Below are 142954 nucleotides of genomic sequence, written 5' to 3' on the forward strand. Positions count from 1 at the left end.
TGCTTTACAAAAACAAAAACACAGACTTAGTTAATTTTGGAGATTTAGATAAAAATCTCTTTCGTCTAGGGATACATGGCTACACTGCGAACGAGGGTGCTTTCAGACTGCCAAAATTACAAGAGTTCCACTCTCCAAGCTCTTACATTTTGTTGCTGGTTAGAGTACACAAAGCATGAGAAAGTTCTCTTTTAGAAAAGCATAGGTGCAAACTAGATATTCACCTTGAAACCTACCTACTTTGTTCCAAAAGGTGCGCTAGGCAGCTTTGATCTTGGTCTAGGCGTTTAATAATGCAACTTTCAAAATTATGGACAATTCTAGGATTTTGTCCTAAAGGCTTCATGTCACAACTATCTGGGAAAATGACTTCCTGCCTGAAAGATCAGCAAGCAATAAGTGAAGGCAAAACAAATAATACTACATGAAATGAGCATGCTCTGACTAAAAGTGAGGACCTAATGACAGAATTCGTTTCTACCATTAAGTGTGCACTGAAGTGAGGGCCCGTAAGTGTGCATTCCAAGTCCTGTGTCAGGCTGTAAAATAAACCATTCAATATAGCTAGCATAAGGTAGTGAAAAAAGGTCAACATATATTTGTTCTAGAACTTGTACAGTATTATTTACAATTTACTAAAAAACTATCTTTCAAAGACTGTGAACACACAAAATCTATGGCACATTTATGTATACATTATTACTTAAAATCAGTATAAAATTAAGTCTACACATATGAAAATTATTTGTTATGTAAAGAGCCTGAAAGTAATATTTAAGAATTTTAAGAGGATTACAATAATTTAAAATGCATTCTAACTTCAGATTAACTAAATGGCGTATTTACAAAGCTACTTTTAAAGTCCTTTCAATAAACGTTCCATTCGCTTTTCCAGCCAGGTGTTTTAAAGCAAGTCGGAGGCCTTATCTGCAGCTGGAATTGCTAAAACTTCATACAGCTGCTTGAGTCCTTGCAAGGCCAGTACTAACTGTGGCCACCAGCACTTTCATATGCGCCTAAAATACAGCGCAAGCCAGGAAAACAGCTGGTGGAGAGGTGGCCGAGGCACAGGGACCGGGCTACCAGCCCTCCGCTGCAACGGCCACGGCTGAGGACCAACCGGTGGCAAAAGGGGGAATTTGAGCAGAAGTCACGTAACGTGGACAAGACCCGGATGGAAACGGACTGTACAGCATTCTGCTATAATAATCATCCCAGCAGGATTCCATACATTCAGCGGCCAAGCTATACATACTGTGGTAAGGTACTTCCTGCAGCTGTATGAAACGAGCCCGTACGGCCTTACCTACACCGACAACTGAACAAGCCTGGTTCAAAACACTGACCCCGAAAAGCAACTACACACGGTATCTTCTGATCCTTTAATAACACCCGGATGAAACTTCTCCGTTTCCCAGGACGGCGTTTTCTCACTCGCCCATCTAGCTAACCCAACGTAGGTTCTGTCAATCAAGCTGGACTACTTCAAGCTCCACTCCCTAATAATCACACTTTTATCAACATTCTTGCCTACTCTGGTGGTTGTTACAATAAAACATTCATTGTGCTTTTAAAGCAAGTGGGGCACACACAACCAGAATCATTTATAGGCAGCGCCTTTCCTTGCATGCTGCAAAGACAGGCTTTTTCCTTTTCAGTTTTTTTTTAAAGCAAAAATTTGGAGATGGAGTTCAAGAAGGGAAAAACGTCATCTGGATCTTCTTTTCTGACCAACACTGACAAAGAAAATGGTTGGATTTTTTTTTTCATCTAACCTGCTTTACTTGTCAGTGTAAATATGACACAGAGTTCATAAACAAAATTGTACACGGCTATAAAACAATCATCTTATGACTCCATGGCATTTAATTTACCGCCTCATTTCTCATTCAGTTTAAAGACATGTGCAATTTTATCTTTCTCTGTGATACTCAGTCCTGTTATAGCACTAAAAGAGAAACAAAAAACAACTCAAAAGTTTTCAGTTTTACTAGTTCAGGGGGGAAAAAAAAAAATAAAATCAATGTAGGCTTTTACTAGTGGTTTCATCCAAAATTAACTGAATTATGAAGAGCACAATAAACCTAAGTACCTCAAAAACAGAAGCTAAAGCACAGGTTAAAATCATGTAGTGAAATACCAGAACTACCCAAGTATTCCTAGTCACTGACATAATCGGCTAACATCTGTCAGCCGCGTCAAACTTTTTGGAGAGAAGTGCAAAGAAGTATTTCTTCATCCAACTTTGTAGTCATGCGTTTAATCCACTAGGAACCAGACTTCTGAAGTACTCAAACATTATATATACATAAAACAGTAATTCTGTACAATTACACATTTTCAAATGTTATAGCTTAACGAACATGCTGTATTTCTTAATTCATGGTAACGTGACCATGCCGTTCAAATACAGAGACTATCAAAATGATTTTCAAAGTGCCATGTCTCGGAATTTTATTTTTTAAGCTATTATCGCAATGTCAGTTAAGGCCTGTTCTATGTCATGAAAGAAAAATCCACAAGTTGGCAAGAAGGTCAAAGCGTGGAGGCTTAGGGTACTAAAGAAACTATTACATATTTTTAAATAAATATTATTTTTCTTGAAAGCATTAGTATCTGAAAACCAGTTAAGCCAAGCTTCCTCAGTTTCTAGAAGGAAAAGCCCCACCTTTGAGCCTTTTATTACTATTTCTTTCATACCTATACTTTATAGAAGAAAACAAAAGAAAGTATGTGAATTTTCAATTTCCAAAGATTCCACTGTAATTGTAATTTTTTTTGATTTACAAAAAACCCCTAATGTTTTCTTCTTCCAGCACAAGCAAGCAAATGCTGGCTCTAAAACTCTTTAGATTGATAATGAGCTGTTAAATAGAAAATAATGAAAAGGTCAGCTTGACTTCACAAAATGAAATTATGGGAAGAATGCTGGTAAATCACTTATGATGATCAACCATCTATCATTATGGCAATCTTGAGTATTACCTTACAGAGGAAAAGCTGCTTTTACTTTCCCCAGTTCGAGAACACATAATTCTCACTGAAACCCAAACTATTTTCGACACTGAAGAATACAGAATGTTTTTAATGTACTTTTGTAACTGGATGTGCAATTGAGAGCAAAATAAAGGTCACCACATACATTTTAACAGACAATGTTAAAAGGTATAGAGTCTTCAAGACTGCATTAGAAATAGACAGAAACTGGTCACTCTAAATCAAGAGTTTCATATTTTTTCCATTGTTTGAGAAAAACACCAGTACAAATAAATGCAGATTTTCATTGGTTAGGAAAATCTAAAAATGTATACCTATCTATTTATTTATATATATGTATAATCTTCATCTGGACTTGTCTGAGAAATAGAAATCTGTAAAGAATACTTTTTCTCATCACACAGAAACTGCTCACAATTCATTAAAAACCAAAACACCCTGTTTGAAGGACACAGTCATGCTTCCTCTTCCAATTTCTATTTTCCTTTACCATTTTTTGAAGATTTCAAGATCTGTAGCTTCAACTCCTTTATCATCATCTCTAACTTTTCCCTTGCCTCTCGTTCTTGTCTCAGTTCATCTTGAAGCTCTTGTCTATCTGCCTCTGCGTGATCCAGCCTCTGTCTCAATTCTACTAGCTGTAAAATAGAGAGGAGAGACAGAGAAGCAGAGCAAATTTTAGCAAACTTAGCTGTAAACGTCGACTATTCACTTCAAGATGCCACTGGTGATCACCTTATACATCAGATAAAAGTACTCCAGTTCAACGGTACTTACCAGCTCATCTTCTACCATTATCAAGAATTATACAGTTACCTACTACACCATTAGCAAAAGACATCAACATGCAAAGTTGCATAAACATCATACTATAATAAAAAAAAATGTGAAAGTCTAATTTTAAAATACATATAAAGTTATATGAACTGTCACACTAGACCGTGCCAATAATAGATATAATCTGTCAGGAAGATTGTGACGATGCCTGCATCAGATGTCTCACAAATCCCAGAATAAATTGCAATTTTTCATTTCCCAGGTTCATTTGTCTTACCTGACAAAATATTAGTTCTTTAGTCCAAATCCTGAATGCATTTCTAGAACAAAGAAAACCACCAACACTGTTTCTGGAGACACTTTAGTACAAATGAAACAGAATTACCAGAAATGACATTCAGACAACCTTGAACATAACAGCCTGTGCATTTATGTGTGTGCCCAAATATAAATATGAGTCCACTCAAGTGGTTTTTTGTGAAATATTTTGTGTTTAAACGCAGAAATTAAATATTTTTTTTCATTTTTGGAGTACAGTGAAACTCAAACTTGCTGGAGTGTCATCAAAACTTACTTACAGCGAGATCTGGAAATGTCTGATGAATTTTTCAAGCGTGGGAAAGTTACTGTCAAATTGCTTACAGGTACACTGCCAGCAGGGAGGAGAATGGAAACCAGTGATCTTCTCTACCCTTGATTTAAGGTGTTATTTCTTACAAAAAGACCTCACTGAATCTAAAAAATTCATCTGCCTTTGTAATGGCAGGTATCTATCTGATCTAAATCACCACTACGCATAGCCCTCACTGAAGATGAGGAAGGCAGCTCAGGAGAACGAAAGGAGCCAGGAGCACACAGGGTCACTGGTGCTCGCCAACTGCTGTAAAATGCACTGGGCACAGGAGCTGCTGGGCTGATTTTAGAGAAACGGCGCGTTCAGTGGACTTCCATCTCCACTTGGATAACAGGAAATATTGAAATGGTTCTTCCTATCATCAGAAATATTTAAGCAGTTCTTGGACAGCACCAGGCTGTTCATGCAAGCCTCCTGACTCCTCTACTTTGATTAAGTGAACTGTTGCAGCACGATAATGCCCACTGCCTGCATGTCGCAGCACGTACTAGATAAGCACGTCTCTGCTTGAGTTTCGATTTCCAGCTCTAAGAAAAAGGTTCCAGTACTGGTTATACTGCCCTATTGTGATTGACAGGGTAAAGCAACAATTAAACAAGACAATTCAATAAAGAAGTCAAAAAGGGGGAGAAGACACTTAATGCATCTTCAGACAGGCCTAGAAAGAAGAACAGACACTTAAGCAAGTTGCAAACCCTAAATTATTAATTTTGTTTAATGTACAAAGAGGGTTCCTCCCAGTCCACAGCTCTCAAGAGAGGAAGGGCAGCCTGGGCAACTGCTTCAAGAAGACATTGGACTAAGGCATTTTTTAAATGCTGTACCCACAGCTTGGGGAAGTCACCTGTTGCCAGGACCTCTGTTTAGCTCGGGTACTTCTGACAACTGCTTGGAACCTAGGGTCCAAAATCTACTGCAAGATGTGATAAATGGAGAAAAACGTTGAAATGATATGTTGCAAATAGCTCTACCACACAGGTAATAACAGAGTAAACTTTCATGCCAGGAACGTATTTAGTTTTCAAAGTCTAACTTCAAAAGAAACAATCAGCCAGTCTCCTTGAGGAACAACCTATGGGTTTTACCCTCTAAAGAAAGTAAGCTACACAAGCCATATAAAACATGCTATACATGGTTATCTTCATAAATTAGAACATGTTGTTACTTGCAGTAATAGGGCTTGTACCAGATGTTTAGTAAATCAGGCCTTAGTCAGAGAGGATTATTTCTGCCAGCAGAGGCTAGGAATCTGCGGAGTGGGATGTCATGAAATTAAATTCATGAGAAGGATTTATGATGCTAGTCTCTGCCTACTCCCCAAAAACACCAAAACCTGTCTCTCAAGTACTTCCTGCTATGATCAAAGAACCACAAAGCTTCATTGAGCTTAAGCTTTAGATATTGTTTACTTAAAAAAAAGCTATGAAGACTAGTTTTCTGTGACAGGGTATAAAATGCATCACTATACATTTAACTGTAACTGCAACTGATTTTGAAAAGGGGCATTCCAAGGCTCCCTTTGGCATTAACTATATTTTTCCCATTGGAATGACATGAATAACCCCCAACATAAAGAAGCAATAGTAAAAGTTAAAAGGAAAATGAAAGAAAAAAACCCCGAACTCCATAGGTTTTGACACACGAACCCAAGAGGTAGAACTGAGAGACAAAAATATGACTTTCATTTCCAAGAGAACTCTTCACCAAATGCTTTGACAGAGCACAGAAGGCGGCTCGTCAAGTAGTGCAGACAATTCTACCACCAAGGAAGAGAAAGAGCAGCGAGGTACACTACTAATCTGAAAGAAAGGCCATTGAAAGGGTTTGGATTTTTTTTTTAATGTAAAAGGAAGGCAATAGCTTATTTCTATAACTGAGAATGTTTAATTCTATAATATGGGCAAACCTATGTACCTTAAAAACGCAATTTGTTTTAAATGAGGATGTAACAGACCTTATGTTTAAGATTAATATTTCATCAACAATATGTGTTTCTGTAAGTTGCATTCTACCTCAGTGTCAATCAAGAAACAGGGAAATAAATATTGCTGTCACTGTGATCTATTTTGGTATTTGTCTATGGTATCACAACACACGGAGAAGACAAAACCTTAAGGAGGCTGAGCAATAGCTTCGCAATTTCCTGATACACTAAACACAGCTTGGTTTGAAACAAACTTTCCCTTCTCACCTGTGCCGCATATTCAGCTTCCTTATCTTTTTCTAGATTGGAGTCACAGCTACACTTTTGCTTCATCACTTGGTCCAGCTTCTTCTCCAAGTCTCTCTGCTCAAAATAAAATTCTTCCATTCTTTGAGCATGCTCTGTTTGCAAACATTCAAGTTCTTTTTGTAAATTCTGCTGCTCTTCAGTTAGTTCTTTCATCGCTTTAGAGTTGCTTAACATTTCCACTTCCTGCCAAGAAAAATCAGGATCACATACACCTTGGTTTTAAGACCAGAAAAGCAAAAACTGAATTTACACGTGTATCTGGAAACAATGAGGCCAAAAAGAGCCCATTTATCTACTGAGAACAATAGCCTGATAATGGTATTCATCTACTTATCAATGACAGCCTGGAATTTTGTAGCAAGCATTTCATCTTTAAGAAATATTTATAACTTCCAAGTACATGGAGCTTCCAGAAACAGGTTCACAAGTTCCAGCAGTGAACCTCAGAAAGCAGCAGCACTGATTGACTAAAATATACTTTAAAGATGTAAGAAGTGCATCATCAGAAAACAGAATAAATGTGTGTGATTTCTTTTTCCACTAGCATTTTGTTATTTTTTGAAGTCTTTTTTTTTTTAAGCCATCTACAAGCCTTACCTCCAACAGCAGAAAAACTTCAAAGTAGCAGCTCTAGGGCCCTGTCTGAGCTCACAGATTCTGAGCTTAACTACACTAAATTACGACGTCTGGTCTATGAATGCAAGAAGTAAAGACAGTATTTAACTTAATTCAGAAAACAGAAACGAGGCAAAACCACAAGTGAACACCAGCTTCTAATGTCATCCATTATTAAAAAAGACTAATAAAATCCCCCTAAAAACAAGGGCTTATCGAATAGACATAGATCAAGTATAAATAATAAGGTCGTACTCTTTTTTTATACAGAGCAGTGCTAAGACCATTCCTAGAATACTGACGTTTGCATCTTTAAAATCCTGAAAACTGAGAATAAAGGACTTAAACTATATTTGCCAAAATACTTAAACATTTGGAAAACATTTTAAAGTGAAAGAAGTAGTTTTCATTTGGATAAAATAAAAGGAGGAGCTGCTTCTCGAACACAGTAGTTGCAAACCGAAAAGACACCGATTATTAGCCGATTCAAACCTAACAAGCATAAGGGATATTAAAGATTTGGTGTCTGGATTCAAGCGGGGAGGGGGGGGGAAATTATCTGTGTGTTTTGGCGTTTCTAAATGAATGTAACCTGTGGTATTGATTCTAGACCCAACAAGGTAACACCAGTTTTCTGACATCAAAAGAGAAATGCGCTCAGATTAGCACTGTACCATTTGAAGCTGCTGTTTCCTCCGCAAAATAGTGTTCAGCTTTTCTTGCTGTTTGATGTAGGTTTTCATTACTTCTTCCATGATCTTCCCCTCGTCATCTTCACAACTGATGTCTTTCATGAGGGTGGGGGACAAGGTTCGCACATCATTACCTACTTTGACACGGCTGGAGTCTCTAGTGATTCTGGAAGAAACACGTTCAGATTTTCCACCTCTTGCAGAGTGAGTTGACACAGGCGGATCTACAGAAGAAAGAACACAGCATAATAATAATCACAGAAAACTAAACTTCCAGAGTGACAAAAATGCAAAGAAAATTGAAGTTATAAAAAGCTCAAAAGAATTTTTGGAGAACTGAAGTGACATCACAAAACATCTGCTTGGTGTTGAGCATTCCAAAATTATAAGGTATAAAAACTGAAAAGACTTCAATGTAATTTTTACTACTCACCTAAATGTCTATGCTGCTCCACACTAGTTTGCAAGTCAATTTTTTCCTGTTCTTCAAGAGAAAGCTCTGGATAGGAGGCAGCTTTTTTGTGCTTTCCAGTACTGAGCTTCTTCTCTGACTGTCCAGGTGAAGATTTAATTACTTCTGAAGCTCTGACTGTTGTTTTTGCAACATCCTTGTATTGTGATGCAAGAGATACATTTGGGGCGACCACTTTATCACACATATAAAGGTAGTAACTGCAACAGTAGAACAATACAATTAAGAATGAAAGGCAAGGCATAACAAATGATGACTGGTAGAGAGCAGTAAGTTCAATTTAACATGATTTCAAACTGTAAAAGCTTCAATGAAAAATAAGCAAGTCCTTTTTAATTTTTCCTATGCAAAAGGAAATCCTAACGATCCACTTAATCTTTACTGAGTAGATTATCTAGATAACGTTTCGAGGCTATCAAGCAAGAGGATTTTCCAAACATGGCTGATTAAAAAAAATCAGATGAAGTCTTCATTTAAATGCAAAGAGTGAAATTAGAATGCCACTGAATCCAGACTCTCTAGCATCTTCATAATCCTTATGTTAGCAACGAGGATGGGGGAAGTGATCAGTGCAGCGGGACTGAGCGTCTCACTCCTTAATAGCAAAGCTGGGTACTGCAGTGCTGGGGCATGTCTGAGATCTTCCTTCCCACACAGATTGAGCAATCCATCCAGATTTTTCACAGCTCCTGGACTCCTGGGAGCATCCCTCTGCACCGCCCTAACCTAGCCACTCAGCTGTTGTCCAGTACAGAGGGAAAAGAGTGCCAAATGTGTTAAGGTCAGCGCCAAGGTAATCACGTCATGATGCCAGAGTTAACGTTGCCATCTTCAACACTTTCCTTCCTCCTAGTTTTGAAGGAAGGCACTGACAGAAACAGCAAACTGAGGGACCATCACAGAAGTTCCACCGTTCAGGTGTTTGCGTGGGAGCTAGTCTGATGCGTGTGTGTTACTCTGATGCACGCTGCTAGATCAAAGTCTGATCTCCCCCGTATATACGGGAAGTGCACAACCCCGTGGGGATGAGGGCAAGAAGTATGTCAAGAATGTTGATGCAGATGACAAACCACGTGCTATGCTAAGGAAATGCACTTCATTTGTAAAACCAGGAAACTAATCAACAGACGATGCAGCCGCAGCCACTGCTCCAGCGCGGCTGAAAGCCTTCTAACACCTTTTAACAAGCTTGTTTTGAAGGGAAATTAAGTTGCACTCATGGTAAATAGGCCCTATGCAGCTTTCCACATGCATGCATTGTATTATAATATGAAAGATTAAAAATTACCTTCTGTCATTTCTACTCTGAAAAGGGAAATTGTAATTACATTTCAATTGTATTGCCTACTGAAGAACACTCAGAGATCACAGCTTGAGTCCTGTACCAAAAACCACTCATAAGCAGTTTGTTAATATTTACACTAAGAAATGTGTAAGAAGTTAGGGTTAATCATTCCTGTGTGATTCCTTAAGAGTCTTCCTAAAGGTTCAGGTGGCAAGTACATTTTCTTCCCATTTGAATGATCTTTAAATAGCCAAAAGTATTTAAATAGCTGTACATACGGTGCTTATAGATCTACATGGGAAATCCAGTTACCTGGGATGGAAAAAGGAGGGTGGTTGAGGATCAGTTTCTGCTTCTTGCTTTATAACTGGATACCACTGGGGTAACTCCAGGCTCTGCTGTGAATCTGCCTAAAGAAAAGAAAATAAACTGGTAATTGGAAGACAGGTGCATGTTACTTACATTTTCATAAACGCTCCTCAGTGGATTGGCATTTACACCATTAATACACACACACCAGAGAAACTGGGGTACTGGAAAATGGAGGTTTTTTGGCAGAGATGCAGGGTGATGCAAGCCACAGAAGCGTCTTCAATCTCCAATTTCCCATTATGGGCAAAGTAACAACAAAATTAAAAGAAAATCTCTTTACAAACCTATATAAAAGCTCTGCTGAGTTTCCAGAACTCTGCCAGAGGCATGCTAAAATTTTTGGGGAGAAATAGAAAGCAGAAACTAGGATTCCCAAAAGGCTGTAGGAGCCTTTTGCAATAAAGTATCCACATCACAGCAAGCACATGCCAGATGCTTTATTACAAAATAAAATCCATCAATAAAATGGAACAATTACTGGTGTTCCAGAGACAGGACTTTCTTCAGTTGTCTCGAATTTTATTACAGAAGTGGGCAAAGCTGATGCAGTAACACGACAACTCCATTCCTTCCGCAGTAAAGACAAAATTAATTCAGGTGCATCAGAATATACCACCTTAAAAACCTTCTGTGCATTTTCTATTTGGGTAACAATCCTTGTTCTCTTTGTCTCAATAAGTTTTTTTGGAATTACTCTTTAGTCAAAGTTACTGGTGATACCTCATGCTCCACTGCAAAGTTACTATTAATTTCAAGTGAAAGGTCTCTCACCACATATTTAAACAAGCCTCATAGCTAAGAAATTGGTTCTTAACTTCATTGTATTAAAATAGCCTCAGGAAGCAGGTTTTTGGGTAAGGTGTGGTTGGTTGACCCCAGCCAGCAGCCAAGCACCCACGCAGAAGCTCCCTCACCACCACCCCCAGCGGGATAGGGACAAAAGCAAGAAAGCTGCTGGGTCAAGATACAGGCACTTTAATAGGTAAAGGAAACTGAAAAAAAAAAACACCAAGTGAAGGCAAAGGATTTCCCTCACCACCTCCCACAGGCACAATGAAGCCCAGCCAGTCTCCAAACCACCTCTACCTCGGATGCCAAAACCCCCTTTCTTCTCCTTCTGCCCCAGTTTTTATTGCTGAGCATGACATTGCGAAGCATAGAGCATCTCTTTAGCCCCTGCCACTCTCCTGCCCACCCCCAGCAGGAGCTGAGCACAACACAGAGAAAGCACTGACACTGCCCAAGCACTGTTCAGCAGCAGCCAGAGCACTGGGGTGTTACTAAGGCTGTATTAACCACAAATCCAAAGCACAGCACCATACAGGCTGCTATGAAGGAAGTTAACATCATTCCAGCCAGACCCAGTACCTTTGGAAAGTTGCTCGATTTAAAAAAATGCCTATAAAGCTAAAAAAAAAAAAATAAAAAATCCTATTGTCCTAAAGCTTCACCCAGCATTCTAATATCTTCACAATTTCTTGTGTGCAAGACATGTTATCAGAAAAGTTTATATTCACACACCCTGAAATAAGCTGCCACGAAACTTCATCTCTGTCAGTCAAGGCAGTACCCAGTTACACGCATGGCTTGTACCAGGGTCTGCAGAATCAAATGCCACTTGACCATGAAAGAGACCCAATCCCATCTACAATATTCTGGTCAAAACTTCCAGCCCACTAAATTCAGCTCTAGCAATGAAACTGAAATTCAACTCCACCCTTGCAGTTCCTCAAAACAGTTCAGCCACAGATAGAAAGGAAGGAGCATATAAGGAAGCCACGCTGCAGAATAGGAAATTCATAAGCTTTAAAGATTTGAAATACACCAAATAACCTCTAGAAAAACAGCCTCATCCTGACACTTACCAAGTTTTTTCTACTTACTCAGATCATTCTAATAAGTTAAAACATGTACATAGATTTTTCTGCTTACATTACAGCTAGTACACAGTAATCCAATTTTGACTTCTCAATCACATCTTGTCCATGTTTTAGGACTCACATTTTAACACGTTTATATATTTACACATGAGCTAATCTGTATTTTCAAGTTATTAGGTCAGATTTTTACATACCCACCTACTTCAAATGGAAACCAACTGAAGCATCTACTCATTGGTGTGCATTTTGCAAATGAATTACGTAACTCAGATTTTCACTTAGGGAAGAAAATTAAAGATTATTGTAAATAAACACAAAGCCTTTTTCTAACACGAATTCTTCCTCATCATCTAGGTTAATAAAATAGATATAAAGCATCTGCTTTAATATAGACACATACATTTCATTACCTAACAATCTGTTTTGCTTAGATGCTCTTAAAAAATTCTGTAAACACAATATATCCAAGTTGAATCAAACGGCTTCCACCTAAGCTGTTTGAAAGGGCTACATGAAAAAGTCTTATTTTTCTTCTAAGCTAGTTGTACAAAGCTGTTCTTCAAGGAACAGAAAAAAAATAAGAGGTAAGTAGTGGTTTCAGCCTAATCATTAAGCCAGTAGTTTTAGCAGAGATGGGATTTATAAAAATACTCAGAAGAAATGCTAACTCTCCACATTGCGAGCTTTGCCCTGCACACGGTGACTGACTCAAGGCTTTAGTCTGAGAAGCGAGACAAAGTTTTAGCGCGGAGCAATTCTCAGAAACTGTCGCAAAGTCAAAGGGAACGAGGATCTGACAGAGCAGAGATCAGCAGAGACAGTGACAGCTGTTCCGAGCAGGTTGATGTCACACTGCAGTCTAGAACTCAACAGAAAATGAGAAACTCGGTGACAATGAAATATACACCTTACAGCTTTCTTACTAGCACGAAGAACAGCAAGGAACTGACCTTGTAAGTACAGCAGGTGAGAGCCTACACTGCCTGCTCTTACAATACCGAAAGCAAAAGCGTATTTGCACCACGAGGTGAGTCAACTCAGAGTGAAATGCTAAGGGGAAAGGCAAGGCCCAGGATCTAGGATGCCCCAAAGACTATGGGATTTCATGAATAATTTATGGTTACTGGACGGACAAAGACCTAGCAAGGGCAACCGTTCCTCCTGGGCCCTCCAAGATAACCTCAAAGATGTGTCGGCGCTTCTGAGGACTGACTCAGCAAAGGTGGTAAGAAGGTGACGGAACAGCAAATGGAACATCGTGCAAATACATACCCCGAGGAGCGTAAGCAAAGGGAACGTCTACACGTTGTACCTAATACCTCTCACACCACAGAAATGAGGGGAAGACAACTGAAGCAGCCCCAGCTTCCCCAGGACAAGGAAACGGAGCCTGTGCTCCCACGCTCCCCTGTTAAACTCTTCTAATCTTTTGTACTTTCCAGATGAACATCCCCGAGATAAAAAAAGGAGCCATTTTATCTTTGTTCAAGTTCTCACAGTTTCTCTCTCATTCTGATTTCACATGCTGCTTTGTAAGAAAGAACTATACAGGTCTGCAACAGAAGACTCCAGAAAGTTTTTCATTCGCACGGGTCCAGCGTAAATTTCCGTTACTGCTAATTTCAGCTGGTTTTTTCCTCTGTACACATGAAACTGAAAGATCCTGTGGTCTGAGATCTGCCACTGTGAAGAGGCAAGCAGTTATTATAGGTATGAACATGGAAGACTATTTCCACTGATGCATCCACCACCCTACAGTTAATGACCTACACCGGCACTGCAAGGATGAAGACTGCCATGTCTTTACCAGATGAAAAGCAAAGCCTCCTGCTGTGAATTTACCTGCATCTTCAACTAATTCAGCACATGGAAGCACATCATATCGCAGACTTCCATGGAAATGTTCTGCTAAAATCCCTTACTGTAGGCTGGCACAACTGTAAAAATACCTGTTACTACAATAAGCCTTTCTGCAATATCAACTTTTCAGAAGTTTAAGCTGAAAAGTGTCAAACCTTTTTGGGCTCAACCATCTGGACCGCTCTCGCTGCTGTTTTGAAATCCACCACAAAACATCCAACAGGGAATGGATATATAATCAAACCCGCAGCCATCAGAGAGACATACAAATGCCAAATACATTGAGAAGAACCACAATTTTGGGGCAGGAACCATTTAAAAACTACTTAAGTTTAAATTATACCCCAAAAATTGTACATTCTGTCAATGAAAACATTTATCACCTTCAGTATTTATCTGACGCTTATTATTTAAAGTAGAAGCTCTCTAAGGGAAAAATAAGCTCCGTATTTTCGAACCACAGTGCAGACTTGCAGCAGTATTTTAGGAAAAAACACGACATCTATTATTAACCATTGTCAAGATACCGGCCTACAGCTCTCTACTTGGGCCGCTTAAAACCCCCTCTTTTTGGCATATTTCTCTACGGAACGGGTTTAAACAGAAAGCTATTGCTGAACAAGCAGACTTCGGGCTTCTAAACAGCAGCTTCTCAATGCACCATTACCCTACGCACAAAGTAACGAGACGGGTGGTTAGCAAGCCAGGTCGCCATACACCGCACGTGTGCGTGCTGGAGTGAAAACAGCAAATGAAGAATTAATTTTTAAGTAATACTTGATTTTCAAGCTCCTTTCTGCTTCGCTCAGCTGCTGCAACACACACTGCATAAAACATATTCAAAGGTCAAACGGGAGAACGAAAATTTCCACAACAGCTCTGAATTTTCCAGAGACTGCATACCTTAGGACAGAACAAGAACCAACAAAGCCAAACCAGCTCGGATGAAGTTACTTACAGTCCAAAGAGGAAAGAAATTACCGCACCTTTTAATGAGAAACGTATTTCCATGGTGAAGCTCTCTCACAAATTTAACTTAGGCTTGATTTGACAAGCATTCCCCTTTACAAAAGCCAAGCAACGCGCTTCCAAAGCAAGCATTTACACGTGAGCAGAAAGAGATTTGGGAGTTTTACAGGAGTAGGAGAACTTACTTTGGACCAAGTTCTTTTCTGATTTTTCTCGCTAAATTTCTCCTTCATTTCCTCCAAGAGGTGCTTCAGTTCCCGCTCCTCCGACGTTCCTAAGTACTTTTGGTTAATATGCAGGTAGCAGTGCCACTTGGCCGACTCAAACCCCCAGTGGCAGGTCCTCTTGTCCGGGGACCTGTGTGAATGCATCACAAACGTCTGGGGGGAGAACATCCTGTAGCACTCCAAACACTGGATACACGGGTCATCCGGCGCAAGGTAGAACTGAGGGGCAAACAACCCCTGGCACTTGCCCAGGCATTCATGCTCCACTTCGAAGGCACTGCCAGTCTCTTTCAATTGGGCTAAGGTGTTCTTACCGGGGAGAAAACTGCCATTTTGGGGAAAAGTGCGAGGGCGTAGTAAAGCATTGCATAGTCTCTGAGCATCAGTCAGCGTAATCAGCCCGCAGGACGGAGCATTAAATGGAAGAATTCCCAAAACCTTCAGGATATGAAGCTGGTTGGAAGTGCACCTTGAGCAGTAGATATACAGTTCGTCACACACCGTATTGATCTGTTGCAGTGAAAAGTCTCGGAGAACCGAATTCAACACTTGAGGCAGGCAAAGCCTTTTTTCTCCTCCAACTTTGAAACAAGAGATAGATTCCCCCTCCAGTATAGTCTGGGTGAGTTCCGTGGAGCTGTCCGGAGGAATGAGCAGAGGACCAGAAAGTATTTGTGGCGACGGAAGAGGCAAGAAGACAGTGGGTGACATACTTTCCTGGGAATAACGAGCTGAAAAAGCTGCTGGTCCACCCAGTGAACTCTGGCTGCTCAGGTGGAACTGTGCCAACGTGTGTTTCAAACCTGGATTTAAATTCAAAGGCTCAGAGAGTGAAGTACTGTTTGGCTTGGCCGTTTCCCCATCAGCCTCCACAGGAGTTTCATCATATTCGTCCAAGTTTTCCTTCTTTATTGTTGGCAATTTATTTATTACACCTCGTACTTTGCTATTTACACGCATTTCTGTCATTGCTTTTTTTAATGGAGGACTCCCATCCTCTTGGATCCCACTCCTTTTTTGGTCTGAAACTAGACCTAGAGGGAAGTTTATTTGTGGGCTTTCCATTGCTAAAGACCAGAACTTTAATTAAAGTCAGCCTTGAAAGTGCATTTTCCTGCTTGTTCATACAAAAAAACAATTTCAAGTGATCTTGATTACCTCGGGTACACCAAGTTTTGCACTCCTTTCAGTAAAATGTTCCTTCTTTAGCCTCCAGAAGTAAAAACTGTAACCCGTTTTGCATGTAATACCATAAAATTAATAATGGAGAGGTTACACAGATTTTTCTTTTATAGTTATTTGTTCAGTTTTCTAATATAAAACACCCACGGCGATATGAATACAAAAGGCTTTTCTTCATACCCTACCTATTTTACACAGTAGTCTTGTACAGCAGTTCTGTAAAAAACGATGCGTGGATGCAAGAGTGTCCATCCTTGATCATTTTTTGCCTTTAAAAAATATACTGCCTTTTCAAATAAGCCTCTATTTAAATATTAAAATAGAAAAACAGTCTCAGTTTGAAGAACGCCGATCTCAACGCAACTGATCCAAAACGTAGTTTAAGTTGTATGAAAATTTTATTCAGCACTTTCAGTTCTTGGAGATCAAACACAATCTTAAGGGCTCGCTTTATTGTACTGCCAGCTTTATGACTTCACTACCACCGTAAGAGGTACTACGGCAGTTCACAACTAAACCCCCAAATTAAAGGCTCATCCAGCTCGCCGGCAAAAACCAAACGTCCCTACAGAGTCACCTTTCGCACAGATGTCACTGGTCTGTGTCAGAATTTTCCCACCCCAAGTTATTAGTAATAGAGGCAAGATCCAGGCCATGGGCTAAATTCATGTCTTGTGCTAACACAGGGTTTCTGTCAGCCTTTCCAGATAACCTGCGAGAAGAGAACGAGGTCAGTCATAAGCAACCCCAAAATACGAGTTTGATACGTCCGATACGTTTCCCCATTAATTACGAAACACCGGCGCGCAGAGAGCTTCCCGGTAAAACCGTAAGCCCCATGACGAGCCCTGGCAGATGGGGGAAGCTGGCAGCAGCAGACAGCTCCCGAAGCGCCGCATTCACCGACCGGCGAGCCGCCGGCGGGCAGGGGGAGGGGGGCGGCCCCGGAGCGGCTCCCCCACGGCGCGCACACCCCGGGAGGACGGGGTCGCCGAGAGACCGGGGCCGCTCTCCATCCCCTCCGCCCGGGAACCGGCCCCTCGCCCCGCAGCCCCTTCCCGGAAGGGCCCGGGATGCCGCATCCCGCCGCTCGCACACCCCCCCCCCCCCCCCGCGCCGTGACTCACCTCAGCCCCGCCGGCACCGCTCCGGGCAGGGCTCACCCCCTCCCCCTCCCGTCCGTGCCCGCCGCCGCTCTCGCCCCTCCGCCCTGCCCGGCTCCCCGGGGCCGTATCCGCGCCGCTCCGCCGCCTCGGTCCCTCCCCGTCCCCCTCTCCCCGCCGCCCCCGCGCTACGCCCGCCCGCACCCCCCTTCCCCCAACCCCCCGCCGCCGCCGCCGCTCCCTCCCTCCCCCCCCCCCCCCCCCCCCGGGGACGGCGCGCCCCTCCCCCCCGGCTCAGCCCCATCCCCCTCAGGCGCTCCCGCCCCTCCCCCACCGCGGGGTCGGCCGCGCCGCCGCGCCCCCTCCCCCACAAGCCCCCTCCACTACCCCCCCCCCCCGGTAACTTCCCCGGCTCCTCACCCGGCGCCGCGGGGGCTCTGGCAGCCCGGGGAGCGGAACAGGCGCCGCGCACGCACCGCCCACCCGTGACCTCACTGCGGAGACGGCGGCGGCGGCGGCGGCGGAGACAACCACGGAGACGGCGACGGCGACGGCGGCGGCGCGCGGGCACGAACCCGCCGGCGGCGCGCGCCGCCCCCTCCCCCCTCCCGCCGCCGCAGCCCCGCCCACTGTCTGGGGCAGCGGCGGGAGCGGCCGCCCCTCCCCCGCCGGCCGCCGCCTCAGCGCCGGGAAACCCTCCCCCAACCCCCCCCCCCCCCCCCCCCCCGGACAGGAAAAGGGGGGGGGGGGGGGAGTAAAACCCACAGAAAAAAAAAAAATAAATAAAAAAGTGCTATTTCTGCTCCTCCTCCCGCCGCCTCCCCTCAGCCCACACGGGTCAGACCCAGCCCCGGGCCGCCATGCCGCCGTTCGAGCCTGCGAGGCCGGGAGAGGCGGCCCGCAGCGGCGGGGAGCGCCCGGGCGGTGCCGCTGCTGGGGCTGGCGAGGCGCTGAGGGCCGGGGCCCGGAGCGGCAGCTGGCGGGGGGAGGCGAGAGCAGCCATGGCGGGAAGGGAGAAGGAGCCAAGCGGGAGCGCAGGCAGCAGCCAAGGCGGGAGAGGAGGGAGCAGGCTCGGGCGCTGACAGGGAGCTGTCAGGCGTGCCGCTCCCATGAGGCGCGGCGGCCAGCAGCCAGCGTCGCTCAGCAGCCAGCGTCCCTCAGTGAATGTCCCTCAGCGGGGGTCCCTCAGCGGGGGTCCCTCAGCGAGGATCCCTCAGTGAATGCCCCTCAGCGAGGGTCCCTCAGTGACCGCCCCTCAGTGACCGCCCCTCAGCGAGGGTCCCTCAGTGACGGCCCCTCAGTGAATGTCCCTCAGCGAGGGTCCCTCAGCGACTGTCCCTGAGCAACTACCCCTCAGCGAGGGTCCCTCAGTGAATGCCCCTCAAGTGAGGGTCTCCCAGCAAGGGTGGGTCCCTCAGTGGCTATCCCCCAGCGAGGGGCCCTACACACGGTGGGCTCTGCTCTGACACCCCGCTACTGGAGGATGGGGAGATGTGGGGAAGGGGAGGGAGCGTGATGGTGTCTGCCCCCACAGCAGTTTCACAGACCTCTCTCCTTCCAGTCGCGGGCTCATTGCGCGGCACCGGGAGTGAGGAGATGCTAAAGCGCAGGAGAAGGCTTCAAGGGCGGTCATGGAGCCCAGCTGGGAAGCAGTAGGATCAGCTCTGCAGAGGCGTTTACGTGAGGGGCTTCTGCTTGCTGCTGGAAGGGGATGATGCTCTTCAGGGACTGCTTCATCTTTGTACAACTAGTTTATGTCTTACAAGTGGCTTCCGTCTGCAAGAAGCCTAAACCTTTTTGGTTTACATCTTTGTAAAGACAGCGCTTCAGCTGAGATTAAGGCACAATCCAATTTGCCGTTGCCTTTCATCCCGCACAGTTACGTAGTTTGATGCAATGTCAGTATAAAAGCATAGCACGTGAAAACGGGGCAGTTGTACAACCACCAGGCACCGCTTAACACCGGCCGGCACTGCCCCCGGCGAGCGGGCTCCCTTCCGTGTCATCTCCTAACGCCAGGCCAGAACGATTAGCACAGAGCCAACGAAACCCCCGTCGCTGCTGAGCGGCGGAGGGGTTCGGTGCACTTTAATCCTTGACTTCGCACCTCTGATACACTCAGATCTCCTCCGGGCTGGCAGGGCTTACTGATGGAGGGGCCCTTGAGAATCCCTGCAAAGCTGCTTCGCCAGTCACCTTGTCATTTTTGTTCTTTTTTTAAAGCACCACATCAGTTGCAGAACCTACAGCAATATCTGCAAGGTTTCGTGCTGCTGAGGGCCGGGCCAGGAGTGATCTGGGATTATTGATGTTATTTCTGTGTGCAGGTTTTGCCCTTGTTGCTAACCTTAGACGCTCACATCCGTAGGTCGGAGCTGCCCTGCTCTGTGCTTGCACAGCAGCTGGTGCAATCTTTGGGACCCGTGGTGCTTTATATTGCAAAGATAACAAATTGCTGAGGGTTTAAGTAGTAGAATAGGGTTTAGAATAACTATAAATAGCAATGCCTGGGCTTTTAAATATAACTCTGTGATGACAAAGACAATAATGGTTGTATTTATTTTTTAAAACCTAAAGAAAACCACTTGACCTTTCTATTCTTAAAGAATTCAGGTACAGATGAAAGAATCATAAAACCGTAATAAAGCACAACCTCAATTTTTACATTCAGTGGAAGGTGTCGTAACACCAAGGATCACTGTTTTACTGGCGCCATGCTGCAGCGCCCTCCGGCAGGCGGCTTTCCTACAAATGAAGGGGAACAAAAAAGCAGCTTAGTATCGTTGAGGGATGTAAACCTCCACATTACATTAAGTTTGCTCTTTTTGGCAGCTGCTTGAAACAGGCATTTCATAGAATGCCTACAGAAAACCACAACTTCTATTTTCACAGGCTAGAGATAGCAGAGAAGGAAGGGAAGGCATAAATTCCTTCTGTTCCTTGGAGGCCAAAGCAGAGATAAAACCTTCCCAAAAACTGGAACCAATATTGAAGAAGAACACAAGTACTAGAGAAATGCAACTTTTTTTTTTTTTTTTTCCAGACGGACACCTCTGTACTTGCCAGCCACTCGAGATTCACTACAAACAGGATGAGTGTATTTAAGACAATTTCATGGATGCTGGCCCACAGACCTGCTCTGGGCTCAGCTTTGCATCCAACAGCATTTGTCCCATTTCAGCGACACACGGTGGTCAACGAACACCCGTCACTCCACCCCAACACGCAGGTTGGTACCGAGGCCCGCTGCCTGTACCGTTCAGAGCAGGGAAGCGTCACAAATGTGTTGAGGTGAACTCCAGCATCGCGCAGCAACGTGGAGCTGTGCCCCAGAGGTGCTTCCCGTAAGTGCTATCCTTTAGCCTGCAGCCACACACTTACACAGGGCTGTACGAGCACCGTCTCGCCCTGGCTGCTACATCAGAGCCTTCTGCAGCATTTCCAGCTTTAGACAGAAAAAAAAAGGATTGCTTCATGCCCTGAGACTGCAGCAGGGTTTTAGAAATACTGGTATTTTCTCCTCCGTTTACAGTGAAGCAAACAACAAGAGGCAAAGCAGTTGCCGGAGTAGGACTGCCAACCTTACATGAAAACGTGAACTGCTTTTGGGCAGGGCAGGGCAGGGCGGCTGAGGAAAGGGGTGGTGACGTGCAGCAGCCCCTTGGTGTTTGATCTCAATTTTTTTTTTAAATTCCACTTAATTCTTTATTCTTCTGCAATACAATGTTTGATGGTAAGACAAGAAATAGCTTCTGCAATACAATGTTTGACAGTAGGACAAGAAATAGCCTTATAAAACAGCAAACAGGGTTGTGAAGAATGCCAATGCTGTACTTATTTATTAAGCAAATACAAGGTTTGCTTAAAAGCCACAACAATGTAACAGAAGCTGAATCTACCAGCTTTTGGAGCTGAGGCTGAAAGATGTGGACCTGTGATCCAACTGTCCAGACATTCTGGACACTCCTGTCTTCTCCCCCCTCTGGAGTTTAGGATCCGATAAAAGAAATTCTCTTTGAATACCCATCAGCAGAACACAGTATCATATTTCCATTTTAAATCTACTGAAGAAAATGCAAGATTTATACCCCCAGAGCTAGACTGATCTGTGGCTGTAAGGAAAGCAACAGACGGGGGCAGGTATCACATCTTTTATTAGACCTACTGCTGTCATGGAAGCTGGGTGATGTGGTGGCATTGTTTAATTTGGGTTTTTCAAGTTCTGCTGCACATTTTCCATTTCAGGTTGCAAATTCTGGTAACTATTGCGCTGTAATGACAGTGTTGCTATAGAGCTGCAATAATCAGGCACTGGAAGACAAAGTTTGTAGGTAGAGGATTGTCTAAAAAAAGACGTTAACTCTGCCTACAACTTCTACTGTAGACTGCAAAACGCAGTTCCAAAGGCTCTCTGCCACTGCAACCCGAGTTACAGACCTTCGCAAGAGGGAATAACATCTTGTATGCACTAACAGAGCATAGGAGGAATCATTCTTTTATTATTGACACCTCTGGATTTTCAGGAGGTGCTCACAAAATTAACACTCAAAATGTAATTCACAAGTATCACCTTCACTGCTTGGTTTCAACATCAAGGTTTAACATCAAGGCAGCCTGTACAGAATTTTTGTCTTTGCTCTTCCAAGTCAGCTCTAAGGAAAAAAGTTAGTAATTGTAAAGTAAAAATTTACTTTTTAAATAAACAGTAACTACAAAAGTTTCATTTTCAGTTAAAATAAAAAATAAGGGATATATAATAAACATAGACCTCCAAAATATCACAAAGCAGAAAAAAAAAAGGCTCTTTAAAACCAGAGTAAGAGCCATCCTCCCTGCACACATGGCTCTTCAAATTCCTCGCAGGCCACCCTCGACAGCCGCTGGGGTCGATACCACTCGCACCCAGGGAAAAGGGGGAAGTGAGATGCGCTAATCCACATCTCTAAGTGCGAATAAAATTAAATCCTTTAAAATACTGCATATAAAGTGAAGTGCCACATACCAGATTACAACAAAACGATCTTTCAGCTGAGCTGGTTAGCACAACGCTGTTCATCAAACCGCTGAGCGTGTAAAGAACTTTGTCACAGCTTTAGAAGATTCAAGTTGCGTATTTATGGACAAAGGGGGTTTTCTATAGAAAGCAGCCTTTTTTAAAAAAAAAACAACTGTTCCCATATACACAATCTCTAAAGATGCTGAAGAGCACAATTTAACACTGAGCAGAATAAAAACTCTGCATTTTCTTCTCTGAAGATAGTAGCTTGCGCATTTTAAAGAAGAAACCTGATTTTTCATGGTAATACTTTGGACTACTCTTGTGAAACCTGCTACAACAGACTAAGTAACACAGACACGACACTGTATGAGAGACACCGTGACATCTGTCATCGGGCAAAGCACAGACAGATTTTAGCGTGCACCACGCCTTACAGGGAAAGTTACTTTGGAAACAGTTCTGTACCAAACTCGACAACTAATAGGGAATCTGAACTATGATTTCGTTTCTGCATCTAAAATCACGGTCAAAGTTCAGCTCTGCAGCTAGATGCTTCACCGCCCCACGTCAGAGGGGTGCAAGCCCAGACACTTTGTCCAAGCTTAGAAGGCAGATGCGGACACAACAGATGTCTGGTTCTATTTACGCCTCCAAAAGCCCAGCTCCCGCAAAGGCCAGACCGATCCAGGAGGCAGATGCTTTTCTGCCTTCAGTCGGCAGCAATGAAACGGTAAGATCACACATTTCAAGTACACGGTTCAGATCCCTTTATCATAAGCAGAAAAAAAAAAGTCTTAAAATAAACCCTAAGGGAACTCAAGGGAATACAAGATACAGTACAATCGCCGTTCTCTGAAAGGGGCTCCGATCCCCACCGCCCTCTTCCCAGGAAAACGTCGCTCATCCACAGGCAATTTCAGATGCCTTTCTGGCTTATGCCGTCCGTCATGAAGCGAGGATGCAGGCTTAGCAGTTAAGGCATCAAGTATATACATAGATGATACCAGCTATTAATTCACAGAGTGCCTTAACATAAACAATTGCTCAGACTGAGCCGAGAGCAGTTGGCCACCAAACTGAACAGAAACAAGAGGCGTGCGTGGGGGGAGGTGAAGCGTTTAAGATATGCAGCCATCTGTAGCACTTGCCTAGGACTGACGATACTTACTTTTAATAACGAGCCAGATCGGAAATCTCCGTTCACACACAGATACTGAAGTACAGCTATGTTAGAATCCTGCATCTGCAGCAGGGTATGAGGTAAGCGCCCTTGCCCTCCCCATCAGAAACCCCAGACTGCAGGGGAGGAGTTGAAGAAACAAAGGAAGAAACCACGCAGAAGTAAGCGCGAGCATTGCTCCCAACGCCCAGTCCCCAGCTCTGGCAGCTGAGGTGACATCTCAGAAGTTCCAGCTGAAAGAGGTCCCTGGTCAAGCCAGCTAGAATCGCGTTTTAGATTTAACTGAAGCTTTCTGCGTCCACGCAGCTGACTGACGCCTCTTCACTTACTTTTGTTTCATCGCTGGTGTGGGAACCAGAGACAGAACCTACAAGGACGCTTTTCCTCCAGAGGGCGCGATGAAGGTAAGGCCGGCGAAGCACGTGAGAGGGATCTCCATTCTAAGACACGCTTGGGGAAGCTGAGGGAGGTACGTCTTCCCTTGCCGTGGTCTATCCTGGTGCTGTCTTCTAGAAGAAGTTACAAGATTAGAACAGCGCTGCTGTGGGACTGGGACAGTTAAGGGTCACACGAGAATCCCAAGCAAAGCTCAGTATTTTGCAGTATTTGTTTTAGAGGTTAACACACAGAGGCCTAATATAAATGTTTTATTTAAAGTAAAAAGTGTGCACAAATAAAGGGAATGATTACACAACAACGTTCAAGACCATATTCCATATGAAACAGGAAAATACTAGTGACAATATTAACTAGCAGAGCACCCATAAGAATCCAACTCGCATACAAAGAGGAGGTCGCTCCACATAAATACATCGTGCTTCTGATGCAGACACTTTCTCCAAAAAACAAAGCCTACTGCACTGGACTGTTTACACCCAATGTCCCTTCTGAATATTTATGACAGTTGCTATATGCTAAACAAGGGAAAATAACTGTTATTATCATGGCACTTGGGAGAAAATGAAAGTTTAAAAATGGATTTACAGTCATTTAAGATGTTTGTCACTTAGCAACATTCTTAATGGTTAGACATGTAAATAGAAAAAGTATCTTTTCTGTGACATTATCTATAAAAAAAATTAAACTTCTGCTTTAAGCACAAAAGACAGTGTTTTGCCCCATTACTCTTCTGTGATGAATAGCAGAAATGCCCTTCCTTACATAAAGCCATTTTACTTAATACCCCATAGGAAATTAAGCCACTGTAGAGACAAGGCTTTTCTTGTTTGCTTTAAATAACTTCCAGGTTTACTATCAGTTAAGTCCTGGTGTCTAAGCTAGTCATGCAGGTGTAGAAGTCAGAGACTAAACAATTAATCACTAAATTAATCAATAAATCAAATTTTAAAACTGCATGTAAGCAGTTGTCTTGACATGAACCAAATGTGCTGAAGTTACCAGCTGCTCTTTAAAAGCAGGTTTACTCCGATATTTTACATTTGAAAATACATAACGTGAATTTAAGGGAACATGTTTTTTAACAGTGCGGAGGTTCAACGCTTCCCTGAAACTGAGGCCCCTCCAATCACTTCGCAGTTCTGAAAACTCAGCCCAATACTTAAGAGTTTCCTATTCACATTGTAAAGAAAAACATGAACTAAATACCATTCCATGACGCTGGTGGGTATTTGTGCAACCTCTCTCCTTGAGGCCAACATGTCAGTGAAAAAACACCCCCAGAAGATGTGTGCTATGAACTTACAGTGTCGCCACACGAGGCTTTTCAAGGACAGACACTGACCAAGCAGACGGCTTATTAAAAGCTTCAGGTAAGGTTTGCTAACTTGTGCTTACAGTCACTTCGATCTGCTTTCAGGAACGCTTAGCTTGCCTTACAGCTCCTCCTTACAACACAACACAGATTCTTTTCTTCCATGTCTCAATCCCTTTTCCCCAAAATAGTAATAATAATAAAAAAAAAAGTGGTACATTTGGCATTTCTTCAGCCTAAGACATTCAGAACTATTCCTTAAACATTAAAAATAAGAATTAACTGTGCTGTATATTACACTGCTTACCAACATGAAATGTAAGAATCACACCTCCCAGAAGTCCCAGTTTGAGCCGTTCTTTCACTCTATTCCAATTGCTCTACTATAAACTTTGAGTCTACCACCAACATGTAAGGTTTGACTGTCATTACAGATCACCATCTATAAGGGGAGAGGTTAAGGGAGTCATTGTGGCCAGCACCTATTGTTTCCTAGATGGGCTTTTTCCACTGGCAGAGTCGACTGCATTTCCAACAGTATGGCAGTAAGAACAAAAAAGAGGAAAGGAATGCCCTTTTCTAGGCCATAGCTGTACCGTACGCAGTTCTGACACAGTTAAGACAGCAAGTGTTAGCGCAATAAATAACAGGATGAGGTTCTACATCTGTCAATATCAGCTGCCCGTTACTACTAAATTACACTCCACAGATTTTAACTTTTTAAAGTATGAACTGAATTCCGTTTATTGAAACGGACACTTCATACCACGTACAGCCCTCGCTGAAAGGGCCAGGCTCAGAAAGGCACTCTCTGCGTATCAGTGTACAATTCCTGGTGTATGATTTTGGAGCAAAGCCTATTGATTCTAACGGTGAGTTAATCATCCCCTTTTTGGATAGGATCGATACACCCTGTGAAAGTCGCCACTCTTGACCCACTCAGTTTAAAAATCTGCTCTCCTTGCTGTCATTCCAAGCCGAAGGGCAACAGCAGAGCTCTCTCTAACTTCTAAGTCGAAGGAGAACAGGGAAACCAGATGTTTAGAGACAAGAGATCTAGAACCACACAAGTTGTAAGGTCTTACTTGTCTCGCTGGAAAAATGAAGTCCTCTAATGACATCTTATGACATCCCCTAATGCAATCTGTGTTCTTAAAGCAGTGAGAAAACTTTCCTTTATCAGAACGCTCTACTGGCAGATTATACAGCCAGACCCCAGTGTTCAGTCAGGAGCCCCAGACACCATCTCCTATATTAAAATTCAAGTTTGGCGAGACTGTTGGGAAGTATAACATTTTAAATCTGGCAGCCAAAAGGTTCAAGCATCACAACTGTCCTGGACGACATTTAATACAAAGAGAAAATTAGCGAGTAATTCACATTAGGTGGCGAGGGTAAGACGTTCGGTTACTCATTTTATGCAAGTGCATCCAAATGAAGAGATGTTTATCCATGCAGAAACAGACAGAGTAACAATTGGCACAGTCCAGAAATGGAGAGTTCAGACACATTCCTCAGCTGACATCAAAAGAGGATTTATATATTCAAAGCCTTCAAATTCAGACTGGTCAATCTTCTTCACAATATCGCTGTTAAGATTAAAAAACAGTCATTAGTTCAGCAAAATTTAAAAAGTAACAATTTTAACTGGTAGTCTGTCTTAAAATCTAGACCTGTACAGCAGATTGCAACTGAGAACACTTCCCGTCTCTCTCCTCTCCCTCTCTATCCTTGCAGTTACCACTCGTATTTTTTCTAGCCCCTATAATGGCAACAGAACACAAAACCACCCAGGAGCAGCCACTGGGCTGCTTCCATGCACATATTTTCCCCACAAAGCAATCTGCAAGGTTTGCAGTTTTAAAACTTACCCAAACCAATCATTTTGTAAAAAACTGAAAACATTGGGATGTGATAGATACCGCACTTGCATCAGCAACTTCTCTAAACTTTATTTGTACAGTATGCATTTACAAAGGGATGAGGAAGGATGTGAGATCTCAGACCGAATTACGGTGCACAGGCAGCATTTAACGTTCACTGTTTGTGTTTACATACCACATGAACATTACACAAAACCCTAGAAAAATTCCTAACAGCACTGGCCCAGTCAGACCAGAAAGGCCCTTCCCTCCTCCCCCCAAGTCAGGGCCCCTCAGGAGTAAGGAACCACAAACCCACTACCAAAACCAAACACAGCAATGTGCATTTTATCAAGGCTTTTCAGCCAGGATAATCTCACTTGACTACGGGCAATTTAAAATACCCCAAGCAGCCAAACAAAGCATCTCCTCTTGTTCGAACACCCAAGATGAATTCAATCTGAACGCAACATTCTAGAAATATCATGGCTTAAAGTAATGCCAAAATAAGTCACCTGACAAAACAGGTCTTTTCCGTCACACGTTCATTTCCTGCAGATGACACCACTAAAACTTGTAAAATAGCACTTACTTGTCTTTCCCTGAACCAAGATTCTTTACAGCAACTTTCCCACTGTGAGGTGAGTTTTACATCACGCCAGAGTACAATACTTAATCCAGCCACACTAAGTCTACCATGAGGACACATAACAGAATTTTCTCCAAACTAACACAAGAAAATGTTATTTACTGCTTTATATGTACACTATGCACTACCACTACAGCTATTAAACGAACTTTTATACCTCCTTCACAGACTTGTCAGAACTTCTTGAATTCTACGTTACTTACTCATCATCTGGAGTGAGCTGCACGGGTTCATTGGTGAACTGGGAATCAAAGTTATCCAGACCAAATTCTCCTGATATATTTGGTTTAAACGGAGGCACCACTTGCTTTTGCTCCATCTAAGAATAAATGCACTTAGTGACACCAAGAACGAGTTATAACCTATGGAATTATTGTTAAACAAGGCTGGAAGTTACTATTAAGTTTCTTTCGTATCCCTTCTACAATCATTCTACTAATCTGCTGTGCTGACTGCATGTAAAAGGGTTAAAAGATTCTGTATTGTCATTATGGTACATCACAAGTTAAGAGCTTAAGGTGTTTCAAGTTTTACATCATCTCTCATGCTAGAAACAAGCTGTCAAGCCACCTCTGTCTACAAAGAAAACGAGCCAAGCCAGCGGGCACTCACGTACCAGATCCCAGTCAACGTTGCGAAAGAAAGGATGTCCCTGGATATCTGCAAACCCCGTTTGAGGATGGCAGCCTAAACGTTCCTTCGGATCCTGTGCAAGGCAGAAAATATTTCCAAATGGGTGCCATGGCCTACCCATGAATAAACACAAATGTTACAAATTCTGCGAGAAACGGAACACCGGAGTTACAAGGGCCACTGAAGAACTAAGTTAGAGTTATTTATTTTGGAAACTGTCCGAATTACTGTCTGAAATAGACACGAATCTGTGGAAGCCTTTAACGGAATGTTACATTAACAGCCATGCCATCTTTCTTCATCTTCATTCAGACCTGCTTAAACACACCGTATGGTTCAGAGCACACTTGGTTAGATTACGAGCGAATCTGATTCTTCCCCAAACCCGCCCCTCCCCGAGCAGACGACTATGCCAGGCAATCCCGTTGGAGCAGTAACTGGGTGCTACTGATAAACACGGGGGAAAGCCGGTTGTTTTAACAAGACAATTCCACCTCCACGTACGTGCATGCACGCAGGCACTGGACACCGAGGAGCTGTAACAGAAGCAGTGCTCCTGAACAGCGTTACTTCCGTAGAACGACTGAGCCAAACCTGTTTTCTCGTGTACCTCTTTCTCCCCACTCACTAAATAAAGGCCAGCATGTGCTCGGAGTACTCCACTGCCACAGGGGCACTCTCTGACTCTCGGGCTAGTCAGCTCGTGAGCGCATACTGCCTCTGCATTTCCCTCAACGATGTCATCAGCAGTTGTCAGAGTGACCTGCTACGCTGCTTCTCTAAGAACCAAAAAAAATCTGATCGGTTTGTCCAATTTCCCAGGTTAAAGAAATCACTCTGAGCATTTCCAAGGCTTTCCATTTGAAATTTACTGATGATCCCAGCCTGAGAATGCAGAGCTTCAGATTTTAAGACAAGTATCTAGAATAGGTCCCCAAGTCCTACTGAAATTCTGCTTTAGGCTCACATCTTTTCTACCCTGTTTCTGTATACGACAGATAAAGCGTATCTCCTACATGTCAACAGGTTTTATAAAAACAGCTGCTCTTGAGAAGTCTTAAATAGTCCCCTTTAGCTCTTACCTTATTCAGGAAACTCTTTAGAACACCTGCTGCTTTAACAGAAAGGGATCGGGGAATTCGGATCTGTTTTTCCAAAATTACTGCAAGAAAACAAGGTTCGTATCAGCCTTTTGCATCTTTAAAATTAGATTAAAGGTAAGTAGAAACAAAGCGCTACAGAGCGGGAACACTCACGGTACTTACCTTGGAAAAGATAATCTTCCGTGTTCTGATCAGGGTTGTCAGAGCTCCCAACAATATCAAACGGCGACCGGCCCGCCATCATTTCAAACATAAGTACACCCAGTGCCCACCAGTCTACGCTGAAGCCTAGAATTCAAAGGAGAAAACACCACTGAAGATATTTTGGAGCACGGCCCCGAAAGTGTTGGTGGTTTGAGACAGACATGCGTTGAGAAGAATTAATTCAAAACTTTATGTACTGCCAGTCTTTCTGATTATCCGAACGAGGGAGAGCTAACAACTGTACTAGACATGACTTGGTTCGTTGGGTGCCTATCAGGAGGGAATGCTGTACAAAGAAAAGGAAATGCAAAAAGTTCAAAGGTTGGTGTTAAGACCTTACCAAAGATTTAGGTAATATTTAAGCCTAGGCATTACTAACCAGCAGGGGATTGGTTATCCAGGGCGGGGAATAAGGACAAGGAGGAAGTATGTCATTCCTAATAGTAGCAAGCCAGTCATTTATGAGGCCAAGCATATCTAATCTACTATTCATTGCTAAAGAAAAAAAATCCTAGTAGCTAGGCTAGGACTGATACAGTCTGGATGGCCTAGAAAGTTTGTGATAAGGAAGCAAGATGTGAAGTCAGCCTGAAAGAGACATTCAACTGAAATAAGATGGTAGATTTAAAAAATAGATACACTTTTTTTGTTTTTAAATAGGAACTAGTTGTAGAACTTGCTAAAGTCTTTAGGGAAGAAAACAGACCAAAGATCTGCTCGGCACAGTGTTGGAAGCTCAGGAAAAAAGGGTAACAGAAAACACACACAACAAGGCTTCTAATACTCTCTTACATCTCTTGCTTCAGGAATCTTGTGGACTTCCTGAACAGGCCATTGCCTAGACAATTTTATTTTTAACACCGAGACTTGTCAAAGGGATGTCTACTGTCTAGGCCCTTTGCAGTGCATCTATATCTCATACTATCATTGCTGCCAAATATAAAGCTCCAAAACCGAACACAATTCAAGGCTGCAAGGATATCATTAGTAGTATCTAAAAGTGTCAGAAACGATAATAAATTTGGAAGACTCAAACTATTCTTCAAGAGTGATAAAAAGAATTTAAAATGTGGAAGGCAGGGTATCTCATTTGCTTGGTGTGATGTTTTCTGCCAGTTACTCACTTTTTCAGGCAGGATGCCGAGTTAGAGATCTGTACTTTCTACTGCTAAACAACTCAAGTAAGAAGAAAGAGACAAGTGAAAGTTACATGGTAGCAGTGAAAAGTTCCATTTACCATAATCCTCTCCCCGGAGAATTTCAGGTGCAATATAGTTTGGAGTCCCACAGAATGTGCTGGTTGTGTCCCCAGGCCTCAGACCCTCCTTTAAGACAAGATGGGAAGAAAATACTTTACAGTCAGCCAAAGATCCCACACTCCCCCCGCTCTGCTAAGAACTGAATTTTGAATTAATTTAAGTGTCCTGAATAAACTGCTTTCATTTTAGTAAAACTACGCTTAAATCTGTATGGAAATGAATATAAAACCCTACTTGTGAAAAAACACAAGTGGGTTGCATCAACAGCCTCAAGAGGATGGCACTTAACTTCTTTTAAGGTTTTAGCTAGTAAGCTCCACCCTACCTCCAACGACAGGCAAGCGGGAGTACGTGAGGTGGACCAGCTTACAGGACTGGAGCGTTGCAACGGACAGGTAAGACTTTCAGAGAAGAGGATGGGATACAGAATGGGCGGGGGGAGGGGGTGTTACCCAAAGGAGATGTGCAGTCTTCATCCTCGGAAGTTTTCAAGACCAAAGTGAATAAAGCCCTTGGTAATGTGGCCTGATCTCACAGCTTACCCTGCTTTGAGCAGGAGGGTGGATTAGACCCCTGGGGCCCTTTCTGACCTCAGTTATTTTATGCTTTGCAGTTGCTTAGCCAAAATTATAGCATTTAAAGTAGTTCTAATAGATCAGCATAATGGCAATGGCACGGCAAAGTCAAACCTGTGCTCCAGTGTCTCTGTAGTGACAAAGTGCTTCTAGAGAAAACGGGAAGCATCACAGAATCCAAGCGGGAGCAAAGTGTGACTGACACACTTCAACCTCTCGCTCTTTTCGAAATCAAGCTACCGTGACTATTTCAGCCCACCCCTCCCTGTCAAGTTGAGACAGCAGCTTTACAAAACCAAATTTAATACACAGGTAGTCTGTGCTCTTTGGCATTTCTTTTTCTTTTCTCCATCTGTAGAAGTGAAATGAATATACAGCCTGTCTGCACTGTGTGTAAATGAATACCCCGAAACGTCACGTTTTTAAGCCTCTGCATCTTAATTTATGACAATTTCTTAATTGCTGATTTTACTGGTTAGCAAGCAACTAGAGCTTACCTTGCACATGCCATAATCTGTGAGTTTAATATGCCCTTCAGAATCCAGTAGCACATTATCCAGTTTTAAATCTCTGTAGATTATTCCTCGTTCATGTAAATAGTTCAATGCTAGACTGATTTCAGCAGAATAAAACCTAGTGTAGAAAAAAATATTGATTACTTGAGTAATCAAAACCTAAACCAGAATACCCTGGAGGCGTTTAAGAGACAGGTAGATGTTGTACTTAGGGACACGGTTTAGTGGTGTTCATAGAGCTAGGACAAAGGTTGGACTGCATGATCCTAAAGGTCTCTTCTGCCCAAAACTCTTCTATGATTCTATAACATAGTCTGGGTAGTAGGATACTTTTCTAAATATGATCCCCTGTATTCCATTATTTTTCATCAGAGAGGTGGATAGGTTGCTTTTAATCATGCAAACATTTGTACTCATAGTCACTTCAAAAATGATTTTTAATTAACATTAATGTCTACTGAAATCATCCCTTTCATCTCACCATCTGAGATGAAGCACATGCACCACGAACTCAGCAATTGCCTGGACAGCTGGCAGTGGTTGTTGCAAGAGAAACACATTGATATCATTAGACAGTTAAAAAAACACCACGAAAGTGTTTTTCTAGACAAAATTCAGAAATCAGACCGAAGTCATCTAGGGTACTGCCGATACAAACAATACTTAAGTGCTTCCTATTACAGTTCCTCCTTGAGACAGAAATACGGCATCTTGCAGCATTAAAATGAGGATGCAGTTTCACATCCTTAAATCCTTAACCTCTGGAAAGGATTTGCTAGCTCATCATCATAATCTCTGCACTACTGCACTGTGTCAGAAAACCAACTGTTTTGATGCAAGAAATCTGGAATTAGACATACCTGGCATGCTCCTCCGGCAGCTTTCTCTGTCTCTGCATGTGAAACATTAGATCTCCTCCATTTACATACTCTATAACAAAGAATAACCTGAAACACACAGGAATTTGTTACAAACAATTGCATACAAGGCTGAAAGAGGCTCGAGATACTACGGGTCAGTTATTGAACAATGTCAACTTAACTCCTCCCATCTCTCTGGCAACATATGGCTGGTCTCACCATTTTCCCTCTCTTTGAATAAATTCCCAAAGTTAAAAATCAAGTATAGAAGTTTCTCTAGATAATTCCTTTACTGCTAAAGGAAAGTAAGTAATCCTTCCCACATTCCTAATCCATCACGGCTACTGCTTGTCATTATTACATATGTCACTATGTAGATTTACATCAGTTTCTATGCATAAACCCCCCCAAAAAATAAAGTTCTCATCTTCTTTCCTGATCCCTTTAACCTCCTTTGTAGTTGATACTATTGGCATACTACAAATATCCTTTCTTCTCACTTCCCTCCACTGGCTTATCCCCTTTTCAAACGGCAAGGATGTGAAGTATACAATAACTGTGGTTTATATACACTGAAAGTTACTACTGTATAGAACAGTAATTCATCCGTCTACTGCAATCTCTTCTCCTATACATAAACACACAGGAAAATAATAATTTTCATCTCTATTACCCTGTTTTCCTTTTCAAAATCCAGGTACTATTTTCCAAGCCTTGCTCAGAGACTTGACTTCAGAGTCCATGCAAGCTTAAGGTAAGTTTCCTTATTTTTTTTTTGTACTTCTGATTTCTCTCTCCCTAAACCTTTTCTCTCCTCATCCTAGGTTCTGTCTTCTACCTCATATTCTTAAGCCTTTTTTTCCCCCCACTAGCTGCACCTCTCTTCCTGTCCAGAATCCTTCCCATCATACCTACTAGTACTTGACATTCTTTTGCATCTTCCCAATCTGCAAAGCTCAGATGATGAACATGGCCTTTTCCTCATAAAACGCTCCAACGACTTACAGTACGTTGACTTCTGCTACCTACCTAACACTTGATGCTTTAAATAGGCCTTTGAGGTGCCCAACAGTACGAAATCTTTTTGGAATATCATCTTCTTATGACCTTTACCTGCTTTCTGTCTGGAAGCAAGAGTGCAGTCCGACAAGAAAGGGATGATTTGAAGCCTGTTCAAAGACGTGTTTCTCTGTCTGAACCCAATCAATATCCTATTCAAGAAAAGTGACATTCAGAAAAGGATTGTTGCGCTTCTTAGGTCAAGTATTAATGACAATTAGCAGAAAGATATTCAAGTGTTTTGCCATCCTCATTTTACTTGCAGGAAATGAAATATTTAGTTCTCCAATGTGATGTAAGACAATTTAGCACACTTTTTTTATTCCCCTGTCTTGAGCATCCCGTACTTTTAGCCTCACTGTATAACTACACTTGGGAATGCAAAAACACTCATCTATAAAAGATGAACTGGTGCAGACAAATGTAAAGTAGCACCAAAAAATGCAAAAGAAATCAATGGTAGATCGAGAAATAAAGCAAAAGCTCCTGCATAGCAAACCACGGTCACACGTCTTTTCGGAATAGCCTGAAGAAACACAAGGGGAATCTTCAGCAACAAGAGGTGTTTTGCAGTTTAATACAATTTCTGATACATTTCCACTAACCACTGTTCAAGCTACAAATTGTTAAGATGAAGGTCCCATTTAAAAAGCAACTAAAATAACATTGTGAGTGACAAAAAAAAAAAATCAAACATGAACATAGGAAAACCAGTCTCCACCCTTTTCTTCTTCAGCCCAGCAGGCCAACATAATATGAGATGTACGGAATACTGCTCCAAAATAACGACCCAAGCCAGGCTTACGAGCTTGAGTTCTGCAGGATCGCTGCTGCAGACAGCACTGACCACCAAAGGAGACGCTGCCAGCGGAGGCAGCGAGGCTCGTGACAGAAGCCACCGGCGCACAGGAGGGCGGCTGCGCGCTACCGGTCTGTCAGGGAAGACAGTACCACATGTGTGAGAAACCGCATGTACAATTTTCAATTAACGTTGCAGACCCAGGAGCCTGGCTCCCGCCTTGTGGCAGATACCGAAGCTCTTTGGAAGAGTTGCCTGATCGACGGGTAAAAAGCTTCCCTACCTCATCATCGTTGACGAGTTCTTTCTTCACCACTTTCATGGCATAAATGCGTTCCGTTTTCTTCAGTCGCACAAGCAGTACTTTAGCGTAACTGCCTCTTCCTATAACTCGGAGCAAATCAAAATCCTGAAGACCCAGACTGGAGGAAGCTTTGCCGCTTTCTCTAATGCTCATCGCCTATTGGTAAAGATACTTTGAACTTAGTCAGCAGGCCTGCCAATTTTAACAACTGCAGAAGTCTGCATCTCAAACAGAACAGTAAAATTAATATAAACAACTGACTCAATTAACACTTGTTCTGCTTAAAACTGCGCTGTCCTGGAAAGGAATGTGAGGGCAAAGAAAGGAGGCAGAGGAGACTTGGCAGATAAGAAACAACCAAAACGGGGGGAGTTTGGAATACCTTGTAAATCAAAGCATGTCAACTCAAGGTTCAAAATAAAACAGCTTGCAAGCCACACATGCACACCCCTGAGCGAGCAACCCAGATGTGCTTCATGTACTAAAGTTTTCAGTTTGTGACAAACTAAATGACTAAAATCTCGAAATTGAGAAAGACACAGGCTTTAAGATCTCCAAGTACAGTTAGCATGGTTAAGATATTTACCTCTTTTTCTTCACCAACATGGTCCAAGCTCTCATGACTTGAAGGATTGTATGGAATCACTAGAGATGCAAGAAAAATTATTACAGTATTTTCTTTTGACTGAAAATTTCCACACACAAGAGCTCAATCAGAGAGATAAACAATTTAAATGCATCTATTGCAAGTATCCAAACCTGCTGGGTTTTGTTTGGGTTTGTTTGGGGTTTTTTTAAACCATCAGACTAATTCTTTTACAATACTGCATTGATAATCAGTTATGGCTAGTATCAAACACTGTAATTACATCTGGAGATCTCTTCAGACTCCACACACAGAGAACCTTGGGCAGGACAGTGCTCTGTTTGGTTTTTGCTGATCATCATCTAGATCCAAACTCAAACGTGAGGACAACTGCTCTGCTACAAAAATGAACTTGTTTGGCTGCCGATCCAGTAGAAACCTTGCTAATTCTCTTACGGGGTTTTGTTTGTTTGTTCAGGGCATTTAAAGTACACCGCTTACTGATGGACAAAAATGTAACTAACAGCCCGAATTCTTCCTTTTTAGCCAAGTTTCTTAAACTGATAAGATACGGAAAACTGAGGAATTTTTATATTTATATCCCCCTTAGCATTAAGGAGCGGTCTTCTTGTTCTATGAAAAAGAGTAAAGAAGGGGTTTAAAAATAATTTTACTTAAAGTTACTCTGTTTCATTTTAAACCCCGAAGTTCATGTTTCAGCAACTTACAGTAATTGAAAGAAAAAAATTATTGATCTTACCTGATTCTACATTATCTGAATGCACTGATGATGGATCCATAGGCATTATTGGTTCCTGTAAATATGCAAAGGATTTTTGTAACAGGCTGTCCAAGTGTGAAAGACATTATTTTAGAGGCAATAAATGAAAATAAATGAACCCTGAGGAATATAATCTAGCTACTTTTTAACCTAATTAGTCAACGCAGTTACTGCTCCAATCCATACACAACCAAAGAAACCACTGCAGTCCTCCTTTTACCTGTTTTCCAAAAGTTGACACGTTTCCAGAAGCTGTTGGAGTGACAACTTAGTACAGCAGAAAAAAAGTACAGCAGACAAGAAATGAGACAGAAAAGCTTAAGTACTTCAGCAGTACATATATTAGTCAAATGAATTCACAAAAGGTAGACTTGTAGCTGTCTGCTTTTAATATTAAACCAGAAGCAGTAATCATCTACATTTTTCTGGGGACTTAAGAACTAAAGATGATTGATTTTTTTTCAGGAGAAAAGTCAGAACTTCTGCATTTCATCTTCCCTTTCTGTAAAATGGGAAATAGTCTAACAATCTAACAGATAGAAAATTTTTTACCTGTACTTCACATTGAAGATGTAAAACAGTGTGTGTGTGTGTATATATATAAGCTACATAACATAGTGAAGGATGAGATAAATATCACTTATACATTAATATTTGACACACGAAAAAATAGCAGATGCGAAAATTAGACTCCCGTCTTGCCACCAGAGTGCCATTATGCTAAAGTGAACCCCAAACTTTCTTGCAAAGTGTCACAGTAACCATAAAGAACGATGTTTCACTTCCTGTGATCGCTGCAGACTGCAGTTTGAAAGCCATCCAGCTAAAATTGGGGTTTTTGTTTCATTGGTTGTTATTTCAAGACAATTTTCAGGTATGTTTTACTTACTGGCTGTAGTGTATGACGGCCACATTCAATAGCGACAAGTTTGTGACACTTCTTGTGAACAAGGAGTTTGCAATTGATGCATTTATATCCCTGGCGACCCAGGCCCCATATTCGGTCAGTGCAGATGGCACAATGAGCTCTCTAGAATGACAAACCAACAAAACCAATTAAAAAGCAAAACTAAACAATAAAAACTATTCAGCCACATTGTCAGTAACAAAAACCACAGGTCAGGAGATCAGAGAGATCGATCCCTACCGAAGTTGCCCCTATACCAAGGGTCTCTATCCGAAAACTTTAAGAATGAACAGGCAGGTACAACACAGACAAGCTCAAAAGTGACAAGTGAACGATATGCAGCCGCTGCCACACAGCAAGTGCGCACCTCCACAGAAAAGGGGCAGGCACAGCCAGCCTCCCCTGCTGCACACAGCCCCAGAGAGGCACGAGCCAACTCCTCCAGGTCACAAGCGCGGCAGCTGAATCAGCAGGCTGCTGTGACCAAGCTAATTCGCGAGGTATCTCATCACCTCTCTGTGTAGGTGAGTCCTTACGTTTGGACAGAGGAAGGCAGGAGAGCAAAAGCTTCAACCCGTTAAACCACCAGATAACAGGGAGTGGGAAGATCCCCACTCACTGAAGGACATTCACAAAACTCAAAAGATCCACGAAAACAGGGTGCCTATGAAAGCAAGAGTGGGAAGTGACTAAACTATGGTGCCTTGACAGCCTTAACCAGGAAGAGGTTAAAAAAAAAAGGGGGGGTTGGGCAGGGGGGAAGCAGAAGTTAGATATGAAGGATGCTCAAGATGAAGTTTTGTGGAGACATTCTCAAGCATTAGGCACACAATACACTAAGCTTAGAAAAGAAGGAAAGATTATTGAAGCTGTCAAGGAACCTGGCTTATTCAAATATTTTGGGTTCGTTTTTTGCAGCAGACAGCCTTCTTGGTCCTTAGCTAATTATATTTGGCCATTGCTTCTTGAAAATATTACAAGTGGTTTGTTATTTTCAGTTGCTTACATGTCACCATAAGGAGGTTGTCTGGAGACACATCTCGGGTTTTTGTTTAAAAGTCATGTAAGAAAGGTCTGTGCATCATAAGCAAGTTCAGACCTTTTTTATTCCCAGAACTTAAAAGAACTGAAAATGTTCTTCCAGCTCACAGTCATCCAATGCCAGTGTTCAAGTCTGCCCTCTGGGAAGATTTTAAGGGAACACGGGAGCATTTATATAATTGGTATCGTGGTTTCAGAGAATATGTAAAGTGAATTGCAACCAATTTAATTTTTTTTCTATTTTAAGTTCCTGAGGGTTACCAAAAGTCTGCATACCTTAGACAAACAACAAAAATGAGAATAAAACTACCTTGTAATTTTTCAAGGCAGTGACATTGTAAGTACAAAAGTAAGACATCCCTGTACCATGGTTTTAAGTACCCAACAAGAGTCTCACCCTGTTAAATCGTTTGGCTTGGAAAGTGTGACCATTTGCACAATAGAGCTTTCGCCACCGGCGGGCGCCTCGGCGATAAATGGATTCTAAGAGGAAAAACATACGATTATATCCATAAAAAATATAAACACAGAACTACAACACCTTCTCACGGACGTTTCTGTGTAGAGTGATTTCCAGAGTAAAGTTTCACTCCTGCACGTTACAGAAACACAGAGTCATGTTCCAAGTATCTTTTTCATTTTTTAAGTTTTGGAGAAAATTTGAAGCAGAATATCCCAATCAACTCAAAGTTAGTTCTGCTTTTCCAAAGATATAAAGAACAGTGAGTCAAGAGAAGGAAAACTGCCTGAACAATACAAACAGTCGTGTGCAAAGTACGCACCTGCCTTACCTAAACTTGGGGAAGGGCTGTGGGGAAAGGGAAGGAGGGAAGCAGGTGAATTTCAGGAGCATGCCCTGATTTTTAAGATTGCTTGCACAAATCCTCCACTGTTCTACATCCACAGCTGCCACTGTTCAGGCTTTTTTAATGTTTATTTTTTATTGCTAGAGGCATGTCAGGAACCAAAACTGAAAACTAGAATATGCAAAACTACACTGAGTTGCAAATCTATTTCCGATTCAATCCGCAACCTCATTTGTTCAGAAAAGCATCGTTAACCACGCTGCCAAAGATAACTTTTAAGCACGCACATTCACATTTGTCAGACCGGGATATCAAGCTGACAGATGTGCACACGCTCTTCTACAAAACTTTAAGACAGAGGGAAAATTACATCCTTAATGTTTGGTAGATTAGCTAACATAACTTAGAGGTTTTCAGAGAATACTCCTGATAGTACCTAAACATCAGTTTAAAATTAATTAACCACAGATCTCTAAATGGTGATATGACAAGTCATTACCACTGGTTACTACTGGTTACAAGCCTTTATTCACATTAGTCAGCAATCTGGCAACTACCAAAAAAGGAGAAACAGGATAAAAACCTGTCACAATAGAAGAGGCAAAAGCAAGGAAAGCAGAGTGACACGGATAGTTAACAGGAATGTGAAATGCTTATTAACAATGATTCAGAAGTGACAAACAACATTTAAGTTTAGCACGACTTTCTATTCCTTTTAAATATTTAATTTGCAGAGATTTGCATTATTAATATTCGTAAGTGTAGGATGCCAAACCATAGAATATCAAAATCTTCTAAAACAGAAAAATCTGAATTCCTCATTTTCTGTACTTCTTAACTAAAAGGCCTACTTACTGTCTTCTCCTGGGCAAGGCATGCCAGGCCGTTCTGGTACACAAGGAAATACTGCAAGAAAGACATTAACTTCTGATTAATTATTATTTCAGACAGAAAATAAATCTTTCTATGACACGAATACAACATTTCTGAAAGGCACTCAACCACTTTGGATGACAGCACAGACTGCATTTTAACAAAACCTTGTGCAAGAGCAGGCAAGCTGAAAAGCTGCCACAAACCCCTTCTGCTGGACATAACAGTGATATACATGACAAATACGAGCTAAAACCAGAATAAAACAAGCTATTTCCTAAAGAAAGTAACTAGAAAAGAGTAAGGATTGTGGTTTCTCATGTGACCAATCATCACAGTCAGTATTTAGAAGTCTGGACTATAAATGTATTACATTACAGTGACCTAACAGCTACATATGATCTCATCTACAGTAGCCTTTTTTTTTCCAGTTTATTCAGCTTCATTAACAGTCAGAGAAGTATAACTGGGGAGAGAGCGCCCTGGTGCTGGTTTAGTCAGAAGCTTATCAAACCCAAAACCAAATGGAGACAGTGCAGATCAGAAAGCATGCTGAAGTAATATATACAGAAACAGTGAAATTATGTAGAAACAGATTTCATTCTTCTCCCGCTTCTTAAAAGTCTTTGTGGGAAGCTGAAAAGTTGTCTCTTCCTTCGAAATGAGCTGATGGTGAACGAGATTCTTTTGCACCCTTTTAGAGAAGGGCCATGTCAAGACACTGTAGTGTAACACACCCACTGCAGTGTAACACACCCACTGCAGTGTAACACACCCACTGCAGTGTAACACACCCACTAACGCTCTTTACAATGATCCCCTGCTTTTCTGCTACAATCTCTGTTAAACTGAAATCTATCTTCTGCTTGTAAAAAGTTACCAACACTACGAAAAATATACTGCAGAACCTACCAAAATAGGCATATAACTCTGAAAAATAAAAATTACACATCAAACAGGGGCATGACGCTGGGTTCAAAACTGGTCTAAAGTACTTAATTTTCCAGAAGTCAAACTTTGGACTAATGCAGTATCCCAAATGCAGCTCATCAACTTTTTTTTCCCCCTCACATAGATGTTGCTCTAAAGCACTTACTAATAACAAAGTATAGCACACTGTACCATGTATGTTCTGCCACTCGTTGTCAGCAAGCATACAGGCACTTGGGATGAACGAATGAATGAGGCAGGGGCTGACTCTCATTAAAAAACTAACAGCAAAGTGTTTTTTCCTCCCTTAATTTAACAAAGAACGCTGACAAAGTGCTGGCAGCTAAAAAGCGCGGTGCGTGGTCTTCAGCATCCTCTTGACAGAATGCCACAACAGGCTTTAACTGAGAAGGCTGTGCAAAAGACACGGATAGCGTGAGGTAAAAATTCCACTTACTCACAGGTACAAACATGAGTAATAACGCAGTGAATTTCACCGTACCATGAATTAGAAGCTCTGAGTCCTTGTTTAGTTCGTACAACCGAAAGGCCTCTTCTAACTCCAGCTGAGAAGAAACTGTACATGGATCTCCTGTGGAAGGAAAAGAGAACACCAAAAAACTCAAGCCAATTAGTTCTGTACCATTCAACAGTTCCCTCGCAGTCAGTTCCAAGACAATTATTGCAGCAAAACAGAACGATACTCTCAAGTACAGTAGTATTTATTTTTAACGTTGTTCAGAGAGTACATCTGAAAATACAGTCATATTGAACGCTCCCGAGGGAAAACAAAAGTACGAGATATTCCCAAGAGGCAAGCAGACCACAATCACAAACCACCATTGGTTTGGTCTGCTACAAGCATGGTTACACATCACTTCAGTACAGGAGGTGCAGGTTATCTTCCCGAACCTAAAATCCTTCTAAGATTCCATTTTATTTCATGGATTTTTAATTACAACTGAGTCATTCTATATTCACAGCTACTTCAACATTGCGAAGACTTTAACCAAGAGGTGCAAAAGCAGTTAGACCTCTAGTCTTTCCTCAAACCTCAATCAAGACACTGGGCAAATCATGTAACCTAAATGAAAACAACACCCCATTTCTCTGATTTTTAACTACTACTTTCACACTGACAGGACTATTTGAAGTAAAATCCCTTAAAGAAAGGGCATCACAGCAGGAAAAAAGTGTGCATTGTCTGTTTGGGTTTTTTTTTTTCTTTTCCATAAAACAACTGCAGCTTTTGTTGACCATTTGAGGCGGAACAGATTATCATACAAGCACTTGGCATGTGTTTTAAAGTTTCTCCAACAGGACTGCGTTAGATTGCTTTAAGGATTCTGTGTTTCAGAAGTAACAGTTGAGGACTGACGAAGGGCTCTTTGTAGCTATCTGCTTTATGTTTCTGAAAAAACAGCATGTATCCACAAAGGTGTTTCAGAATCATTAAACAACACTTAATTACATCAGGGCAAATTGGCACATAGGTAGGTTTAAACAGGCGGGGAGGAACAAAGGAGACCAAGATAAAGATCTGCTGTATTCAGGATCAGGAGCAAGAAGGACCTTAAATTCCAGCCTTGATTCATACTCCTTCAGACACACAGCCTGTACTTCACCTGTTTCTCAACATCAATCTAAAGACTTCATCTGATATTTTAACTGATCATCTGTGGCTGTTTGGAAACTGCTGTAAAGACTGAAAAGAATGGTCATGCAACATGTTTTCATTGGGGTCTGATGCAGATTAGTAACATTAAAAAAAACAACCATTCCCCTAAAAGAAACCTTGTTCAAAATACTACTAAAACTGAAAGAATTTTAAAGCAAGTTGAATTCAAATCTCACTGCTCCAAAGCAATAAAATACGTCTGGTTATTAGTTCAGCTTTTTTCCCCTCCCCCTCTACCAACACAAGATGGTCTGTGCAAGAATATGGGATTTATCTCTGCTCGCTTGTTCTCCAGCATGTGAGCAGAACAAGCTTCTTTCTAGCCAAAATCCCATACTCCAAGTCTACTGTCATACAACATTTCCAACTTTTAACCAAAATACTACTTTCCACACCCTTAAGTGGTAAACTGGTTGTGGGTAACTGAGTTGCAGGAAGGCAGAACAATTTCCATCTCAGCTGAACGGGATCCAGTCTGAAAGTTTTACTGCTTTGAGTCTTCCATCAATATCATTGTTTGAAAGATAACTAGCAAGAGCTCATTAACTATTCTCATTTTGTACTGCAAGATATCAAAATTAATACAGGTGTTGTTACGGCTTTACAGTAGAACCACGCACCTAGACAACAGGGGGATATTTCAAACTCTCCCTACAAAAGTTTTTCCAGTTAATTTGTTTGGTTTCTAATGAATCCATTCTTTTCTATTTCCGAAACTTTAGCAATAAATGTAAACTGTCCATTTGCAGCATTCTGTCTTCAACCTTTTCTGCACGTCACAATCCTCAAAGCAAGACTCTGAAGCCAGTCGTAGTCATTTTTCACCACGCTGCCTCCCCCCTCCTGTCAGCCTATCTGGGCATCAACTGCCTACCCACCGCCCAAACTCACCCAGTGCAGAGCACGGCGGGAGGAGAAGGAACAACTACATTTATTCAGACTCACTATGAGAATCAGCAAACCAGTTTTTCTTCATTTGTTTGACACCTGTGCAAACAGTTTTGTGTTTCCTTTTGGCAGAAGAAAACAAGGCTCTCAAGAACTTACACCGTGCTTCAAACTAGGAACAGAAGGTTTACAGGCATATTCTTTCAACAAGTTTGTAGTAGTATGAATTTCGCAGCCAAAGACAGGTGGGATAAGTGTCATAGGAAAATATTTACTTTTGAGTTACACAGCAAGAAACAATAGACTGAATACAAATGTAGGTCTAGTGTCCATCCTACAGGACGCTTCAGAAGACAGCAGTAAGATGAACTGACTGCATAAAATAGACACAAATAGCATTTTGTTTAAAATCCAATCAAGTTCATTCTGTTTTCCAGTTGCATCTGAGCGTTTTTTTGAAGTGATTTCATGCCACTAAATTAGGTCTGCCTATGTGTGCCACCACCTCTATGAAACAGAAGCAGCTATACGTGATACTCTGCATCTCACCAAGACATTTAGTATATGACAAATAAACCCCTTGGTGACGGGGTCAATTCAGTTTAGTCACGCCACTGATCAAGCAGTTTAGTCAGGAAGCAGTGACGAGATGGCCTAGACGCCACATCTCGTCTTGCACTACAAGCAGCACAGCAGTAGTATAACAAGTACCAGTCCACAGCACACACATTTACTCATGCTACTATTAAAGCGTGAACTTCAGTTTTAGTGAAGAGGATGTGATACAGGAATTTTCCAAGAATGCAAATTACGAGTGTCTAGGAAGAACACCAACTGAAAACACCGAAGACTGGTGGAGAGGAAGAGAGGAGGCAGGGGTCTTGGCAAGAAGCCACACATTGTAGATGCAAGAATTACTCATAACAAAGACATGGGATTTTTTAACACACACTCCTCATCACCGGATTAACTTTTTCTCTACTGACATGAAACTGGAGGTCAATGACTAAAGCAAACACAGATTGCTTGGGAAAATTGAATCCTATGCGAATACATAAAAAATGCAGTCAAACTGCAGTATTGCTTTTTTTTTTTAAAAAAAACCCCCCTTGTCTCTGAAGAGCAGAAATTGAGACAGAACTGTTCCTTCAAGTAAACCATAAAACCTGCACAACACTTTCCACAAATGGTTCATTAAAAAGGTATGTTTTTAATATATTTATATATTCTTGCTATGACTGACTCTCCCTCTTCAGCGAAAAGTCTCTTATCCTCTTCAAAATAAAACAGCAAGCTTACCTATGAAGCAAACGTTCAAGTCTGCACAGAAGCCTGGTCATAAACACTGTTCATTTCACTTTACTGCATCTGCCTGGTGTAAATAACTTGGGAATGAGGAGAGGAAGGAAAGGAAAAAAATTAAAAAAAAAAAAAAGAAAGAAAACCTGCTCAGATTCCCATGACCACATAACCTTCAACACACCTGCAGCACATGCTTCCAAAAATCCCCTTTGGTCCATGTCTAGCTTTAAGCTGCGAATAAACTGGCACTCACCCAATTTTGAATGGGAAAGCTGTGAGAAGGGGAGGAAAGAGTTCTAGAAGCACCATTTATGCTAATCACTGCATACAAATACTAATCACTGCCGACAAATCGCTGCACATTATGGCCTTTTATGTACTGCATCAAGCACTTTGCATGCTAAAATAACTCAGCAGCTATTTCATAATTCAGACATCTCTTTGGCGCAGCTCAAAACCTACGCGCAGAATACACCAAATTCCTCAAAGAAAACAGGAACTACAAATAACCCTTTCAAAAAATTACTGATCTATACATACAGCTGAGAACTGGACCACATCTGTTAAGGAAAAAGAACAGACTCTGAACTTTTTTTCATCCAAGGTAAACTTTACCCTAGATAGCATAAGCCCTAGAGATGACAAGAGTTCTCAGCCAGGGTTGTTACTACTACACTTTGATGAAAAGCTACTTGGACAAGTAACTTCTCTTTCAATAGTCAGGAAAAGTTTTACTAATAGTTATGTTAGTCAACTCTATGTTGCTAATAGCAGCCGATACAGACACTCAAAATATAATGGCTTTGGTGACACATACACCTCAACTACAAAACTGTATCGATATGGTAGATAAATACTGTAATTCGTATCATTTCTTGGCAGTGTTAGGGTTCGCGGTTGGACTTGATGATCTTAAAGGTCTTTTCCAACCTAAAAAACTCTGTGATTCTATGATTTAAGGTCACTTAAACCTCAAAGATTTAGGACTTAAGGGGAACCATGTGCTTCTTCAGCGGTATAAGGGAATGTTTTCCTTTCCCTTCCTAATAAATGCTAACACTGAATTCATATTTTGATAATCACTAAGTTTTAACTTATTTATTTGGTAAAAAAAGCACTCTCCACACTAAGCTGTTTGAAACAACCACCTTTACATTAAGATATACTTACAAAGGCACTGGATAACCTTTATTTTAAGAGTCAGATTTACTATTTCTAAAAACGTACTTATGAAGTGTGTTTTATAAGCTTATCTTACGAAGGCAGAGGGAAAGGAAAAGAGGAAAGGGAAAGGAGAGCTAGCCAGCTGAGGAACATATTGATTAAATACTTGTTGTAGGACCAAGAACCAAGCATTGATTTACCTTCTTCGTCAATCCATTTCATGGTGAAAAGCTGTTCGTTGTCAAAGGAGCACATGTCTCGAACTTCATTGCACAGTCCCTCGAATGAGATGGAAGGTTCAAAATACGTTATCATGATGTCCCTGACCAAGGGAAAAATAAATTTGAGAAATTATAGCGCAACATGTAGCATTTGATCATCATTTCTAATGCCTTCCATGTACCACTAATATAAAACCCACCTCTGCTGCAGCCCCCTAAAAAATAATGAAGTAATATTAGTAAACCATTAGCACGTAAGTTCCCTTCCTATAACAAAGTCAGGCTCCAAGTGGTTTTCATTACCAACTATCTGACATTTAATCCTCCAGGTATCTGCTTAAGAAAAATCAAGATTTAAATGCCTAAATAACTGTGAATTGAGATGCAGCAGATATTAAACACACAGATATGAGATATATTGTACCAGTGGAAACCAAAGAATTTTTTGAAGGCCATTAGTAACACACTGCTGGTTTTGCTTGCTCTTTAACACTTATTTTGCTATTGGTAGTAAATTTTAATTCTAAATACATGTCTCTGTAATACTACTCTGCCATTTCAGTGAAGCACCATGGGTCTCTGTTTAAAGGCACTTTCAATATTTGGAACATCCCCCCTAGCCCACTAGAAAACCTCCGTAGTATTTTTCATTGTTTCAGAACATCTACAAAATCAAAATTTAGTTGGAGACATATATGTTCTTACAACATTTTGATTGTGGACAACTAAAATTTACTACTCTACTGTTACGTAGAATGGGCATTTCTGTTATAATTAAGATTAAGATTTAGTTCACCTCCTGATTTAAATAAGTTAACATAAAATGCAGACCCATTGTCTTGGTATTTGCTGGACCCTAAAGGGGAACAGGTGACTCAGTTTGCAGTCCTTTAAACAAAGGATTTCAGAGGTACAGCTCAGAGGAAGGTGTGGGGGGGGTGAGAGAGGGTTATTTACAACACTACTCTTCAAACATCTCATATAAAACCCAAGGTTTGAGCTACAAAACTAATCTTCCCACAAAAACCTCGGTCAGCTGGGGTTTGTTTCAGTGAGTGCCAGCCACCAGCACTATTTGGTGGCGAGGAAATGAAGCAGCCGCCAAAATCCGTAGCTGGTCCAAACGCACATCAACAGACTAACCAGACTGGAGTGTACAATGCAGCAGTTAGAGTTAAACGTCTTTCAGTCATCTTGTGCATGGGCAGAGTGGCATCAAGCAGGTGACTTACACACTGTGATCACTGAACCTGAACCACTTTCAGGAGTGGCAGGGAATGCACATGACACACATGCCTGCCTGAGGCTCCCTTAAGTTCAGCAGCATGAATAAAATAAATCAGCAATTTCTAAGCACTCTAGAAGAACAGCTAACCTCCTGGATTTATGAGGAGGGTCAGAGTTAGTTCAGTTAGGGGAAGGACTCCAGTAAATGATTAGGATAGTGAAATGACCCCTCTTCAATAATCTGAAAAAAGCAATCAAAAAGCTGCCACACTATTTGGGTGAGGAATTGCTCCTCCTCTTTCCACACAAGACAAAACAGGATTAGGATCCCCGTATTTAGACACAGTGCAGTACTTTGGGGCAAATGGGGCTTCGTTTGAAACTCCCCATTGCGCCCATCCCACAGGGCAACCCGTGTTCTCCCCAACACAAAGGTCTCCCTTCGCACCCGCTCTCAAAACGCACCAACGGTGACCCCAATGCCAGCGTTTGTCACCACAAAGCAGGTTTAACAGTGCAGTACCGCCACAGACACGCAGGCATCAGCCGAAGACAAACCCAGGAGGCTGCTGGAGGAGGCCAAGTCCTAACCTGTATTTCTTGTTTCTCAGGGAAGGAAATAAGGCACTGCTTACTTAGCAGCTTCACTGATTTTGTGCTAAAGTTTACCATTCCTTCACTTATTCACATTTTAGTCCAGATAGATTCACTTCGGAATATTTTCTTAAACAAAAAATTAAGTTCTGAAGGGCACCAAGAAGCCAGAGTTACGTATTTTAACTACTGCAGTTTATTTTGTGACTGAACTAGTCAGTAATGGGAGAGGGTATGTTACAAGCAGCAGTGACTACATGACTGTTACTGTCAGACAAGCCAAAAGAATTAGGTGACAGACCTTCGTCTCAAGAGACTAATCATTGATGCTCTAGCAAAAACTGAAGAAAAAACCAAACCCCAAAAGATTAGCAAAATCTGCTTAACAGGTTTTAAAATTTGATGATTTGAGTCCCCTTAAAATAGATGTATCTGTATTACAGCGAATGGAAAAAGTCACAATGCTAAGATGTACTGAACAGCCTAGGAATCCCCCCGGATCTACAAAGTAAAAGCTTGTAACAACTGAAAAAAAAAAAAACACCAAAAAAACAAAAAAACAACAAAGCTCTTCCTACTTGTTGCTACCCTCAAGTAGCAAAACAGTTGCCTTTCAAATAAAAGGAGAGTTTAATTATTTAGAATTTAAGCAAGTTCTCTAAATTACTACTCTAATACCTCCAACAGGACACGTATCATGCAGTTATTAAACATATTTGGAAGATGTTCTTGTGTGACCTACTCTGGGTGGTCCTGCTCTGGCAGGGGGGTTGGACTAGATGATCTTTCGAGGTCCCTTCCAACCCCTCACATTCTGTGATGTTACAGTCTCTGCTACAGCGAACATTAATCTCGTTCAGTGAACTCTAGGTAACAGCAATTAAAAAAAAAAAAAGACATGAGTATGAACAAGGTTCCACAAGCAACTTCTAGCACGCTTTCCCTAGAGATGTGAAGCCAGCCTCGCAGAACACAGACACTGAAAGATTACAGGTCTTCCTACAAACTTTATTTTGCCATTTTAACTACACTGAGGACACTGGCATTTTCTACTGAGACAGGTCTCACTTCCACAGTGGTTGTTACTGCGCCTTTGCATTACGTGGTGTTTTCCACACTTGTTGCACCTAACACCACATTGGTGTCTTCGTCAGGAAAAAGCTGCATTCACTCAAGCTAAGTCATAAAGTTCAACTCTACTGAGAAGAAATTTGATGTTTGAAGCAAAAATTAGTAGGTCAACTTAAAGAACAAAGGAAAGTTAACGTGGACTACAGCCTGCTGCCTTGCTTGAAAAAATAGAAAATACTTTCTTTCACTAAGACATGGCAAGAAATTTCTTGACAATCGCCCTTTCCTTCTGATGAAGATAAGCTTATGCGCTGCTTTTAATAAGCATGTTTGTTATAAAGCTATTCTAAGGCATCATATCCTTATTTGTCTCCTCACGATACACAGGGAATTAGAAGAAAATCTGATTCAAGCACACCCTTTGCACCACCACATGTGGATGTGGCAATTAACTCTTACTATGGAAGTACCAGGGTTTTTAGAATTTGCTTTAGTACTATTATAATAGGTCTTAATCAGGGACCTGCGAGTAGGAAACACACAAATAAACAAGATAGTACTTGTCCTGAATTATTTACAGTGAAAATGTTGGTGTTTATATCTTCCATAAATATTAATAAAGGATCACTTCATTCATACTAATAAAAGACCTGCTTGAATCAATACCCCGCAAATGTGAGAATCAGTAGAAGATAAACCATAGGAAGACCGAGAAAATGCCAATGGTAAACCTATACACAAACATTAGAGATTTGAAATATTTCTACACCATGAACCTCATCACCATCTTTCCCACCTTTCCCGAGATCAAACAGCTTTTCTCATGCCTTTTCTTTTACAGATCATGCAACAGTCTTAATTAACAAAAAAAAAAATCACCAACAACCAACCAAAATAAAAACCCCAATGCCAATAGTTAAAGACAATTCAACATCCTTATCTCATTTTTCACTTCAGAGAGTGAACAATCCACTGTAAGAACAGAGACTACTGCTTTAGATTTTTCCACCTGCAGCCTAATATAGCTACCATATATTACATATGTAGAAATATACAGACACATAATCACATATATCTACATACCCACATATTTATCACACACCTGGGTCAGTCATTAAGGCTTTTGATAACGCCTAATTACAGCTCACTGAAATTAATCCACCCAAGACTCCCGGAGAATTCTGCTGTTTCAGTATCGTTTCAGCACCAGAGGGTGCAGGCACTGCCATTCAGAACAATCTGAAGCGTCCCTTTCCCCAGTGGAAGTCTGAGGTCTCCAATTGCCTGTCCCCAAAAGCTGTTCTTCTGGAAAAAATATATATCATCAGAAAATTAACTCGGTGTTGAAACTGCGAGAAGGGGTGAAAATGTGTTCAAAAACTTAAACCAAAGCTTTCTTAAGCCAAACACTCTCCTACGTGGATCCTCAACAGACAAATGAAGACATTAAGCTGAAGAATTGATCAGAAAGTGCTCAAGACGAAGAATAATATAAAGAAAGGATGTGAGAACTCAACAATTCTTAAGAAATTAATTTCCTGGAAATATTTATGGAGGTACATTTTGATATTGGACTTCTCCACCCCCCTTTTCCCACTCACGTAAATGTATTAAAATGAAGAAATGAAGCAAGTTTAACATGTACCATGGCAGGACTGTCAGGACTATTCTTCATTTGAAGCAAATCAAACTGCAGGTGGGCAAAGCATTGGTAACCTATGCCTTTAACTATATCAAGTCTAACCTACATTGCAGCCTACATGGTTAAAACAGTGCAAAATCTACGTCAGGCACTCGAAGAGCACGAGCTAGCAGCTCTAACCACGACAGAAAAATGGTTCTTCACGTTGGTTGTGTAGTTGGTTTTGTTTCTTTTTTTACATCAACATTAGTTCTACAGAATTCCTAGTGCACAAGCAGTGTATTATTCCTACCCGTTCTCTACCACTACAATGCAATCCTCCCCAGATGCACTAGGGATAAAATAACTTCTTGTACTGAACTGACAAAAAGCATCTACAACAAATAAGATAAGATGAAAAGTAAACTTAATAATATCAGAAAGCTGAAATGGTTGTAATTACAGATGCTGTTCAGTGCCACACACGTGAAGCTGCCACACTTTGCTACCCTATATACGTATGTAAACATTTGGTGCAATAAATTCCGAAAAACCCACTCAGGAACCTCTACTACATACACAGCACAGGCTACATTAACTCTTTAAAACAGGGAAGACCGTTTTCAGCATTTTAAACAACCAGCTCTATGTGAAAGGTAAGTGTGGCTTACCTGAGAGAAGGAAATACCTGGATAAACTCAACCTAATGCCCTAATTTCCAAGTCTCCGCAAATGTCCATCCTCTTATTCTCATGATCTCTGTTCATTTTCGGAAAATTTTCCTTCCTGGTTTTACACATATCATGAATTTAAGATAAAGAACTACCACTGCACAGCTGAATGGAACAAAGACCCTTCAAAGAGTTCTTCGTGGAAGTCTTTGTCTTGGATGAGAAAAGCAATTAGGCTTCGGGCCAGACTAAGTGATGTTTTGGGGATTCAGGTTTGGCTTTTTGCTCTGCGTTGGTAAGCACAGCATCCCGAGCCCCAGGCAAGTATCCCGACTATCAAATTTCCAACTGTTTCAAGAATGAATCCGTACTTCTGAGCTGCTGGGTTTTCTTTTTCTTTAACCAGAAATTCCTTCTGAAACTGGAAAAGACCTTCCTAGCAAGCCTTAACTTCTACAACCCACTTAAATGCTTCTATTAAAACAAAATTAAGAGATTAACATTTCCTGATTAACACTATTTCCCATTAAATCCTCTATCCAGCTCTAATCTTGAGACAGTTTATTTGATGAAAAGGGAAAATGCTGCCTCTGATACCAGCATTTAGATCCTCAGTCTCCAAGTCTTTTCAGAGAAAGTGCAGGTGAAGTGTTCTGCTTTGGTACCCACTTCTTGATAATGCTAGTCTGAGAAGCGGGTGTGAAACCTTCTGTAGTAAGAAAGCTGAGAGCATAATTTGTATAGATCTCAAAACAAATCATGACTAAGGCATCCAGCTTGTTAGTATTCACAACGGGTAATCAACACCCTTGTATGACTCAGTGTCATTAAAAGTAAACTGATAATTGCATTAACAGATTAAAAAAAACAACAGATGAGACTCAAAAAAAAAATTCCAGTGTCTGTGAAATTATTACCTAACATTTAAAGTGTCATGAGCCAGCATTCCTGTCCAATGTAGCAGCTTGCTTCCTTACTCCCACAACCCTGAGCTGCTTTCTCTCTCTTCTTGCACCATAGCCTCCCTGTGCTAAAGCAAGAATTCATGTGAGTGCATGTGGGAATGATCAAGATGAAGACTGACCCAGCAGAAGAAAAATAAATGGTTTTAACCCAGAACAGCTCCCACTGTTCACTAGCAGTTCACTACCTGACCAAATGAGCACTTCTGCCAGCTGATAGCCAGAGGCATCTCCACGTCCTTAAGAAACGGTGGATTAAAGGGACTGTAAAACAAAGAGTTTAGAATTTCACATGCTATTAACTTTGTCAGTGTTTTACATGTCCTTTAAAGCCACAGATTGTGCCAGTCTCTACAGTACTTCTACAAGAGTTTTGTCAGGAAAAGCCCCAAAGCAGACACAAGCCAGAAATCAAACACAGAAGCAAACACTAAATGCTCAGGGTGGTTTCTCTAACCTCTCCTTAAAATTATAAGGCTAGAGATACCAGATAGTAAATGCTGTAAATTCAATAAATATTTTCTTGTACTTAATACAGGTAACTGGAAGGAAGTTGTCGAGAGTATGATGTGTTCACTCTCAATCCAAAAACACAACCTACATTTTTTTCTGCTTAGATCACCTCCTCTCGAGCTTAATGGCCCAATGAACCACTGTCAACCCTTGCACTCAAACTTTTAAAGCTAAGTCCTGTAACTGTTACTATTTAATAGGAGTTGTGAACCCAAAGCAGAGTGCTTCTTCTGCCTTATATGTTATTATTGGAGAGTCAATGAATTAAACCAGCAAACCTCATATTTTTCATGATGCAGACCTCTAGCTTTTTTTTTTATTTTTTTTTCACAGCAGAGGCATAACTAACACTAGATGCATCTTAGTTCCATTCACAGACTCCCTTCGAAGTCACTCAGTTCCTGGGAAACAGCCTAAAAACTGATAAAGTAAGTTTTTACCCAAACACCCCCTTCCTTTAGACCTGACCCTCACTTCACACGCAGAGACCAGGACCAAAGCTGGACCCCGAACATACTTTTAGGTACGAATGCGGGCATGGGCCCCCCAATACGGCGTTATGAGGGGACGTGCACCTATGACTGGCAGCAGGTAAACAACCGGGGTGCGCAGGAAGCGCGGTGAGCAGCGCAGAGGGGGCCTCTCCGGTACACCCTTGTTCACCGGTAAGACCACGGCAGGAGGACGGAAATCCGGCGGCGCTCAGCCCGTTCCCCGGTCCCTGCTCCCCGCCGAAACCCGGGAGGTACCGGGCCGGCCCGGGCAGCGCGGCGCCGGCCCCACCGCCCCCCGCCGGGCCGCGCCGCGCCGCTCCGCTCCGCCCCACCCCGGGCTGTCGCCGGCGCTGGCAAAAGCCTCTCCTCACGCCGGCCGCCGGGGCCCCACCTCCCCTCCCCGCCGCTCCCGGGGCTCCGCGCCCTCACTCACCCCTTGTAGTAGGCTTTCACCCGGACCTGGTGGGCGCTGTCCCCGCCGAGGCCGCCCCCTCCGCCGCCCGGAGCCGACATGGTGCTGTTGCCGCTGCTGTCCCGCTGCGTCGGCATCCCCCCCTCCCCGCGGCGGGCGGCACCGCCCGGGGCGGCGGGCGGGCGAGGGGAGGGCTGGGGGAGCGGGAGGCGGAGGCGGCGGCTGCGCGACCCCCGCCGCTCCCCGCCGCCTCAAGCGCGCGGCGCCGCCGTCCCTCAAGCGCGCCGCGGCCCCGCCCCCTCCTCACGGCGCCAGCCCGGGGCGGGTGGGACCACGGGGTGGGGAGGGGGGGGGGGAGCACCGGAGACGGGGCAGGGGGAGAGGCGCGGAGCTGTGCGGGACGGCGCAGAGGGGAGCACGGGCCGCCCGCAGCAGGGGGGAGGCGCCGCTCCGGAGCTGCCGCCCAGCAGCTCTGCCGCCCGGGGAAGGCGGGCGCCACGCCTGGTGTGTCCCGTGTGCCCCCCTCCCCCCCGCGCGCTATGTGGGCTCTCCCCGCGGGACACCGGCGCACGCTCCACACCGAAGCGGAAGGGGGGGGGAGGCGGCGGCGCAGCGGCAGCCGGGATCTCCTCGTAGCGAAGCCGCCGGAGCGGGTCGCTCCGGGCCAGGCGGGCCACAAGCCACCCTGATGGTCCCTCTTCTCCCTTCCCCGCGCCCGCAGCGGGGCCGTGCGTCGCCGTCTCCCCGCCGCTTGGTACGGCCCGCCGCGAGGCATGCTGGGACCGCTGGGCGGCAGCGCGGCCCTGGCGCCGGCACGGCGGGAGGGCGGCGGGAGCGATGGCGGGTCGGAGGGGGAGCGGGAGGGATGGCGGCCCGGCCGGCAGTGCCTCGGGTACCGGGCAGCTGCGGGGGCTGGGCTAGGTCCTCCGAATCGCGCCGGGCTACTTCCATCCGCGGCCTGTCCTGCAGGGCTGCGCCACGGCCGGAGCTGCGCGTAGGAGAGGGAGCGGAGGAGGAAAACGCGTGGTTTTCCTTCGGTACCACGAGGGCCGCCCTTCTGCGGAGCGTGGAGGAGCCCGGGCCGCCTGCAGCAGCCCCGCGTTGCGGAGAGCAGCCGCTCTGTCTGCCGGCCGGGGGGACGCAGCCTGCGGGCCGGGCTCTCCGGCGGGGCTGTTGGGTGGAACCAAACCCATCGCTTCCGCCCCAGCGTCAGGGAAAATAGGCTCGGACGCGTCTAACAACGTTCCTTCGCGATCGGTTTCATCCCACGACTCCTCACTGCCAACCCGGCTGGAGAGGTGCTACAGAAAATTCAGGATTTTAACACAAAACCGCTGCAAAAGTAGCGTGCTGTCCCGTCAGCAGCCAGCGTGGAGCTGATGGGCAGCCAGAGCCGTTCACGAGCAACAGCGATGCGTTACTTGTACCTGCTGTGGGCTAAAACACTTTCCGTAGGAATTCTGAACAACCCACGCACTGTGCTGCCCGCAAGACAGTCTATTCCGTTCGGGTGAAGCTTCAATTCCCATCCTTCAGAGAGCTACACTATTTTTTAAGAAAGTAACATGGAGGATGCTTTTTGACTACAGGGGGGCGAAGGGGGATGGTTATTAAAAGCGATTTTATTAAAACTCTTTAACCATAAGCCACCTGACCCACTGCAAGTAGTATTTCCTTCCTGCTCTGCCTATTTAACACATCAGTGGCTTCTCTGATAACACGTATTTATATTGCCCACCTGAACAGATGGAGGTTTCTAGCAATCCTAGCAGGGAACCTGGTTTTCTTGTTGCAGTAAAACCAATTCCTTTTCCCCACTGCCCCCCTCCCGGCTGTATCAGCGCCGGGAGGCGCTCCAAAAGCGCGGAGTTCAGCTTTTCGTGTCCAGTTACGCGCTGTTACGTGAGGCCGGCACTTGCCAACCCCCACACCTTCCTCTTCCTCCTGTCGGTGATCAAACAACTTACGGCCCCATTTGCTGTTTACCCTGGGTGCGGTTACAAAGGACAGAATTTTTTTCATGCCACCTCAGCTTCCTGCAGTGGTTGGCTGGGGTTTTTTTTTTTCCCCTCAGAAGAAAGTTATTTGCTCCACCCGGCTTCCACACAGCCTGACCCCTTTCTGTACATCAGGAAGTTCCTCGCTGTATCTGAACTCGCCCGTATCTTGCACCAGGACTTCCAACGTGTTTTCCATTTCCTACTGGATCTCCAAGAGTACTTCAGCACGAGACCTCATTTTCTCTCCACCTCCTTCTTTTCTAACCTCTGAAAACTCCCATTTTCTCCAACTGAATCGCCATTTTATAGAAACCAGGCCCTCCCCATTAGACCTGGTAACTTATTACTGCTTGTCACAGGCCACCTCTGGTCACTGTGACTGCTTCACCCTTCAAAGTTTAAGCTCATCTATAATGCCCTGGAAGGTACCGGAGTTTTCTAAGACACTTGTGAAGATTCTTCTCTTTGCAAAGCACTTATCGATCCCAACCAGCTGCTAGACATCTGGCTTTTTTTTTTCCCCCCTTCATGTCCAATTACCAATTGGTCAAACTGTTAAGTAAGGGAACAGCAACCTACTTGCAGAAACAGGAATTGCTGAACTACATTTTACTATTTGTCCTATTGGTCTTTTACCAAGTTTTTAACCAATTTCATTTTCATTCATACAACTGGTTCTCTATCAAATATTTATAGAGTATGATGAACTAGCACTCCTGGCCAACGTAGTTTCCGTCCCAACTCTCGCTGCACTGAGCTGCTTTCTTTATCACTGGGAACACAAGCAACTTTGAAAACGCCAGTACACCTGGAGGCTATGCAATAATGACGCACAGTTCAAAGATACAGAAGAAATTTCTTCATCACAAGAAGACATTTCATGGAGAGGGTGAAGTGCTGACTTCATCAAGCTGTCCCACAGAAGATTCGAATTAGGCCTGTGTGGTATAGTGCTACCTGTCTTTATGGAGGTTGGGCTTTGCTCATCTATGCCGGGTAACATGCAGCAGCTGCTCATTTCAGAGAGGAATTATTGGCATAATTGAACTCTGATCAATTATGGTTAATTTAGAGGGAGAGGTGGTCCTCCCCATAGTAGCGAAAGGCTCACGGCCAGCATTTCATCGGAGGGAACTGAAAGCAAAGGTAACGGGGTGAGAAGCCTCTCCTGTGACATGTTCCTCACAGGAGCTCACCACCAGTGTCCTCGTCGGAGCTGCTGAGGCCTTTGAGCAGCCACTGCGGAGGAGCAATACGGGCAGTTACTTCCCTGCCCTTGACCCCCAGCAGCACCCCCAAAATGGCACATATCGCATCCTTCATTTTCCTACTGTAGCTAAAGCACGAAGTAAACCTTATCTGCCACAGGCCCCAGGCAACACGCAGCTCGGCTCTGCCGCTCCCACAGGAAAACCAACGTCGCTCTCCCCGCTGCCGTGCCCACCGCTGTCAGCCCTCAGGGACACCCAGCCCCTCGTCCCAGCCAGGCCCTGACGACCTTCCTACGCTGATGTGAAGCTGGTCGCGACCTCACCGCGGCCCGGGGGAGGCCCCAACCGGCTGCCGACACCCCGCACCCCGCACCCCGCCGCGCCTCACGGACGACGCCGCGCTCCAACGGCAACATGGCGGCGGGGGCCGTCACGTGCCCGGCGCTAGCGACGCGCAGCGCGCCTGCGCGGCACCTCCCCCTGAGGGAGGCGAGAAGATGGCGGAAGCGGAGTGAGCGGCTTGTCCGAGGCGAGTCTCCCGGCGGGACGCGTGGAGGAGGGGGAGCGGCAGCGGCAGGCCCCGGCCAGGCCGCGGCGGGGCGGGGCGCGTAGGCGGGGACCCGCGCCCTGACAGCGCCCCGGCGGCGGGCCGGCCCCGCGCGGGGAGCGGGTGCCTCCCCTCCCGCCCACCTTTCCTCCCTCCCCGGCGGCGGCCGGCGCCTGTGGGGCCGCTGGAGGCGGGAGGGGGGGAGCGGGGAGAGGCGCGGCGGCGCTGGGCCGGAGCGTGGCTGCCGGTTGTGGCGGTAGCGGGGCTGGGCTGGGCTGGGCTGGGTGAGGCCGCCGCCCGGTGCGGGGGGCTGAGGGGGCGGGCCAGCCCGCCGGGCCCGGCCTGCGGCGGGGAGCGCTGGCGGCCGAGGGGCCCTGCTGCTGCCTGCGGAGCAGCCCCGGGGCTCCCTCAGGGCACCGGCGGCCCAGGCGGCCGGGCCCGGGCAGCCACCGAGCTGGGTCGCTCCGTGCGGGTTCCCGGGCAAGTTGCAGCGCGTGGGGTGGGTTATATTTCCACAGAGCATAGCTCTAAATTTCCTTTTTTTTTTTTTTTTTTTTTTAAACAAAACCCACAAGGTTTGGGCAAGGTTGGCCTAACTGTAGAGTGAAGCAAAAGAGAGAGGGTTTGTTTCGGAGCTTCAGTCAGGTACAAAAATACCCACAGGGGTTAGTCTTGGTGGAAATTTTCATTTATTTTCTGTGGCTTGTATCCTTGGAGTTGTGAGGAGAGGTCATGAATGGAAAGAATAAGAATAAACCACATATGTTTAAAAAAAACCTTACCTGTTTTGAAATACCAGTTACAGTTGCAGATTGTCAGCAGTGTTTGCTATTACCATGATGTTTGCTAAAAGTCAAACTTTCTAACGTGAGTAGTGACGTGCATATCCACTGTGAAGATAGTGTAACGTTACTGGTGTACAATAGCAGTATTTTTTTACTGAAGGTATTTGCTTTGATCAAAAAATACAAAGAGAACGAAATTCCTGAATGTTTACATTATGCTCAGTGTAATTTGAAGTTATGTGGTGTCTCATGCTGCTTGAATAAATACTTATTTTCAATACAGTTTTCTGTTGTGCTTTGTATTTTGGGCTTGCTTCAGTGCATAGTGATTGTTTAAAGTCAGAGTTTAATGCATTTTCTAAAACTTAGAGTTACAGAGGTTCTTTTGGGTTAAAGTTGCTCACAGGCAACGTCATTGTAAGGTCATCATACATTTAACAAAATTAATTTTACTGTAACTTAGGAGTTTTGCCTTTTTGATGTTGTTGAGTACTCGTAACAATTTCAGAAGACTTTTCAATTGCATCTGAGGGGTTTTTTTATAACTAGAAGTGGTCTCTGCATATACAGCGTTGTAAGTGAAAGGGATACCGTAAAGGCAGTCTGATTTTTAAATAATGGGGTTTATGCTTTCTGTCATAAAATATCTATCTGCTAAATTGTAATGGATTCTTGGTTTCCTTGCTAAAGTCAACCACTTTTTATGCGTTTCCTGTACTCCGTTAAACATTTCACGTCTCAAAGACAGGAGAGGTTTCTAACAAGTGTCGTCTGCTGAAACACATCACTAGTCCCTCAGCCGAAAGAGGACGTGCCGTTTCCGCGGGTCAGTGCTCTGCTGCGTGGCGCTTGTCTTGCAGGAGGGCTGCGGGATGGCAAGTGAGTCTCATACCGGCTCTGTGAGGTGTTAGAGGAGGAGTGGAGGCACACCTCAGCGCCAGGCCACGCTGAACACCAGCTTAGGGGCTGTTTCCTGGTTTCGTTCTACATCCGTTGCGGGAACCACTTGGGCAATGACAAAGTTATTTTTGAAAATGAGATGCTTTCAGCTAAAGTATTAACAGCTCTCATGGGGTGAACTTCTGATGGAATAGCTAGTAGGGTGGGATTCTTTGCACATCTCACTAATACATCTAAAATGTGACTGAGAACGAAGGAAATTGAACATCAATGTTGTTTTCTTAGGGTAATTTAACTGGTTGCATAACTCTCTGCTAAAACAAGCTAGACAAGTTGTAGGTGTAAATATTTTGATGTGCTTTTAATGTCCTCTGGACGAGACAGGACTTTTTTTCAAGGTACTTTTCATTAGCATTATGTGAAATTAATGTAAAGTGGTTTTAGAAGTGATGCTGGTTTTATTGCAATTGAAGTGGTTAACCCATGTGTGTTAACTTGTGGTCTGATGTAGGTAGGCAAAAGGCATCAATAATGCACAACAGATCTAAATTTTTAAAAGCGAGGCCATATTTTTTTCTTCAGTTCTAATAGCAGGGATCTCTGCTTTTAAAGCACGCTTTATTGCTGTGGATTTTCTTTGATGGCAAAACATAGGCAAGTATACAATATAACGATAGGTGTGAGGTCCTTAGGTGCTCATATATCTGTTGTAGCTTAGCTATTCCAAGTACTCGGGAGCTGCAGCACCAAGTGGAGTTCTCTGTGATGTTTTGAGAGGTGACAGTAGCAGCCTGGCAGCATTGCATTCTGCTTTCAGCTGCATGAGTTGAAACTCCTAATTATGTTCCTGCTTGATGCAGCGTCCAGTGGGCGGTTTGTTAAGCGCTTGGCAGTGCTGCTTTTTTTTCTAGTACATTGCAGCTCTCAATGATTATTTTTCTGAGCCCTTCTTTATTGTAAGAAGAAAGCACACCATCTCCTTACCCGTTTTTTTAACATCCTTTTAAAAGCAATAAACAGTAACTGTGCTATTTCCTGTTGTCATAATACTAATACTGAAAAAGAAACTAAAGTAACACCTCTCATATATTGAGATATGTGGTTCATTTCAGCTTTAAAGGTGGCATTTTGGGAGAGAGATTGTACTCTGCAAGAGGAAAGTCTCTTAAGGCTGGTGAGGAATCATCAGAGATGCTTAAATAGGTAGTTTCTTTCTGGGCTCATGCTGTATTTGTGAGGTATTGCTGTGGAAAGGAAAAGCATTTTTCTCTAAGTCCTTTCCATCTCTTTCCCAAGAGAGCATGCCGCCCCTGATTTTTGCCAAGAACCTGTTTTGCTCAGCGTACAGAAATGATCAGCCAGCAGTTTCAGTGCTATGCTGTGGGGAAGAGGGATGCAGCAGTACTACTGTGTGGCTTGCTGAAAAGCTTGTGTGTGTTCCTAAATTGGTCACCTGCTGCTACTTTTGGTGGATCTTAGAAGGTTATAACCACATCTCTCAACAAATCCCATCAAGTAATAGCAAATACTACAAACTTATCCATTTGAAAATTGTCCATTATTCTCTCTCAGCACAGCTTAGATTTTTTTTGTTTTGCCTTTAACGTCAGTGGGTACTGGCCTTCTGTTTGTGAACCGCTTTCATTTCAATCCTGCCAGGCTGGACGAACACTGCACAGCTATGGAGAATGAACCAAACACAACAACATGTTCTGCATCTACAACTACTATCACTACCACCTCCACTTCCCGGACCCAGCTGCCACAGATATCTGTCTACAGCGGCTCGGACAGGCATGCCGTCCAGGTACTGGGCTGGGAGATGTTCTTTCCGTGCTCTCCAGTACAGGCATTGAACAACACTTTACACCAGATTAACTTTCCGTCCTTAATTGCTGTCTTCTTTCTCAATATCTGCCTTACTGGTTTTCAGAAGATACTGTTTTGTTTACCAAAGGGTATCAGACCGGTTAAGACTAGTGCAGGGTACAGGCCTGCCCCCAAAAAAGGGAGGCGGAAATGCTACCCTAGAAAGTTTAGCTTTTTTGCCGTCCCCGAAGGGTATGAATTATTAACATAAGCCTTGCAAAAGAACACAAAATGAAGCTGTTCGTTCGACCAAAAATTGGCTAAAGGGATCCAGAGGTATCTGTGTGTGTGTGTGTAACTGCTGCTTTGGATCCAGCCCCCTCTTGGCGTTAGGTCTGCTCAAGCTCTGCACGCTCCGTTCTGTTGGGTTGGATAATTGAGTCTCTTGGACGCTCTCCTGATCTTTCAAAAAGCAGAACGTTACGTAGGACTTGTCGACAAGAACCGAAGGGGTTTGGATGTTGTTATGGATGATGCTGTATTGTCAGCTGGTTGTCAGGCTTTCCTTGAAAACGTGAATACATTTTGTTGACTCCGTTCTGTGACTTCGTTGAGAACAGTGATGGAGCAAGTTCAGTATGACATAATTGGTGTGAAAAGAGTTTATTTGGTTTTATTTCCTTGTAAAGGTAAATTTCAGCATCATGTCAGCATGGTGTGTACTTTGTAATTGTAATTAATTACCTACTGATTCATCACAGGTTATACAGCAGGCCTTGCATCGTCCTCCTAGCTCAGCAGCTCAATACCTCCAGCAGATGTATGCAGCCCAACAGCAGCATCTAATGCTGCAGACTGCTGCTTTGCAGCAGCAGCACTTAAGCAGTACCCAATTTCAGAGTCTGGCAACTGTACCACAGGTGAGAGCGAAGATTGCTGAAAAAGAATGGTGTACTACTGTGTAGAGTAGGACTACAGTTCTAGAGTGTTGTCAAACATAATAACAGCTTAAGTGCCTGAGCTTAATGCCTCACAATAATTCACTGTTATATTTTAATGACTTTGTTATTTTAAATTGTGTCGTCCTCCAAACTATTTGGAGGATATTGGCCAGTGTTATAGATGCTCCAGTAGGCGACCATTCCATGCTTTATTGCATACATTATAATGCATCATGTAAATCATCAAACAGTAATAAAATAAATATTAAAAATAGACTACTTCAATCTTCATTCCATGATTTTCTCTAAAAGTTGATGGGGAAAGCCACGAATAGCAATGTATCTTAGTGAAAGCAAATAAAAATAATGAACATCTGGTATCTTAGTGTGTTTTGCCACACACCTGGCTGCATTGTAAGTAATGGCAAAATTCAGTTTTAACTGTGAATGTGGAAATGTAGGAAGTGAATGACATTTCATTTCCGAAGCACGGCCTTTAACATTAGTGAACCCTGGAGGAGACCCAGTTTGAAAACTCAAGCAGTGGAAAGATTTCCTTTGAGCTCAGTTGACCTTGGATTGAGAAAACTGTCTTGCAGAGAATAGGTGGTGTTAATGATTTCACACGTGGAAACGCTAAAACAGAGTTAAAGACTTCAGGAGGGATATAGCTGTTTGTTGTCAGAGCGGGGACTGACTCTTCTATGCTCCTGGTTTTTCCTTCTATACCTTTCCCATTAGATCATGGTAATATATTGATTATTTTTTTGGTGACGGGTTTCTGTGTGCATATACAGTTACCAAGACAGAGCAAAGAAAATCAGATTGGGGAGGGCTGAGAAGTTTTGGTGTGCAGTCTGTTAATACGGAAATCTGAATCACTGTCCCTGTATTCATCTGAAGGACTGGAAGAGTGTACCGTTACAGACCCTAATTGTGCATACATAAATTATCATTCTGGAGTGTGAGGGTGTTCTTTACAACATTTTTAAAATTTGTTTTATTTTTAGAGGATTCTAATAATAAAAAAAGAGTTTTAATAATCACAGTTTTTAAAGATGTCACATTTTAAGTCCTGAGCACCATAGGCAGTCAGCTGATCCACTAGCTCCATCATTAACAGTTTGATAGACTTTACCTCTGATAGTTTTGGAAGTCTTGATTGGCCAGAATCCCAGTGCCTGAAATTGGGTAGGAATTTGAGGCATTTAGCACGTTGCAGATAGTATTCCTAATGCGGGGTACACTGTGCTGAAAACTAGTTCCACTGAGTGAAGCATTTTTACTGTTAGAGAAGAGGTAATGATAGGGAGGGATGTTTCTGATGGTTTATGCAATAATATGAACATCACTTAAACACTTTTTGATTTCAATATTTGACACGTATTCTTGCTATTTAGGCAAGCCTGTCAGGTGGGAGGCAATGTACTTCCCCCACTGGGAGTGTCACTCAGCAGTCAAGCATGTCGCAGACCTCGGTACGTAACTGAACCAAGCCCTCCATCCATTCTCAACCCCTCTTGGTTATTATATATAACTACTTGCAAAACCAGAAAATATTTTAGTATTTAAATTGGTGTGGTAAACAGTAAACAGACGCGTGGCAACTCTGCAGTAAGTGTTGGCTGCGCTTCCAGCGTCCCCCCCGGCATCCTGACGCGTGCTGCCAGGCACTGTTGTTGCTGGCCAGCGTTGGAGGCTTCCCCAGTTCCAGCCCGCTCTTGGTGCTCTGAAGGGCAGCTGCTCACTCCACGAGCACTGGTGACTGGTCAGACCGCTGCAGGAGTCACTCCCTGAGCTTTCATCTCTGACGTGATTTCTTACTGGGTTTTTCACATTAGTTTCTTTATGCAGGGCACTGCTGTAGGTTAAAGTCGTAGCTGCGTATCAGTGATTAAAGAGCACCAAATCTAAAGAATCCAAGTCAATGCACACACATGGAAATGAAACTGATTGATTAAATGTTTATAGCATTCATTCTTTTATTGATTATCATCTTTTATCACGCATCTTTTAGGCACTTTCAATTCCTTTATCCATATTCTAGGCATGTGCTCAGTTATTGGCAGCTCCGTGTTCAGTTCATGCTGCATTTCTTTAAGTGGCATCTTCAGGCGTGTAATTTGCGCAGTCTCTTCTGTACAGTTCTACAGTTGTCTTGAGTAGGACTTTGTTAGTCCTACAGACATCCTGCTTATTAATCATGCCCTCAAGCTGTTCATGACTTCAGTGCATAGCTTCAGCGATTTAACTGTGTATTTTTTTAAGCTCTCATAGCATTGCTTTGGCTTACAGTTGTTAGAAGTAAAATCATTCATTCATTAAATTTAGGAGGGAAAGTCTTTAAAGATGTCTGATGTTAAACTAACAGAATAATTGGGCTGGGATTTTTAAATGAAATCTTTTGAGTAAGTGATGAAAAAGAGCTGGGCACTTAACTCTGTTAGACTGGTTAGGGGGAAAAAAAAAAAAAAGGAAAAAAGCCAAACCGAAACCACAAGAGCTTTTGTTTGAGAAGTTGCTAAAGAGCAATTGTTGAGGAGCATTTAATATGAACTTGTAGAAAGTTTTAGTCTCCAGTCATTTTAAATGTTCATATGTAGCATGAGGAGTCAAGGTCCATGTATGGTGGCACAAAGAGGTGTCCTGATCAGGCTGCATAACAAGCATAGCAGAAGCTATCAGTCCAGTCAGATAATATAAACATTTAAAGATGCTTAAATATTAAAATTCAGATATTTTTCTTAAAATATTGCAGACTTATGCTACCTATTCTGTAAATGCATATTTGAGGTATATTTTTCAGTCTTCATGATATCCTTGCTTGTACTGGTAACTGCTTCTTATTATTTACTGCAAAACAGTTGCTTGCAGTTTAAGAATGAAAATGTACAATCTCGCCAGAATCCAGTTTTGTGATGATTGGCTCGATATATTTTTGATACCTTTACAGTTCAGAGATTTCAGCCGCCCCTGCCATTTTTGTCAAAGGCTTTCTGGCTTTAGACCCTAGGATGAATGAATTTCCATGACAGAAGCAATATTTTTGTTTCCTTAGATTAACCTCTCCACCTCTCCTACACCTGCACAGATAATAAGCCGTTCACAGACCTCCAACACCACCAGCAGCAGTATTACCCAACAGACTATGTTGCTGGGGAGCACCTCTCCAACCCTGAGTGCAAGCCAGGCTCAAATGTATCTACGAGCTCAAATGGTAAGGTTTGATTACAATCCTTAAGCTTGCTTTTGGTCCCTTTGTGTTGTCTCCACCCACCCTAGCCTCCCCTCCTTTGCTCCACCCACTCCGAAAAAAAACACACCACCTTTAACAGTTTCAGGTTTTATTTTGTTTCTATAAATTATTTATAAATCTTTTGCTTTAGTTTCAGATAGCATTGAGGATTTAGTCACTAATTTGTGAATATGTATCCTCTGAAACACTGTAGATACCAGAAGTAAGAGGATTGCTGCAGCTTAGTCCTCTGGTGAAGTTTGCTCCAGTGTGTTTAGCCTGGTTGTACTACAGTTATTAAATTGATTGAACGTGGGGAAAAACAGAAAGGGAGCACCTGGGTTTTCTGGCTCTGTAGAAGGGCGTACTGCAGTCTGTATTCAAGGTGGATTGTTTTCCAATGCACTCCTAACATTCAGAGTTCTGACTCTTGATTAAAATTTTCTTATATTTAATTGAGATTGTTCTTTGCATTATTTTCTCTAGAATTCGAGTTGGATAAGGAGCTTTCATTCTCTTTAGATTCACGTGAAACTCATTAGATTCTTGCAATTTCCTGTCAATATGGCGTTTCCATTTCCTAACGGGCAACTTTGAAAAATCCGTTTAGTGGCTTTATTTTTTTTAATTTAATAGTTTCTCTAACGAGTTTCGTATGAATTGAACCTTACAATCTGTGTGGGATTTCTTAGAAACTACTGGAGGTGTATATGAATGCTCAGGTACCAATCCGTACTCGGTAAAGGCTGAAGAGTCTATGGTGGCTTGTGTGAGTTGATGACCAGAGCTTTCTAGTGTTACGTTCAACTACATGAAGTAGGAAGAATCGCTGTTACGCTACACCAAGGTGCAGAGCCAGAGGTCTGTGACTGCGGTGGTGTATAAAGTTAGGTGCAGGCGTCAGTTCTTGCAGGAGTTGCCCCTATGAAGTAAGTTTGGGAAAAGAGATCCTGTGTTCTTTTTTCTGAGGTTTTTCTTAGGCATGCGCAGCAATGCTGTTACACTGTGTTGAGGTTTTTTTCTTTGGCTATTGTTTTCCTACCTGTTTGTTGAAAAAGTAGTATAGCTTGAAGATAAGGATTTAAAGCTCAAACACCTGTTTATCCATTTGCCAGTGAAAGGATTTCTTGAGTCTCTGGTACGTAAGCAGAGCTAGATGCTGGGTGCACCTAGTACTATTTAACAGGGCGGGAATTAGAAATTAATTTTTTGTCACTGCCTTTCAATATGCGTTAACAACTGAGTGCCTGAAGCAACGAGGGTGACATTGCTGGTTTTTGTAGTAGCAATCTCTCTCAATGCTGTGGGTTGTTGAGACAGTTTTCCTATTCATTTACACTAAATTTTTATCTAGACTCTCAATGTCAAATCCTGTGCTTATTTGAATAACTGCTTTGCACCCCAGTTTAAAGAGATAAACTGGCCCTATTAGTTTCTGCTTAGAATGATACTGCAAGACCATTTTGCTAGCCTCAGTAGTTCAGACATCATACCTGTCTTTCAGTGTTTCTAGCTAACATACTGAAAGTCATGTATTTTCCTTCATCACCAAGACCTTTCACTTTCTGTGGAAAGGTCAACTCTTTCCTCTAGCTAGCTCATAATAACAGCTTCATCACTAGCTCAGTACAATTCCAGGTAAAAACCTTCATGTTTTCTTCTTAGCTGCTCCTTGCAGTTGAGATCCCTTTAAAGATACGGAAGACTAACTAATAGTCTCTCTTCAGAGCCTTGCCTTTGCTACATTACCTATAAAGAAATGGATGATAGGTATGCTGATATTCTGAAGTTAGCAATTTCAGGTTGGTTCTATGATACCTGTTCTCACTATGAAACTTAATTAGCATAATTAAAGTTCATATAACAACTCTGGTTGTTAAATAACGTTTTGACAGACTGGAAGATTTAAGTTCTCTTTCTTTAATATAGCAGATATTGGGCTGCTCTCTTGACTTTTTTTGCCTTTGTTTCACTCATTTGTAATACTGGAGGGAAAGTCCTCTTTAAAATGTTTGTATGAAAGATGATGGAGTATGTATATATATGAAAGATTTTTCTCAATACATTGAACAAATATTTTACATTATCATATTTATTTTACATTATTATCTTTTAGTTTTATTTACTTGAACTGACATGGTAAATTGTTCTTTGAGTAAGTTTATCTAAAAGTAAAAAAAGTAAATCTTAAAAACTATCTATCACTACATTAAGTTATGTATCTCTCTTGAAAACATTGCATTTCTTTGAAATATTTTCAAAGTTTCGATATGTTACCAGATATTTTTCTTTTGCTTAACAGCTTATTTTTACTCCTGCAACCACTGTGGCTGCTGTCCAGTCTGACATTCCTGTTGTCTCATCATCTTCCTCCTCTTCCTGTCAGTCTGCAGCTACTCAGGTAAGCTTGTGTAAATTTATTAAAGGAACGCCCAGTAGAGTGGACAGAAAGTTTACTTACCTATAAAAGCTGCTAATGGGTACTGGTTATGTACAACTTCAGTGTCATCTGTTTGCTGTCATCACACATTTAGGGGTAATCATGTTATACATAACTTTTGGATCCTGGATATGACATTTTAAGTGTTCTTAATTAGCTCTCATCTTTATTACCTTGAATAACTTCGTGTTACCAGCTGAACTTGTATCACCTTTTCACGGCTTAATGTATTTGTTTATCAAAAATATACGTGATTGTACAGATTGTTACAGTCTTACACTGTGAAAAGTGAACAGTTAGATAAAAATTTATGCTCTCATTAGAGATCTTCTCTTCTACTTTAGCAGTTTCTTTAAAACCTTTTGATTAAATGGACCTCATTTAGAAACCTTTTAGAATTCCAAGTAATTTCTACCAGTTGGATCTTCTCTGACCTTATGTTTGTTGACCCCTTCAGAAGATTCTGATCGATTTGAAGACCTTAAAGATGTGTCACTGTTCTGAGAAAATGCTAAATCATTGAGGCTTGCTTTCCCTTTGCTTTTCCGGTAGGTAGAGGAGGCAAGCAGAGCTTGCTGGAATCCAGCTGTGTATTTATGCAGGATGTTGTGGAGCAAGCTCACCATGTTAAGTTCATCAGTTGAGCCTTTGTTGAAAAGACAGACTGCTCCTTCAGTCTCGGAGTTACCATGCTTTGTTACCCTTTATCGCAGCTGCCTGTCTTTCCTCCAGATTCTGCAGATCGAGTTTGAAAGTGCACAGAGGTTACTGGGCAGGCTGGCAGCTCTTTTTGTGTTTGTGTCTGTCTTTTGCATTCAAGGTAGGGGTCTCAATAAAGTCTGTAAAGTCAAGGTATCACTTTACAGTCTTGGTCCTTCTGTACCGCAGGGTTTTAGAGGTTCACTTTGCACAAGTCTGCCCGGCTGTGCAACTTGCTGAGGTGACATTGCAGAGTGTCTTGGTTTGAAAAGACAGGTGTCTGCGGAGGAAGGCAGGAGCCTCCCTTGAAATGGAGAGTGCAACCCCCTTCCCTCCAAACTATTATAATTTTGAAATTAACGGGCCTTCAGGCAAAGATATGGGGAATAGGAATAACAGTTCTTTACTAATATATATATATATATATATATATATATATAACAGAAGGCAGGGAAAAACAAACAACCCCCTGGTTTACACTGACAGAGTCAGGAATACAACCTGACACCCTGTTAGGGTGGCAGTAGCAGTCCGATAAGATGCTGGCTGCAGTCCTCCTGAAGCGATGGGTGTAGTGCTGTGGAAGGAGCAATCACGTAAAAGAGTCTGGTCTTCCTCCGAAGGTCCAGTGGTCGGCAGGTAGCTCTTGTCCTCTGGAACTCCAGTGGGGGGAAAAGCTCCTCTGGGAATCCAGTGGAAGAAAGGCTGCTAGGGTGTTCAAAATCTCCGTTTTTATTTGGCATGGACTGCTTGGCTCCTTCCCCCCCCCCCCCGGGCGGAGCATCTCACCATGGGATGGGGAGTCGTGAGGCAGTTCCTTGATGGGCCATTAACAGGAGATAGCCCAGGAGCGAGTTACCGATGGGTCAGGCGATAAGGCATTGCTGTGCCCAGTAACAGGAGATAGTCCAGAGGGGGGAGGCAGGGAGCACCGCCCCACCTGGTCTCAACAGCTCCTGAAGATGGTGATAGAATATATTTTTTCTTTTGGCACATTTTACACTGTAACCCAGGACACAGAGGGACAGTAGAATCTCGCTCCAGACCACAGGGCATGCTGTGGTGACCCTGCCAAAGTCAAGCTGTTCCTCTCCCCTCTCAGTGTTCAGTACTGCTCTGTTGCTGGCTGTTGTTCACCTCGGCTGTCTGATAGTTTCTGTAGCAGCAATGACGTTGCAAAGATCCGGTTTTGTCTGTGGCCGGTGATGCAATGGAAAAGCTTTAACACTGTTCCACTTTATTTTTCTTACCTTGTGATAAATATGTCCTTGGGGTTTCAGTCAGCTGGATTTAGAGAAATGTCCTTGTTCACCGTATCAGCAAACCTGAGTAAGTAGGCAGTGCCAGTTAATAAGAAAAAGGTGCATTTGGTTATATACATAGATGTGTATATTGCACTTAGCCAAGGTGTTTGTGAAGGTACAGTGTAGTGATCTCCCAGTATCATCTTCCGTGTAGAAATGCCAGAGAAACTCAGTAGTTCATCAGTGATTAGCAGCGTTTCAATGGCATACCTAACACAGCCTGTTAGGTTCTCTCCTACCTACTCCTCTTCCCTCTGCTTTCGTACTTTTTTCTTTTCATATGTGGCCCCTCATGAATGACCTGTCATCTCCAATTAGTTCCCTTATCTGTTAAGGTGTGCTGAAGGCTGATTTGTACTCACAGAGGTAGGGAGTGCAGTAAATGCCTCGTGCATGCCAATGAGGAAACACATAGTGTTGTCTTCAGAACAGGATTTGAGTGCATCCCGGGGTAACACACCGAACAGGGACAAGGCCAAGTGCCAGGTCCTGCACTTCAGCCACAACAACCCGCAGCAGCGCTACAGGCTTGGGGAGGAGTGGCAGGAGAGCTGCCAGGCAGAGGGGGACCTGGGAATGTTGACTGACAGCCGGCTGAACATGAGCCAGCAGTGTGCCCAGGTGGCCAAGAAGGCCAGTGGCATCCTGGCCTGTATCAGGAATGGTGTTGTCAGCAGGAGCAGGGAGGCGATCGTGCCCCTGTGCTCTGCCTTGGTGAGGCCCCACATCGAGTGCTGTGTCCAGTTTTGGGCTCCTCTCTACAAGAAGGACATTGAGGTGCTGGAGAGGGTACAGAGGCGGGCTGCCAAGCTAGTGAAGGAGTTGGAGCGTGTCTTGTATGAGGAACGGCTGAGGGATCTGGGGCTGTTCAGCCTGGAGAAGGCTGAGGGGAGACCTTATTGCTCTCTACAGCTGCCTGAAAGGAGGTTGTAGCGAGGTGGGGGTTGGTCTCTTCTCCAAGTAACAAGCGATAGAACAAGGGGAAATGGCTTTAAGCTGCACTAAGGGAGGTTCAGGCTGGATATTGCAAAGAATTTCTTTACTGAAAGGGTTGTCGGGCAGGTGGTGGAGTCACCATCCCTGGCCATGTTTAAGAGGCGGGTAGATGTTGTACTTAGGGACATGGTTTAGTGGTGTTGGTAGAGCTAGGACAAAGGTTGGACTGCATGATCCTGAAGGTCTCTTCTGACCGAAACTGTTCTATGATTCTATGATAAGTAAAATGTAAACGAGCTGTTGATTACACAAGTACTAACTGTTCAATGAAGAAGGGATTATGTAATCAAAACAGTGGGTGGTGATAATAATTAGTCCTCTTTTTCAAGTTAACTGTGATGTAAATTAGTGCTACAAGGGGAGTATCTATCCTTGAAAATAAAATTCTAGCTGGGCTTGTAGGATTGGAAAGGTTCTGTTACATGCAGAACCTTGCTGTGTTATAACAGACATTTGTGAAAACAATCACTGACTGATTTAGGTTTCAGAAAGCAAACCTTCTGTTTCACGTGACATTGGAGGTGTCATGATGGAAAGGTACATCGGTATCGCTGTGGAAATAAAGGGCTCAGGTTTGTTAAGACATAGGTAACGTACAGCAGGTTCTGGTCCCATTGACTACCCAAGGCTCTGGTTTCTGTTAGTCTCCAGAAGCACACGTACAGACCACTGCTCTTCTGCAGCGTCTGCATGAAAATAAATTTGCATCTGCTTAAGGTGCTTGGTGTCCTTCACTTTGAAGGCACAATGAAAGAGAAAAAATGCAAGTTGTAATTCAAATTAATGTAATGAACAATTTCCATTTCTTTCAAAAGTTCAATAAGAAAAAATGATTCCTGTATTTTCTTTATCACTGAAGTAATTCAAGATCCCTATTCTTCTCTAAATTTTGTGGCTTAAAAGGTACTTTGATATGCATATTTTTAACTTCTCATGTATTTTGATCACAGGGGATGAGAAGCATTACATAACATGGTTGTTGCTATTTTTGCCTGGATGTTTGCTATAGATGTTTATATGGTTTCAGTTTTTTCACATCTTGCTCATTTCCCAGGTTCAGAACTTGACATTGCGCAGTCAGAAGTTGGGTGTACTGTCAAGTTCACAGAATGGCCCACCAAAGAGCAGCAGTCAAACTCAGTCCTTGTCTCTGTGCCCTAATAAACCTGTAACCAGTTCCAGGGGCAGCCAACCAGATCCCTCGGAAAGCAATAGAAAAGGCGAGAGCCCCACTCCGGAGTGTCGGAGTACACCGGTCACACGGACGTCAAGCATACATCACTTAATAACACCAGGTAGGGTGAAAATAGAGCTATAAGAAAGCTACTTTAATCAAAGTTAATTTGTATGTTATGGTTCTGTCAGTCCAATGCTCTCTGACCGGGTTCCTTTAGATATCCCACATGAATAGGGTCTAATGTTTGATAGTAGATTTACTTATTTGTTGATACTGGATGTTACACAGGATTTTGGTTTAGCAGAATAATACAGCAATGTTCTTAAGTCACAATACAAGCACGATGTAGCAACTGCAATACACAGCTGAATCGCAGTACAAACGTGGTTCTCAATACTGGTCTCTCTGTATGCTCATTGTCAGGACATGTCATCCCCAATCTCTGGGAAGCAATACATGGGCTGAAACCACCTCAAGCCTCTTGCTCTCATCAAAATCTAGTTTGTTGGTGGTTCACTTTTTTTTTTGTCTTGTCTGTGTCGTCAGAATGTTCTTATATCAAATACTTTTATAAATTCATAGGTAATGGTGCCCCAGAATCTTAGTATTTTGCATTAAGAGATAAATCAAAATAAGCATGCAGTTGGTTAGATAGGCATTTACATTGCATGCAATGTGTTTGTAAGGTTGTATTACCCAAACTTTCAACTTGGCTGTTAGCAACAAATCCTGTTGATTGTGGCATGCTTGGCTCTTCAGTCCAGTCTGTTTCAAAGCGAAGGTTAAATCCATTTAAAGTTGCATGAAATTCTTAAATAAGCAAAGGCTGGATCAGAAATAATCTTAGATCTAGCACCAAAAAAGGTAAGTTTAGATACTTTCATATAGAAATTACATGTATGTTTATATATATGTAAAAAGCACGGCTATGTTCCTTTGTTCATTGCTGCATTTTGCTTTGGAAATTTGTATATTTCTGTAATAAATTGTTTCTGTGTACTATATGCTGTCAAAGAAGATTTTTCTAAACATAGATCCAAAGGGTTGAAAAAATTGTGCTAGCCTTACTTGAACGTAAAAACTTCCTTTCTTTTAATATTTGTATAATGTTCTCCGGACTTAAATACTAATTGTCACTTTTTTCCCCCCCTTACAGCTTCATATTCTTCATTGCAACCTCATTCTCTAGTAAAACATCAGCAGATCCCACTTCATTCACCTCCAAAGATTTCCCATCATCAGCTGATATTGCAACAGCAGCAGCAAGTCCAGCCAATTGCACTTCAGACCCCTTCGGGTCAGGAACCCCCTCCATCACAGCACTGTCTACCACTCCCAAGCCATGGTCTTCCTCCAGGTCCCAGCAGTGTCCAGTCTCATTGCTCACCTATTCACATCCATCCTCCGCCTCTAACGCTATCTCCTACGCCATCCCAGTCAGCTCAGCAGTCGGTAGTGGTGTCACCTCCACCTTCTCACTCCCCTAGTCAATCACCCACAATTATTATTCACCCTCAAGCACTTATTCAGTCACAGGCAAACTCCCTCGTGCCAACAGCTCTTCAGCCAGAGCAGGCTGCTCCTCAGCAAACCCCTACCAACCCAGTTCGACCAGTTGCACAGCCACTGAACCTTCCGTCGCATCTTCCACTGCCATCTTCCCCCGCACTGCATATAGGGTCAGTAGATCAGCCCAGCTTAGTTTCCCCAGGCCAACAGATCGTGTCCTCGACACCCCACCAGCAATATTCAGCCTTGCAGTCTACACCTATCCCTCTTGCAGCTCCTCCTCAGCTGTCAACATCTTCAACGCAGATTCAACAACTGCCGTTGCAGTCTGTGCAGTCTTTACAAGTGCAGCCTGAAATTCTGTCCCAGGGCCAGGTTTTGGTTCAAAACACTTTGGTTTCTGAGGAGGAACTTCCTGCTGCAGAAGCTTTGGTCCAGCTGCCATTTCAAACTCTTCCACCACCACAGACTGTTGCAGTAAATCTTCAGGTGCAGCCATCGGTACCAATTGAAACTCCAGTGGTAAGTGGTGATATTGCAGTCCTTTATCCTCGGCTTCGCTAAAGAGCTGTAGATCTGCCCCGTTGACTTCAGAAGGAGCTAAACCAGGTGCTAGACAGTACCAGAAGAAACCTGTTGATTACAGAAGTTAGTTTTAAGCAAGCAATAGACATTTTCCTCTGATTTTTTTTATGGCTTTTTGTGATGGATCATCAGTCGAGAACAAGAATCATGAAAGTGCAGCTATTGGACCTAAAAATCTTCTCTCTTAATGAAATTGCAGCGTATCTAAAGTTAAGAAAGCAAGTAGATATATGTGAATGCTTACCTCAATGAATTTTGATAAATATACCATGTAGACTGTAAACTTTACCTGTTTATGTTAATACAAATATAATATAGGGAATCCAAATTTGGAGTAGAAGAACTGTCTCTATACTAGGTACAGAGGTGTATAGCAGATGTGTAAGATAATCAAGTTCTGGATAATTTTGTACTAACATTTAAAAGGTCCCCTTCATAAAAGAATAGGGCAATTTTTGATGCTGTCTTAGTGTTCCCCATCACTGTCATTTAATTTAGTTCTGTGTTAGTCTCCAATGTCTGCTGAAGGTTTCAGCTTCACTCACACCGAACTAAAATAACGTACAGTGACATAAAATGATATACAAATAATGCTGACACTGAAGATGGCATTGCTAGGCTTTAGTGGTAACATGCTAGCGAGGTTAATGCCAGCAAAAGAATCAACAGCTCTTGTAGGGTTTTTTCAGGCTACCAGTGGGTTAAGGAAGAAGGTGTACTGTTTAATTTATATGAAGAGTAATGATAAATCAACTGTGTGGTATTTCATGTAGAAGTTGGGCAAAAGAGTAGAAGCCAGGTTTGCTTCTGACAGGGTGGTGGTTTACACCCTAATCTGCTAAACTGGCTGTCAGTAATCCATGTAAATTTACTTTAATAGTTTTGAGGAAAATAGCCTTATCTCTTATAACCACTAATGCTTGATAGTCTTGGTGTATTCTTCTGAAATACTCAGTTTGATTACACTGCTGTATAAGATAGAGAACAGTTTGCAGACTTGTCATTATGTTATAAAGTGTTTTGCAGAAGTGTTTAAATAGCTACAAATGTGTGTGTAAATAAAAATGCAGTGAACTATAAAGATATGATGTTGAAAAAGTCAAGTTCTCTAGTCTGATAGGGGAACTGTGCCTTTACATTTTGCTATTTGTGACAAAATACTTTAATTTTGGTCTCATAGACATCGTGTTGTCCCCAGAGTTCATTGCTCCGTATGCAGTTTGGAAACTAGTATTTTATTAGGAGATTAGTGTATTTTAACATTTTAACTGGTAAACATTAAAAAAACCCCGCATTTATGCAACTCTTTTAAGGTATTGAGGTAGAATGGAAATCTCTCTAAAGCAATAGTTTTGTTGGATGCAGATTTACCAAGTGGAGAATGTATGTGAAGAAGAGATGCCTGAGGAATCAGACTGCGCCCACATGGCTAGAACACCTACGCCCCCCACTTTGTCCCCACCAGCCATAACCTTGGGGAACGGAGAGGCACTCAATTCAGAAGATCCTTTGTCAGGTGAGAACAAATGTCAAACTAAGGTAGCTGTTCTGCGTGGAAGCTTCTGCTAGTTATTGATGTTTTAAAATAAAAATCTATGATTTTGGTCTTTTTTATGGTTTAGTGGTATCCTTTTTTAAGTAAAAGGAACTCTATGAACTGTATTAGAAATCCATGTGATAGAATGAATGATTCAGTCTCAAAGGTGTAGCTTCTATATGTTTGGATGACATGTAGCATGGAAAACAGTTGAGCTCTTTAGCATATACTTTTATACTAAAGGCTTAACAGGAATGTAAATCTCCAGTTAATCTTTGATAGCGGTGGGGTGTAGGCAAAATATGCTGCCCGATGTGGTGTGAGGATTGATTTTGCAGAGTCAGGGTCAGCAATCAGAAGTTGCTATCAGAATGGTTGACTACACTGTATGGTTCTTTTTCACACCGTGGGTTTTTTTATATGCCACAGTAAGGAGCTGTTCTAATGCAAAAGCTACCAGTGAAAGTTTTTGTTCTTCGGTGAACTGTAAGGTATACGTGCCTGCGTCAGTTCTTGTCCTGCAAACTAATGTAACTTCCCCGATGTGCTAAATACACAAATATACTCTCTATATGTAGATATATATGCTATACACATAACTGGGTGCTTAGTGGTGCTTAGTGCCTTGATGCTGTATATTCTTGTGACCCTGCAGGTTACTGAGGCTCAAAGCATCCCTGAAAATAAACTCTCTTTTTAGAAATACCCCAGCTGCTCAGTCTTGTGAATCCAGTGTTTGAGAATACTGGTTTCTGCTTTTGACTGAAGGATTTGTGATTTGTGTAGGTAACGAATGGCCCACTGGGCTTATAGATAGTAGGTACTGAGTGAAGGAAAATGTTTACATGAGACCTGTTGGTGGAATAGTCTGTCAAGGAAAACCATCTTGTTTTGAAGGTAAAATCTATAAACCATAGGGAAAAGCCTGTGTTACGGGATGATGGGTGCAGAGGTGGGAGGGCTTATCACTGCTTATTTCTAGAATTCTGAGCCAACAGTTGGACATGAGTGATAAAAACGTAACATACTGTGTTGTTTTTTTTTTTTTCAGAACACGGGGGACTGCCTTCAGTGACGTCATCAGTCAGTGCCTCAGTAATTAAATCTCCGTCGGATCCTTCACACTCCTCTATTCCACCACCACCTCTTTTGCTTCCAGCAGCCACAACAAGGAGCAACAGCACATCAATGCCCAATAGCATTCCTAGCCTGGAAAATAAACCTCCCCAGGCTATTGTTAAACCGCAGATCCTGACCCACGTCATTGAAGGCTTTGTGATTCAGGAGGGGTTAGAGCCCTTCCCTGTAAGTGTGAAAGTTGCTATGAATTTTCTACTACTAATTTTTGAAACAGACCGTTTTTAAGGATGATGTTATTTGTGGCTAGAAGCTCTTTAGATCTTGAATCATTATTTCAAATGTTTTTGAGGGTTTTTTCCACTGATTGGTAACCTGTTTCTTACAGCATTCATATACTTGGACTGTTTGAATTCCAATTATATACATAAGAAATACATGCTGCTGTTTGGCTTGCCAGTATCACTGGATGACAGGGTACTAAATGAAAACAGAAACACAGTTGAGTAGATAGGCTACGTCTGGAAATAACTACAGAGAGTGATTTTAGGCTGCTGTTTGCAATAACTTTGTCTTATGTTTGTCTGTCGCCTAGATACCTCAATTTAAGCGATACCTTAATTTAAACCTCTCAGATGAATCTCTGTTAAAATTCTAAAATGTTAAAATTTTGTTGTCTCAAGCACTGGCAAGCCCCCTACTGAGCTTGGTATGATTAGTACTGTGTCTGGTAAGAATTACTGTTGAAAATTTTCAATCCATGAGTGGACAGTTTAAGACCCCTGAGCCTGCCTTATTAACTAATTTAATATATCTCTCATTTTCCCGTTCCTTCATTTCTCTAGATATAATTTGTGTTTTCCTTTGTTAAATGTAATTGCAAGCTCTGCAGAACGGGAGTGAATATTTGTATGTGAGAACTGCTATTTAGAGCTTTGGCACTATATAATACTGATGTCATTGATACTGAATAGAAGCGGGGATTCTAGTCTCAGTTTCAACTGCGAAGTCGCAGATACGATTTTCAGTTATTCATTGTTCAGCTAATCACTGTTGCTTTGCTTTTATTGCAATAGGTAAGTCGTTCATCTTTGCTGGTAGAACAGCCTGCAGAAAAAAGATTGCTAGTGGAGGGTCAGATCATGAGCGTTGTGTGTGTTGAATCAGACTTGCAGAATACGAAACATGCCGACAACTCATCGGACACAGAGATAGAGGATATGATTGCGGAAGGTTTGTAGTTTTTGTTTAAATATCCTTTTCTTTTTTTTTCCCCCCTTCAGTTCTGTATCTATTACAGAATCCTATCCTGTCTGTACTTCTGGAATCTTCAGTCTTTACACTATCTCTAACAGAAGCTATTTTCAAAGGTTTTTTGCTAGCTACACATCCTAACAGCACTTGCTGTAGATGCACGCAAATGTCAAGAAACTATGCACTTACCCTGCTTAGGATAATGTCTCTGGCACAACTCATGAGCTAAATTGAGTTCCCCATGCAGTATCCGACATAATCGTCATCGTGGATTTTTTTAGAACTCAGCAGTCGAGTATTTTGGATATGTTACACCACTGTTGCTGTTCAAGCCCAAATGCAGGTAGCATCATGAGTGTTACGAAATGGAAATTAAACCATGGCCTGGCCCAGAAAAGCCAAGTTATTCTTTAGCTCACGTGTTTGTATAAATTTATCCAATATTTGAAAGTTCAGAATTCTTCAGCCGCAGCTTGAGCAATTGCACAGGAGCTGGTTTTGGTGATCTGCTTAAATTTGTCTTAATGCAACTCTTCGTTTCGTTCTCTTAAAATAGTTCTTTTCCCTCTTTCATATCAAGACTGTAGTGAGCAGGGTAAGAAGGAGCAAATGCAGGGCCTGCTACTGCCACAGGTCTGCATCGGACGTGGCTGAAAAAAGTCAGGACAGCGTGTCCTGAGCAGTAGCAGGTGTCACCATAGCTGTCCTTCAACGGCTTCCCACTCTAGGTGTTGGAAATTCACTTAACCATTTGCACAGTCCGTCCCCCTGGACTTCTCGTCACAGGAGCTTTGAAGAGAGCAGCACCAAAGGCAGTTCGTTACTTACTGTGGCTTCTGCCCTGGTGAATGGTACTGAAGTGCAATAGGGAAGTTGGCTGCACCCGTTGTGAATCTCAGCAAACAAATTAGCCCAATGATTTCAGATTATTAGATTCTGATGCAGTATTTTTTACTGCAATGATTTATATCCATTACTGCTTATAAGTGCCTTGGGTCAGACCCAAGTCAAGGATTGCAGACAAGGTAAAAAGCTTGCTTTAGAAAGCATTCTGAATTCCAGGAGAGTATTTGTTGGTAGGAAAAGTCAAGTAAACATGGTTGGAATTTTTGCTTAAGGCTGATTTACTTTACCACTCAGGCAATATATATGTCTGCTTAAAATTAAGACTATATTTTTACTTGTAGCACTGTTTTTTTTAGTAGGAGCTGGTTTACCTTGCAGGTACATCACTGGAAGAAAATACTGATGGGTTGCAGTCCTCCTGCATGTTGATATAACATCTGTGCAAAGAAGTCAGAAACTGTGGAAACAGTACCTGAAAATGAAACATAAAACAGGATTTCCTAAATTATGGCTGATTATATGATTGCATTTACTAGTATATCTCAGTATAGTCCAGAGCCCCTCTTCATTTCGCAGTAACAGCCTGGTTTAGATGCTTGAAGTGCTTTGCTTTGTAGCTGTAACTTTCTTTTGATTATGTTGTAATTAAGTTGCCTACATAGAAAAACAGAAGAAACAATTTTTACAGGGTCCATTTTTCAAGTATGTTACACAATATTCTACTGGAAAAGAATTTGAAGCCCATACCTTATTCTTCAGAAACCTTCACAGAGGTGTGGCAGACTAAATTTTAGAAAGCAAGCATCTGGCATATTCATAGTGGAGGGTTGCAGTGTGGCTGGAAGTTTTCTAAACCTTTGTTTCATTTGATTTTAAAATTGCTGTTGTTTTTTTGGCATCGTCTCCCAGTGAGGGCTTCCATTTTACCCGTTCTTTGAGAGGGAAGCTCAGTGACACAAAAACATCAACCACAAGAGGCTTTAAAAAAATAAAGTCATCTGGTAAATTGTATGACTTGTTTGACAGTTTCTGGTTCTTCTACAGCTCAGTGGAGTTATGATTTTTCTACACACAAAACGATTTTAGCTCGTGGCTCAGGACTGCTTAGTAAATTGCTATTAAATAAACTTGCTTTCTTGATCAAGAGTACAGCTGCTTTTTTTTTTTTAAATACCTTGTTTCACCCAGTGTATTTCAAATGAAACTTTTTGCGGTCTGGTGTATCTTCTAGAATATTCCAAGCTCTGTTTCAATAGTTATTTTGCCCTTGGTTTGTTACAGTAGGTCTTAATTCTGTTTGTTTTCAAGAGCATTCCCTAAGAACGTTCCACTATTATTGACACTATGTTGTTTCTCAGATTTCAAACAGCTTATCTCTTGTTTTATGGAATTATTCAGACATTCATGGTTTTGGTTCCTGTTCCTGGCAGCTGGCGTTAGGTTAATGGACACAATTTGCAACTAATCATTAGATGAGCTAGTAGGAAACATCCAGCATTGAGACACGTCCACATATGCCAAAGTTGAGCAGAGATTTTCTGATGCTAAGCCAGGGTATGACTGCACGTGTGGTAGCAATGCCTAATATGCAAAAGTAAAGGCTCTTAGCATCAACTTTTACTTCACTTTTTCCCACAGAGCGTGACTCGGATTGGGAGTGAGGGTGTTTTGGTTTTTTAGAGAGGGAGTGATTTATTTGAAGGATGCGTTGGTGGTATTTAGCTTCAGTTGCAAGGTTGGACAAATTTGGTATGTTTCCAATTCCCAGTTTTTATTTCCTATGTGATACCAACCCACTAAGTTGGAGACTTGCAACACGGTAATTTTCAGTCTGACACGGCCAGAGGGTTTGTTGGCTTCAGTTATGTCTTTGAGTCCTGATATGTTAGATATGTTATTCAAATACCCTTTTTAGTGTTTTCAGCTCTCTGCTGCACTAGTGCTTTTTTGTTACCTTGTGAGTACAGGAGTTAGTGTTAGCAAGCAGTTTAGCGCGGTAAGGTCGCCATAACAGACTTCTACAAATTCATAGTTAAAAATCTTTCAGTTACACTTTGATGCCTGTGTTTGCATTAGCTGGCATCAGAGCTTAACAAAGACTTTAGAACAAAAAGCTAGTTTGCAATTTTTGCACTGATTATGTAAAATTAAAAGTATGAATGTGGAAGGTGAGTAGCAAGAGACAAAGTATACGAAACAGTGACTCGGGTAAATTAGAAATGTGGGAGAAATGCATGTTTGTTTAGTCCCCTGAATTTCTGAGCAGTGTATTTTGTCCAAGACTGCAGGCATGTGGCATGCACTTCTTTTACTTCACCTGAATGACCACAAAATGTTACATCTCAGTTTGTGCCGGTTTCGCTCCTTCGCTCTTTGTGGTGTATTTCACAGATGGTGCATGGGGATAAGGGTGGGTTTTTTCCATGCCACAAGTCACGTTGGTTTAGTGATAGGTGGCATTATTCTAAACTGCCTACAAACCACACTCTACCCACAAAATGTGCTTCCAGCAGAAGAGAGCATAGACGTTCAGCACGTGACTTGTGTGCTGCCTTGCTGTCTTGTACTGCCTTGTTTTGGGCTTTTCTCCTTTTTCTTCCACTGATGCTTCTCTCAGCTGGTGTCTGAGCTCTTCACAACAAGGAGGAAATGTCACCAATAACAGAAAAATACTCTGTTAACAGTGAGCTGTATATTGGTAGATGTTACAGATGCTATAGCCCTTTCTTATATGCAGCTTATCTTTTTCATAGGTAAGATTCAATGTTTTACTTGCTTTCAGAAGTCGTTGGTTTGACTGTAGTAGTTGCTTATTGAAAGAATGTATTTTAAAAGGTTAATGCATTATGTCATGACAAGAGAGTTTGAATTTGGACTGTGGAATGCCCAGTTCTCTTAGTGAACCCTTTATAAGCAATTCATGAGGACTGTAGCACTTCTTTTTAATCATTGTTCGCTATGTTTGCGGGCATACGTGCTCATGGATGGCTTGAAACTTGACAAAAAAGTTCATTGAATATCTTAATTGGAAGTTCACTAATGTTCAGTTTGCTCAAGATCTTTTCTATAGAGAATGAAATTTATGACTTGCTTAGCTTTGCATAATTTTCTGTTGATCAGAGTGTTAATTGTGTTAGGTATTTGAAAATCTCCTACCTGCCTGCTTGAGATGAGAAACTTTTGAGCATAATTTTGTGTCACTGAAACTGACCTCTTTGTGCCTCACTCCTTTCTTTAGAGGGACTGGATGAAATTGACAATGATCTTCTGAAGTGTGAATTTTGTGGGAAAATGGGATATTCTGATAAGTTTCTACGGTCAAAAAGATTCTGCTCCACATCTTGTGCCAAAAGGTACTCTGTCTAATTATTGCTTGTCATTATCTGGCTTATGGAATAGCACCCAAATAGTATCTGATGTTGAAAAACAAAGAAACAGTAAAACATGACTGCCTTCTACCCAAATTTGCAGAGTATATGGGTGCAAAGGACTATGGTAGGTTATAATGTATTTCAAAAAGATAGACAAAGGGAATTACATTAAAATTGTAGACCTCTTTCCAGAGGGTGATGTGAATGTTGGGCTTCTGAGAAGGTGATGGGTATCATGGAAGAGAAATGGGTTAAGGGTTACTGAGTGTTTGGAAATCGCTGCAGAGATTCATGGGCCACAAATCATTATATATTTTTCATATGCCTGTTGTCGTCCCCTTGGTGTTGGGAAATGCCAGAGAAAGAATGGTGGGCTAGGTGGGCTTTCTTACAGTTTTGTGTGATGCTAGGGAAAAAAACCCATTGAATTTATCTTGGCATAATTGAAATGCTGCATAGACAAAAAAACTTTCTTAAATATTTTTAGTAACAGTGTAAAAATTGATTTGCATAGAGTAAAATAGAAATGTTCATAGTCGTAAATAATTTGGTCTTCTCTAAAGCTTCTCCTTTCTTGAAACCAATAAATGATGCAATTTGCTTGTACACGGTTGGCAAACAGATGGTTTCTCTTTCTCTTTGGGCTTAGTACGCTGCTTTTATTTTGTCTTGGTTAAGAGAGAAAGAATTTGTAGTCAACCTCAGAATGTAAAATCTACCATTATTACAGCTGGAAAAGGGATATTTAATCCCAGATTAATAGTTTCCCATTTCTAATCACCACTTAATTCTTTTTTTTTGCATCATTGTGCCTTGAGACCACCTTTCTCTTAGGTCTGCTGCTTTTTTAATACCCCATGTGAGACATTCCCATTTTAAGTAGTGAGAATGTATATTTTTGATTTGGTATTTGTTGGGACACTACCAGTGAAATAAGAAGGGACTTGGCTCCTCCATCTTAAGATGGGAGGTTTTTGCCTCCATCCTTCTTTGACTGGGTATCAGCCAGAAAATGGAAGCAAAAGACACAAAAAGACTTTAAGCTTTTAGCAGGCATCTTAGAGAAGCAGGATTGGACCATGTGATAAAATGGAAAGGTATTTCTGTCATGGAAAATTTTAAAGAATGGGAAAGACTGACATCATCCAGGGGTGATCTAGATGTACTTGATCTTGCATCAAAACAAGGGGTATGAGTAAATGGCCTTTGAGGGACCTTTCTCTTGTATTTCTGTGACAGCTGCTCTTGCCTCTAATTAGGCGGCATTTCTACAACACTGTAATTTTATGGTTACTTGATTGAATTTAGTCCAAAAACCTGTTAGTGCATTATTGAATATATCTTACTTCTTTAGGCACAGCCTTAGTTGCACTAAGAAATTTGGGCTGTTTACATCAGACAAGACCAGTCGCTGGAATCGGAAATCAGATAGCCAAAGTCTTGGGCGACGCGGGCGTCGACCGAGTGGCCCTGATGGGGCGTCACGAGATCATTTTCTTAGACAGGTCTGTGGAATATTTGCTTAAAACTATGGCATTGTTTTGGGAATTACAAATAAAATATAATACTGCAGTGTATCTGTACTGCATTTTCCAGCTTCCAATTACTTATCCATCTGCAGAAGAAGATATGGCTTCTCATGAAGATGCTGTTCCAGCCGCCATGACCACCCGTCTGCGAAGACAGAGTGAAAGAGAGAGAGAACGTGAGCTAAGGGAACTCAGAATTAGGAAAATGCCCGAGAGCATTGACTTGTTACCAGTGGTGCAAGCTGACCCATCCGTGTGGACGGTTGATGAAGTCTGGGCCTTTATACATTCCTTGCCTGGTATGTAACGTGCAAAAAACCTGTTCCATTTATTTCTTTTACCAGTAACGTTCCTTGCTTTATAGCATCAGTGCAGCGAGGAGGTGGTGTGGTAACAGCACTAGTGTACTCGTTAGCTGGCGACAGAAAGTTGTAACGTGATTTCTTTCCTCTTGCTTGTTCCTTCAGCACAAATCCCATGTTGATAGAATTAGCCCCACTTCTGCTGTTGCACGCCAGCTGATGGAGATTAGAGCTGTTTCTCCCTTCAGTCTGGGAGAAAAGCTCTGTAGAAAACTTCTCTCAAGAGGTCAGTAGAGAGATCAGACACTTCCTTTTACATTTCTTCTCTTCCTTCCTTACTTGCTGCTTATTCAGTAAAAGTAGCAAGGAGGAAGTTATTTTACTTTATACAACTGAAACATTTGAAAGACCTGTCATGATATGTCATTAAAAAAGAATAATTTCTTTTTCTTCTATAAAGCTAAATTTTTATTTTGCATAGCTTTGCTCAGTGACTGAAATGCAGAGAACTTCTCCACATAGGCTCTGCATACTGGCAGACACGGTCTGTTCTCAGAGAAAAACAATCTTGTTTCTCCTTATGTACAAACCTTTTCTTTATCTCAATATTCACAGATTTATTTACCATTTCCTAACTACCATAAGCTTTAAAGTTGCACTCCCCTCTCTTTCACAAGGATGCCATTCTGTCTGGTCAGATGCTGTGATCCTTCCAGGTGACAAGGCGGGTCTCCACAATAGCAGTCGTACCAGAATTTTTGTGGTTTACCCTTGTAGCTCACATGTCAAAATATCGAAACCCAGTCTAAGTTTGTTCCTCATTTTCTACTTTTTCTGGAATGCTAAACCATTTTTCTGTGTATCCCATTAGACTAATAACCTGTAAAGGATGTATCTTCATTGCTAAGTCATACACATGGGTTATGACAGATCGTCTTTTTTAAAATAGATCAGACCAGGAATTGAGTAAGGGATGTCTTAAATCAGCAAAAGTCATCCTTGAAGTACCTTTCTTCTGATAGTTTATAAAATTGTGGTTAAGATACATTATCTGCTTCTGGGAACTTGCAGTGATGGCTGTAAAAACAAGGAAAGCTGCTTAGGTTTAAGACAAGGTCATTGATGTTTCTGTACATCAGCTGTGTTACTGGAATATAACTATATCGCTGCTGTTTTGAGTTACTGTTTTTGTAGATTTGAGGTTCAAGTTAATTCCTGATGCTAGGTTTTTCAAAAGGATAGATGGTCGTTCCTGTCCTAGAAAAATTAAAGTACCATTATAAACACAATTCACTTGCAAGCATGAAAGCAAAAGTATTATTCTTAAAATGTGGTTTCTGTTTTGAAACCTTTATTTTTAGAATATTTCACCAGCTGCTGGATCTGGGTTTTTTTTGTATTCTATAAACAAGGTACTCTTTGATAAACTTTATATTTCTCTGTAATTAATGAAAATTTATTGTACTCATTCCCATCCATATTAAGGCCTAGTTTCTCAAATACTTTTTTTAAAAGGAATACTTTTTTAAAAAAGTTCAATAGGTATTTAAAATTATATTCACAACCTGCCAGAATTTTTATTATTACGTAGATACCTTCATGGGTTTTGGCAATTTTGGGATTTATTCTGCTCAGTATCTTCTCAAGCCACTCTTGAAAAAAAAATGTTTTTTCAAATGCTGTCAGAGTTGAATAATACAAGAAATAATATAATTGACTTTCATTATGCTATTCTGCAATAAAGGCTTGGTGCAGTCCCTGCAGACCATCTGCCATGTTGTAGGAGACAGTGATGTGTCGGCTTTTCATAAACATGAGGGACATCTGTTTTGACTTACAGCTTTCTGCACAGAATCTGTGGCTGAGATCTACCTGTGGAGTCAAGTGTCCTTGTCAGGCTGTTCCTGAATTCCTCCGGAGTCTTTTGGAGACATGAAGACTGTAGGACACTTCTAGTGTTACTTATTTTTTCCGGGGGGAAGAGACAGCAACAGTTTAAGCCCCAGCAGAGTTGTTCCTCCTTCCTTTCTGCACTTGCAAGATTAATGCTCTTTCATCCACTTCCCATCCTCTTTTTAGCTTAAGTGACTGCACAACGACGAATTGTGAAAGTGCTTAAGAACACCCAGATGTGCTTGGATCAGGGAACTGAAAAACATTCAACTTCCATCCTTTGCTTTTCCAAAATGACTTTGATGAAGGGTATTTTAGGAGAAGTTGCATGGAAATGCTTCATGTCCTGCTTAAAGAAAAAAGCCTGCAACAACAACCAATTACCTATTTTAATAGGACCATTTTTATTCCTAAATGTAAAAACTTCTCTTGATCTCTCAGGTTCTTTGTAAATGCTGTGTTCTGACCCTCCCCATGTTCAGGTCTCAAGTCAGACATAGCGACACCTTTCACAGCAATACTTTGTACTTGAGCTACAGACGTTTTGTCCGTTGTCAACACAAAAATAGGAACCTGCGTGATGCTCACAGGACTGTTAAATCCTCCTGAGGATGGTTACTTGTCTTAAGGTTTTTCTTCCTATTATTGGCAGCACTGTTCCGGGAGTGCTCTGACAACTCTGGGCTCCTGGAGAGTGTTCTCTTACCGATTGTGGTAGAGTTTGTAGCTGGGCTGCACGAGTGCATCGCTGTACCAGAAGTGCTAAAAGTAAATGTTACGGAATACATGCAAGCACTGAAACATTTTAATGGCTTTAGTGGCTATATAAATACTGTTTGTGACAAACTGACTTGTTTTTTTTTCTCCAAAAGATACCACTCTGATTTCTGGTTACAATAAATAATGCCCAAGGAACTGGGCGCTTATCGTGTATTAAAGCTGCGTTGTATTAAATGCTATGGAAAATCATCCTTAGTGCTGATTAACAGTTAGTAACTGCTACAGAGTAACTGTTTTACTGTTGGGATTGTAGTTTATACAATCTAGGTTCAGGTTGTACAGAGGTTTAGAGGTGTAGCCAGAGGCTTCAGTAAAATTCTGTAAGACGACCTTTCTTTTTTTCAAGTTCTCCTTTATTTTTTCCCTTTCCTTGATAAAGTGGCAGCTAATTGTTGCATGAGGTCTGTTTAACGAATCATTAAGATTAAAAAAATCATGCTTTATTCTTTGTGAAAAGCAAATCTTTTCCAATTTTGAATGTTATGACCACTACACAGTAATAATCCAAATGAAGTAAGGTTTGGATGTGGTTACTGCCTTCCACTTCCTTTCTGTTTGTCTCTTACACACTTGTAAATCCATCAGGAAATTAAACTATCTATTCTTTATAGAATTTAAATCTGAATACAGAAGAGGATGTGAAATTAGTCAGTTGCTCTCATCTGGGGTGGAAAAGGAGTTCTTCGCCGTGTTTTCCTATCTCTGTAACAGTATACTTTTAGAACAGGGGAATATATAAAAATGCCAAAAAATAGGCTTAACTGAGGCATAATTGAAAGCAGGAATGGAAGGTGAAGCACAAATTAAAATGTGTCTGAAAGGCTCAGAGACAGACTGAGAGACCACTGGATTGAGAACATAAATATATAAAGACCATGAAAAATGTGGCTATGGGGGGAAAAAAATCTTCAAGTAAACAAGTGACAATGAGTGCTGCTCTTCACCTTGTTAGAAGACATTTGTCCCTATAACAGAGCTGCCGTACAGCGAGGTGTAAGTGACTGTTTCTGCTTAACAGATGTCCAGAAGGACTTTTGAGGAAGCTTTTGTTTCCCCAGTGTTCTTCAGTGGAAAGGGGCCCTCAGTTGCTTGGGACAGTCCAACCCATGAAGAGTCCTTTTTCTTATGTTGTAGGCCTCAGTAACCTGAGACTGTGTTATTTCATGTTCAGAAAGGGTTTATAGCTTCAAAAAAAAATCCAACCAGTTTCAAGTTGCATGTGTGAAGTAAGCTACTGCTGTGTGTAGAGTATTCAGTGGGGTAACTGATGGTAAATGTCTTTGTGAGGCAGTTATGCTAAAGCCCATAAATCAAAATCCTGTTTACTTAACCCAGTGGTGGTAACATGCAGGTGGCATTAACACCTTTTGGAAATTGTAGCTATATGAATTTTCTCATTGAGTTGCACCTAGCAGTAGAATATGCGTGTCTCTTTATTGCTGGAAAGAACTCCCTTGAATTACTCTGTTATTGCGATGTCGGTGGTATTTTGCCAGTCTTTTCCAACTGAGATCATGGCGATTGTTCCTCTTGATGAAATGAGAAAGGTGTCTTTCCTAGGGTTAGAAATTTCCAACGTTTCGTTCTCCAATAATTACAGTGTAATTAGAGGCTGTAGTAAAAATCACTTTTGGATTATCTCAGAAGTTCCCGTTGTGATATTGAACCCTTGTACATACCTTTAGTTTCTACAAGCTAAAGGGACAAGCAGTAGAAATTGTGTAGCTGAAACGCTGTAGCGTGGACAGAGTCATTGCCTCGAACGCACGTTTCTCCCCAGTAATTGGTTTTTTATGTTGCCTTGTAGGTTGTCAAGATATTGCAGATGAATTTAGAGCACAAGAAATTGATGGACAAGCTCTCCTCTTGTTGAAGGAGGATCACCTTATGAGTGCAATGAATATTAAGCTTGGACCTGCATTGAAGATCTGTGCACGTATCAATTCATTGAAAGAATCCTAGGGGGTGAACGTGAAGGTTTAAACAAGTTTCTCAGTGACAGAACTGACAGTAATATTCTAACATCTTCACTGTGGCATGAGTGTTACTGTGATGTTTTGTTAAATACAGGGGGTTTTCCCCACATAAAGACTTAAAAATGTTCCTTTGGTTATACCAGGTAGTCCTCTGTAGTCTCCAACAATCAATAGGCTCATGGTAAAGCCTGAGTAATACTTTGAATTGAAGTGGGAGTTCATGGAAAAAAACAAGAAGTGGAATATGTTGTGATAGGTTAAATATTCCCCAACATGTACTTTACCTTACAAGTTTAACACCCCAGCACCCACCCCGGTTGAAACACCATTTAAATTGTGTTGCTGTATTCTGAAAGATTTTCCCACATACAGCCGTTTTTGGACTGAACTAACGGAAGTGTCCACAGACCCTGTGGAAGCACTAATAACAGTAAAATGCTATGCATTTAGTTGTGCTCTCTGAGTTTCTTTTAGTCTTGAGCGAATTGTGAGGGGTAGGTTGGTAGCTGGTTCTCCTTGTGTAGGCTTACCCTCATCTCTGCCACTGTAGTATTTTCTTGAGGTCTGGAAATACTATAAACCACGTAGACGTCTCACCAAAATCCTCATCATCGGGGCTACTGAAATGCAACGGCACGACACTCTTGCCAGAGGTAACTGAAGCACATGTTACTTTACTCTTCGTATGCTGCTATGCACTAAGAGGGCATTAAGTTGTGAGGTTTGTAGTTTGGCATGCTGCTAGTTAAACTAGGCCAGCAGTTCTCAAATGGGCCTTCAGAGTGGATCCTGAGAAGGTGTGAGAACGCTCGGGGTTCAGGTTCCCAAATGCCTGGGCGTGAGGGGCTGAGAACTGCAGCCAGAACTAGCTCACGTTGAGGCAAGGGTACTCGAAAGACTGGAGGCAGAGAAGGGATAGCATAGCTCAGATGCTGTTTTTCTTGATACCTCTTCTAACTTGTCTTTCCCTGTAGCGTGCTCCCCTTGCCTCACTGGAAGCTTCCAAGCACCTTGTATTTGCCCACTGGCCAGTGTGAGCCAGGCTGGCGGGAGCCTGAGGGAGGAGCACAGCGAGTTGCTCGATGGGGTCCCTTCAGAGCTCCGTGTAGGAGCAGCTGCTGCTGCAGGGAGGGAGCCCGGAGCTGCAGGTCGGCAGGAGGAATGCCACCGCTAGGCAGCGCCGGGGGAGATCTCGTGGGGCCTTGCCCCTCTGGCAGGAGGGTTTGGCTTGGATGCTGCAGACCCAGGCGGTGGGATTGCCGTGTCTCCCTCCGTCTTCCCTCTCCCGCTCTCCGTGCGGAACAATTACGTGTTCCCCAGTTACTGACCCTCTCAGAAGCTGCTTGGGCTCTGAGGCAGCGGCGCCTCCTCGGCCTTTGCTTCCCCACCACCTGCGTACCGATGCCCGTGGGGGTATCTTGTTCCTTCTGTTCCCGCCCTTTTGCAGCTCCGCTCCCCTGAGGTACAGACCTAGATCCCCAAGCTCCTGTAGAGGGAAAGAAGGGCAAGTGTGCCAATAGAGTCATTGTGTATATTTGAATTAAATATGTGTATGTGTCTGCAAATAATGTATTTTGTATTTTATGCAAATGAATGCATAATGTATGATCGTGTAGGGAGATATTCGGGGGGACTATAAAGTATTCCTGAAAAGAGGAACTGATCTGAAGTTTGAGAACTGCTGACCTAGATCAAAAGGAGTCAATGCACATACACTGGCTGAAAGGAAGGTTTATGACAGGTAGATTAATATGTATAATATTTAACTGATGACCTTAAAGAGTAAATTTGGATTACAGAAAAATCTGTACTTAATTTTCCTTTAATTAGACTATTGCTTTGTTTCTACTTAGAGACATACTACCACTTGCTTCCAGAGGTCAACATTAGAATCATTGCTTTTAATTACAACTGTTTGAGCTTACTAATAGCAGATGTTATTAATATTCTTATTAACCACTGAAGCTCCAAGGTAGGACAACCCATTGCTGTTATGTGCTAGTATGTGGTGAGAGCCATTATCCAAATAGCACCAAAGGCTTTAGAGAATTAATTGATGTCTGGGTTTATTTTGGAGGGAAGTTGCTAAGCACTTTCTAATTTGGTGTTCCTGTCTTCAGTTACTGTTGTAAAATAAACTTCTTAGTTGAAGGTGTAACGTTTGGCAATGTTCATTTGAAAGCTGTTCAAATGCTGGAGACTGTAGGTTCCCGTTTGTAGCATTTCTGTACGATACACCGTGTAGCATATCTGTAACATATGTTCTAAAGGATACGTTCTGTTTTGATGAGCTAATTGAAGACTAAAGATATCTTAGATATTTATCCTTTGGCTTTTGTCTTAAAAGTTTTATTATTTTTATACGAAAATTTCACTGACTAATTTTTAACCTGTCTTCTGACTGTACTGTTGTTTGGCAATGTAAAAAGTAGGTGTACGTAAATGTGATTTGATAACGGCTTAAGGCATATTTGAAAACGTGGATTTATGAGTCTTATTTAGACCTGCAGTTAATCACAGTGTTGTTACATGTGTGAGAGTTTCGCAGCTGTTTTAATTTTGCTTTATTAGACAGCTTTCAGGAGACCTTCTGCAGCTAGTGTTTATGTACGACTCTGGGACGTAATCACTGACAGATGCCAGGAGCCCAGAGCAGACCTGATTATTGCACGTCTGTTCTGGTTCTTCTGGTACACTACATTTTCTGTGGTTTTGGGAGAGCCACAGATAGTGACTTATGCTTTAAATATTCATGAATGCAGCAACTAAGAATGTGGGCCTTATGCATATTGGAAGTTTTTTCTCCTTCGCCGATTTTTGGCATTAAGCAGGAACTCAAAAGCAGACCCAGCTGTACTAACCTGTGCTGCTAGAAACGTGCACACACGGAGGTGTTTGCCAGTATAGCTGTGTCCATAAAATCAGTTCTTAAAAAAAAAAATAAATAAATCACACCTCTACGTGAAAGTAGGCTGGAAAACTTCCAAGTGCAGCTGAAGTCTACTTCAGAAGCTTTTGAATTTAGTCAAAAAAGCAATATAATACTTAAGAGTAATACTCCTCCAGAACCACTTTGCATGCCAGTCGCTTTTTTCTGTTCCGATCAGTGAGGTTTTCCCAGGCTTATACTACCATTTCCCATGGCTTTCCCCACAAATTACGCTAGACACTCTCTCAAAAGAAGAAGCATTGTAGACTTTAATTGACTGGTTTTTAACGGTTGCTCCCACTGGATGTGTGTCTACGAGAAATCTTTTTTGTTAGCTTTATTTCCTGGGGGTTTGTCTTCTGCATTCAGACTGCTGCTGTTGTGGGCACATCTCACAGTGATCCCTGCAATATTTCAGTCCCTGTAGAAAGAGCACAGGATGCAGTAGGATCTTAGCTCCGAAGGGAGATGTCTTGGATGGCTTTTTCCCTTTTTCTCCGCTCGTCTCCATCCTACCCTACCCCTTAATGCAAACTGCAGCGTTAGCTCAGGGCAAGACCCTTTTGCAGAGCCCTGGGCTGAACGTGACTGTCAAGATTTCTTCCAATATTACACTTAAGTTTATTTGGGGTTTTAACAAAATGCTCCTGAATGGTCAGAACGGGTATGGAGACTCCCCTGCTTAACCTGGCTCCTGCCACCCAGCAGGTGACCCAGAACTCCAGCAGGGAGGCTTGGCCACCTCTGCCAACTGAAGTGCTCTGGGAGCTCTGGGCTGCTCCTCGTTCAAAAACAAGCATTGCCGAGGAACGGCTGACTTCTGCCAGCCAGCCCGTGTTGCCTCACCTTTGGCACGTTCGGAAGGCTTTACCACTTTGCTTAGAGAGAGAATAAAAAGTAACCATCTCGTCAAGTTAAACTGCCAGTTGTCTTGGATCACCAGAGAATGTTTGAAGGGTTTTTAAACGGGCTGCTTTGTAAATCCATTCTTTACCCCTTAATCCATTATATTTTTTTCCAGAAATGAAGTTCTTGATGAAGGGTAAAACCTTTGCTAGACTTGTGTCAATGAGGTAACCTCAAATAAACCCTCAAAGAGAGGGTTTATGTCCCTCAAGTATCCATTTCCTCATTTCCTTCCTGTGAAAGCAGGTGTTTTTTTTTTTTTTTCCCCCCCATGAACTTCTTTTTGGAAAATCACAAGTGGGAATCCAGCCTTTTGGGTAGAGCAGACGGAGTCCATCGTAACTGCAGATGTGGCAGCAAGAGGAAGGGAGTGGGATAAAAACAAGTATTTGAGCAGGTTTATGATAGCTTTTTGCATTGCATCTTGATCTTAGCTGTAAGGAAACGTTCAGGCATCAAACCATTTCGTAACTGTAGTGTGAATGGAAGTTTGTGTCGTGAGACTTTGCTGGGTGCAGCGTGTCGCTGCCTGGCGTACCAGTTAAAACCAACGCCTGCTCCAGGTAACTGTTCTCATGTTACTATCACAATATCAGTGCAGAAACTTACAGCTCAATAGCCTAAGAAATGTCTTGCACATTGAAAAATGCCTACTCTGAGTGGTCAAAGAATTGAGTGACGGCTCTGTCGTGAGTCCCGGTAATTAGACATCCACGTAATTTATAACGTGAGAGTTCTGATAGTATTGAGACTGTTCCTATTAAAATTAAGCATGTGTATAAAAGCTTGCAGGGTTATTTTCTTAGCAGTGTTGCATAGGAATGTCCTGTTAGCATATATTTAGACATGCTAATGAGTTATCACTCATTAACCAGACTTTTACTCATCAATTGTTCTAGGTAATGACTCTGCGAAAGAATGTCTAGGATACTTTTTTTTTTTAACATTCACCCGAATTAGCTTAGTAGAGATGGAGAGGAACTAACATTTTAAAGTGTTTTGCTTTAAATATACTGTTTCTGTTGAATGCTGTGTGGAACAGGGATGGACAGAGCTATAAATGCATCATTTCTAGGTAGGGTGTTAATTGCTTACAGTGAGTTCATTTTTAAGTCACTCTTGGCAGAGTGAGCTGTAATTTCAGACAGGAAATACTGTGAGGAGAAAGCAATTTAAACTCATTCAATGCATAGTTCATTAAAGCTAAACGTAAATTAAGTTCATTTTAAAGGAATTTGCATTTAGTCATGAGAATTTATCTCGACCCTCTCAGTTCTATGTCGTTACAGCCGCGGGGTGGCTTTGCAAGTAGTGACATTTAAAAAAGGAGATGGTCACGGCGGTACAGCTGAGTGCCTGCCGTGCAGATGCTAGGTCTGCTTTTCCAGAGAGCTGTCCCGTGTCGCCTGAGCTGACGGACGGCCTGTGCCCTCGGTCAGAGCCCGCACACGACAGCAGTTGGCACGCGGTACCCTAATCCACGTGGATCGGGCAGAGTGGTTTCTACCGTCATCGTAACTTCGGAGGAGCTCTGTCACGTGCGGTTTCCTTCTCCATATAGATTTCTGAAGGTGCTTTTTTTGCCCTGTTGGGTGTCAGCTGTGTTGGCTGGAGCATTTTGTGTCCCGCTTGTCCCCCGGGTCTCATGGTCAGCACCTCCCCGGGTATTCAAGGCCCCATCCTCAGCTGCTGTGCAGGTTTGTGTAACCTCTACTCCTGCTCGCTCACGGGAAGGTTGTGCGTGTTATTTACTGATCTCTTACAGCTAAGTGGAAGGAAAAAAATGGAGAGATGTGGATATGGTTGTACCTGAAGGTATGCAGTAAGCTTCTAGGCTAGCGTTCGTAGCCATTGATCTCGCTTTTCCGCAGCACGGTGCTGGGAGTCAGTGTTGCGAACAGATTGCAAGTTAAAAAATTTTAGACTTCCAGCACGTATGAGGTTCCTGCTGAATTATCCCAAATGATCGTGTACAGTAAGGAGCTAGAAAAAGGAGAGATCTGAAGAGATTTTTTTTTTCTATCTAGAATTACAAATTGAGCACAATTGTACGTTCATAGAATAGCGATCACAAACACCGTGTAAGTGCAATATGTGACACTTAAGAAGCATTTTCATTGTGCACAAAAAGCACTGTCGTGTCACGTAGGGTTGTTGGAAAGCTTCTAGTATTGTTCACAGGCACTGAATCAGGGTATCCTTGCTGATTATGGGATTAGGCTGGAAGCATAAACATAATTGATTCATGAGGCGGATCTGCTTTGCGGGTGAAGTCCGGTCAAGCTGTGGGAAGGCTCGTGTCGTCCTCTGCTGCCTGGCCAGTGTCTTGGTGGCCGGGATGTTGCCGTCCTCTGGCAGCTTTGCAAAGTCAGTGTCTGAAAGAACAATGAGCTGTTCTGCACACCCAGCTTCCTCCTGAGGCAGTCTGGGCATTACAGTGTTGGCAAACCAGTACTGATCAGGAAAGATGTGTGTAAAGAAGGGGTTATTAACGAGTGCCAAATACTTCTATTTAGAGTTCAAAACACACAGAGTATCTCGTTAAAATCAGTGCTGAGTTTTAAGGGATTCTTTATATGAGGAAAGTACGGAAGTTTCTCATGAAGGGTTAACGCTTCAGCCGCTGTTACCATTAATATCAAATAATCCTATCAGAATTAAAGACTGTAAAGTATTGAATGGTGTAAGGCCATTAGTTGCTGGCACAGCACAAGAAGTAACGTCCAGCGGAGGTACAGCAGTGGTGGTCTGTAGTTCTTGCTGTTTCAGGTATTCCCACCTTCCTAGCACAGCTGCTCCCCTCTTTCTCTCTGGCAGTGACACTGCAATGCAGTTGTACAGCACAGGGGTTCAGGGTTACAGGGCTGGACTTAAGGCTCAGCGTTGGGAGTTCCCAGAAGCACCAGGCAAACAAAAATGCACAGAGGAAAAGTCAGAGTCGTTAGGAGGGCAGTGGGGTAACCATCGCTTCACAGCTGGTGTCTCCCTCCGTCAGAAGTCACGGGTACAAGTGGGCTGACGGAGCTGCCGTTCACCTATTTTAACGCCGTTCCGTGGCAGGCCGGGACGCGGCGGCTGGAGGCTGCGTGCCGACCCGTAGGGCCGCTGTTACCTACTGGGAGGGTGCGGCGGCAGCCGGAAGGTTGACGCTCTTTGGCACTTCTCCCACAGGGTGCGGAAGAAGGAACGCAACAGTCGTACAGTGAGGTAGCAGCAGGACAGTAGTACTTGCTTTGGCTGCGTGTTGTGGCTTCCCTGTAAAAAAACAAAAAAAAAAAAGTAAAGCCCTTTGAAGGTTTTACTATTCTAGAAGCACTGCAGCAACTGCGGGAATCCTGCCACGTCAGGATAGATGGAGTTGCGTCAACTTTTAATGACGGGTCGGGAGGCTGACGACACGGACAAATCAAACCCGTCAGCAGCCGTACCCAGCTTCCTGCACTTCCAGTTCTGTCCACCTTCAGCAGAAGGGTGAGACCAACCACGCCGAACGGAGGCATCTGAAACGTAACGTTCTTGAAAAGAACTTTGCCTTCACCTGGTGTTAAATGGATTTTAGAGGAATTTTCCCTTGCCTGCCGAGTCTGTAGGGATCGATTAGTTAGTTCGTGATCTTCTGAAATGCCTGGCGCATTGCTGTATTTGAGAGATTTGCTGGGTTTTAAATGGAATTAGGTTTTGTAAATATTTTGTCAACCCCATTGCAGTGGGTGTCTGGTTTATAGAAAACCTGAAGAAATGCTGTGTCAAAAAAAAAAATGTGTTTGGACACGGTTTATCCTGTAGCACCTAAGTAACAGCAATGACAATTTGGGAGAGCAGGGAGTGATGTATCGCTTAAGGTTGTTTTTTCAAGTGAACACTGTACGTGCTTTCCTACTTTTAGCATGGAAATAGAATTTCCTCCAAATCACCTTCCAGCATAAGTGGTGCCAAACACTTCAAACTGTGTTGCGAAGCATTGCCTCTCTTCTTGCACTAGTTTTAAAATTCAGTTTTTGATCATTTACTGTCCTTTTGATGGCCTTTTGAACAGATTTTCCCCAAACCTGCTTTTCTACTGTTTAAAAATGCTCATGTGCTTTTGATTACATCCCTGAAACCCCAAAGAAATTTACCACAGATGTGGGTGAAAGAAGCACTAGGTGGGGTGAAGTAATATATCAGAATAATTGGTCTCTGGCATATTGCAGAAATGTGAGATTAATATATGATTGAGATGTGACTGTGTGTTCTTATGGAGTGATATACTGGAATATTCTTTTATAAGAAATTTTAGCCCACGTAGCATTGAATTCTGCAATTAAATCTATGTCTATAATTGATATATAATAATGTAAATGATAACCCAGAAATTAAATTTTACAGCTGAAGAGCACACGGTGAACTATGTAAAAATATGATCTTCACTTTGTGAAACATTTTTTTAAAAAGCACTTTCCTATTACCAACTAGCATGTGGATGAATTTTAGATTCTCTCATTTGTTATGATCTGTAGAAGTGAAATTTCTTTAACCTGTCTGTTAATGGGTAAATTCATCATACAAACGGTGAAACAAAGCACCTTATACTATGCTGCTTACACTTGCTTGTAATTGCACCTTTTGTTATCTGCAGATTTTTCTTAATGAGTATTCTTGTGCGATGTCATGGTTCCCTGTGGGTCTGGCTGAACGATTAACCAACCCACAGCATCATTTACTTCTATAGTTTCTATTTCAATACAACATTGTATTGTGAGTTCAGTGCTTTGGAAATAAATGCTCCTTCCATTTGTCTGCTTTGGTTCTGCATCATTTCTTTCTTGTCTACAAAATTAAGACCTTCATAAAACTGTAAGAATTTGAAAATTAAGAGGGTATTTTTGCTAGAAGCCTGACTGATTCTTCCCCTAACTGACAGAGTCCCACTTCAAATTTAACTGTTTTAATTTAAAAGTAATTTTGGCTTCAACATAAATTACATTTTAATTTAAGCCATTCTTTAACCTTGGGCGTGTATTTGTGTGTAGCAACTAACCTTGTTGCTTATTGCTTTGACTGTAATTATTTAACTTTTAATGTGTACGTGTGTACATCAGGGGAGCAGCAGCAAAGAAATAGTGAGGATCACCACCTTGCCTGTAGTTGTGGAAGTTGCACATCTTGCACAGTTTTTGTACTATGTAACCAAAGTTTGTATTTCTGCAGGAGTTGTAGCTTGACATTAAGGAAAAAATTTTTCTCATTAAAGAGAGAACCACCCTTAATTAACTTAAATCAAACCTATAAAAAGTCACACTTCAACAAGAAAGTATACTTCAAAAATCACAGAAGTGCTTGGAACCTTTGACAGTAGGTTAACACGTACATCACTGATAAAAGGGCTCCGGCTTTGAAGAAGCTTTTATTGCATTTTGTACTATAAAACCTGAGATCATTCCACTTAAAGGAAGTGTAAAATTCTAGTCATAAACGTAAGGTTTAACTGAAAACCTGTTTTCTGTATGTAGTAGTCTTTCCTTAAACCCGTACTTTCAAGTTAAATTCTCAGCAGGGGCAGGGGCTCACTGCCCCCTGGACCCCGGTGTGGAAGGGCACGGTGTCCCACACTTGGCTGCGATACCCGTTCCAATAGTGGTGGACGTCGGACTCGTTTCCATGGGTTGTAGCTCTGGAGCTGTTTCCTTGTGTTATCTGTGAGGACACGGTCACAGACCACCAGCGTACACCCTTCTGTCACGCTGCACTTATTTGCAGTCTTTTCAGTCAGCAGCTCATTAGCAGATCACAATTACTGTGCCTGGCTTATCAGCTGGCTCTGTGTTTTCATTGTTAAACGGCATAAAGCAGAATTTCCAGCTGACAAACGGATCTGTAGACCACATCTCCTCTGTCAATTCAACATCGTGGCACCGACACCAGTATGCCACGGCGATGAGAAAGCTGTTGATGAAGTACAGCCAGGGGACGTTCATCTCCACGTAGGCTGGAATCCGAGCACCGAGAAACAAAATGATGATTTGAAGAAGAACAAAAGGTGCCCACGTGCCGAGAAAACAGACGAGGAGTCTGGTCAGGACCTGCCGCTTCAAGCAAGTGCTGCTGCTGCTGTTGGACAGGCAGAACATCAGGACGGGCTGGCTGGCGAAGGAAACGACCCTGACGGACAGCAGCATGGCGACAGCTTCCCTCCAACAAGCCGCGAGAGCCGTGCCTACGAGCAGCACCACGGCACACGAGACCGAGTAGCTCTGCACGCTGGTGTAGAGAGGACACTGGTACGGAGAGAAACGGTTCTGGATTTCTAGTTCTTCATAGACAGCGGGAACTTTCAGAATACAAAAAAAACCTGAAATCCATATAACCACCACAGCAAATACGTAAAGTAATCTTTGGCCTCTTTTAGGGAAGTGAGAGGTTTGGGCTATAGTCATGTAATAATCCAGACCCGCCACAAGATAGACCGGGAAGTGCAAAATCCCGTAGGTAAGAGAAACGATCTGAGTCAGCAGGCAAATGTGGTACTTTGTGAATCGCACACCCCAGAGTGCAAAGTCCTCCAGACAGAAAATGAAGGATATACTCAGCAGCAGCGTGAAATCGAGGAGTGCCAGTGAAACACAGAAGTAGCCCATAAAACTAACTTTCACATTTTTTTGCTTAACTTGCAACATGAAGAAATCCAGGAACACTTTTCCAAGCATAACCAGGAGCAACATGCAGCTGATTTCAAGAGGTTGAGTGACCTGGGTGTAGTGGTACTGACCAGAACAATTTTCACAGAGCAGGGCAGCCATCCTCCAATGGTGAGAACAGCAAGTAAGTTTCACAGGGCACAGTGCTTCATACCTGGGAAAAAAAAACAAAACTTTGTAAAAATTTATTCCGGGGTACCTCTACCAATTAGCTAATTCTCCATCATAGTAACTACCACATTTACATCTATCTGAATTTTCTAGGGTCCTTAATTAAGAGTAAATAGCTTCACTAACACATCATTACATTGTCAAGAAGTGCCTGAATTTTATGTTCTTTGAATTGTATTTTTGAGAATGAAAAGGTCAACATAGACCTAAGTTACTTTTCTAGCTACCGTCCTAAGGGAAGGTTTAGGAAATAAGGTTGACTGTGCTCCTTTCCTTTAGAAAGCATGGGGGTCTTCTTGTGCTGCTGGGCAGAGGGATGGATGTTTCAGAGCTCCTACATATTTTGAAGAAATTGGACAACCTGTAGGACAGAAATCATACAAGGCACGGGAGGTGTTACAGTTGGCCTCACAGTTCGTTATGCTCACAGCATCCGCATGGAATTGAGACTGCAGAAATATCCTGAAAGCAGAAGAAGCATCAACCCAACTCATCCTTTTTCGGTGCTAAAATCCTGGAACTCTGAGGCAGTCTAAAGTGCACACGCTTCATTAGCTGCTTAGGCTTTGTTGTTCATCCTTTAGCAACACAAGTACTACGATAGACACCTCAGAACAGCTGTTTTTCCCCCCTTGGACCTCCGTAAGTTTCCTCATGATAATTCTTTTCTGTGTGCTGATTCCTAAGGAAAACGAATGGAGGATGGCTTCATGTGTGGCAGCAAGACGTTACTGTACAAGCTGTCTTCTCTCTTTCCTAAAGGAGCGGGATGGTGGAAGCATTCTCAGCGACAGCAGAGAAAAGCTGAGAAGCCAAGGCAGCTGTAAGAAGGAACTGCCTCTTGGGATCTCTGTTAACTGTCATTCACTTGTATTTAAATTTTATTATCAGCTTGCCAGAGTTAGTGAACATTTGAGTTAGCGTCTCCTGAAAAGCAGAGTAAGAAGAACTAGAAGTACAACTTGAGATGTACCCGCCGACCTGGTTACGAGCCCACCTGGGCTTGCTGCTTCACTCTGTGTAAGGACACCTCATCCTCTACACCCTAATACATTTTACAGTGTGCCTTTAAATCGCCTCCCGAGTGTCTTTTGCCTTCCTATACCGGATGCTGCGCTTGTGCGTGCAGAAAGCAGGAAACCTGCACCGCAAAGCTGGGTCGCCCTCTGCAAGCGCTCCCTGAAACCCCCCGGTACCACCGCCACGCCAAAGCACCTGTGCACAGGCCGGGCCTCCCGCCCGCCGCGCCCAGCCCCGGGCAGTGCCCAGGGCTGCCGCAGCAGCGCTCGCCCAGGGGGGGCTGGCGCCCGCCTTCCCCACACGGCCGAGGGCTGGCAGCGCCTCCGTGTCCCCCGTCCCCGGGCGTCTCCCCGCCGGCGGCCCTCGGCCCTCCTCTCCTCCGCAGGGCCCCGGCTGGGCTGAGGGAAGCGACCGGGCTGCGAGCGGCTCCCGCGGTCAGTTCCCGCCCGGGCCGGCCCTCTCCTGGCCCAGGAACCCACCTGCTGTGGCCGCCGCCCCTCCGCGCTCCTCCTCGGCGTGTGCTACGGGGACCTTCCCCGACCTCCCGCGCCGCGCCGCCGCCACTTCAGGCGGCGGCCATCTCCGCCCCTCCCCATCGCACGGGGACCCGGGCGGGGTGGGGAAGGGACGGGCTCGGCTCGCCGCCCCGGTCGGGTGGGGCCCTGCCCTGCCCTGCCCTGGTGGCCCCGAGCCGAGCCGAGCCGAGCCGAGCTGGTCCGGTCTGGCCGCTGAGGAGGCGCCGCGGCGCCCGCCAGTTTCCCGCCGAGCCCGGGGCGCCTCAGCGCCCAGCCCCGTCCGCGCCGGGGGGGGGGGGGGGGGGGGGACGGCGGTGAGGGGCTGATGTTGAGGAGAAAATAACCGCTTTGAGGAAAACGGTTCAATACGTTGTGTTTAATCCTTCCTTCCACACACGCCCGCGGTGGCTGAGCGAAGTGAAACGCGGTGATCGGGCAGCGCAGAGCGGCCCTCGTGGGGCCGCTGCAATGGCTACAGGCGTGGCAGAGAAACGCTTTTATGTTCCAAATGTGTGGCGTGTGTGTGGAAAAAAAAAGGCAGCGGGGTGATGGCGGGGCGGGGAGCGGGTGTTGGTGAGAGCCCGGGCCCTCAGGGCAGGGGGCTGCCGCCCTCGGTGCTCGGTCGCCGTCGCAACCGTACGATCGTGTGAGTGCCTGGATGGTGATGCCCTCCGTGGTGGCTAGTTTTCTTCTTCTTGGTGCTAATCCAAAGTAAAGCAGCGAAAGTGATTTTTCCCAGCGGTAGCCATGAATTGTAGGATGAATCGTTCTGATGGTTTTGTTTGTGCCTGTTCATGGCTGGCTTTATGACTGCAGAAACTGCTGTACTGGCCTATCGATACCTGGATGGTGGAAATGAGCAACCAGGAGGGGAAAACACAGTTTAAAGATTGTTTTTTTCTGCTGAGAAAAATCCTAGTGAGCGTGTGACCTCCAGAGTATGCAGCGCAGCGTGTCTGCTCCTGAACACTACATCGTCTCCCTGGTTTGCTCGGAAATGATAATACAAGATGGGATGCCCTGGAAATCCAATGCATCGCTGAGCGTTGGCAGGTCCTTCTCGCTGTGTTAGGAGCTGCTTACACTCAGCATTGAATAAGGTCAGGCATCGGCTGGGTTTGCAGCTTTGCAGGAAAACTTGCAGGTACTTGACAAATACCATACTCCATAAATAATGGCGTGAGCCCATCCTGCTGGATTAAAAAGCCTCCATTTATAGTCATGTGCAGCAGTAGAAAAGTTTAAGAAAGTAATTTCTGTTTGCACGCCGGCAGTGGTGCGTGAAAATAAGACAGGAGACTGCCTCTTCCAGGAGGAGGGTACATGAAATGATAAAGCAGATCTCTTGCGAAAGCTGTTTGTGTCATCTTCAGATGGTGGTGGTGTGGTTCTACATCCCCTGTAGTCATAAGATATTTGCATAGATGTTTCCTTCCTTCTTCAAGACTGTTTCCTGGTGCTGGTTGCTCATATTTTGGGTTCTGTTGTTGAACTTCACTGTGAGGGCAGGGCTTTAGGACAAAGGGGAAAGGAACAAGAAAAAAAAACCCTCTAATTTCAAATCTGCCTTCACCAGTTTCTGAAAGAAACAGAGTGACTGAACAAATTGGTGCCCTCACAGAACAGGGGTTGGTCTCTACCCTCTCCTCCCTTCTGTGATGACAGAGCTCAGCGCTGCAGCCCCACGGTTCACTGCAGCTTCTGAAGTCGCTGAGAAAGACCAGCGGGGAATAGTAGAGCTTCTGCAGGTCGCTTCTGCTTCGTCCTCAGTGCTGCCTGATTTAGGGCCGGGAAGTTTCCTTCAGGCAGGGGTAGGTGTCAGTAATGAATCAACTTCTTTACCATTACTCGAGGGAGCACAGGGCGTGCTTCCCATCTAGTTCAAACCGCATCTTTACTTTTCCCCAGTCCTTCTTGTTTGGGATGTGTCGTGCTTCAGAAGCGAGTTGCCATCAGCCCCTTTATTCAGTTGAGCAGTAGGAATAAATTTAAACCCCACCTTTGCATATTTCAAGAAATCTTATGTTGACATCTTGGCCACCTCAAGCCACGCGGGAGCAAGACAGGGAGATCAGGGGAGTGTTTGTGCATTTTGCTGCCACACGTAGGGCAAGCTATATGCTGCCAAGTGAACTCCTGGAGAAATGAGCGTGAAAAATCAGGATCCCGAGCAGCAAGGCGTTGGGTGCGACTCAGTTTGGAGATGAACAGACGTACCAGCCATGAGCAGAGCTGGCAGCAGACGGCGGTGAGAGCAGAATGTCCTCCCTGCAATGTGTTTATGTGTGGAGACGAGGGCCAATCCCATACAGACTTCCCTGTATCCTTCTCTTTTCTCTGGGTGTGCCTTTAACTGGGTGTTGCCTAGCTGAGCGTGTTTAATGCTCCATTATGTTTTATGCCTTGTCAGCACAGGATTAGCAGCCAGAGTTTTGCAATGGCTGATGAGCAAGCGGTTGTGGAGTTGCTGTTCCTGAAAGGCTGCATGTCTCAGAAAGACAGTATGGTGTTTATGAAGATTTTAATTGTTTAAATAAACTGTTTAACTAATAAACTATTTAACTAACATTATATTTTAAAGAAGAAAATACTTGGCCGGTGTCCCATTTACAAGATGGTTTCATTTACTTTTCAGGAATCTTTTAGAAGCACAGACAATGTGCATTTGGATCTTGATTTGCATCATTCGAGGTGCCCATCTTCAAAGCAACAAGTTTGTTCTTGTGAGTTCTTGTTGAGAAGGAACTGTAAGTATTTCCATAGCAATTTTAAGTGGAAGGCATCTTGCTATAGAATTCTAACTCTGCTTATTGAGCGAAGATCCAGTAAATGCAGTACCTAGCTGATGCCAGCCTCGATGCATTTTTCAGAAGTGGTGTTTCCTTGATTGGTGTAACTGTGACACGCTTTCGCTGTGCAATGTGTAACCTTTCCCAGCACTCATGATGACACTGCAGGGGTTTTTTTGGGGGTCTTTTTTTTTTGGCTTGTCTTTGACACAAAGAGTTATTCAGGGAACTAGAAGAAGGATGGGAAGAGCAAGGCTCTGAAAACTACATTTCACGAACCAGTGCTTTATAAAACCCAATTCACGGCTTGCGGGTCACCATGACAAGAAACTAAAATTGTTAAGACTGAAGCCACCACGGAGCACAAGGTGTGATCCTACTCTGATGTTGCTCACAAACACCAAACCACAGCTGCCAATCTTCTGTAACCTTTTAGTGGATTCCCACCTCCTGGTAGACTTCAGTTTGAAACAAAAATTCTGTAGTGGCACTTTCATTTAAACAGAAGCTAAAAAGGGGGGGAATGTGATTTCAATCCCACTCTCAGTCTGAAGAATCCAAAACTCCATCTTCTGCTTCTCAACAAACAGCCCTTCGTAATTATTGGTCGCACACTCACATGCCAGAAAGAGAAAACCAGCATTTACCGTTAAGGCTGGTGGGAGCCGCTCAGGATCTTCTCTGTGTTTCGTTTACTGACTGGTGCAGGTAAACTGCGAGTGTGTCTCGTAAGCACCTACATTCTGTACTGGATCTGGGCTACAGAGTGCTTTCAGGGATTATAAGCTCAGCCTTGTCTGTGTTTGTTTTTTGTTTGACATGATGGGGATTCATGGTGGTTACCACCTGGTGAGAGTACTTTGATCTGTATCTAAAGCATGATCAGTGTTTACCGAGTACTGGTAGCTCTCTCTTTGCTTTAACTTGCACTGCAGCCGTTTGCATTGTGCCATTACTAACTTTAAACTAACTCCTCTCTTAAAGGTCTTTTATCATAAAACAATTATTTTTCTGAGTGAACATTATTTTCACATTAAAAAAAAAAATACGCACGGCAAAACGAATGCCTGCTGTGTCAGCCAGTCCGAGATGGACTCTGTGTGGACGCAGTCAGGAAATGTGCCTTTTGTTTTCCTGCACCTGTTGCTCTATTACAAATAAAATAATCCAATGACTTATGAACTGCAACGAGAAGCCCTCATGAAATTGTACCAGCCGTTACCAGGAAGTCTATTGAAATCATTCAGCAGCTGCTCAGTCTCAGTTCAGTTACACTGATGGGATTGTTCTGTCCTTCTCCTTGTGCTGAGTGAGAAAGCTGCGGTGCTGTGTTGGTGTATGGCAGAGCCTCGGACCAGTTCATACCACTCTAACTCCCATTGAAGCCTTTGATCAGAACCAGTAACAAACTGCGCTCAACAGTTAAGCCCCTACGACCTGGACAAGTCTGTTAGACGTCAGTGTCCTGGGTCTGGCATCTGAGTGTTTTGTGAACCCCAGCTGATACACCCTGACAGCACAGTGGTAAAGCAGGTAAAGACCTACTGCATTACCCTGATTTTACAGAGAGGGACTGGTCAGAGAGGTTAAGGATCACATCACTCAGCCCTTCTGACTAGACAAAATACCCAGGTAGCCTGAGGAACCCTCTGGAGTGAGCTGGGTGTCAACCTTGTTCACGATAGTTAAATATCACTGCTCTTTCCCTAGAGGTACCTAACAGAATTGATCTGTTTAAAAGTCAATATATCTACCACAGAGCTGTGCTGGCAAGTAGGTGGACACTCTTCCACAGAACAGACTGTGGTTCCTACCAAGGGTTGCCTAATTTAAAAGAAAAGGTCATCCCAGCATTGATCTCCAGGCTAAATGCTGAACAGTAGATCTTGGGTGAAAGCTGCTAAGAAGCTGCATCGTAACCGCTTTGGATAGTGGAAAATGTTTGATAAAAGGCTTTCTAGTAAAAACAGCGTCATAAAGAATTTTGTTCAAACTTGAATGGTTCGAACATTTCTAAGCCTGGTTTTAAAAACGTGTGAGGAGTGGTTGGATGAAACACCAGCCCAGCCGTAAGCGACACAGCCCTCCCTTCCCTCAGCAGCTGGGAGGCGAGGGGCTGCGCCGGCGGGCAGGAGGTGCAGCATGGGGACGTGCAGTCCCTGAGCTCCCCTGCTGGAGCGGTCCTGTCTGAGCGCCCAGCGTGAGCAAAGAAATTAACACCAGTCTATCACCTCCCGTCTCGGTTTTGTGGTGTTACAGATTTGGGGACCTACTCTGAATTTATCCCAGTGCAACTCCATGAAGAGTTTGGACTCAAATATAAGGGTGTAAGGCAAACACAGGCTTTCTAGAACTCACTGGTACGTACAGAATCGGTAAGTACACAACTTTCCTGTCGGAAATGATACGCTGCAGCGTGCCTTGAGCTGTTGTTAGCGACTAGCTTTGGCACCCCGAGTCGGGCCTGCCATGGGGGAAGTCAAGCTGGGGATACCACTGGCTCTTGGGATCCTGTGTCTGCTCCACTTTGCTTTGTTTCACCACCAGTCTTTTTGAGCCCGTCCTACTGGTGTGTTCAGCCACCTCGGGGCAGCCCTTCTCGCCTGCTCTCTTCAAGCACTAGCCTGAGGAGGAGGTGTGAGAGGGGGAAGTGAATTTGGAAGTTAAAAGGACTCAGCTCTCCCTTGATAAGTCAAGGCCTGAGCATCTTTCACGGGGTGCTTAAGGGCCAGCTCTGTTTTAAAACCACCAGTTGTCACCCTCGTGCATTTGGGTTCTGTACCCCTCTGACTTACAGGCTCCCCACCTTCCTGGTGCCAGTAGCAAAAGTTTCCCAGTGCCTGGAGCCAAAGCCACGAGCTCCTTCAGCCCAGCCAGCCCAGGAAAGGGCACGTGCCGGGTGTGCTCCAGGTCTCGCACAGCATGGAGCGGAAGGTAGGACGTAGGGTGACTTGAAAACCCTGTCTTTTACCCCAAACTAAAGGCAGTGCATAGCAACGTAGGGCACCTCGACCAGAACGAGGCATCTCCAGGGAGGACAACACTGGTACTGAACTCCTCCATGGTGGTCTTTGTTCCAGGTGGGGTTTCGGTGCATTTTAGTTCGTACATCGCTCAGGTTTGTGGCTGGAGTGTGTGAACTGTGGCGTGGGGCGAGCAGGGGGTGAGCAGCGCAGCAGCTGCAGGGGGAGGGAAAGGGCCGGGCACAAGAAGGCGGACGAAAAGGGTTTTCTCTGTCAACAGAGCTCGCTTGAGCTGGGTCCGCCAACAGCTCCCAGAGGGATTCTGATGGGGACTCCCAGCTGCTGCCAGTAAAACAACTGAAAGAGGATGTTTCTCTGGTGCCGGCTGCCATGTTTGAATATTACTTTGCTGTCGTTGTGGCCCTGTTAGAAAAGATGCTCTCCTTAGAGGAGCTGGAGAGCCACCCTGCAAGGCTCTTAGTGCCACAGAGGGAAATGCAGGTGGGTGCAGGAAGGAAAAGAAGGGGCTAAGCCAGGCAGGTATGTTTTCCACATTTCTGCATTTAATGTTTACGTCGTCTACATTTAATGTTTACACAGGGCAGATGCTTCTGTCAGCCTTTCTCCTGATCAAACGAAGGGAAGGGAAGGGAAGTCCTGGTTAGAGTGTCACTGAAGAGCTGACTGAGGAACTGAGACATTCTCCGTTTTTATCTGCCCTTCATGCTGTCGTGATGTTCTGTGAACTCCAGCCAGTACGGATTTCAAACAGAAACCGGCCTAACTCAGCACTACCAGTATATTCTCTTATAAAATCTATGTGTTACAAAATAAAAATCAGAAAAATCTGCTGTATGATATAGCAGGTGAAAGGAAATGCGCCCCCTGAGCCGCTGCTACAAGGGTACTTTGCTATTAGAAACCGGCTCATCAGCACAGGTCCGCGCATCCCCACCAGTGCCGGCACGTTTCTACAGATGAAGAAATATGCAAGTTTGTCAAAGAATAATTTTTAATTCTTTCGTAATTGTTAGAGAAAGATCCGCCTTTGTTTAAGGACCCTGGAACACCACAGGTGAGCTGAGGTTGCATCCGCACCAGAGCAGAGCGTACCTGGGTCTAACATCTCCGCTAAATACTGATCTGCATTAAATACCCAGTTGTGTTTTACCAGTCATTATTTAATTCAAAAAAAAGTTAGGAATAGTCAAATTTTGTGGCAAAGAATAATAATCAGAAAATTATATTGGGTATATAAAACATTGGGAGTAATATCAGTAAGATCACTATAAAATTTAATTTTAATAGACTTGTTATTTAAGTAACTTTCCACTAAATAAATATATGTATATAGTTGTTCCCGTAAGGTCACCCTAGACTCTAGAAATTAAATGTCAAAATCAGGAAGAAGAACTTTGAAATACCTGACACAACAGTGTCCTGATAACTAACTAAATGTGGCCTTTTGTGATTTTCTCTCTTTGGACTGGAAGTGCGTCAGGACACCATAAGTCCAGTTACGATTTTACTGTTACCAGCATATGGTAATCACCTCTCTCCTGATCTCATTCCAAAATAATTCTGAAATATTTGGGGAGTATATGTAGAAAATGCTAGATACCGGCATGGGTCATGACGTCCTTTCCTTAACCACCAAACAGCTCCAACAAGGTCTCTTTCTTCTTCTCACTGCTTCAGCAGATTCAGAGCTGTTCAGGGCAGATCAAGGGGAAGCGTTTAAGGCCAACTGAACTTCTACAGCTGTGTGAGCCTGGAACTGTCAAGGTGACAGCGCCCATTTTTGATAGTTTTGAGATGCAGACACTCTCCCCGGGCCACAGGTGGGCAGCGCTGGCACGTCATGCCCATCCACTCGACAGGAGGCAGATGGCAACATCACTGAAGTATTTATTATTTGACCATTTCAACTTCATTTCCTCAGCAAGGCCCTTAAGATCTTATTTCACTTTTAGGAGAAAATGCACTTGAAACAGAATTGAAACCCACAGCATTAATTTCTTGAGGAACGGGCGGTGGCGCAGCTGCCTGCTGTGGACCCCGCGAGACACGTCGCCAGCGCCCGTGTTCTGCCGCGTGCGGCCGTGCTTTGTGCTTTCCCAAGTGCCGGGTTGTAAATGGCTTCTGGGAGACGGGCGCGCGAAGGGTCACCACTCTTGCTCGACCTCCCGTCGGCGGCAGCGGGGATCCAACAGCATGAACTGCGGGGAGGCCTTCAGCACCGAGATCCCCGTAACTCCGCGCTTGCGCGGTAAAGAACAAGTTTCCGAGCTGTAGTGCCAGCTCTTCAGGCAAGAGGTACCACGAATTACGGCACCGCCGAGCTGCAGCCGGAAAGCGAAGCGGCTCTGGTCTCAGCACCAGCCGTGAAGACGTGAAACGCGAGCACCAAGGGATCAGCCTTTGCAGGCGCCAAGAGCAAGGGGTGTCAGACCAGCTGCTTGAGGGAGCGAAGAGGCGGCTGTTGGTCAAGGTGCTTCCTCATCCCGCAGTGCCTCCCCGGGTCAGCTACGGATGGCGGTGGCAGCAGCACTGCCCTTTAGGTATTTTCATCAGGGACGACACCCACGTGTCAGGAGTCAGTCCGTTTAGGTAACGGGTCCTTTAATTTGTTGCTAAATGAATAAAAAAGAGAGATCAAATTTGTGTGTTTCCTTACAGAGTAAATACTCAGGAGACTTAAGGAACGAACACACCATATCCATGAACTGTTTATCAACGTCCCCATTGTGATGTATATGTTGGCACAACCTGAAAAATTAGAATCTTCATCCGAACTGCTGATGCTGGAAGGAAGGGGGAGCCTTTTACAACAGGAAAAAAAACGCTCTACTTAAGGTTATTCAAACCCTTATCTTCTCTGAGTGGGTGCAGGAGACGATCAAATCTATAGTTAAAGCCACCTGGAGGAACGAGCCACATCTTAACTTCTTCAGCGCTTAGTTACCCAAACCGTCCAGTACCTCCTCCAGCCGTCCGGCAGAAAGGGATGCGTAAGACAAACGGCACCAACTACTCCGAGATATTTATAAACAAATTCTTAATGGTCACGTGATACCAGCTTCGAGTTACCCACATTACCGGACAGACAAAGGCTCTCCTGCCTCTTCAGTTTAGAAAGTTCCAGAACACAGAAAGCGTTAACATTAAGGCATACGTACAGCCATGGTGTTTGCTTTCATTTAATAAAGATCAATTTACTCAAATACATGGAATGTTGGCACAAAACTAAAGCTCTTGTGGAACAGCTACCAATCATACACAATTATTCTGTGAGGTCCTCTTGACTTGCATTTCTCCGATAGATACACCACAAAACGGCTTTAATAATACAAACTGAATGCTGGATCAAATCTCTAAATAATAAGTAGCAGTTAAAGTAAATGGTTGGCTTTATTTGTAAATTATGTACAGAATACATTTTTTTTTTTTTATTTATGATGGAGCAGGAGAAAGAAAACAGCCCTAATTTCCAAACCGTGCTGCTTCCTTCCCCTGCTGGAGATGACCTCTTTCTCTGAACTGTACAGAACCAGTTTGGATTTCCTCAGTTGCTGGCACAGAGTCTGGAGACACAGAGAAGACTGCAGCACTACCAGCTTTTATATCTGCAGCAAAATACTTCTGCTAAAACTAGTTTTCTTAGGAGAGTTTTCACAATCTGTTGAAAACGAAATCAAGAAAAATATCAAGAAAGCTGTGGGCTAAGAAGGGCTTTACCTAACTAGCTCTAACTAGGAATAATCTGAGATTTGGTCATTCAACTTTTACCTGTTTTACAAAAGCAAGTTTGAGAAGCTGAACTAATTGACCGGTTATGCAAGTACCAGAAAACTATGTTTTTCAGTATGTTTGAGGACGATCTGGGCAACCTATCAATCAACAGAAAACTTGTCAGATTGATAAAACTTCTGTCAATGGATATTAATGATTAACATAGTACCAAGTAATCAAGTTAATGGTTAAAAAAATGAAGGAACTAAATATAAAACTGTTTGGTAACACGTATATTTCGGCAAACAAAGATGCTACTTGTATGGTCTATGTTTTGGTGATCAGCCAACAAAGAAAATCCAACCATTTGCACATACTTAGTCCCAAAACCACAGTGAGTTATGACTTCTCATGGGAAGGCCTACTTTCGGTATCTTCCTCCTCTTCCTCTTCACAATCCCCTTCATCTGTTTGCTGTTCCAGTTCCTCTTTTGTGATCATTTCAAAGTCGTTTCCATTTCCACTACTGTGCTGGGACCTGTCATCTTCACGCCTGTCACTGTCAGTGTCTGAATGGCGCTCCCCTCCCGAGCCGTCTGTTCCCGAGTTCCTCGTTGCTTCTGTTTTCCCATCGTCTTCTTCCTTCTTCTCACTATCTGATTTCTCCTCGCTGTCGTATTTTTGCTGCTTTTTGGATTCTGACTTTTCCTCTTTCTTTAAGTCTGCTTTTGGTCCTTTGTATTCGTGTGTGTACAGGGGCCTGAAGGAGTCAATGAATCCCACGTCTGCTGTAAGATTTGGCAGGAACCAGAAGTGATGCCTTCCTCCAGTGATGAGCCAGATGATAAGGAAGAGGATGCAGCGAGCTGCAGAGAAAAAAAGGGAAATTTTGGGTTCTATTCTGAACATCACACTGTGTAACTGTGGTGTAAGAGATGTCCACTACTAACACCCACCCCAAGCCAGGGTCAGGGGTGATGTTGGGGGAAAAAAAATCTCTCATTCTGCAGCAGCGCTGTGGAATAGTTTGTTCCTACCACGTCTCCCCCACCCCAGCAACCACGTATCTTATCTATGATTTAGCTCTTCATCCCCTCTGCGACAGAAATACAAGCCAAAGGAGGCTTTAAAATCCTGGTTACACCGTTCTCACCACTGAGTCTGTTCTTATCTACAGTTCTTGTGCTTGTTTTGCCTTTATTTTGTTTTAAACGGAGGCAGTAACCAAATCTCCGCTCCACAGGAAACGCAAACAGGTGACCCAACCTTGTGCCTTCCTTCTGTGGCACAGCTCTGACACCCAGTGGCCAGGAGGGAGACCCACCCAGGGAACCCGCCCGGCTGTGGCTAACAGCAACGCGAAGCGAGACTGCCGCCCCCCTCGGAGGACGGCTCAGCAGCAGGCTGTGCCCCTGCCCCGTTAGCCGTCCCCTGCTGACAAAGCGAGGGTGACCCCCACTCACCGACGGCGAGCAGCAGAATACTGGCGACAAAACAGCCTGCGCCTACGCTGAGGTAATAAACACCAACACGCATTTCTGCTGGCCAGAGCGGGAAGAGAGTTGCAGCTATAACAGCAATCACTGAACAGAAAGAGAAGGAGAAAGGCAGGAGAAGCACCATTAGTTTTTCCTGGCATGTGGATAAAGGCTCCAGGCTTGCTATTTATTCATGGTATTGGCTTCGTGTAGTATGAGTTACTGAGAGGAGCTGAAACCTCGTCTAGATTCAGGGCTCCTGTTTTCACACGGGGCAGCAACTCTACCTGGCTGTGGCGCGTCGTCGGCAGAGCAGAGAGAGCACCTCTGAGGAGAGGGCCCGAGCCACCGGGGGCTGCCGGCGACCAGCGCGGCAGGACACAGGCGCAGGGGGCTGGGTGGAGGTCGTGGTGGCCCCAAGGACTGGTCCGAGGCCTGAATGTGGCCCGAGGAAGGACAGGGGTTCTCAGGAAAGGTCGTTCTCTCAAGGTGAGGAGGGTACAGGTCAAGGGTGTTAGACCAGCAGTACGTGATCCGTTAGCTCACTGGTGTCAGTCAACACCAACAGTAATTTAGATTTTAAAAAATTACATTAATTGCTTGGGCTTATGCTACACAAATCCAAGTTCTAGGGTCAGAAAGGGATCATTCACAGTTTAAAATAATTCCTTTAACATCTCTCACGTGTTTATATAACCCACATTTGCCTACTGGACAACTAGCTTACAGCAACAGCCAGCTTGCAAACTTGTGCAAGTTCAGACATTTGCTAGAGGACGTTTCGGCTTTTTTGATGGGTAGCCCGTCCACCCTGAGCTCAGAATTCATGTAGTATGATTGGTATCAAGTCGTGCTGAAACTGAAGAGCAAAACTTCACCCAGGAAAAAGACAAACCTCCCCAGGGACAGACAGGCCCGTTGATGCGCTGGCTACATTTACGATGCGCTCACCAGGATCTACTCACCCAGTACGAGTCCCATGGCAAAGGTTTTAAAGTGAACGGGGTCGTAGATCCACACGTACACCTACAACGGAAACACCCGGGTTACACCTGGAAAACCAGCTCTCTGGGGAAGGCTCTCATTTATTCCCTCATCCACGCGCTTCTGGCCGTGCTGTCACCCTCGGTGCTCAACAAGCGCCCGGCGCTCAGCACCGTGCCGGGGCCGGGGAGCAGGGCAAGGGGCCGCGGATCGTAGGCAGGGCTACGCTCTGCACAGGGCTCGGAACAGGTTTTTGGCAGAGAAAGAGGTGCAGAAGGAGACAGAGAGGCAGCCGAGGGGCCACAGGCCGGGACGCCGTGCTGCTGAGGTAGGACACGACGGAGAGCTGGGCAGGGCACTGGCTGTGCTGGAGGCTTCCAGCTGGGAGGGGAAGGAGGAAGGGAAGGAGTTTCCATACTGCGCAGGAAAACCAGTGGAAACCTCATACTGGATCTCTCGAAGAATTACTTCATGAAAGAAGTTGTACCCAGAGTAACTTACAGGGGATGTAAAATCCTGAGAAAACAGTCAGACAGTAAAACTGACGGGGAAATGAAAGACTGAAAAATATCATCACTGAATTAAGGTTTGTTTTTATCTTTTTTTATTCATTAAAGTTGTTCAGCATGAAGCCAAAAAACTTTTGTAAAGAAAAAAAATCTCTCAGGTCCACCAAGCAGAAACAAAAAATGCTTCTGGCTTTCAAGAAATTCCCTTAAGAGAGAAAAAACCAGCCTGAACATAGGGAACAAAGCAACCAGCTGAAACGCTCAGTTCAGCCTGCGTCCCATGTGATGGCCTCAGATAAGTACAACTGTACCCTCTGTTCCACCGCCACCTTTATCTGAATGTCTACAGTTGCAACACTTGGGGCTCAATGTTTGCACGAGAACCGTGGATCCATTTGACTCAGATTTGCTCGGCCTTATTACAAAAAAACTTCTTGGTAAAGCGCAGGATTTTCTGAACTACAAAAATAGGGTATTTTTTCTCACGAAACTAAACAGTTTGAATCTTGGCTATTAACTGTGGAAAGAAGCTGCCGATTTCTAGAAAGCAGCAACCCTCATAGCAGATGTGACAATGCGAGCTACCAGGAGGACACCTTAGAGGCAGTCATACAGTTTTCCAGCGTGATGCAACAAGTATTTGATATTCTACTTCTGACAGGGTGTGAAAGTCGACTGTGCGCAGGTGTAGCTCTGCTGCCAGTCAACTGTTCTGTGAGCCCAAAGTGAAGACCTCAACTGGTGACCGGACCATAAAATAATGTGCCATATTCAGTGTTTGTATGTGCAAAATAAGGAAGAAAAGGGAAAAAACAGCTCTAATGTAAACACGCGAGGACTGGCTCTAAATTAGCTCCTACTTTTAAAAAGCTCTTGGGAGCTGCAGTTCTTAAAAAATGTCACCTCCTTAACAAACACGAAAGTAACGGTGTTAAGACAAGAAGTAAACGCTGTCGTGCTGCCAACAGAGCAGTGTGCCCTCACAGGAACACCGCATCCACCCTGGCTACTCCGTGTAAGACACCAGGGAGAATCAGAGGCAGATGTGATTCTAAACGAGGTGGGATGAAACGGAGCAAGGCAGGCTGTGAAAGAACTGACCGAGAAGAGTAAAGACACATAAAGGAGGTACGTTTTCCGCACGAGTGATTTATTTACAGAGCTCGCTGCCATGGCTGACGTACAGCCAAAGGCGTTCGGTCTCCTCAGGGGAGATTCCCGCGCAGCCACACACAGCATCACCACAGGGCACAGTGTCATTTTCCTGAAGACTCACCATTTACCCCAAATCTGAGAAGCACAAATATGACTCTGTTCATTACAGAGCTGTTAGGAGAACTCAATTCTTTGTCCTCCAGGAAAGCAAAGTGCAGAGAAGTATTTAAGACCACAGTTTCGGTGGTGAAGCCAGGGTGAGAACTGAGGAATACCTAAGTGTCCCCTGTCTGCTCAGAGCACAAAGCCAGGCAGCCTCTGGGTGGCAGGTATTTTTGATTTCCCCTCCTGGGACTGAACACCATGTTCTAGGTTCGTGTTTTGTTTAGAAATGCTGCAGCATGACAACGGCCACAGGATGATTTGGGCTGGAAGGGACCTCGGGAGCCTCCAGTCCACCCTCCTGCTCAGCGGGGTGAGCTGTGAGGCCAGCGCAGGTGACTGCGGCTTTACCCAGCCCTGTCACGAAAGCCCCTGAGCAGGAGGCTGCAGAGCCACTCCGGGCAGGCTGCTCCGACACCCCACCACACCCCGAGGACAAACATTGCGCCTCACGGCCGCTAATTGCCAGTAGTGCCTGCGCTAAGTTTGCTTTTCGATTTTTGAAGTTGCTGTCCTACATTTATCTCCCTCGAACCTCCTTGCGGATAGCTAAAACCCTGATGTTTTAAGATCACCCATCGCATCGCCATTAGTTTTTCTTTCAACATGTCAAGAAAGAGTTTGCAGAAATCCAGTAAATCAATGATTATCTGACAACAGTACATCAACGCTGGAAGTTAGAAAGCACCCATAAATCTTACCTCATTTCCATCCAAGAAAACCTGGTCTTCATGTGGCTCAAGTTTAAATTTCCTCTTAGTTTCCTTTTTCTTGGGTGTTCCTGGGGTCTCATCCTGAGGACAGACACAAATTACAGATATAAGAAGAATTAAAAGAAAAAACAAGAGGGTTTTAATTTCTAGTATTTTAACATATTGAGTCTGATGACTTTTCACAAACTTAAGATCACATCCACCCTTTTTTAAAGTAAGGATGCTTCATTTCCTTGTGTCCTCGTTTATTACCAACTGGGTACTTTTAAAATAAAGGAAAATTGTAAGGAAAGAGAAATTCTCTTTTTAGTCAGTGTCTAAGGACCAGACTATGACTTCAGGATTACGTTATGTCTTTGAACTCATAGCAAAGCTCTGCTGCCATTAACAGAAAGTCTGCACAGAGATCAAGAACAGGGCACAACACTTCACAATCACTAACTTTATTGGAATTATTTGGTACCTTGGTGCCATATTTACCGCATGGGCATCCTTTCGGAATCAGTTTCTGCCTGTTTAGTCTCTGTCCTCCTCAATCTCTTTTTGGATCTTGTGCTTCCTCTTCCCTGCTTCCTTCTCTTTGCTTGAAATTAACTTCATCATTTTTGTCCTGTGTTGTTGTTCCCGTTACTACCTACTGGCTTATATAATCCACTAAAACATCAGTTCAATAATTAATGATTAGTTTAAAAATTAACATTACATCTCCAGATGACAGGGAATTGGAGCAGCTCCTAACTGTCAGCAGCAGCAGCGTTTTAAAGTACCTCAAGAGTTCAGTAATCTCATACTGGCTTCTGCGTTTAGCCTGCCAGCAGGGCTGTGCTGTTTCTAGCTCTTCCATTCGCCACGCAGCTTGCTGCTGAGATCCAGCCCTCTGCCCACGCAGCCTGCACCTCTCGCTACACGTGCCATCATCCGTTTAAGGGGGTCTGACAGAGAGTAACTTTTAAGCGCCACCCTGCTGACTCTCCCGGGATTCACGCCACCCTATACGGAAGAAAACCCACATCCCCTCATCAAGTTTCTCCTGCAGGTTCCTAACATTTTAATTTAGGAATTCTGTTCTCCTCATAAAACAAATCAGGAACGAAAACGTGAAAACACACATGAAAACTTGTACAGTAATAACAGTTTGAACTTTAAAGCCAATGAGCCAGAAGCCTGGGAAAGCCAGCCATTACGCAGAGGAGTCACGGAGATGTCATCCCCAAACCCAGCACCACCATCAAACGCTACATTCCAAACATTCTTATTACCAAACGTGGCAAAACTGTTTTTGTTCCACACGTGCAGCTGCGCTGTTTTCAGGCCTCAGGCCCGTGCACGTGCGTCGCTCTACGCCAGCGTACGCTTGTAGGAAGCATCGCTGCCCGCTGCAGCTGGAGAGCGGCAGGTTTTGATTAACTCAGCACTAGAAGGTGATGAGGCACACAAAGGCCCAGCTGCAGCCTCTTTTCTGATCTAGATCAAAATAAGAACAACTCCAAAGTTTAAAATAAAAAAAAAAACCAAAAAAAACCACACCCAAGAAAAGCAGCTTGTTTTAGAGATGAAAAAGGCCAAAAAAGATACGTCACATTTTAGACCAACCAACCACATTTTTAAGCCAATGGAATCTTATCAGTTAATGTATTCTCTGTTACAGGTTTGTCTCTTCATTACAGACAGTACTTACCTTCTTACACTCCTCTTTTTCACCATCCTTTTTCTTTTCCTTTTCTTTCTCCTTCTTAGTTTTTTCATCTTTGCCACTTTCCTTCTTGCTCTTTTTCTCCTCTTCTTTCCCACTCTCCGCCTTTCCTTTTTCCTTTTCTTTCTTTGTATCCTTGTCCGGTTTCATTTTCATCACTTTCAATGCTCGATGAAAGAACTGTTTTTTCAGGAGTCTTAAAACAAGAAAATTAAATGTTACATTTAAGTGTGGCTGTGAGGATAATGTTTACGCTCAATCACGTTATTGGATACCATTCTTGACTACCTACCAGTGTAATTATGAACAGCGTGACAGAGACAGGGGTCACCATCACCTGCTCTAAGTACACCAGACCAAATTATCCCGTGTCTCACCTCTTGCTTTGCTTTTTTCTGTCCATCTGTTCAAAACCAGGGAAAACCCCATACTTTCCCGTGGCAGCATTTTGCATAGAGATGCAGGATGGAGCAAGCCACCAGGTCGAGTTCATTATCTTTCCCACTAGCACAACTCCATCCAATATTTATTTTCAAGTTCATGTCACTGTGTTTCATAGCAAAAATAAGAAAGCGGACACAGGGCTTTTCAAGTTCCTCAGTAAGCAGTGCCCCATGAGTGAGGCCACCCTGTTGGAACTGCGGGACGCGCGCAAGCGGTCCAGTCTGGGCTGGGGACTGAGCTATTGGAGAGTAGCGTAGGGGAGAGGGACCTGGGGGTCCTGGAGGACAGCAGGATGGCAATGAGGCAGCATGTGCCCTCGTGGCCAAGAAGGCCAATGGCATCCTGGGGTGTATCAGAAGGGGGTGGTCAGTAGGTCGGGAGAAGTTCTCCTCCTGCTCTGCTCTGCCCTGGTGTGACCCCATCTGGAATAGTGTGTCCAGTTCTGGGCCCCTCGGTTCAAGAAGGACAGGGAAGTGCTGGAAAGAGTCCAGCGCAGAGCCACAGAGATGGTTAAGGGGGTGGAGCATCTCCCTTCTGATGAAAGGCTGAGGGAGCTGGGTCTCTTCAGCTTGGAGGAGGGGAGACTGAGGGGTGACTTATTAAAGTCAATAAATACGTAAAGGGCAAGTGTCAGGAGGATGGAGCCGGGCTCTTCTGGGTGATGGCCAGTGACAGGACAAGGGGCAACGGGTGCAAGCTGGAGCACAGGAGGTTCCACATCAACATAAGGAAAAACTTTTTCACTGTGAGGGTGACAGAGCCCTGGGACAGGCTGCCCAGAGAGGTGGTGGGGTCTCCTTCTCTGGAGACATTCAACACCCGCCTGGATGCGTTCCTGTGTGACCTGCTCTGGGTGGTCCTGCTCTGGCAGGGGGGTTGGACTAGATGGTCTTTTGAGGTCCCTTCCAACCCCTCACATTCTGTGAGTCTGTGATTCAGTCAGCTACAAACGTACCTGCCAGCGGGCCACCAGGAAGTAGCATTTGGTAGTCTCAAGGTTGCCACCACCAAGTAACACCCTTGAAAGGATCAAAGCCAAACTCAGAGGAGGAAGAGCAGTACAGAAACCTGCTCTTCAGACTAAGAGGACGCAGAGAGGTATGAAATCCAAGCACACATTCACACTGAAAATCCTGACCCTGTGCATAAACCGATTTGATTTGTCCTTGATTTCTTACGTCTCTTGCGGCGGACCAAACCCTCACTGCTTGTTACTTTCGGAAAACTCGCCAAGAAAGAGAAGCCATTCTACCAATTAACCTTACTGCACGCTGACTACCAAGCAAAGTTGTTTCAGGTATGTAAAAATCCTCCCTTCAGATAATTGTTGACATGGATTCTCTTTCTAGCAACAGAAAATCACTTATTTGGGAGAAACTACTCTTCTTCACAACTGGAAGTTTCGGGGGCTTGGGTGTGGAGCAGCCCACAGGCCAGCTCGGGCCTGCAGGAGCTACCTCTGACGGAACAGAGAAAGACGGGATCGTGCAAGACCCACTGCTCAGAGCACGCAGCCACGGCACTGGTGCCGCCAACAGCCAGCTGCTGAGGCAACAGCCAGCTGCTGAGGCGGGACAGCCCTTGACATAACTAATGAAGTCCAGGCCACTTGCCGATTCCCAGCTTGTTAACCCTCTGCAGATCTGCTGCACAAAGCATTCCTGATGTAGCTGAACTGAGGGTAAAACCGCTCAAAAGAGAACTTACTGAGCTTAGATCAGTACGTAAGTGTACCGCGAGACCTTACCTACTGGAACAGCACCAGGAATTGAGTTAGTAACTTAATTTAAGTATCAGCCGACACAGGATGAAGAGGCAGGGTCTGATACTTGTTTTTTGTTTGATAGGGCAGGTGAAACAAGCAATAGCCACACCAAGAGAGTTAAGGAACTTGTTTTTAATATAAATAAGAGCCTAAGCAGCCTCTTATACTGAAGGCAATAGTTTTGTATTAAGATATTCCTCCATCCCTTCCAAAAGGCGAAGGAAGCAGACAGTGCTAATGTTTAAAACTCTGAAAACAGCTTCAGTGACCAAAGGTGGCAATATAGAAGCAAGCGAGAAAAACCAAACTACAGATGTGGTACGGTGCCAAACGGATCATCAGGGCACAAAACGATACTGGTGACAAAAATGAGTGCCAGGGAACGGAGGGCTGAACTATTTTTTTTTTGCACACTACACAGGCATTCTTTACACCGATGGAGCTGAAGGACTTAACTGCCTGTCGTCTCATCCGATGTTTTAGGAACTGAAGAAATCACACACAGACTCCTACCTCAGCCCAAAGACTCTGGAAGGCAAAACTTATTGTTCTGCTTGTGCTAAAAAATTGCTTTTTTCTAAACTTGAAGAAATCAGCAAAAGGATTAAAGTTCAAGCACAGAATCAGCCCTGCCTCAGCCCTGGAACTGGGGGAAGACTCTCACCTTGCTGGAAGGCTCTCTAAAAGAGGCTGGAAAAAAAGACTAAATATTAGCCATATTTTTTCATTTATAAGTAAGAGCTCTCCAAGTGCAGGCAGTCTCCTTACCCCTATGTCTCTGCCCCAAATAAGGTACAGTCAAAACGTGCCACTCATCTAAACGAAGCAGGCAGAGTACCCCACGCAGCAGAGACGTGCCCTCCGAGAGGCACAAACAGAACCCCCAAGTCCAGCAGCTGCCATGGTGGCAGACTAGGTCCTCAGGAAGGAGGGATCCGAGAGCTCTGATCCTACCAACTTTAAATGACTATAAAATTTAGGAGAACTGTTTTGTTCATCTTGCTGCCCCAAGCAGCATAATGAAAGCATGAGAGATATTTGAGAATAAAGATGAAACGACATTGTTTCCATTTCTGGTGTGACACCCACAAACCCAGTGCAGTTATAAAATACAATCATTTTGACATACAACCACCAATGTTTTAGAACGCATGAAGCCTGAGTGAAATTGGTTCCTAAATAACTAAGACATCTTGACAGCTATGCTCATAAAACCCCCCTGATTAATTAGGCTAGGTCGTACCTGTTGCAGTAATCAACTACGGACTCTCGGGTTGTAAATAAAGCCTCTTCGCCTTTCTTTGCCTTTGCCCATTTAGAATCCAGGAGACAATCCACAGCTTTTGATGCTAGAGGGAAAAATGGAATTAAAAATGCATTCAAATTAATGACATTTATTTTAACATTTAGTCTACATTCCCTGAACCACACCAACCAGCCAGTTACGATGATGTTCCACATCCTCTCAATCTTTAAAGACAAGCCACTATTCTGAAATACTTTACTTTTGACAACTCTACTTTAAATCACAGAGCAAAAGGTTTATTATGTTTGCCTCAAGCTGATCAGATTAATTTTATGACTATCTAATGCCTAGATAAGTTTTCAAAACCAAACTCTAAGACCAGTACTTTTTAGATAAAGCACTAACAAAAACAAAACACACCCCTCCCCCCCGCCAAGTACAGTTAGAAGAAAGCTTCATTCTCTGGTTAGAAGAAACCCTACCAATGAAATAATCAACTCGGTGGCCCATCATGTTGGTGGATTTTGTTGGACAGTTGAAACGTAAGTATTTAGCAACAGCCTTCTCCTCTTTGAATGGCTCACCGACCTCCTGCAACAGGAAAAGTCCAAAATTAATAGAGTTTTAAACACATGGGAAAATCACCCATTTGGGATCAAAAATCAGATATTGCCAAGTCCTCATTATGTTACAGCAGTACGTAAATAACAAAATGTAAAAGACGTGGAAACAGGTCAAGTCATTTTTCCCAAGAACCTGCTGTCTACATTAAGGAAAAAAGGGGGAATGGTTAAGGGGCAGGATCTGAAGGTAGCAACTACGAACTCCCTTAACAGTTCTGTCAAAAGATCAAACTGAAGGAGGAACTGAGAGGAAAACACCGGGCACATGGAAAGCTGCTTAAGGCTCTCAAGCTTGGATGGGAACAGTTGTGAAGCTGAGAGCAAAGAAAAACCAGCAGAGTGAGGAATGAGCATGTACGCAGTGACAGCCAGGCGGGCATACTGACAGAACACACAGGAGCCGGAATTTCACGTGGAAGAGGAGAAAACCATGTTGAAAAGAAGCTGAAAGATTTGGCTAGAAAATTTCAGTACCACTGCATGACTGCAAAATGACTTAAAACTTCAGAGCACCACCGAGGAGAATCTTCCAGTCTAGAGGCTGGGAACAGCAGGATGAAGCACACGAGCATCAGAACAGCCGTTTTATGAAGAGGGAGCCCTTAGTCCGCACAGATTCATGAATTCTGTACATTTACCCACTTGCAGAGAGGTAGCAGAATTCAAAGGTTTATAAGACAGAAAGATGGAGATAGGTGTTTTCAATTATGTAAAATGAAGACCTACTATTTGTAAGCAGGAAAGGAAGAGCTTCCTGATGTTCCTGGCTCACAAAAGTGTATCTGAAACAAGTATCTGGCGTATTACACTGGCTCATGCAAGCTTCCCCATAACTCCTTTCTGCGAGAGTTCTTTTAATCAGTAAGGCTTAATTCTCCAAATCCCCCCACTACTCACAGATCAACAACAGGGAAACACTGGGACACCTTTTCTCACTGGCAGTACCTTTGCTGTGCCTATTCTTCTCATGCTGGCCAAAGAAAGAGATTACGGAAGCCACAAAACAGATCGGTGATTTACAGGAATATACAGAATTAAAGATTCTCTTTAGACATAATATTCCTAAAGGTCACTAAACATATACAGCATCCACTACCGCGTTTAGGATGTGTAATCATAATATTGCAAGCAGCACGTTAAGTGGGAAGGCAAGGTCAAACAGATGTTGTCACACCAGAATGAAAACTGCAGATACTGAGAGCTGTTAATTTTCAACAGTTTGCACAGGTAACTTTCAAAATCAACTGGTTAATGAATTATCCTTCTGGAGGAGATTGCTGCTTTTCCTACCTGAGGACAATTTAAACGAGAATAATACAGACCAAGATATCCAAACAACCAGAAGACTCTGTAGTTTGTTAGTTCTGAGATTACTGAGGTGTTTTGAAGTCTAAATTCTTCACACGTACGCAGAAATACGCTCTCACACTCACCAGGTAGTTTCAAAAACACGTGCCCAAATTAAGCCAGAGGATCCTAACAGTCCTCAGATATAAATAATAAATAATATAAATAATAAATAATATAAATAATATAAATAATAAATAATATTACATTTCATCATAAAGTGAAAACAATGAAAGCACTGAAAATTCCACTATCGTAAGCACAACTTCGTAAAGATGCAGCTCAACTGATCTTTATACTCGGTGTAAAAAAGCCCAAACCCAGGCATTTTAAATTTCAATTTGTACAATTGAAACCTTTTACATTTAGAAAAAAGATTATACAAATGAATCAAGGGTAGTTCTCAATAATTTATAAAGCTTTAAAACAGATGAGACAGCCTTAAAAAGCATATGAAAACTTTCTGATGTTTAAAGTTTGCTTTTATAGGAAAGACAAAAGGATTCAAGAAATATCTCAAGCAATGTATGCCTGGAATGTTGTAAAATGTCTGCTCAATGAGAACTCTATGATTAAACTGTTTCCAACTAATAAAAAATAGGATAGTGTCAAGCTTCCAAATACTTCTGCTACAGATCTTGTTCTAGACCCTTGCATCTACTTTGATTTTATATATCAAAAAATGCGTGTTGTCACTAGACAGCATGTAAAATGTGGAGATTTATGATCCCTGATTGTTTACAAGAAGAAGGCCATTAAAAATAAAAACCAAACCAAATTTCCTCTTTATCTGGACAGAAGAACTCCATCTACAGGAAGACAGGAAAAGCAGTGCTCAGTCTACCTACCTACTAGAAACGCACTAACATCTAAACATTTTTAAGAGCAATTCTCAAGCAATCCTATCAAAATTCTGCCCTATGTGAATTCATGAAACAATACTGAGGTTTTCAAACCCAGGGACCTTCCAGACCCACTGGAGTGAAAGGCAAACCCTCACCAAATTCACTTTTCACCGTTCTCCCAAACCGAAGCATAGCACAGTGCCTTCTGAACCTCCTCCAACACACTGAGGTACCTCCCAGTTAATTCAGCCTCCAACTGGGACTGCAGCAGCAAAGGCCCGTATACATTAAAACCAAAAACATCTGACCTGAGCTATCGAAACTCATGTGTCCACGAGCTTCCTTCTCCCTCTCATCTCTACTGAAGTACGACTTATTCAGGTTCTTTTACTCCTTGGAACCGTTCAACTGACGTCAAGAGGCCACAGCATATCTGTGGTTTGAAACGTCACTCATTTTTTTTTCCCCCTTTGCATCACAGTTGCGATAAGACAGGCAGGATCCAAGACAGGGCGATTTCCTTCCACAACCCTGCACCGTAATCAAGGTTTCTGGAAAATCAGAACAGAGTAAATGATGACTATCACTAACAAGACAAGCTATTTCACGTGCTGACAAGCACATTACAAGGATTTATGTTCCTCTGTTTTAAAGGGGTCACCAAAATTCTTTGATTTCACTATTTCTTTGCTCCTACATCTGAGAGCTTAGATTTTCAGAACACCGTCCCTCACAGAAGACTCTTCAAGCCTAACCGTTTTCAGATAAGAAGAAATTTAAGCCCATTTGTCACGTTGCAGCCTGTTGTTCAAGCTGAGAGGCCGAATGAAAAGTTACACTACGTCAACCCATGTTCCGTTCCTCATCCCCCTCCTGTATGAGGAGGACACTACAACTGCATCAGCCTTTATCTTCTCTGAAGATGCTCTGAGCACGTCAAAGTTTGGGCCGAACCTCAGCACTATCTTTTTCCTTTCCCTGCTGACTCTCAAGACCTTAGACTAGAAGATGTTCTGCGGCAGGAGAGCGGGTATGCCTCATCCCTCCCGCTGAAACAGTTACATTTTGCTTAAAATAAATTGAGGCGCAGTAGGACAGAGAAAAAGCACACAAATTAGCATGATTCGATACATCACTGGGCGGGGGTGGGCAGGGGGGAAACAAACACGTTAGGATGTCAGGACTTGCTCTTAGGACTCCATCTCTGTTTTCTTCAGTGACTAATAAACATAAAATTGTCCAGCTCTCGCAGTGGTGACCAGTACACCGATTGCCTGAGGTCTCATAAAAGAAACTGGCAGAGCCATGCAGAGAAACCAGTTCTTCTGGATTACCGTGGCTGTGTGCTAGCCGCAAGTATTAATTTTTCTTTACAGAAAAGGATTAACAGCTTGGGGTTTTTTTTGCCCTATGCATATCCTACAAAAATAAAGTATTTGTTTTCTTCCTTCCTTCTTTTCAGGCATCACTGATTTTTTTGAGCAAAAGCTGCAAACATACAGCGTTCTAAAACACATGCCAAAGGGAGCAACGCACAGTACTTTGAAGCCAAACCATGCCAGCTTCAGCCCTCTCCCAACCCTAGGCCAGTTGTTTTGACTTTTTCCCTTCCCACCTCCAAAAATGTAACCCAGCTTTTCAAAAGACAGAGATTCTCGTTTTACTGACAAGTGGGGTTGCTACTTTAAACTCCCATTTTCCTGTGTGCTTCCCCCTCAAGACTTTGTCTCTTCCTCCTCTATCACCCAGTGCCACTCACTTCCGAAGAAGTTATTTAGTCATTCTTTGTTATCATCCCGCTCAGCTTTCGGGAACTTATGAGAAAATGAAGCCAAACAGGCAAGCTGGGTTAAAACCTGTGTTCCTGGAAAGCCACTGCATTGTCATTTCTGACAATCCTTTCCACACTCGTTCACAAAAAAACGTAGCACAGGAAGCAGCGATACAGTTGTCGCACATTTTCCTTCCAGCAGAGCCCAAATCAAGACATGACAGAGCTGTACACTACAACAGTTACCATCGACTAGTAGATGTCCTTCACCAGGAGAGTCTCAAAGCTTGAATCCAGTGATTCAAGAGGGAAAAAAAAGGGCAACAAGGAAGGTACGTGCCATTACACGGCATTGATGCCACCTCAGCCATCAATTTGCAGTGAGACATTTGCCTCAGAATCACCCCACGGTCCACAAGAGCAGTATTTAGATGCAGGAACATTTCCAGAGCAGAGGACGCCGCACTAAGGTGCTGTGCAAGTGCTATTAATCACAACACAAAGATAAACAAAACTTCACATGGGCAGAATAAAACCGTGCACGATGGAATCCGGCCAATGTAATTAAAACTTAATGCCTACTTAACAGTCAAACTGCAGACCTGCCAACAAAGTGCCACGTGTTACCCAGCCGAATGCTTGTCAAAGTAACCAACTCTGAAGATTTTGCGCTTAAGTGAGTATTTCGGGAATCGTACGGAACGGTATTTTTTTCCAAGACATCAAATGGCTTTGATCGGGTTGCTGGAGTAACGGGCGTTCGAAGACATCTCCCATCTTTTGAGATGGATCTGCCTAAAGAAAAAATATTAAACTAGCCATTAGACAACATATGTTGTCTTCCTTTCAGTAAGTCCTTTATAGACAGCATTTCAGAAGTTTGGATCATGTGGGAGCCCACTGGCTGGAGCAACCTGCATCCTACAGACCGGTTTCTTTTCACTACTGTACGTCCGAAGTGATCTCCGTGTTAATTACAGTTAAATTACCGTCAGGAACGACACTTTGTAAACTTTACCTCTAAAAATGTCTTTATTCAAACTTTTGAAGTTGAGATTCCTGCAACGTCCGTACCTTTCAGCCTGTTGCCAGAGGAAGAGGCTAAGCTACGCCGTACCGATTGGGCAACGTGTCTTCTTGTGAAAACCCATTCCGTAAAACACATCCTTCCTGCCACCGCTGCCGGTGGGAACACGGGAGGGAGGCTTGACAGAGCTGTGGACTACGTTACCGAGACACTCGTGGTGCCTCATCTCAGGTGTAGGTAGCTGACCCAACTACCACGAGTCCAACCCTGATGGCGGACATAAAATCCTACAAAATTATTTAGAACCGAGGTTCTGTACACAAAGTATTTGCGCTTGAGCTCTAATACATCAGCCTCTTCCACAGATAAACACACCGGCTCCTCCTAAGAACCTTACTCCTGTCAAGAAATACAGCCCTACTTAATGACAACGGGTATTCAAATGTCAGACTTTGCATAGAGCATGATAAAGAGTCTCTTTATGAAGGGATATACACCACCCTAAACAAATACACGCTTCTAAAGCACTCGAAACCCCTACAAATGAAAGTCCCACACTTCATTTTAGAAGAAGAAACTTGCAGCATTAACCTGAAACTTGATAATCACACTGTAACTATGCCAGTAACGTTCAAAAAGCTTAGAAAAACCAAACCAAACAAAACCAATTCCCAAGAAAAATGCATGTTGCTTTGTTCACTGACCAATTAAGAACACCTTCTGGGCATTCAACGGCATTCTTTGTTTGCAGTCTGGTCTTCCCATTGTTGTTGGTGTGCACGGGGAAACTGCTACGGCGCAATACACATTTATCTGCATAATTATATCACAAATTTAAGCCACAATCTTAAACCTTAAGTGTTAACACCCAGACAGACTGCGATTTAATTACTAACAATCCGGGAAATACTTTTACTGCTAACAGGCTGGAAATTAAGCATGTGCTTAAGTGCCTGCAAGACCACAGCCTTGGGTATTATATAAAGCACGAAATTACATTTAGTTTGGTTGTGATGGATACTTTATTGAGCTGTTGTCATCCTTGGTAAGGGACAGTCTATAATGATTATGAAAAGAGAACGATTCTGTAACGTTTTATGGTGGTTCATTGAATCCCTGTGATTGATAAGGCTTGCTTAACAAGATTTTGATTAATTACTCTTTGATTTCTCCTCCCCCGCCCCAGTAATCTGAATTAAAAGGTAAAAAAGGAACCATTAAAAAAAGGAACCATTACAATTACGAGCACATCTACATCAATTCTTGGGGGAAGGGAAAGGAGAGAGGGCAAACAAGCGGAAGGATGGCATATGAAGCGTACATTGTTAAATGGCTCTATGATTTCTCATGTATTATCTCCACTTACAGCAGAGCAATAAATCCTCAACAAACACTATTTAGGCTTAGCGTTAATAACACCTAACAGTAACAGGCTTGATAGTACCTGATGCTGTAAGGATGCCCAAAACGCGCACCACAAGCTCTGTAAAACTCCCTGTTAACATTACCTATTGAGAAGTTCAGACTTCCAGGTAAGTGACAACACCGCAGCCGTAGTGTTCCCTTTGCCTTTAAGTGACACCGCTTAATTATCACTACATTTTAACATGGTCTCAAAGCTGATTAGGTCTATTTTTAGACGCAGTTGTTGATGTTTTCTAAAACCAAATTTCCTTTCCTTACCACATCATTTCCTGGCTGGGGCACGTTTGTTTTTAAGATGCTTATACCATCTGTCCCGCGTCTTTTGCTTACGAATCGCTGGAACAGACACGCTGGGTGTCAGCTCTAGGCTAAGGCGGCTGCTCGCCTGGGTGTTCCTGGGTGTCGATGTGCCACGTTAAGCTCGGCACCGGTAACGGGTGAGATCCGCAGTACTACACAGCGGTTAAAAACCGGTAACAGCTCGGAATCTCGCCCTCTGGCCGGCGGGAAAGGCGACGTACCGCTGCGGGCGCAGACCCCGTGCGGACAGCACCGCCTGGCTCTCGGACCAAGGGCAGGCCGGGGCTAGCGGGGGACGGCCCGGTGCCCCGCCGGCCGCCCCACAGCCCGCGCCGCGGCCGGGGCGACAGCCGGTGCCGGGGGACCGGGGCGGCAGCGTTCGCCGCACCCCCGAAACGCTCCTGCCTGCACTTCGCCGCCGCCGCGCAGCGAGCTCCAGCTTTCCTCCGTATTTACGAAAATTTGCTAGAAAATTCGGAGGAAAACCTGTCGCCCGGTGCCAGCCCGGGCTGTTACCCAGCCCCGGTGCGGCGCTCCCCCCGCGCTCCCGCCGCCTGCGGGGGCTCCCGCTGTCCCGGCGGCGGCCGAGACGAGGGCGCTTCCTTCCCCGCCGGCTCCCGCCGACCGCCACCTCGCAACGGCACGGCGTCGGGGCGGGGAGGCCGCGGAACCGGGATGGGAAGCCCCTCAGAGGGGCGGCCGGGCCGCTCGGCACAGCCCGCATGGAGAAGCCGGACAACCCTGAGGACGGGGAGGGCGAAGCTGCCGCCTGGGGAGGAGGAGGCGGCGCAAACCGGGCAGGGAGGGAGAGGCTCGGCTACCTGGATCCGCTTCCTGTGCCTCCGCCGCTCCGCCATGTTGTCCCCGTCTGCTCCGCCGCTGACGTGCGCCGCGGCGGCGGCCTCGCGAGAGGCGGCGGGAGCCGGCGGAGGGGCGGGAAAGCCCCGCCTCGGCCCGCCTCGGCCCGCCTCGGCCCGCCTCGGCCCGCCTCGGCCCGCCTCGGCCCGCCTCGGCCCGCCTCGGCCCGCCTCGGCCCGCCTCGGCCCGCCTCGGCCCGCCTCGGCCCGCCTCGGCCCGCCTCGGCCCGCCTCGGCCCGCCTCGGCCCGCCTCGGCCCGCCTCGGCCCGCCTCGGCCCGCCTCGGCCCGCCTCGGCCCCGCGGTGCTGAGCTCTCAGGGAAAGCCTTCTCGCTGGGTCCCCGCTCCCGTGGGCCGCCCCGGGTCAGAGGCATCGCTGCCCGCCCGCGGGCCGAGGGGCCGGGCTGGGCCCCCCTTGGGGCTGCCAGCCTCCCCTGTCCGCAGCAGTCTGGTTAATGAGAAGCTTCCCGGGCTTCACCCCTCCGTGCTCAGGCCCCGTCGTCTCAAGCCCGACTCCCAAGCCGGTATCGACGCCTCTGGCCGCCCGGTTCCCTCGCAGGCAGCCGGAGCTGCTCGTCAGGGCCTGCCCAAGGCGGGAGGCAGCGATCCAGCCACGTCCTGGCCATGTCGTCCGCAGGCCGGGCGAAGCTGGGGTGCTCGGAGGTGCCACTCGGTATCTGAAGAGCTAGCCCATCCTGCCGGGACAAAGGTGCTGCAGCTCTTTGGCAGTAAAAATCTATAAGTTTAGTTTTGCTACTCCTAAACAGAACGTTGGCCCTTAAAGACGCTCGATGTAGCGGCCTTTGTTAGCTGTTACCTATTTAAACAGACTCTGATTGCTCAGGCCTTCTCATAGACTTAACAGAGCCAGATTCAGAGAGCAACCTATATAAAGTAAAATGGCCTTTTTATCAGAGTTGGGCCGCATGCTCTTGCTATGAGGTCGCTCAAGTTAGCAAAGCGTGTAACGGTTTATCCCGGCTCCATGTTTCCAAACCGCAGCCTGGCGCTTTGGGGTGGAAAAGTACGTGCGGTGCTGTATTGTCTTGTCCCGTCCTTTTGAATCTTACAGCCCCTTCCTGTTCCTACAATTTTTGAACCTCTCAGACTGAAAACTAGGTAATTAGAAACCTAAAATTGTTTCCAGCAGTGTATTTGCCCCTGAGTCATTGTGTGCATTTTTGTACTTTTTCTGGTACAACATCTTTTTCTTTTGAATGTTTTCCTCTTGCTGTTGCTGGGCAGAAAATCTATACAAGTTACAAATTAAGCTGACTGACTGCAGAGTGGATGAACTATAAAAGTGTAGTTCAAAAGATAAAATGGTAGGTATAGGGACTTAAAGTTTTTATGGTTACAATAAAACAATGCCTCGTAAAACATAGGCAAACTGAATTTATTCAAAAAATAAACTTTTGAGTTGGCAATCATTTTAAGAATTATTTCATGCGCTTAACTTACAGTACCATAAAAGCCCATCTGAAATGGAGGCTTTCTTGTGGAAGAAGTTTTAGCCATCTGTAACTTACGGCTTGCTAATAATACACGCTGCTTGCTGCAAGGGTTTTAGTACGGCGTAGCTCAGAGCCCCTCTGCTGTCCCTGTGTAGGCATAAGCTGAACTTCAGCTGTGAAACTCTTCCCCACTTTATGGGAGAGGCTCTTGGAACCACGCTCCTGTCTGCTTCTTACTGCCCTCCTGGTGAAGACGGCAATCGCCTTGTGATGGGTCTCATTCCAAGTCATCATCCCTCATACTTCTACTTTCAGGCTCTTTTAAGGTCTTACTTACCATATGCCTTCTGTGTCTTGGAATATGCTGCTGAGTCTTAAACCCACCTTTAACACTGAGCTCTTAATTTTGCTTTTTTTGGGGGGGATGGTATGTTATCTGCAGTACATCAAGCTGTTTGCTGCCAGAAAAGCACCTTGGATTTCTGGTTAATCTCTATTTTTTTTTTTTATTTTTTATTTTTTTTCCCCACAGAACTTTTAATTAATCTGAGGTTTGAGAAACATGAACTTGCAGGAGCTCTTCCCAGGACAGCTGGGCACGCAGCTGAAGATTGATGTGCAGCACGGGGAGCAGACTGATCCCTTTAAGCAGATCTATAAGCAAGGATTGAGGGATGGAAAACGGGCCAGGGAGCGTGTCCTCCAGTGTGAGGCACTGGATGGTGAACTTCCTACCACTATGGAGCACAGAGCCTGTCAAGACCTAATCTGACGTGGGACAAATTTGTTTGCAGTCACCAGTTCAGCAGGAGAACAGGAGAGAAGCAAGTGTCTGGGTCTCAAGAAAGCCAGGGAGTGGAAGTGAAGGTTCAAACAGACTGAGTTCAAGGTGGGTGGCTCTGTCAACTGTAGGGCAGGCTGCAAAAAGAAGCATTTCAGAACCATGCAGTAAAGTCACAGCCCCGTGAGTGCCAGTAGCCATTTTAGTTAGAGTAGGGTTTCAGAATCATGACCACGTAAATTACTGTGCTGAAGGATATTGCATGCAAGTGGAGTGGTTTCCTTTTTCAACCGAAGCCAAACTGACAGCATTTCATTAGGCTCTTTTCCCTCCTCCTCCTCCTCTTTACCCCTGCTGTGGGATCGAATATGGAAGTGTGGATGCTGGAAATTTAGTTCAAAAAACAGCTGGATACCTTCATGAAACAAAAATACCTTGTGAGCTGTTAAATATGACAGTCACCTCTGGTTGTCTGCAAGACAGGTCCCTGGAGAGAAAGGAAGTATTCTGAAATGTTTGCGTTGTTCTTATACTCTGCTTTAGGTATCCTTTCTTGGCCTCTGAGGCAGGACACTGAGTTGGGTGGTGTTCTACTCTTCCTGCTACGTGTTTTCTTATACCCTTGTATTCACTTATTCCTGGCAATTTATTGGCTTTTGTGCTATTGGTAATCTCATTGTTTTGGGCTCAGTGTCAGTCATGCTGGATCCGTAAGATGATGCGGTCCCACCACTATGGCACGGTTAATGCTTGCCAGAAGTGCAGGGCTACACGTTGGCAAGGCTGTCAGCAGCTGTCTCTGGAGTCACACCGCCTTCTGCGGTACAGAAGTGGAAGTGACACTAGAAGTCTGAGCGGGTGTCTGTTCCGCTGAACAAACCGTTCACTTGCGAGAAGCTTTTCCACTGGACACACGGTGAATGCTTCTGGCGTTGGGGGAAGAAAGGGGAGAACACAAATCAGAACCACCTCAACTATCGTGCTGCCGGCCAGGGAGGCAGGCAGGAGGGAAGGCAGGAAGGCAGGCAGGAAGGCAGGTAAGAGCTACCACAGAGGAATCCAAGGAGGACAGACAAATTCCCCAGCAATATGTTAGGAGCCATTTCCTAGGTCATCTGCAGATGGTAGCAAGCTGCCGGCCTCGGAGTGACCTCCCGTTTCATTCCATCACCTGCAGTGCTGAATATGGGTTCAAAATATGAGGAATATGGGCCTTGTACCATACAGCATCACGTACTTTCAAGGCAGGTTCAGCTAAAATCCACCCACAAACACATGAGTCATAACTCAGAAGCACACTCCAGTGTAGACGTATCCTGAGTCACTTCCATCTCAGAAGCTTATAAATATTTAGTTAGCCACTTAGCTTGTAATTTAGCAGAACAACAAAGATTCATTAGACAAATCTCCAGAATTATCTTTCACTAAGAAGCTTCTTAAATACTTCCACTCTTGCAAGTTCCTTGTCATTTCTATACAACTTAGAATTATTCGATATGTATGACTTAGAAAAACTATAGTTGAACTAAGAATTAATTTCTCCTGATTCTAGTCTGTCTGTAATTGCATCTATTTCAAATACCAGCTTTGTTCGTTGCAAAATATATTTTGATTTTAGCAATAAATGATGAGCCCTGACAAGGACATGTCTCTCCTGACGTGCAGTGGCATATAGCTCTTCCTAAAGACCGTTGTCAAGCTGCAGGTCCAGCAGACCGTGCTGGAGGCTGTGGGGATGTACCTGGACACATGTTAAATGGAAAATACATCAATACGGTTTTTGGAAGAACCAGCTGAGGATTTGGAAAAAAAAAAAAAAAAATTAAAAAAGGCTTGCTTGTATCTCTGTATTTTTTGGCAGTGGCAGGAAGGGAGGAGAAGAGTGGTAATATTTAAGGATATAGCATTAGGAAAAACTAGCTGTTATTGTTTTATAAAATCACCGATTTGTTGTTATGACTACAAGTGCCCGAGTTAAAAATATTTGTTATATAAAAATGTGATTCTTGAGTTTACATCTCTCCAATTAACAGATTCGACCAGAAGCCAGTGATCGCTTCACCGACCATCTTTCAGCGCAGACTATTTGCAGGCTGCTGGAGCCCCACGAATCACAGGCTGAGCAGCACTCCTCTCCAGCTGAGCTGTTGGAACCTGTAGCTGAAAGGTCATCAGCGAAGATGAAACTCAGGTTGGATTGATGCTTTCTTTTTTCCCCTTGGTCAGCAGTGCTTTTTCTGTTTGCTATTTTGCTTGATTGATTTTTGTTTCCGTAATTCACACACGCAGGTGCCACACGTGTGTGTTTTTAAATTTTGATAAAGCAAACTTCTTCGCCGTATGCTCGGTAAAAATACTGTATTATTCTCTGTACAATGCAGACAATAGGTTCCTCTTTTCTAGGGTCTAGGTAAAAGACTTTGCCTCCTCACCAACAGGGAAATTGCTGGTTCAAGAAGAACATGTGGGTAGTAGCAGAACTAATGTCTGTCTGGAAGAATACAGACTTAGGTAAACTTGGCAATGGGACAAAGGGAAGGGCCATGTAAAGACCAAGCCAACAGAATAATACTTGTGGCCTCAATATAGGGGATAGTAGGAGCAAAGCCTTCCCAAAGAAAGAAAAGAGCTTTGCAACTGCAAAGGGAGAACCCCCCCCCCAAAACCCTAAACACATGAAAAAGGAGAGCTGAGTTTTTCTCTTGCTATAACTGTATTATTATTATACTGCAATTGCCATGGCAATAGAGCTGTTTATTATAGCATGAAGGGCTTAACCAAAACCAAGCATCACAGGCAGCAGAACCCTGATGAACACCCAGCCTCATAGAGCTGACTTGTTATTTCTAGGGCTTAGGACATTTATTATGCCATTGTCAGAGCAAGGTACCAAAACAAGAGCTGGATCTAGTTTTGGGTGCTTTTCTGTAAAAATTCTGATGTTGAAGGTGTCTCAAAACACTGCACAGCCAATCATTGTGTTTGGGTACTTGGAAAGTCTAAAATAGGAGAAGTTTCTGCTTGCTTCAAAAAATAGAGGTGATTTTAAAAACTGGAGGTGATTTTTTTTTCTGTTTCACACTCAAAGGTTGAATTAACATTCTGAAAACTGTTTTGTGGAGGACTCACAATTGTGCAAGGTCTTAGAATACTGAGCTTTGTGAAGTAGCTGCTGGCATGGATGTGAGTCGGTTTGAAATACCGTTGCCTTCAGAAGACCTAGCTGCCTGTTCTCACTTGATTAGAGTGATTGCCTGGCTTGGACCAGGTAGGAATTCTGCCTGACTGTTGTATATTCACAGCATTTTGAAGAGTTCTTTCACGTGGGGAATTGAGCAGAGAATTATCTGTTTAGGTCCATATGAATATGTGTTCCACATCACAAGCAGCAATCGTGAGGCCAGAAACACAGGCTATGGTAGGAAGGACAAGCCATTTCTTCCTTTTTGGGTCTTTCTTAAATGTGTTATTTATAGTACAGAACCATTTTGTTATATGTTTGCCATACCTTTTTATTTATCTTGCCTTTAACCTTGGCCCTATTAAAATAAAGAAGTGGAAATCCCTGTTCTTAGGAGTCTATGAATTTAGTATAGATACAGACAAAATCAGATACTTCTGCAACATCTCATAAAAAACATTCTCCTCTTCATTAACTGCATCTCTATTACAGACTAATATAGCAAGAGATGTTAACTGAAACATTCCTAATGATGCCACACATACTAAAATGCGTCATCTGCATCCCATTGTGATTTTAGTGGCATAGCAGAAAAAATGAATGCATAGGCACCAGAAAGTCATTAAGGAGCACAGTTCTGCCAGCTTTCTCACATACTTGTCATTGCTAGCTACACCCTTTGCAGCTGGAATAAGCATTAGAAGTCAAAAAAGAACATGTAGCTGCTGAGAATCAGTAGGGCCTCAATGTTTACCTATAAACATAATTCCTGAAAACACATCAAAATCTGAAAATATGGGTCTGTCTACTGATGCTATGTCTTTTTTAAATTTTTACCTTTTTTTTCATTTGTTTTCATTCTCTGTGAAGTGTGTGTAGGAGAGGAAACATTCATTACCAGCGGTATTTCCTTCATTATGTCCGTTTAGGTAAATCCCTTTCCTTCCTATGTCACTGCACGGCTGTGTGCAATCCAGGCCTCACTGCATTTTGGCTGCTCTGGAACATCTACCCTCCAGTACAGGAACCCATGAGGTCATTCTTTTTGTTGTTTTGGGAAAAAGAGCCCAGTATGTGCAAAGGATCATATGTTCTTTTTAACTGCAGACGTAGGGGCAGACTGCAAAGTTTGCGTTCCAGCTTTCTCTGCTTTTGGCATTGTTCATGGCTGAGCCATTTGCAAAAATAGTCACACTCTTCAGAATCCCATTTCAATCTTTCTTCTCTGGCATATGGGATTTCAAGTCCAGCTCCTCTGCTGTTACTTTAGAAAAACAAGTTCAGTTTCTTCATATCCTTGCTTTTAACCGGCCACCTGTACTTCAGGTGTGCTGCATGTCGCTTTGGAGGGGTCGTGGATAACCTCTCGTAGCTTTGCAGCGACATCTCGTGGCCCCATTGACCTGGAAACGTATCAGAGTTTCCTCTTCTAGGGCGGAGAAGGTCTCATGTGGATCAATAATTATTTCATACAGTGGGGAGGTAGGATGCCTTTTGAAAACCACTTCATTAACTGTGTTTAATTAGGTAAGCGACATTGTCAACACGATGGTCAGTTGTAAAAAAAAAAACAGTTAGCAGTTGTTTCAGGTGCTGAACAGAATGGGTGTCCCTGATTTTTTTTTTTTTTATTTATTTTAACAAGCACTTTTACTATATAAAAATATTTTCTTTTTCCCTCATGGTATATGAACAGTCTACATTAAAAAAAAAAAGTCACAACAGTTAAGTCTACGGTAAAAGTAAAACATTTTTTCTGGTGTAACTAATCCAAGATGTTACGTGTTAAAATCACAGGTTAAAGCGTTTCAGACAGAACATGATTTTTTACATTGACAATTGTGTTTCATCCAAAATCTGAAAAAGTAAACATTTACATTACCAAATTCAGCATAAAACTCTGCCAGCATCCTTACTAAGTTTTAAAGCCATGAAAAACTGTAGAGAAGTTAATGAAGAGAACAGAGGTTGACACTTTTTGAAATTAATTGAGACAAAGTGAACAGTAAACTAATTACCAGTCTAGGATTAATATTGCTGTTGTACATCTTTTAAACACTCTTATGGAGTTATCTTTAAACTTTACATCTTCGAGTTATAATTTTGATTTTCTTGGATATTATTGAGTATTCAGTAGATAGTTCTTTATATGAAAAATACCCACAGATGATGCATAAGACGTAACCCAAACTCTTGGGAAAGGCTCCCATTATTTCAGCAGATCACAGATGTAAAAGTCAGCACTTCACTTAGGAGGGATTACCTCAGGGTCTGTCTGCAGCTTTGGGGTGTTTTGCTGCACAGCACACCACCCTTTGCATCGGGCCTTACTGTATGTTAGTGATTAACCCTAAAATCATGTACTCCAGTTACAGTATTTGGAGATAGATGCACAGAGCCCAAAACTGCCGTATGAGGTGGCAGTGGCAGTTTTCAGTGGAAGCAGAATCAGTCTCTGCTCCTTTCACAGAAAGACTTTGCTAGTTCAGAAAAGGAGTGCTGTAGATATGTGCCCTGCTCAAGGCTGCGAAGTTTGGACAGTGTACTAAGCTGAACATCTTAAGTTGCTGTTGCAAACATCTAGTCACACACCATCTAGTGCACAAATATACCAAAGACAGAAAATAATTCATCTCAGCCTCAAGTAAGAGAACAGGTGCCCACAGTCTAAAATGTAAGAATACTGACTCTCCTCATGTGTTAGACACCCTCTAAACAGCAGTGTGCCTCTTGGTTTTTAAGTACTCGAGGCCACACGAACTAAACTAAAGGGAGAGAATCTACAGTAGCAATATACAGCAGATCTATCCACCCTCAATACACAGAAATTAATTTTGTCATAAATATTTGTGTGTCCTTTGGAGTAAAGAAATGTTCTTGCAAGGAGGAGGGTGCAGGACGGCACTGTAGTACGCTGACTTCCAAAGCCTAAGTGGAAGACCAGCGTGTGACCAAACCCCTAAAGGGGGAACAAAGATAATTCACACAAGGATCACAATAAAATGCTGGGGATTTATCCCTAGCTAAAACCTCTATTTTGCGGTTCCTGTTTGCTGCGAGGTAATGAATCATCGGTAGCAGAAGTGAGAGGAAACTGTATTTTTGCAGAGAAAAGAGAGCTTTCAGGCTAAAATTGGTGACCTCTTCTAAAATGAAGAACACTGAGCGTGCTGCTGAGCGAAGGGCTTTCCATGCCTTGCCCAGGTGAGCTGAGGGGAAAGGTGCTGGCAGGAACTGGGTGGCTGTGAGCCTGCTGCCTGCAGGAACGTTACTGTCCCAGTGACTGGTCTTCATGGTGAAGTCTGCTGGTGCTCCCTCCTGAACTCTGCTCGGCCCTGCGGTCACCCAAAGCAAATCCAAACCCCGTCGGTAGGAACGCCTCGGAATGGTTACAGCTGCTGTTACACGTGGTATTTTCATGCCCGGGGTTTCCTCTGTGTATCTCGTCTGTACCCCGTGTACCCTTCCCAGGCACTTAGGGAGGCTTAGTTCTAGAATAGCAAAGGAATTAACTCAAATGGCCAAGTCTAGGGTGTATTTCTCTATATTCTGCAGGGAATTCCGTACTGTCCCAAGGAATTCCAGGTGAATTTTCTGTATCAATTTTGTTCAACAGAAGCAGAAGTCAGCTGTGTGTGAAAGCTGTAACTTTCCCTTGTAGTTTCTCAGCAGCCCGCGGGAACACGCTCACCCTGAGACAGGCAGCGCCCTCTGAGTCTCTGGCAGATTTCAGTACTGACACTGGGATGAACCATTAAATTCACCTGTTAACCGTATTGGTATTCTTTTCAGTGAATTGCACTTGAAAGTAGTCACACTAACGTGTCGTTGCAGTTTTTTAGTGCCTTTCGGATACTGTGCTTCCTCGTGCTGCTGTTGCTGCTTGTTTCGTTCAGCCCCAGTCACACAGAGGTCTCAGGCTGTAGCTACCTTCTCAAACCCTGTGTAACTAGAGGTTCCTGCATTGTTGAAAACGTGTTGTGTCCTGGACTTAGCTCAACTTTTCTGGAAAGTGATCATCTGGAAGTCAGCCTGAGATCCAGCTGGGTCACATGGGTTTTCCCTGCTTTCTGAAACGATCTGTTCCACCGCTTTGGAAGTTTCTGGGTCCTGAGAGCAGGGACTATCCAGCGCATCACCGCTGCTGTTGCAGCGAAGAGGGGAGGCAATGTCGGAGGGCTGATCTGAGGGTTTGCCTGGAGCAGGTGGCAGGGGCATGGACAGAGGAAGATTCATCATGTAGAACACATTGCCCAGACGTCGAGACACCTTTAAAGACAAAAGCACAATTGCAGCAATTCCTTCTTGAGACAGTGTTAGAGCCATTAAAGATCAAGGCTGACTTGTGTAGCAATGCCAGGGACATCCAGGAGATCCCAGCCATCTCAAAGGGTTATCAGTTAGCAAAACTGAAAAAAATCTCTTCCATTTTCCCTCTCTCATCTCTTTCTCGGCCCAGGTTCTCGTGGAAGGAGCACGGCAATACTCAGCTTGGCCTGACAGCAGGCTCCTCTTGCTCTCGAGGTGCTGTAGCACCCGTGGGGCAGAGGGGAGGCAAACTGGCAGCCAGGAGCAGGGAGGGTGGTTTTAATGAGAGAGGAGTGAGAGAGAGCAAGGGGTTAAAGGAAAGGGGAAGAGGCAGGCAACAACAGAAACACGCAGAGGGTTGGTATTGCTGGGTGAAATTAAGAGCAGAAAGTTTTAAACACAGAAGGACAGCCTGTCCGTGAAGGGTGTGCGGTTATATTCGCAGAAAGGCTGTAGAAACCTCGACTTGGTGTGTTTTAAAAGCCAGGTTGGAGAAAAAGCAAGTATGTATCAGAGCAGTTCTTACCAGCTGGGAGGGGAAAAGAGTGAAACCTGAGTTAATTCATGGAACACATCTTTTCCACTTCCGACCTCAGCCTAGCCCCCGCTGTTGTTGCAGGCTGACTCCTCTCCGAGCGTCTCTCAAACTGTCGGTCCTGACCTCCCCTTAGAGTCTCCCTCTGTGTCATTGCAGCACACAGAGAAGCAAAAGCTAAGTATGCTGGAGTAATTTCTTTTCTCCTAATATTATGGTAGTTACCTTATCAGTGAGAAGAAATGTGATTTAGTTTGGAACAATTTCATCCTGTTAGCTTCTGACTCCTTCACATCTCTGACGTGCCATCTTGGCATACATTTAATGATCATACCTGAGAGCGGATTTTTAACGCTGGTCCGAGCTTTAATCCCATGGTATCCAGGAGATGCTCCTCTGTTAGCAGTGGGAGGGTTTCTCCATCAATAGCGTGGTCTTTAAATATCTTATGAAATGACAAAAACACTTTACTGGTTATTTTTTATGCTTAATCCTGAGGCGTAGACAATAAAAGGAGGAAATAATAATTTTAATGTTTCATCTTCATATTTATCTCCTATCTGCAGCACGAGGTGTCTTGTTCAGGTGTGTGGATATCTGCACGTTTGCCTGTAGTTTACCTGCTTGTTCTTGGCAAATGGGAACTTTGTAACGTCTCAATGTTACTTAGTCCTTTTCTTTTTTTAGGACGTGAGCAGCCTGCTAGCAATGAATCAATAGTGTTGATCTTATCAAGGCTTTGCCAGGCATGTACAAGATTTCAACATCTTTGCTTGCGTTTCTAATGATATTTCATTTTTCAAATGGAATGATGCCTGTAAGAGCTCAGGGGTGGTAGATCCAAGAATGCAAAATTGCTTTAATCTGCATAAAAATCGTGCAAGGCGCGTGGAGGGAAAAAATGAAGCTACTTTTCTGATACTATTGGTTTGCTGCTGGTCCTCCTGGTATGTGTCATGACCAATGACTCCAGGCTGTGGCAGAAGTGCATGTAACCTCAGAGCATGGACTGGTTTTCCCTTTAAGAAGCAAGTGGCTTCATGTGTGGAAGCACAAGGAAAACTATTAGGTTTGTAACTTTGTGACAGCCAGTTAACCTCTAGCCTTTGCATTTGTTTGATGACTTTTAAATCTAGGTGGTCCTAAAGACCTGAAAGTGTGATAAATGTTTATAATCACCTGGGCATAATCTGAGCAGCCTGGGAGGCTGACGATGAAGCTGTATACATCATCAACAGTCCACTTGCGAATGTCTTCGATGGAAGAAATGTCTTCTCCATTCAGGATCAGACCATGTGCTCCTTTGAGAAGAAAACACAAACGTTATGTTTGTAGACATTTGCTGGCAAATCAATAGGAACTGATTGTTAACAGGAGAGTTTTTACACTTCTCCAGAACCTGATATATTAGCAGTGTTCAGTCACAGACACATACAGGAGTCCTAGACACCAAAATCATCAGATAGTCAGTAGCAGCTGATTCTGGAGGGGTTTTTTTGGTGGCCTCTTTTGTTTACTGCTGGCACTGTATATACCAGTCACTGCACATACAAATCGTACTGCAGTATTTTCTCTGATGGGTACATTATCCAATGCTTTTGTTTCTTCACGCTTTACTGTTATTTTAACTTGACTACTATTTCAGTAGAAGAGAACCAAGCCTTTGCCTACTGTGAGTTAGAAGGACATATCAAAAAGTTATGGGCAGAAGAGAGAGGCTAGCTCACAGTTTCATTCAGCAATTTTGTTTATTTTAACTGAAAATCCTTTTGGAGGCAGGAACTGAATACTTAATGTGCATTCTAGGGACGTGGTTTAGTGGTGGACTTGGCAGTGTTAGGTTTATGGTTGGACTTGATGATCTTAAAGGTCTTTTCCAACCTGAATGATTGTGTGATTCTATGATTATGTATTTTTCAGTGATGCAGCATGTCTTTGGTAGATGATCCTGGACAAACACCCCAGCCTGTTCTCATTTCAGGTAATGGGAAGTTTCGCAGGGCTCACCCGTTGGCACTGGTGCAGTTAGCAAGAGCTGCAAAGCTTTAGAAACAACGATTCCTGCACAGTGGCTGGAGAGGCCTGTGTCTTAACACTCTGTTCTTGGAGAGGTCAAGCCTCAGGGATAAGTTTGTTCCTAACCGAGTGCGACTTATAAGGGGACTCCTTGTCCTGTTTGACAATCACAGGGGTTGTGATCAGTATATTCCATGCTGCTATGTTTCCTCCTCCACCAGAAGGGGAGGAGAGATTGTAACATGTTGAGCAGAATTGCGGAGAAGCTCAAAGTGCTGCTAACTTGACAGCTTAGGGGGGACAAATGTGTGGTCCCCAGGGGCTGATATAAACACAGGGTGACATCCCGCAGCGGTATAATGAGTGGCACAGGGCGTTGAAACAGTTAGGAGGCTGCTTTGTGACTTTTTGCTGTGCAATTGCGTTGTCCTGCAAAGCCCTGCTGCCTAAGATGCTGAAACCTCCGTTATGCCAGCAAGCAGCACAGTCTACAGGTGGGGGAAACCACTCTCTACCTGTGCTGAGTTGGATTTACCAAGTACTGTTTGCAGTGTATGAATTCCACATTTAGTTGCCCTGACTCTAGCATACCAAAAATTGGCTTGAAACAGAGGGAAGAAATAAGAGAGCAAATCAATAAAAATAAGTAATATCAACGTGCCACTCTAAATGTAATCTGGAGACTTGACAAACCTGAAGGCAGCAGTGGGTTGCTGGGTACTGGAAATCCATATGGTAATGCTGAGAATGGGATTGCAGAAGGGTACATGTACTTGTCATCGAAAGCAGCGCAGGAGCTATTAGATTCCTTCTCATTTGTGTTGCTGCAGCTGTTCGTTTCAGTAGAAATTTCATGAGTAGCACAGTTTTTTCTCAAGCCTTGTTCAAACTCTTTACAGTTTTTGGCAACTGCAGATGGCTCAGCCTGGTTTTTGCTTTGTTCGTGTTTGTTTGGTGTCTCCACCTCTGCTTCTTTCTTGTCTTCTTTCTCATCATCCGCTGCAGCTGAAGCAAGGTCTGTAGTTTTGTCGTCAGCTTGGTTCTTCGTGCCGTTGGCACTACAGTCTGCAGGTTTGTGATTTCCAGCTCTTCTCCCTGGTCGACGTCCCCTCTCCCTTTGCAAAGTGCTGACTGGAGGGTACGGGCTGGTTGCCATGAGCATAGTGTTGCCATGAATTTCATCAAGGGTGGTACGATGAACATATAAATCGCTGGGAAGGTGGCCTTCGGGCAGTCTGTGCCTGCCACGGAAAGCAATGGGGCTGGCTGGCATCCCATGGTAAAGGAAAGGTGCTTCCAGGCCCAGTAGCCCTTTCCGATGAGCTTTCTCCATTTCTTTTTGCTGAAAAATAGCACTCATCTCCATTTCCATTCTAAGGGGGACACAGAGCACAAGCAGTTAGGGCCACTCAGGTCCTTCATCACGTCTTTTTTTCAGCAGCAGATCAGAACTCAGATAACTGAATAGGCGAGAGTGCTGCTTTTCTTCTCTCTGCCCGACATTGCTACGTGGGAGAGGTCACAAACTGCAGCTGGAATGGCAAACCTGGCTGTATTTAATGTGCTGCCAGATACATACAGTAAACTAAAAGAAAGAGAAAATATATCTTCCATTTGATGCCTCTAGGTAATATTTCAGACGACAAAAGCGTTATTTGTACATTGGCAATCCAGGCATTATTACAGTGATTATGCTCGCTTGGGATTTGGAAAATTGTCGCTAGGGTCATAAAGGTCAAAGACTAAAGAAAATAAGTGCTTTACATTACCCATCAGAAAATTATACAGAAAACTGGAAAATGTCAGTGATATTGAGTTATATTAGCTATGGAACCCGTGCATACATTCGGCATAAGCTAATGTAAGTCTCCTGAGTAACTCTGCATCGTGCCTGGCACCTGAGCATGGCTCTGAGAGTGTGAAAGGGTGAGATCTGGTCCTATGTGTTCAACCAACCTCCCTCTTGGTGGATTAAGTCAATGTTCCAGGGTCTGTGGCAGGTAGGAGGGCTTACCAGTGAGATATGGAGGATACAGGGAATAGTGGGTGTCTCCATTGCACCACCCTTTGCTGGAATCACCTTTCTCTGGAGCCAAGCTAGTGATCAAACAGAAAGCTGCAGCTCCTAGAGCTCCAGAGCTTCAGCTGGAGCTGAGAGGTGGGAGAAGTGAGCCAACCG

General features: G+C 43.6%; 6 protein-coding genes across 7 annotated transcripts in view; 1 reads left to right on the top strand and 5 right to left on the bottom strand.

Moving 5' to 3' along the window:
• Positions 1 to 3473: 3473 nt before the first annotated feature.
• On the bottom strand, positions 3474 to 16078 carry SKIL (SKI like proto-oncogene). Of its 2 annotated transcripts, none has more exons than XM_009955814.2 (6): positions 14972 to 16078; positions 10018 to 10115; positions 8382 to 8620; positions 7931 to 8172; positions 6600 to 6824; positions 3474 to 3635 (listed from the first exon to the last, which is right to left on the bottom strand). In XM_009955814.2, exons 1-6 carry the CDS (start codon positions 16076 to 16078, stop codon positions 3474 to 3476), a joined length of 2073 nt encoding a protein of 690 aa, XP_009954116.2. The 2 variants fall into 2 exon arrangements, with proteins under 2 accessions (XP_009954116.2, XP_086324308.1); XM_086468182.1 differs by having other exon boundaries at positions 10018 to 10111; positions 14968 to 16078.
• A 10118-nt stretch (positions 16079 to 26196) lies between these two features.
• On the bottom strand, positions 26197 to 53889 carry PRKCI (protein kinase C iota). Its single transcript, XM_086468394.1, has 18 exons — positions 53774 to 53889; positions 46167 to 46288; positions 41437 to 41526; positions 39987 to 40037; positions 38723 to 38808; positions 37267 to 37407; positions 36357 to 36411; positions 35597 to 35655; positions 34990 to 35166; positions 33962 to 34059; positions 32849 to 32935; positions 31971 to 32106; positions 30877 to 30964; positions 29598 to 29723; positions 29415 to 29494; positions 28316 to 28405; positions 27903 to 28018; positions 26197 to 26777 (listed from the first exon to the last, which is right to left on the bottom strand). Exons 1-18 carry the CDS (start codon positions 53887 to 53889, stop codon positions 26690 to 26692), a joined length of 1806 nt encoding a protein of 601 aa, XP_086324520.1. The 3' UTR covers positions 26197 to 26689.
• Positions 53890 to 57460: 3571 nt separating this feature from the next.
• Positions 57461 to 88904, top strand: PHC3 (polyhomeotic homolog 3). Its single transcript, XM_086468486.1, has 15 exons — positions 57461 to 57474; positions 60855 to 61002; positions 61766 to 61924; positions 63346 to 63423; positions 65004 to 65162; positions 67483 to 67581; positions 71674 to 71914; positions 72953 to 73827; positions 75256 to 75406; positions 76479 to 76732; positions 77581 to 77737; positions 81843 to 81957; positions 83330 to 83480; positions 83572 to 83803; positions 88287 to 88904. The coding sequence occupies exons 1-15, from the start codon at positions 57461 to 57463 to the stop codon at positions 88439 to 88441; spliced, it is 2988 nt and encodes a 995-aa protein (XP_086324612.1). The 3' UTR covers positions 88442 to 88904.
• Positions 88905 to 98049: 9145 nt separating this feature from the next.
• On the bottom strand, positions 98050 to 99069 carry GPR160 (G protein-coupled receptor 160). Its single transcript, XM_009947334.1, has one exon. It carries the CDS (start codon positions 99067 to 99069, stop codon positions 98050 to 98052), a length of 1020 nt encoding a protein of 339 aa, XP_009945636.1.
• A 10538-nt stretch (positions 99070 to 109607) lies between these two features.
• SEC62 (SEC62 preprotein translocation factor) lies at positions 109608 to 128522 on the bottom strand. Its single transcript, XM_086467663.1, has 8 exons — positions 128466 to 128522; positions 120789 to 120897; positions 120304 to 120409; positions 116837 to 117047; positions 115147 to 115239; positions 112601 to 112661; positions 111621 to 111740; positions 109608 to 111023 (listed from the first exon to the last, which is right to left on the bottom strand). The coding sequence occupies exons 1-8, from the start codon at positions 128499 to 128501 to the stop codon at positions 110557 to 110559; spliced, it is 1203 nt and encodes a 400-aa protein (XP_086323789.1). The 5' UTR covers positions 128502 to 128522; the 3' UTR covers positions 109608 to 110556.
• A 9390-nt stretch (positions 128523 to 137912) lies between these two features.
• SAMD7 (sterile alpha motif domain containing 7) overlaps positions 137913 to 142954 on the bottom strand; it is a 9219-nt gene continuing 4177 nt past the window's right edge. The window contains exons 5-8 of the mRNA XM_009957615.2: positions 141469 to 142148; positions 139939 to 140060; positions 139094 to 139204; positions 137913 to 138185 (exon numbers count right to left, since the gene is read on the bottom strand). Of these exons, the coding sequence (XP_009955917.1) occupies positions 137913 to 138185; positions 139094 to 139204; positions 139939 to 140060; positions 141469 to 142148 (1186 nt within the window). The remainder of the gene's footprint in view (positions 138186 to 139093; positions 139205 to 139938; positions 140061 to 141468; positions 142149 to 142954) is intronic.

The sequence above is a fragment of the Leptosomus discolor genome, chromosome 7, assembly GCF_034619465.1.
Source record: "Leptosomus discolor isolate bLepDis1 chromosome 7, bLepDis1.hap2, whole genome shotgun sequence".
Lineage (NCBI taxonomy): Eukaryota > Metazoa > Chordata > Aves > Leptosomiformes > Leptosomidae > Leptosomus > Leptosomus discolor.

Coding starts and splice junctions, on each gene's coding strand:
- SKIL (XM_009955814.2), bottom strand. CDS start 16,078: ATGGAAAGCCCACAAATAAACTTCCCTCTAGGTCTAGTTTCAGACCAA. Junction 6,825..7,930: donor GGAAACAGCAGCTTCAAATG/GTACAGTGCTAA, acceptor TTTTCTTGGCAG/GAAGTGGAAATGTTAAGCAA. Junction 3,636..6,599: donor AAGCTGAATATGCGGCACAG/GTGAGAAGGGAA, acceptor TCTATTTTACAG/CTAGTAGAATTGAGACAGAG.
- PRKCI (XM_086468394.1), bottom strand. CDS start 53,889: ATGCCGACGCAGCGGGACAGCAGCGGCAACAGCACCATGTCGGCTCCG. Junction 30,965..31,970: donor CAGATTATGGCATGTGCAAG/GTAAGCTCTAGT, acceptor CTTGTCTTAAAG/GAGGGTCTGAGGCCTGGGGA. Junction 26,778..27,902: donor CAGCTCACTCCAGATGATGA/GTAAGTAACGTA, acceptor TAATCTTAACAG/CGATATTGTGAAGAAGATTG.
- PHC3 (XM_086468486.1), top strand. Junction 67,582..71,673: donor GTCAGTCTGCAGCTACTCAG/GTAAGCTTGTGT, acceptor CTCATTTCCCAG/GTTCAGAACTTGACATTGCG. Junction 75,407..76,478: donor TTCAGAAGATCCTTTGTCAG/GTGAGAACAAAT, acceptor TTTTTTTTTCAG/AACACGGGGGACTGCCTTCA.
- GPR160 (XM_009947334.1), bottom strand. CDS start 99,069: ATGGCTGCCCTGCTCTGTGAAAATTGTTCTGGTCAGTACCACTACACC.
- SEC62 (XM_086467663.1), bottom strand. CDS start 128,501: ATGGCGGAGCGGCGGAGGCACAGGAAGCGGATCCAG. Junction 117,048..120,303: donor GTAGTTGATTACTGCAACAG/GTACGACCTAGC, acceptor TCTTGTTTTAAG/ACTCCTGAAAAAACAGTTCT. Junction 115,240..116,836: donor AAAAAGAGGAGTGTAAGAAG/GTAAGTACTGTC, acceptor GTCTGTCCTCAG/GATGAGACCCCAGGAACACC.